Source organism: Carcharhinus amblyrhynchos, chromosome 22 (assembly GCF_965287045.1).
Source record: "Carcharhinus amblyrhynchos chromosome 22, sCarAmb.v2.hapA, whole genome shotgun sequence".
NCBI lineage: Eukaryota > Metazoa > Chordata > Chondrichthyes > Carcharhiniformes > Carcharhinidae > Carcharhinus > Carcharhinus amblyrhynchos.
In genome coordinates this window covers 26932077-27065319 of record NC_137345.1, presented here as the reverse complement: position 1 = coordinate 27065319, position 133243 = coordinate 26932077, and the positions used below count along the sequence as shown (strand labels likewise).

Genomic DNA, 133243 nt, shown 5'->3' with positions numbered 1-133243 from the left:
ATTGGAATGCAAACGTTAACCACACAGGGAGGGAGGGTTACTCCAGTACCAGCCCATGCATGCCTCCTAGTGACCAGTTGCCACCATCTCAATTGCAGATGCTGAAAATGATGAGAGAACCATCATAACCAAATTTGCATTCTTGCATAGCACCTTATCATGACCTCATGGCGAGTCAGAGTGACAATGAATGACATTGACATAATATTAACATGGTCTAAGAAAGTGAACATTGATCAGGAGAAAGTAAAATCATGTAGAAAGAGTCTGGTGCTTTAATTAGCAGTTCTCCCATGAAGGATCTGGCATGTTTGTTAAATGTGATATTGTCATTACTCTGAGGTCAATTTCAAATCCAAGGTAGCCACAACAAGGGCAGACTTGTGAGACTTGTCGAGAATACGAGCAGAGGAGAAGGCCAGTCAGCCCATCAAATGTCTGCCTTCAGAAAGAGAAATCATTTTTCAACTCTTGGCTGTATATCCTGTAGATCTTCAAACTTTAATGCATAAGCACATTTTGCATATTTCCTAAGCTTTCTGCCTCTAACCACCACCCCCCAGCTTAAAATATCTCCCCCTCAACCCCCCTTTATTCCTTCAGCCCATCTCTTTTAATTCATGTTCCCTGGTGACTCCTTTGCTATTAGAAATAGGTCTTTACATATCCACTCTGTCAAGGTCCCCTCATTACTTTATGCAGTCAAACTAAATCTTCTCTTAACCTCTATCTCAAAGATAGAAACCCCAAACTATCCAACCTTGAAGATTGGCAAAGTTTTTTAAAAAGAACTACAATAAGTGAAAAAAGAGGATAAATGAAGTTCATGGGTTGCAGGCAAGACAAAAAAGCCAATGGTTAAAAATAAGGGTACTGGGAATCGTTTCTACTTTCTGGAAAGGATGAGATACTTTTAAGAAAAAGGTGCAGTGTTAAAAAACTGGGCCAGACAGAACAGCTGTGGTGAAAAGAGGAAGTACTTAAGGATTACTGAAGCATGAAATGATTGTATCAACAATGCAGGCTTTGCTCTCTCCTGGAGCTGTCACTCAAAAAGCTTTTAGCTGCTAATGCACCATCTGCTCCTTATGTCAACAAAGCCAACCTCTTCTTTGATATGGTTTGGGCTATCAATCAGGCAGCCTTACAATCAGGTGATTGTATAAACAAACACTTTATAGAGCAAGTGAAACTGACAGCCTCCTGTGAATCAAAGCAGTCTAAAGAGGTTTCAGATCAGCTGGGGCTTATGAGAGAAAGCAAGGGGATCTCCCTGCTGCATGGTGACACAGTGGTTAGCACTGCTGGCACACAGTTCAATTCCAGGCTTGGGTCACTATCTGTGTGAAGTTTGCATATTCTCCCTGTGTCTGCATGGGCTTCTTCCAGGTGCTCCAGTTTCCTCCCGCAGTCCAAAGTTGTGCGGTTTAGGTTGATTGGCCATGCTAACCCCTTAGGGGGTTAGAAGGATAAATAAGTAGGGTTATGCGGATAGGGCCTGTGTGGGATTGTGGTTGGTGCAGGCTTGATGGGCCGAATGGCCTCATTCTGCACTGTAGGGTGATTATGAAACTGACAGGTCCTTTCATGGTTTTGGGGAACACAGACAATAATGAAGATCTTAATCAGAATGGTATCTGAAATCATGGAAGTGATTATCACGTTTTCCAAGGCAACAAGGAGAAGCCCAGCCACAACAGCCCTTAACTGGGGAGAGCCCTATCATGGGATGCACCCCTAAAGTCAAACTCTTCCCCCCAGCCCAAGCACCTCTCAACGCGCAGGTCTCTCGAGGGACCCCTCCACCTCTGCAGCCTGGCAGTGGCAAAGGGTCCATAGCCACAATTGGAGGCTAGAGTTACCTCCTTGCCACTACCCCCCCCCCCCACTCACCCACCTTGGAGTCCATGGTGCCACATCCTTACTTGTCAAGATCAGTATTGTCTAGTGCCCACTGACATCCATCGGGGGCGGGGGTGTTGTGGTGGGATGCCATTGAATTGAGCTTCCAACCTGCAAATTACATTCAACTACATTAAAATCAGTTTCAATCAACCAAACAAATAGTAATGCACCTGGACAACAGGATAGAAAGCAATAAACAGTTTAAGAAATCAATGGAACTAACTTCAATTGCATCCATAACCCTGAAATTAGATATTAAATAGTCTGGTGGGTAATATTGAATATTTGAATGGTTGCAAATTCTCACTAATCACTCACTAATTACACTACTGTGTAATGTTTGAGAACATTTTATTTGAAGAAATTATGTGCTTTTTTTAGAGTTTTAATAGTTTTTGTAATCAGTGTTGCATTAGTATCCATGAAGAAATATTGTTATCTTTGCAGTCTATCCTAGCTACTGTATATTGTAGTGCACTCCTGTGACTTATTGTAAGTTCCACAGAAATGCCGTCAATTATATCCACTTGTATTGTTGAGAACTGATGTAAAAATACTTGCCTCACTGGGGAATGTGGCATTCGATTTTATTGCAGCACTAAAAAGTACTGCACTGAAGGAAACTGTGAATGTCACCAAGTAGTTTAACGCATTTGCAAAAATACACAAAATAATCATCTCACAAATAATGGCAATAAAAACAGGAAGCACTTGGTAAGGACTTGGCTGCCATAGCTTTTATTAGTGTAATTTAAGCAATATAGATGGATACCTAAGCTGTATTATGTTCTTGACTTGTATAGAAGACACCTGATCTTTCCAACTAAGTGAATCATGCTTGATAAGTGAGGTGACGTTAAGAGATTTGCAGTTGTACAAGACTTAAATGATTGCTAATTTCAAAAGCAAAATTAGAACAATTTAATGATCTCTGTTTCAAGGTAATGTTTTTCAATCTTTTAGTCTATTGTTTTAAATTAGTACATTGTATCTCATCTTTTGCTAGGATCACTTTTACACAGAGTTTATTTCAGAATTGCCTTTATTGCTGTTGCACAGAAAAATGTTTTAAAAAGGAAAATGAAGTTTTTATTTTTTTATTTTCTAAAATAATCTGAGAATGATTCAAGACTGTTTTGGCTGGGATCTTGTGCACGTGCTTGCCGCAACACAAATGGCTACAAGGGTACAAAATCCCGCACGAGTCAAAAATGAGAATTTTGCCAGCAAGGTCTCACAATGCCATCATCCTCATCCCCTGCTGTTAACATATTGATGTTCTTGTTCAGAAAGGTCAGGAACCTAATTTAAATACATTGAACTCCTATAAAAGGGGCTTCACTGCTGTATCATCCCCCCACATTGGGATTTCTCTCTCATGTGGGCGAGGTTCATAACAGGTTCAGGGATGCACATGTAACTGCAGCCTCCAACAAGGAGGGGGCAATAGAGGGAGGCAATGGCCTAATGGTATTACTGTTAGACTATCAATCCAGAAACTCAGCCGATGTTCTCAGGACCAGGGTTTGAATCCTGCTACAGCAGTTGGTGGAATTTGAATTCAGTAAATTTATCTGGAATTAAGAATCTGCAGATGACCTTGAAACCATTGCCAATTGTCAGGAAAACCCCGACTGGTTCACTAATATCCTTTAGAGAAGAAAATCTGCTGTCCTTACCTGGTCTGGTCTACAAGTGACTCTGGAGCCGCAGCAATGTTGTTGACTGTCAACTGTCCTCTGGCAACTAGGGATGGACAATAAATACTAACCAAGCAATGACGCCCATGTCCCATGCGTGAATTAAAAAAAAAACAATTTTACTGAAATTGGTCTGAAGCAGCTCTTCGACAAAAGAAGATAGGGTACATAATGGGAGAACATACATAGTGAAATTCAAATTTTTATTTTCTGGTATTTCATTGTTCATAATGTTACTCAGCAGAAAAAAAGGGAACTATGTTCTATCGTAAATGTCTGTATTTTGTAACCTAGAGTAGTTGTATTATATCAATGATAATGCTGTTCTTATTATGGTCTGCCAAAAATTCTGCATTAAATATTGATTTAACTATTTTTTAATTGTGTTAACTATTAATCCAATTAAACTTCTTCCAATAAACTGTAATGTTACAACGTTCCTATTTCACAACCTATTTCTTAGTCCTTGCTCAGAAGGTTTTAATACAAATTTTAGATCAGTAGCTACAGGTTCTATTTCAGTCTGTATTGTACCTCCTGGCTGCAAATTGCACTCACTGAGCAAGTGAAAAACTCCAATGTTTATTCAAATACATACACTTGAGTTTCAATTCCAGCTGTTTTTGTAAGAGTGTTAGCATGATTTTCCATTTTTGACATGTTATAAATGGTCAGGATAAGCTTATAAAGTTCTCGAAGCTTTGAATGCAATTTTCACACTGAATCATCACATCCAAGCAATTTAAATTGCTTTTCATGTGCTGTCATACTATTGTTGTCTAAATTCAGAATGGAATTTTGCACTTAAAAATCCAAAGTAATATGAAAATAGCCATATAATCACACTCCCAGATTTTAATGGAGAGTCATTAAGCTCTGACCAAGGTCTTGAACATTCTTTGTCAATAATTGAGTGAGGTCAACATGGTTTTGTCCAGGGTTTTAATTTTTTTGATATGGAATTGATTTTAAAAAAATCAATTTTATTCTTCTTCCGTTATGAAATTTTGCCTGTTAAACCCCATCTGCCCTCTTATCCCTACCCATCCACATCCAGACCCACACACAAGCCCATATTAAAATTCCCCCAATGATGCTGAATCTTACATTTATAATTAATTGAATTAATAGGCATCTGATTAGTATAATCAATATTTACAGGTTTGAGCTCTGATAAAAGATCAAAGACCTTCCAGATTATTAAAAAAAATTTTTACATTTGGTAATAACTAGAGCATTGGGCAAACACAAGAGTCAAGTGTGGAAAATTGCAATACAACTTCTGCAACTTGTTTTTTCCAAAGAATTGTGCAGAATAAAAGTTCCAGGGTATGTGATGTTCAATGTCCAGGCAATAAAGGTCAAAGTCCAAATTGAAGAATTAAAATAAAACAATGGAGATTTTCTTAAATGTATCAATCCTCTTGGGGGACAGTCATTTTAATAAATCTACAAATGAAAATTTATTCCGAATGCAAACCTTTTTCTTTACAAGATATGATTGATGTTTTTAAAAAAAACTAGTGATATACTAGTGGGCAAACTAAGTGGCAGGCAGTGCGTGGTGCTATTGTCACTGGACCAGTAATCCAAAACCCAGGATTACACTCTGGGGATCTGGGGTTGAATCCCACCATGATAGATGGTGAAGTTTCAATTCAATAGAAATCTGGAATTAGAAGTCTGATGATTACCATGAAACCATTGTCTGTTGTTGTAGAGACCTATCTGGTTTACTGATGTGAAAACTGTCATCCTTACTTGGTTTAGCTCAGATGTGACTCTAGATCCACAGCAGTATTGTGGTTGACTCTGGAACAGCCTCTGTTCAACAGCAGTTAGGGCTAGACAATAAATGCTGGCCCAGCCAGCAGTGTCCACATCCTGTGAATGAACTTTTAAAAATCACACAGCTTTTTGAACAAGGATCTAAAAATTCTTATTTTTGGCTAGTGGCTGATATAATAAACTAAAATAATATTGAAACCTGACTGAAACCAGTTTTCAATATCTTTCCAAAGTGTAGATGTAAAAAGCAATGCAAATATTAATCAAATGTAGATTGGGATAGTCACTTTCTCAACTTGTGTTGGAAAGCTTACCCAAGCAATCATTTTTTTATGGATAGCCAAGAAGGTTGTGACAAGAAATAAGAAAATATAGAATAGAAATAGAATAAGAATAATGTAATAATTTTTTAAAACTTAGATGTTTGTTTATGTGCCCATAAATTAACACTTCACAAATGTGACCAAAAAATTTAGAACATCAAAAGGCCAAAATCTTCCAATAATCCAATTAGCCCAGCAGTCCCCTAATATTTTCTCTTTGCTGTATTTGTGCAGATATCTTGCTTCAAACTAATGAACCAGAACGGAAGTGACTGATAACCTTTACTTTGGATCAGACCCTGTCACCGTCTGAAGACTTTATCCTTCTCAGGAAGCAGAGTGTGCAAATCTCATTAGTGGATAAAGAGGGCTTCCTGAAACATTGAAGTTGTGAGAACCTACCCTTTTCTCCTCCTCCTCCAGCTAAATTAAAAGAATTTTGTGAGGAAATAAACAGATTTAAGCTAGTCTATGAGAAAAATAATAAGATATTGGGATTTTACTGACATTCATTTTGGTTTTAACGTACATTTGTAAAAGACACCACCCTGCAAAAATAAATCCTTGACTGATAATTTGATGCTAAAATGCACAAGCACAATGATACGTGGTGCTTTTGGTATTGATTCCTTGAAAACTAAAAAGATGGATTTGCTGTACATGTTTTTCATGAAGACAGCCTGTTTAAAGGGTCTAAGACACTTCACAATATAAACAAATTCATATTTCTATTCTGATATTTAATTGAAATAATATTGCATAAAATTAATAAACCAACTTCTATTACAAACCTTCATCTGGTTCTTAATATTTTCTTAAGTATGAGAAAAATGACAAACAACAGCTCTACAAAAATGAGATTATTCATTTGTGGGACATGGGCGTCACTGGCTGGCTAGCATTTACTGATGTGGGTATGCCGGCGTTGGACTGGCGTAAACACAGTAAAAAGTCTGACAACACCAGGTTTTAGTCCAACCTATTTATTTGATAATATACTCGCAAGCTTTCGAGGGGTACCCTCGAAAGCTTGCGAGTATATTATCAAATAAATAGGTTGGACTAAAACCTGGTGTTGTCAGACTTTTTATAGCATTTACTGCCCAGCCCTAGTTGCTCTTGAGAAGGTGGTGGTGAGCTGCCTTCTTGAATCACTGCAGTCCATGTGCTGTGGGTTGACCCACAATGCTGTTAGGGAGGGAATTCCAGGATTTTGACCCAGCGACTGTGGAGGAGCTATATATTTGCAAGTCAGGACAGTGAGTGGCTTGGAGAGGAACTTGCAGGTGGTGGTGTTCCCATGTATCTGCTGTCCTCGTCCTTCTGGATGAAAGTGGTCGTGGGTTTGGCAGGTGCTGCCTAAGGATCTTATAGATAGTACATATTGCTGCTACCGAGTGTTGGTGGTGGAGGAAGTGGATGTTTGTAGATGTGGTGCCAATCAAGCAGGCTGCTTTGTTCTGGATGGTGTCAAGCTCCTTGAGACTTGTTGGAGCTGCACCCATCCAGGCAAGTGGGGAGTATTCCATCAAACTCCTGATTTGTGCCTTGTGTGGATAGGATTTGGGGAGTCAGGAGGTGAGTTACTCAACACAGTATTCTTAGCCTCTGCCTGCTCGTGTAGCCTTGGACCCTCAGTCCAAAGAAGATACTGGAGATGAATGCTCAGATCAATATCACTCTTCAGGGTGCTAATTGCACAGGAGGCACCAGGGAGCATGAACGGGACCCAGATAAATGAACTCGAAGCTGGTGGTGGTGGTGGTGGGGGTGGGGCAGGGGGGTCAGTCTCACTTTCAGGGGGTAGAGTCACTTGCAGACCTTAGTGCTCTTCTTGACTGTGAGCCTCTAAATTTAAAAGGATCTGGTAGCTAGTTTGCAGGTAGGGCTTCCAATTTGCTCCTTGCCAGCTTGTGGCAACCACTGTGGGATTGCCGTCTCGAGTGACAGCCGGAAAGTGGATGGGAGCATGTGAATTCACAGGGTCAACACAGGGGGCAACTGTGAGGTGCCTTGAGATGCCAGATCCTCAAAAGTGAGGGAGGATAAGTACAGTAAGAACCCCCACAACTCAAGCTATATCTTGAAGCCCATGAGCTGCCTGGAGTTTCAAGGTCACTGGTTATGGAAGCCAGACTGTCAAGGCTGGCTGTTCAAGTTGGAAGGCTTATTTAATCTTCAGCCCATGACAGCTGGGAGAATGAGGGTGCTCTGTAAGGATGAAGCTGACTGCAAGTTGTAGCCTTCACATGCATCAGGTATGCCTCGCCTGCCACAAGGGGAATTCAGTTGCTTAATTAGCTCTCTGACCCTTCCTCCCTTCCTTGACGAGTCAATTGTGCCAATTTAGTCAGCATTGCAATGCATGTGAGTGCCACTGATTGGAGCCCAATAGTTCATGGGCATTACATTCCTATGTAACTTCTTCACATTTAGAATCCATGTCAGAAGGCCCACAAAACTATGATATAGGCTGTTTAATGGTTAATCTTTTAATTAAAAAATGTTGAATGAACTCTCTTCCAAGACTATATGAGCACACTAGACAGAAACTTGAAATCAAATATGCATCAAAAAAAAGACAAATGTCTGAATTAAAGTTAAATAGACAAAAATTGAACTTCGAGAAAGAAAAAGTTACTTCCAAAACCTAAAGAAGGAAAGATAAGCAAATTGCCTGTAATTTTTATTTAATTTAAGCTTGCAGCAGGAGGTCATAGTAACATTTGATTATCCTTCATTCATGATGTGTGCAAATCCAGAAAGTACAGGGTATCAAAGGGATTAGAAAAGATTCATGCAAGTCTTTCCAAGATGCTTAAGAAAAGCCTGCTAAAATGCATTTATTTCAGGAACTAATTTCTTAAATCAAATTAAGGTGTTAACAATTGTATTAGTGTCTCATTTGGTTATTGCATTTACCAACCAGACCAAAGCAATACATTTTAAAGCAGAAATATTTACTTTACTGGGCTAATGGAAATGCTTATTTCAGGAGTTATTAGAAGTATTGTTACAATCTCCATTTTAGAAGTCTTTTTCCCCCTAGGACCTACTAATGGGATAAATTAGGAATGCCAAATATTTAGTAACAAATTCAAAGTATATGCAGAATGTGAGAATAATATACTTCTTTGAATTAACACTGACTTGGCCTGTGCACTGTAACTGAAACAATTACACAGTGTCAAAGAGTAGAATTTTAAGGATAGCAAGCATTCTGAGAGTTGACGGGTAACTTGCTCCCACAGATTCTCAGAAGCTCCTTGCCGCTTAACACGTATTGAGCATTGATCGGCAGTGAACAGGATATCTGTCCACCCTTGGAAGGATGTCCCAATCTGATTGGGCAACAGCTCTTCAATCCATCCAGGCACAACATTGTAGTGGCCAGAGGAGGCACTGCAGTGCTCTGTCAGGAACAAAGTCACGGGACCATTCTCAAGGTGAGCGCCAGGGGTCCTGGGGAAGTAGAATCAAAGATGATCTGCCAGCCCTGCCCTGAAGGAATTGGGATTGTGGAGGGGTGGGGGCAATTGCAACATTGGGGGAGGGAGAGGGAGGGAGGGATGGATGGAGGGAGGGTGTGGGATGAAGGGAAAACCAGAACTTCAAAGTCCAAGAGGGTTGGGTGCCCCAAATTTGAAGGGGACTTCACATTGAGGTTGCATCCCCCAATTCCTGCCCAAGATGGAAAGATGTTTTCTTTCTCACCCTCACACCCACTCTCACCTGCCTAAAAGTTGAGGTTGGGGCAGACAAAGGCCCTTAAGTGACAGAACTCAATGAGCTATGGTTGAATATATTTATTAAATCATCTCTCTATATATTGTGATTTTCCTTGTTATAATAGTACCATGATATAATGGTACTATTCTCACCTATGAATCAGACAATTGTAGTTTCATGCTTCACCAGAGACTTGGGTAAATATTCTAGGCTGACACTTCATTGCAATACTGAGGCACTGCTGAATTGTTGGGTTGCCCTATTTTGCATGAACAGATTGCACGTTCTCTCAGATGCATGTAAAAGATCCCATGGCACTATTCAAAGTGCAGTGGAGTCAACACAATGATGCTAATCTGTCCAGCTTCCTGCTGGAGAATCTCTTGGAAATCATTCTTCAGCATTCTACTGTGTGAAAGTCTATTCACAAATAATTGATTCTTGTTGTTGATCTCAAAGTTTGCTTTTTTTATTTTAACATTACTCTAGCTTATCCTTGCTATTGTGGTTGGTGACTTACACCACTTACTATTGATTGAATTTCCTCATTGTCTTTAAATCCAATCCTGCTTAGAAGAGAGAATGTGAATCACATTAGAGGATAAAGCCTCGTCACTCAACTTGATGGGGTGATATGTTAATTTGACTTAGTTTGAGACATGCAACTGTGATGCCATTGGCTTGCATATTATTGCTAAGTATTGAGAATTATTTCTCCTCAGTGAGTTTTGATGATCAAAAGACAAAGAAAACAGGCCTGCTTCTCAGTACAAGTTTATAGAACATAAATGCTGTTACTGAAATGAACGCACTTTTTGATGGTATCTGGAATTGTAACCATGAATCAAAGCACACAGTGATTTAGAAACATTGGGAAAAATTCTCCCCATTTTGATGCTAAGTGCCATGACACGGGCAGAAACGTGGTGTATTTTCTACTGCAGCGGCCAGTGGGACAATGTGCCAAATCTTTTGATCCTAACCTAATTAATTATACACCTGGATGTTTCATGCCATATTCAGTGATGAGGCTGGGCTGGAAGGCACATGGTCCACCTTGATGTCTGGTTGCCTACTTGAAAAGATGTCCAACATCACTGAGCCACCATCGAAGTTAGACCTCCTGAAAATGAAGATGGATCTCTGGGAAACTGAGACTGGAAGATAGAGCCTCTCCAGGACCCTTATCCGAAAGATGCATTTGCAGGGAACCTCACCCTACCGCTGTGGTGTTTCACGGTATTACTTAGATGTTAGAGGTTCATGCCGCTGTGAATTTACAATGGGATTTGGCAGGTTGACGTGCCATGACAAGCACCAGCGGAAAATCCTATTGTAAATTCACACTGGCGTGAATCCATTTCCTAGGAATCCCACCAATTTCTCTCCCACGCCCACCATTAAACCAACTGGCGAGACCTTGGGAGAATTCCACCACAATTTCAGAATACAATCAATTCAGTAAAATAAGCCAACATCTCATTCACTGTGTATAGGTGCCTCACATTATTTGAAGATGGCAACTCAACTAATAACCAGTCAAACACTTTCAACTTCCCTCTTAGTAGGTTCTATCCAAGCTATAAAATGCACATCTCTTATTTTTAGTTCCAATCGATTTTTCATTTATTTTTAATTGAGCTTTGCCACTAATCCACCCAAGTGCAAACGTAGCCAAACTCTGTAAAATCTGGACAGCTTAATCAGACTAGCCTTTTTCTATACAATTTACACACCTTGGATTGAAGTACAACACGACATCAATTATGTATATCAGGAAAAGGAGGGATCCCAGCATAATAAATGGAATGCTCCAGGATTGTTCTTCTTTCACTGTGGTTTCAGTCTCTTTGCAATTGTTTGCTGTTTCCTTTAATCTAATTCTGAAAGATTCAAATAGTGGCTGAAAATTCCATCCATGCAACGTTATGCCTCTTGAAATCGTGGTAGCAACGTATTTTTGTATTGAATTCTGCAAATTATTGGTTAAAAACTAACCCCAAACCTTCCCATTCTACACCACAGTCTGTACAAGTTATTTTAACAAAAGTAGAAAAAATGCAATAACGATAATATTTTGAAAATATCCAATGAAATAACACGTCACCATTACTTATTAGCAAGCAAATGCTTGCTTAAAATTTAAAAACTGTATGCTTCAAAACCTTTCTGTAGATTCTCAGATTAAATTAGTTGCATGCATAAAGTTTGCCATCAATATTTGAATCTACTAGGTTATGTAAAATTAAAAAGCAATTTGTTGCAAAGGGACTTCAGTCATAATGAACAACGGTAACAAGTTCCACTGCTATCCCTCCTGCTCCTGGTAGACATAATTGACAAGAGTCACACTTCAGTCTAATGTAGTTAAATTTCCAAGTGATTCAGAAGTCAGGTGGTCACATTAAGCAGCCAAGACTTTACAAAGAGAAGCCACCATTTTATGAAAAGTTTGACAAAATTTGTACCTGGTGACATGTGGCTAATGAAGTTCAATATAGTCAAACGAAAGATATTATGCATATTGGAACTAAAAATAGGAAATATGTGCACACTCTAGCTTGGATAGAACTTGACCATTGGGGAAATACTTGTTTTAGTTGACTAGTCTCTCTTGCTCAAACTGTAAGAAGCACTAGTAAACAAAGTGTTGGTTGATTATAAATCAGTTGTACTGAGTAATAAGGATCTATTATAGCTGTTTAATTAGGGCGAATCTCAATTCATATTTATAGTTATAGTCACAATGGCACAGTGGTTAGCATGCTGCCTCACAGCGCTAGGGACTCAGACTCAATTCCAGCCTTAGATGAATGGTTGTGTGGCGTTGGCACTGTAATTCCCCCTGACATTAAGGGCCAATTTAGCATAGCCAATCCACCTAACCCACATATCTTTGGACTGTCGGAACAAACCAGAGCACCTGGAGGAAACCCACGCAGACATGGGGAGAAATGTGCAGACTCAATACAGACAGTGATTCAAGCCAGGAATCAAACCTGGCTCCCTGGCAATGTGAGGCAGCAACACTAACCACCGTGCCAAGAATTTTAAAAATTGTAGGAGAGACAATATCAGACTTTTGTGGAACTTGCTAAAGAAAAATAAAATTATTTGTGTTAGATGGTATAGTTCAATGTAATTTGAACGGAATATGTCAGAGGTTTTGTGAACAGAGGGATTTTAAAACAGTTTGTTTAGGAATCAAGTCCCATATAGAAGAAAGCTAAGTTTTTACTAAAAGTGAAGTAGTTGTTTTAGCTAATAATTACAATTAATCCACAAACACCTAAGTGACAGCAAACCATTATTTGCAAACCCACGCAGGAGCTCAGAGAGAAGTGAAGCGATAGGCTCAGATCTTTCGGACTCTGGATCATTGGAGAAAGTATAAACTTACCATGAAAAGAAAATGCAATTTATTTAATTTGTGTTGTCTTTGGTATTGACGCAATAAGCGTTTTTAAAAACTTGAAATCTTGACCCGTCACCCTATCGGCTAATAAGTTTCCATTAACAATACCAAACATCTACTGCTGAAAAAAAATACAAAATTTATCTCAATGTGTTAATTAAAACACTCCTTATGCACGTCAATCGAAATCCACAGTGACGAAACGCCTTAAAGAGCTTTACAACAGGTTTTGGCAAACCACTATCTTCTTTAATCGTACTTAAGATTGTCAATTCCGTTAAATCGTTGTGCCTTTGCCCCCAATCCTTGGCACGACTTAACAAGCGTATAAAGTGGTGAATTAGTGGAAACAGTTGTGAATGTTGCTTTTCTCTGTCAACTTTCTCACTGGCTGAGAATTTCTACAGTTGAATACATTTTCTGTTAGTAATTTCTGTTTAAGATGAACGGCACAGAAGGGGAAAACTTTTACATCCCGTTTTCCAACAAGACTGGGGTCGTTCGCAGTCCTTTTGAGTACCCTCAGTATTACTTGGCTGAACCCTGGCAGTTCTCCATCATTGCGGCTTATGTATTTCTGCTGATGCTCGTCGGGTTGCCCATCAATCTTTTGACTCTGGTGGTCACTTACAAGCACAAGAAACTAAGGCAGCCTCTCAACTATATTCTAGTGAACCTGGCGGTGGCCGGTCTATTTATGATGCTCTTTGGATTTGTGGTCGCGTTTACCACGGCCGTGAACGGCTACTTCATATTTGGACCCACTGGCTGTGCGGTAGAGGGCTTCTTCGCCACTCTAGGCGGTGAGTGCAACGCGGCTAAAATTGGGATGAGATTCTTTAAAAATTCAGTTAGATGCAGGTGCCGCTAGCTGTGCCAGCATTTATTGCCCATCCCTAATTGCCCTTGCGAAAGTGGTTGTGAGCTGCCTTCTTGAACTGCTGCAGTCCCTGGGGTGTAGGTATGCCTGATGTGGGTATGCCGGCGTTGGACTGGCGTAAACACAGTAAAAAGTCTGACAACACCAGGTTTTAGTCCAACCTATTTATTTGATAATATACTCGCATGCTTTCGGGTTAGCCCCTTCGTCAGGTGAATGGAGAGTTCTGGCCTCAGACAGAGCATATAAAGCACAGACAGTTTAGAGATTACTGATTAGAATGCGAATCCTTACACCTAACCTGCTGTTCAAGACCTGAAGTGGCTGATAATGTGAGTGGAAGGAGCACTGATCACAGTTTAAAGAGATGTGTATTGTCTCCAGACAGTACAGTAAGTGAGGTTTAGCAAACCCAGGCAAGTCACGGGGGTTACAGATAGTGCGACATGAACCCAAGATCCCTGTTGAGACCGTCCTCATGTGTGCAGAACTTGGCTATCAGTCTCTGTTCAGCGACTCTGCGCTGTCGTGTGTTGTGAAGGCCGCCTTGGAGAATGCTTACCCGAAGGTCAGAGGCTGAATGCCCGTGACCACTGAAGTGTTCGCCAACAGGAAGGGAACAGTCTTGCCTGGTGACTGTCGAGCGATGTTCATTCATCCGTTGTCGTAGCGTCTGCATGGTCTCCCCAATGTACCATGCTTCGGGACATCCTTTCTTGCAACGTATCAGGTAGACAATGTTGGCCGAGTTGCAAGAGTATTTACCATGTACCTGGTGGATGGTATTCTCACGTGTGATGATGGTATCCATGTCGATGATCCGGCATGTCTTGCAGAGGTTGCTGTGGCAGGGTTGTGTGGTATTGTGGTCACTGTTCTCCTGAAGGCTGGGTAGTTTGCTGCGAACAATGGTCTGTTTGAGGTTGTGTGGTTGTCTGAAAGCAAGAAGTGGGGGTGTGGGGATAGCCCTGGCGAGATGTTCGTCTTCATCAATGATATGTTGAAGACTCCGGAGAAGATGTCGTAGCTTCTCCGCTCCGGGGAAGTACTGGACGACGAAGGGTACTCTGTCCGCTGTGTCCTGTGTTTGCCTTCTGAGGAGATCGGTGCGGTTTTTCGCTGTGGCGCATCGGAACTGCCGATCTATGAGTCGAGCACCATATCCTGTTCTTATGAGGGCATCTTTCAGGGTCTGGAGGTGTCTGTCACGATCCTCCTCATCTGAGCAAATCCTGTGTATACGGAGGGCTTGTCCATAGGGAATGGCTTCTTTAACATGTTTAGGGTGGAAACTGGAGAAGTGGAGCATTGTGAGATTGTCTGTGGGCTTGCGGTACAGTGAGGTGCTGAGGTGACCGTCCTTAATGGAGATGCGTGTGTCCAAGAATGCAACTGATTCTGGGGAATAGTCCATGGTGAGTCTGATGGTGGGGTGGAATTTGTTGATATCATCATATAGTTGTTTCAGTGATTGTTCACCATGAGGCCAAAGGAAGAAAATGTCATCGATGTATCTAGTGTACAGCATCGGTTGAAGATTCTGTGCAGTGAAGAAGTCTTGTTCGAACCTGTGCATAAAGATGTTGGCATATTGAGGTGCAAATTTGGTCCCCATGGCTGTTCCATGTGTCTGGATGAAAAACTGGTTGTTGAAGGTGAAGACATTGTGGTCCAGGATAAAGCGGATGAGTTGTAAAATTGCATTTGGAAACTGGCAGTTGTCAGCATTGAGTACTGAGGCAGTCGCAGCAATGCCATCGTTGTGGGGGATGTTGATGTAGAGCGCTGAGACATCCATTGTGACGAGGAGTGTCCCTGGTTCAACTGCTCCGTGTGTGCTGAGTTTCAGTAGAAAGTCCGTAGTGTCGCGACAAAAGCTGGGGGTTCTTTGTACAATGGGTTTCAGGATGCCCTCGACGTAGCCGGAGAGGTTCTCACACAGAGTTCCATTGCCCGATACGATGGGACGGCCAGGTGTGTTTGCCTTGTGTATCTTTGGGAGGCAGTAGAGATCTCCAATGCGGGGAGTACGTGGAATGAGAGCACGGAGGGTGCTCTGAAGGTCCGGATCAAAGGTCTTGATCAGATTGTTGAGTTGACGAGTGTGTTCTTTGGTCGGATCTGTGGGTAATTGTCTGTAGTGTTCCTCATTGTTTAGTTGTCGGTACACTTCTTTACAGTAATCCGTTCTGTTCAGTATGACGATGGCCCCTCCTTTGTCTGCTGGTTTGATGACAATGTTGCGGTTTGTCTTGAGAGCGTGCTCCTTCCACTCACATTATCAGCCACTTCAGGTCTTGAACAGCAGGTTAGGTGTAAGGATTCGCATTCTAATCAGTAATCTCTAAACTGTCTGTGCTTTATATGCTCTGTCTGAGGCCAGAACTCTCCATCCACCTGACGAAGGGGCTAACCCGAAAGCTTGCGAGTATATTATCAAATAAATAGGTTGGACTAAAACCTGGTGTTGTCAGACTTTTTACTGTGTAGGTATGCCCACAGCACTGTTAGGGAGAGACCTCTAGGATTTTGACCCCAGTGACAGTGAAGGAACCAATACATTTGGAAGTCAGGAAGGTGAGTGGCTTGGAGGGGAACCTCCAGATGCTGGTGTTTTCATCCGTCTATTGCCCTTGTAATGGTATAGTTATGACAATTAATATGGAATCAAGCATGACTAGCAATAGGTCGGAGAGACCATTTCCTCTTGCCAACTGCATGGTTGACAAAACTGGCTGGGCTGTATCACCTTCTGGGGTCAGTGTTGCATGCAGATCCTCCCCCCTCCCCCCCACCCCCCACAAGCAGGGCAGCCAGTGCCTGGTTCAGCTGGTTTCGGTGCTTCAGTTACTCAATATCCTTAAAATATGAATTATTAACAAATCATAGAATCCCTACAGTGCAGAAGGAGACCATTCAGCCCATCAGGTCTGCACCGACAGCAATCCCACCCAGGCCATGTCCCTGTGACCCCACATATTTGTCCTGCTAGTCCTGCTGACACCAAGGGGTAATTTAGTACAGCCAATCCACCTAACCTGTACATCTTTGCAATGTGGGAGAAAACCAGAGACCCAAAGGAAACCCACACAGATACAGGGAGAACATGCAACTTCCATACAAGACGAGAACTGAACCTAGATTTTCTTACAGTTAACGGTATCGTGCTTGGCGGAATTATTTTCAATTTGAGAAACTCCCTGAGGAATTCCTAGTATCTTTGCCCCAGCTGTTCTCCCATCCATTTTACACTTCTGTCTTTCTACAGGCGAAGTCGCTCTTTGGTCCCTGGTGGTCTTAGCTATAGAACGGTACATTGTGGTCTGCAAACCTATGGGGAACTTCAGGTTCGGAGCCACTCATGCCTTTATTGGAATTGGTAGCACTTGGATCCTGGCGTTTGCCTGTGCCAGTCCTCCTTTGTTTGGTTGGTCCAGGTAAGAAGGTGATCTAAAAACAAGCTAACAAATGTTCTACTCTTTTAGATTTTCACATGTAACCAAGGTTTAGGAATTAACATCCATTCACAAGTTCACCTCCAATGTTAAGGATATATTGTGTTCTAAGGACAGGTTTACATTGCTTGCCTTTCTGATTGTTGCAAGTAGATTTCAATTATTCTATATTAGGAGAGAGTTGAGCCCACTTTCCAATCTTGGATTGACACTACACTCCGTGGGAAGTCAACCCCAAGCAGAATAAAATTAACTCCTTCAAGGAACCTCATTCTGTTTTACTTGAGGTCCAGGCCCTGATTCTGAAAATTCACTGTAAATGTACAAACGGAAGTAAGAAGCCATCATGAAGTTGAAGTCCTATACTCGTGGTGCGGATGCACCTATATTAAGTTAGGAAGTTGTATATTAAGATTCACTGCAATAGGGTGAAGCTAATGATGCTCACGCACAAGTTTTAAAGTTTAAATTTTATTTATTACTGTCATAAGTAGGCTTACATTAACACAGCATTGAAAGTACAGTGAAAATCCCCTAGTCATTACTCTCCGGCGCCTGTGCGTGTACATTGAAGGAGAAACTAGCCTGGTCTATGCACCTAACCAGCACGTCTTTCGGACTGTGGGAGGAAACTGGAACACTCAGAGGGAACCCACACCGACACGGGGAAAACATGCAAACGCTACACAGTCACTCACACAGGGAATCGAACCAGGTCCCTGGCGCTGTGAGGCAACAAGCTTACCATTGTGCCACCGTGACGCCCAATAGTATAGCAACTTCAGGTGTGGGACAGATGCACCTCAAAGTGACATTGAGGTGCACTAGCATTATGTTAGCTTAGTGGGAATGCGACGTCAAAGGCTAGTTCATCATAAAAACACACTGAATCACAAGTTCGGGGATTGTATCAGAACATCGAAAAGCATCTGGTATTTGTCAAACTTTTCTTTGCACATTTGATTTTAAAAGGTTTTGCAAAGCAAGTTGCTGAAAGTGCAAACTGATAACATCATATCAAAGGAAAGTGGACATCTGGGACCTGAGTGAATAGAGCAAGTAACTGTGTGTATCTAATTAGATTCAGAGATTTTGAAAATAACAGTGCAACAGTACAAACTAAACACCACAGAAAATTAGGTCACTCATTCTGGTGTAAGAATCCCGTTAATATTTACTTCCTTTTAATAATTACAACATAGCCTATGTATTAATTATTACCAAATAATTGTTCTAGCACTGAAAATCAACTGTTAAACTTGCAGAGTCTAGTTCCTTTGGATTTTAATTGCTTAAGTTTTTTCTCTCTCTTTATTTTTCTTTCTGTACCTCGTTTGAGGTTGAATTCATACACCAATTTACACTTCTTTCTCTATCATTGTACTGTTACTTTCAAAATCACTGAATCTAATTAGTTACAGAGGTACACAGTTACTTGCTCTATTCATTCAGGTCCCAAATACCCACTTTCTTTTGATATGGTATTATGAGCTCGCACTTTAGAAACATAGAAACAAATGAATACTACAGTGCATTCAGCCCATCGAGTCTGCACCAACCACAGTCCCATCCAGTATCTATCCCCATAACCCCACATATTTGCCCTGCTAGTTCCCATGACACAAAGGATCAATTTAGCATGGACCATGGGAGGAAACCGGAGCACCTGGAAGAAATTCACGCAGACACAAAGAGAACATGCAAACTCCACACGGACTGTGAGCCGGCTAGGAATCGATCCTGGGTCCCTGGCACTGTGAGGCAGCAGTGCTAACCACTGAACTGCACATCTAAAAGGCCCACCCCACATATTTACCCTGACATTAAGGGGCAATTTAGCATGGCCAATCAATCTAACATGCACATCTCTAGATGGTGGGAGGAAATCAGAGCACCCGGAGGAAACTCACGCAGAAACGGAGGAGGGAGAATATGCAAACACTGCACAGACAGTCACCCGAGGTTGGAATTGAACCCGGGTCCCTGGCACTTTGAGGCAGCAGCGCTAACCACTGTGCCACCCTGTAATAATCTCATTATTTTGCAAAAATTTTAACAAGCCAATGTGTAAGGACAAGTTTAACTAACACCACATGTTGTTTGATGTCCTGTGTCACAATCCCCATCAGGGAATTATAAACGAAAATAACTAAATTTCCTAAATGAGACCCCAAAGGAGAAATTACCACAAGATTTCACTTTTTGCAACTTTTAACACAAATCTGAATCAACATGAATTAACAGGCAAACTCTACTTCAGATGAAGAGGTAAATTTTATTTTAAATAGTTCATACAACAAAGTCTTATGCAGCCACAAATGCCTTCTTCATGCCCCACAAAAATGTGGCACTACATAGTTTCAAATATGCTGTTCTTTATTCACACAGTGTAGGCCAGGAGTCTTATCTGACAACAGCTTTTTTCTTTGAGTTTCGCAGGCACAATTATCATCAGCAAGGCACACTTCTATGAAACCTCTCTCCCTTGGATCACAACTATAGTCATGGTAAAGACTGCTAGAGTACCTTTTCAACCAACCTACGAGTTAAAACCTTGTTCATGGTTTTATGTTTCTGAGAAAATACCCAGCTCTTTAGCATCTCTGAGGTATTCATAAAGCTTTCCTGGCTTTGGACCTTCTTAGCTAATTGACACACTGTTCCCAGGAGCTCCTGTCTCCTTTCCTCGTGAAACATAAAGCTGACCATTCTTCCTCACAAAAATTCTCTGCATTTTTCTTGCTTCTCTTTCTGTTTTCTCATTGTGTCTGCATCTGTGTGCTGATGGCCTTCACTCTCCAGCTCCTCTGCTTATAGCTCTCCCTCGTGTCTGCAAGTCTCTCTTGTTTCTGGCCACATAACATCTGTATCTTAACTTCCTTCTTATTGATACTTACAATAATTTCAGGAATCAGTTGTAAAGGAACTATGTTTTATTGCACAAAATAAAGCAAAACCACAGGCTTGTGGTGAACATACAGGTCCCAACTGGGACAATACAATAATGGTCCCAATCAGGGACCTACTTTACACAGTGCCCTGGGACAGGAGCTTCACCTAGTGAGTTAATTACCAATCCCCAGGGAGCTTGTATTCAATGAGTCCTACAGGGAGGTCAATCAATGATTCCCCATGCAAGTTTGGGGGTTATCATAGTACTGGGTCAAGATTCACCTTGAATCAGTATTTCGTATTATCCAAGTAAGATAGAGTTGATCCCGTGACAACTGATGCAAATTATTGAAATTTCTTTCCAGATATTCTTAAAATTATTACTGATTCCACCAGCATTTTAAAGAAATTATAAATTTTCCTTACAGTACTGCTTCTGGGTCAAAGATTTTTAACACCTTGCTAGAGGCCCAATGCTGATCCTATAACTGATGCAAAGTCTGCATGTTCTCGCTGTGTCTGAGTGGGTTTCCTCTGGGTGCTCCAGTTTCCTCCCACAGTATGAAAGACATGCTGGTTAGGTGGATTGACCATGCTAAATTCTCCCTCACCCAAACAGGTGCCAGAGTGTGGTGATTCGTGAATTTTCACAGTAACTTAATTGCAGTGTTAATGTAAGCCTGTTTGTGACAGCAACAAAATAAACTTTTTATTAGAAGCTGTGCTGCAATTCCTTTTGGTTAGGTTCTCACAAGCTGACGACAAGAAATCTGGGGGAGTGGGGGGGAAGCGTGGGGTGGATTCTTCCATCCTGCTACGTAACTTTTTAGCAGAGGGCTGAGAGAATCTCATGGCAGGTGATGCGTGGGTTTTGCACATGCGTTCTTGCTGTGATAACGTCTCCCAGCGCTGGATTTCTGGCGGCATCAACTCCATGCCAGGAATTGGCATGGAGGTACCAAAATTATTTGAATGACAATTCAAATATCTTTTAGCTACAATTAGCGGGTCAGGGACTGAATTCTCTTGGCCCACTAGCATCTCCCCACCTCTGCCAAGGGGTTCACTCCAGCAGGAATCACAGTAGCCCCCCCACTTGTGGGGAACTAGCAGCCTGACTGTGTTGGAGTGAAGGGGGGGCAATTGGGGACCCCCAGTGCTCACTGGGCATTGGCACCTCAGCAATGCCCTGGCACTGCCCAAGTGACAAAGTACCACTGCCCAAAGGGCACCTTGACAGCCCATCAGGCATGGGCAGTGCCAAGGGGATGCTGCCTATAGGGGTGGGGCTTAATGGGGGGCAGGCCTGATGGGCAATTGGTGGAGGTGGAAGATCAGTGGGGAAGGAGGGAGGCCACCAATTGGGGGCAGCTGGGGAGGTGGAGGGTAATCAGCCTGCTGGAGATTTTGGGACTGTGGGGGTGGGGAGGGGTTGGGGAAGTGGTGGGGGAGGGTTAGGGTGCTGGAGGTCAGGCACATAGAACCCTACAGTGCAGAAAGAGGCCCTTCAGCCCATCAAGTCTGCACCAACCACAATCCCACCCAGGCTGTACCCCAATATCCTAACCCGCTAATCCCTCTAACCTAAACATTCCAGGACACTAAGGAGCAATTTCAGCATGGCCAATCAACCTAACCCGCACATCTTTGGACTGTGGGAGGAAACCCACGCAGACACGAGGAAAATATGCAAACTCCACACAGACAGCGACCCGAGCCGGGAATCAAACCCAGGTCCCTGGAGCTGTGAAGCAGCAGTGCTAACCATTGTGTACTGTGCTGCCCTGGGGTTGGGGCTGGGCCTGAGAATGGTTGGGGGCCAGTCATCAAGCTGTTGTGGGGGTGGGGGGTTGGCCGGCATTGCAGGGGTAGCAGAGCTGGCCAGCGATTTAACTGGTCAGCGATCATGAGGCCGGCAGACCAGGGCCACTGTGCATACTTCAATCTCAGTGCTGGCAGATTGATGCATGCACTGTGGCCCCCTCAGAGCTATGCAGTCGGCCTCTCCAGTGGGAATAGGCCCCACCCCATAGTTCATAATGATATACACGCGAGTACAAAATTATTTGAATGACAATTCAAATATCTTTTAACTACAATTAGCAGGCCAGGGCCTGAATTCTCTCAGCACTGCCCACAGTAGCACAGTATTTAGCATTGCTGCTTTACAGTTCCAGGGACCTGGGGGTTTGATTCCTGGCTTGGGTCACTGTCTGTCTGGAGTTTGCACATTCTCCTCGTGTCTACATGGGTTTCTTCCAGATGCTCCGGTTTCCTCCCACAGTCCAAAGATGTGTGGGCTAGGTTGATTGGCCATGCTAAAATTGCCCCTCAGTGTCCTGAGGTGTGTAGGTTAAAGGGATTAGTGGGTAAATGTGTAGGGATATGGGATAGAGCCTGGGTGGGGTGTGCTTGATGCAGACTTGATGGGCCAGATGGCCTCTTTCTGCACTGTAGGATTTCTATGATTCTAGTGTTTTTTGCAGTGTATGCACAGAGTTTGGGAGATTCTTCTCTGAACTCCCACTGAAAATGTCAGTGAGAATTATCCAGTTTTCACACAAATTTGACAAATTTTTTAGAAGAACTCTGGCCCTGATACTTCTAAACTTGTAATTTTATTGACGAGTTGTGAATATTGATCAGGACCAGAATTTTCCAATTTATTGTAATTCCAGTGCTAATCGATGTTTTAGAGTTTCAAACTCCACCATAATTTGCCTTCACTTTGGACAATTTTCAGGGATCACAATAAGTTGGATATTAGCTGGCTTCCTGCAGAACTTTCATCTCCAATCAGGGAGGAAGGGACATTAATGTGACAGGTCTTATGAACTTGCCACAAAATACTAGGGCCAGTTGCTGGCTGGAGTACCTGAAACTCTGCATTGTTTGTGTAGAGCTAGGGAACTAATGTAATATTAGATGAAAATATTGCCCATTGCATTTTTCCCAATTATCTTAAGCAGAGGAAAATGGACCCCATACTAACTTACAATAGATCTTAGGAAGTATTTAGTTAGAAAGTAGTGAGAGATTTGCTGTATCTTCAATGAGGTATAGATTTTAAAGAATACTTGTTAATTCTTTTTTATTTCAGGTACTTACCAGAAGGATATCAGTGCTCATGTGGTCCAGATTACTACACCATGAATCCAAAATACAACAATAAGTCTTATGTAATTTATCTGTTTGTTGGTCATTTTCTGGTTCCAGTGGCCATCATATTCTTTTCGTATGGAAGGTTGATATGTAAAGTAAAAGAGGCAAGTGTAACATTTTTATGTACTACAAAATTTACTTGAGTTTATTTATTGAGTTCCCTAATAATGTATGTAAATTAGTAAAATCTCAGGCATATCTATTGAAATCAGTAAAATGGTCAATACATTTCTGTGCAGGGCATATCCAAACATTCTTCCCAACAGCACTGTAGGTATACCCACACAATATAGGCAGCAGCAATTCAAGAAGGCAGTGTATCACCACTCTTTCTCTCAAGGGCAAGTACTGAAGGGCAAAAATTGCTGCCCTAACCAGGGATGCTCAAGAATAAATGTAAAAAGTGAATATTTGAAGTGAATCTAGGTAAAGAAACAAAATACCAGTGACAAGTATTTAAGTATTTGAGAGCATTGGTCACAGAATCACAGAATTGTTACAGCACCGAAGGAGGCCATTCAGCATCGGTTCTCTGAGTGAGCAGTTCAGTGCCTCCTCAGGCCTTTTCCTCATTGACTACACATTCTTCCTTTTAAGATAATTAATTTCCTTTTGAATGTTTCAAGTGAACGTGCCTCCAGTACAATCATCAGGCAGTGCATTCCGTTTCTTAACCACTTGCTACGTGAACAAGTTTCTCTATTCCTTCTTTTGGCAATTACCTTCCACCTGTGCCTACTTGTTCTTGATCCTTCCATCAGTGGGAAAAATGTTTCCTTATCTACTCTGTTCAGACCTCCCATTATTTTGAATACCTCTATCAAATCTCTGGTCAACCTTCACCAAGGAATGCAGTCCCAATATCTCTACTCTGTCTATGTAACTCATGTTCCTCACCCTGGAACAATTCGCATTGATCTGTTCTTCACATTCTCTCACGCCTTCATGTCATTCTTAAAGTGTGATGCCCAGAACAGAACAGGAAGCAATACTTCAGTTGAGGCCAAATCAGTGTCTTCTAAAAGGTTAACATAACCTCCTTGCTTTTGAACTTTATGAGCTGGATTTTCATGGAGTTCGGAAGGTAAGGACCTTTAAAAATGGTGACAAGACCCATTCCCGGTGCCCCCAATTCTTGTCAGTGCAGATTAAGGCTGCAGACTTGTGCAGATCATGAGCTTGCACATTGCATTCTTGACCTAGCTGGTTCCATTGTGATAAGCATCTTCCTGATTACTACAAATTTCATGGAGTCAGGACAGTTTTTCAAGGTCTCGTGGTTCGTGGCCCATCTGAGTTGTCACAAACTGCAGTATGGATGAACATGTTGGAAGGTAAGTTCAAAAGGTCATACCCACGCCACTCTATATCCTTTCACTCATCCCAATGGCCCCTCATATAGATTATGCCTCCATTCCCTTAATGATCCCTCATACTTTCCCATGCCAATCTATGGAGTGACAATCATGTCCGTACACTCTGTACAGAACCAATGAACTCTACAGTAACAATGGAATGTATGAAAAAGCATTCAAAAAGTCATTCATTCGTAACTATACTTTTAAAATCTGCTTAAACTATAGCCCTATAAGTGTGAATCATCCAGATTTTTAAAGTATCAAGAGCAAAGTTGCATGCCCTTGACACCATTATGTTATGCAAATGAACATTGTACATTTAGCAAACTAGATCCATGACACAAAGCTGTCAATGAAGCAATATTTTCCCTTGCTGCAGCTGTTTCAATAGACTAATAGATGTACGGGCTCTCAGCCAAGCTTTATTTTACATCATTAACAGAGAGAATAAATATCCATTAGTCTATTGAAGCTGCTGCACTGTTAAGCCTAGGATACTGTATATTTTAAGACATATGCTCTCAACCTGTCCTACCACCTTCAATAACTTATTCATATTTGCACCTTGGACCCTCTGCTTCAAAATTATCTTTGGAATTTTATCCTTCATTTTATACCATCTCTCCATGTTCTCTCCATATATAGCTTCATGCTGCATATTTCAATATAATGTATTGCAAAATTCAATAATCTGGAACATAGATTTGTTCTGGTTTGCAGTTCCTTTTGGGCTGTCAATCCAATTGTTCAACATAGACAACATATAATGATGGTAATTCAGGTGGAAGCAAGAATCGACACAGTATAATATTTAAGCAACAGCTTACATGGGCTCAGTCTAGAAACATATGAGCCCATTTATCCTGAGCTGGAAATTGTGGGCGGAATTCTCCAGCCACACTGGTCTAAAAGCCAGTATTTCCCGCCCGAATGTCAATGCAGTTTTACATTCTCCGCAACCTGCCCACTAAAATTTGAATGGTGGGCTGGATGGGAGAATTCCGACTTGTGTCTGATTTCACATCGATTTACCGGTTAAACCATTTATCAAAGGCTTAAGTCTCCTGAATTATTCTTCAAAATATAGAAAACTGTAGAAAATTAATCCAACCATGTTTTCTTCAATACATTATCATTTTACCAAAACATACATGTCCAGACCCAGATAATTTCTCATGACCCCTTGTCTCTGTTTTAAGACTTGGTATAAACTTCCTTTGTTTCTGTGGTTAATTGAACACAAAAAATAGAATCAGGAGTCGGCTACCAGGCCCTTCAAGCCTGCCCCACCATTCAATATGATCATGGCTGATCTATATTGGCCTCAACTCGTTTTCTGTACCATTTCCCCATAAGCCTCCATTCCTCGATCTATCGAATATTTATCCACCTCCACTTTAAATATTTCTAATGGTCCAGCCTCCATTACCCTTTGGAGCAGAGAATTCCAGAGATTCACCACTCTCTGCAAGAAGTAATTTCTACACATCTCAGTTTTAAATGAACGACTCTTCATTTTGTAGCTATATCTCCTTGTTCAAAACTCCCACTAGTAAAAACATCTCATCGCCGATCCTGTCAAGCCCCCTCAGAATCTTCTTTATTTGAATAAGGTCACCCCTTACTCTTCTAAACTCCAACTATAGACCCAGACTATTTCACCTCTTTTGATGGAACAATTCTCTCATCTCAGGGATTAGCCTGGTGAATCTTCTTTCGACTGCTTCCAATTCTTTTTTAGGTTAGGGGATGAAAACTCTATGCAGTATTCCAGGTGAGGCCTCACCAACACCCAGTACAATTACCAAAAAACCTTCCAATTTTTAAACTCCAACCCCTCTGCAATAAAGGCCAAAATGCCATTTGCCTTCTTAACCACTTGTTGCATCTGCCTGCTAGCTTTTTGTGATTCATGCACTAGAACATCTAGATCCCTCTGCATTTCACTCAACTGCTGTCTCCCTCCATTTAGAATCGCTCATTCTTTAGACCTTGAAAATAACAATTCCAGCTAAATTCTAAAATAAATATCATTTACATTATTAATTATAATAAAGGTTTAAATGTAACTGTGGTTCAAGAGAGCTTGATAGTAAAATGCATTTTGGTAAAGCTTAATATTGAAAATTATTAAAAGGAATTATAATTTGACAAATAAGTTTTGTTTTTAGTACACAATACCACAGCTAGGGAACGAATAACAAGGTAGCTAGTTTCATATCTCGAAGTTCCTTCTTTGGTTTGCAACAACAGATACTCATGACTATTCATTCTTTTGCAGATATTAGTCTAAAAATGTGAGCAGTTCAATAGTTTAAATGACTGTTCCAACCAAAGCTTAGTTATTTAACCCTGCCAAGACCAGTTTCCCCTAAGTTCCCTTCTAAATCTATGTTTTCTTGTAGGCTGCAGCTCAGCAACAGGAGTCTGCCAGTACACAGAAGGCTGAAAAGGAAGTCACCCGCATGGTAGTTTTAATGGTCATTGGTTTTATGACTGCTTGGTTACCATATGCCATTGCTGCATTTTGGATCTTCACAAATCAAGGAGCAGATTTTTCCGCTACGCTCATGACAATTCCTGCATTCTTCGCCAAAAGTTCAACAATATATAATCCAATAATCTATGTGTTAATGAACAAGCAGGTAGAATTTTTAACCTGTTTACATACAAGAATGGAGCATCAGCATTATTTAATGGGAGGAAAAATAACTCAAGTATTATATGATCCTCTTTCTTAATGGTTGTCTTAGCATTCCGTTGGCATTATCCATTAGACCTTACAGGAGATGGTTTAAAACATATTTGCCTTGACTATAGACAGGAGCTTTGGCAAACAGTGAAACATTTTAGTTGCCAACACAATACATTGGAAATCTAAACATTGTTTTGTGTTTGACAGAATTGTCATCAGGCATTTGCATATTACACAGATAAATGTGCATGTTAATATGTACATATATACATGCATATGTGCATATAATCTGCATTTTACAGATAGCTCAATCTAAGGCAAGCAACTGGAGTGCAATATAACTTAGATGGGTACCACGTGCAAAAACAAAACTTGAAGAAACAAATCTAGAAATAATAATACTTTTCAGAGGAGAGTTGATGCTTTGGGTGCTCGTGGCAATTCAGATGCAAGTAATACTCAAAATTGTGTTAGTTTTCTAAATTGAAATTTTTGCCCAATTTTCCATTCAAACCTCCTGTCATAGTGCCATGGACAGATCGCTCATCCAACCTGCTCAATTTGCTCTCATCTAAACAAGCAGCAAGAACCTTGTCACTGTTTGATTGAGGGCAAAGATCATGGCTTCTTTAATCTTGTAAAGGGGTCCCTTACCTACCTAATCACAGTCACACCCTTTTGTTTTAGACTACCTCCCAGACTTGTACCTAATCTAGTCTGAAGGTTGGAGAGGTGGGTAGGGGAGAGTTGGGGGCAGGGGTGTTGAGTTGACATTTCTCAAGGTGCACAGTTACTACAAATCTGGATATCTGGGATCACCAAGTTCTCCACGAACTCTCACGTTACACTCTCTCCACACCATCTGCAATGCCATCAGTACTTTTATTTAATTAAGTTAATTTTCTTTTAGCTTTTGAATTAATCTTCTTTAAGTTACAAGAAGGTTAAATTAAATGCTTGCTTTTAAACTTGCCCCTGCTGCCTCTCCTGTACTGTGTGAACTATTTTCTCCCATGCCATTTGCTGACTCACTGGGCTGGATTTTGTTGAGATCATTGGGACCCAGATGTTAAGCTTAACTCCAGGTCAGGAACCCAAAAGTGACCATAGCAGGACATCGTTCATGATCTTCCCAGAGGTGGCTGTCTCTGGGACCTCTGTCCAATTAAGGGCAGACCAATGAAGTGTGAAGCCCAATCAGACGGCTCACTATGATGTCTGGCTGGAAGTTCCACCAGGAGAGACAGGTGTCGCTGAAGGAGGCAGGAGACTTCAAAACGAAGGCTCTCTCTGATGGTAAAACGTTAAAAATTCCTCATGACTACACCTGAGGAACCCTCAAAAGAATGACGTACAGCCATGACTGTGGCCATCAAATCCCTGAGAGTCCATGCTGGGATAATGGAGAAGAGGTACAGTGGCCCATACCTATCCAGACTGGTGCCAGTAGGCCATTTCTAGTTCAGTCCCAGGTTCAGGGTTCTGGGTTTCAGCTGTAGAAGGATGCCCAGCCACTACTGGGTATAAACCACAGTCAATTGACTCAATATTTAAATTTCATAACTGGTTACCTGACACTGCTGGCCATTAGTTTCTGCCGCATTCATCCCATATCAGTCCTGAGTACTTGGATTGGGAAATGCATCCAATTTTGCCCCTCCTCTGGCCTCCTACTGCACTGCACAAGATCAGAAAAATTCAGCTTTGTCACAGGTTCCCTGTTGTATTGCTCTTGAGCTTGTCCTTTTCACTGTTAATTTGCTTCATAAATGTAGTTAATTTACATTTAAAGTTTATTCAATTAAAATTAATTTATTACAGAAATTTAGATATCCAGATAAACAAACCAATTTATTTTGTTTCTAGTTCCGGAATTGTATGCTTACCACTTTGTGCTGCGGGAAGAATCCACTTGGAGATGAAGACTCTTCTTTAGTATCACAAAGCAAGACAGAGGTTTCTTCAGTATCATCTAATCAGGTTTCCCCAGCATAGAGACAGAATGAGTCATGTCAAAATGACAACTTTTCATATATGGACAACTGCCATTATTCGTACTTAAAAACATTTTAGGCTTTGGTATTTTTTAACCATTTAAATGATCTGAAGCAGAAGATGAACTTCACTATGTTACTGGATCTGCACTCAAAGGCCAAGTTTAAAATCCAACTTTGACAAGATGCAAAATTGATTTCAATAAATCTAATAACTTGCAAGCTTCAGAAGAAAGATGACCATGGAAACTGATGATTATTGATTAAATCCCAACTAGTTTATTGACATCTCTGGGGAAAGGAAACCAGCTACCTTTACTGGTCTGGCCTATCTGCCTTGAGTTTTAAGCTATGTGGTTGACTCTAGCCAGAATTTAACTCTGTCTAAGTGAATGGGTTTTGAACGGGTTAAAGTCTGTTCCTAAATGAATGTACTCTAAAGTTATCATAGAAGGCATTCAATCATTTTTTTAAAAGAACAATTCCCATCAAGAAAGCCCACTACTAATAATTGTACCTGTGACATTGTCATTCATGGTCCAAGAACAAGTAAAATATTACTGAATTTGAATTAATCTTACTTCTTGTCATTCACCCAGCATTTTGTACTGGAAATTTATCTTCCATCGATAGGAGCTTCTGAGATTTTAAAAACTCACAAAAATCCTAATGATAGTAAATCATTCCATATTCAATAAAACAAATTCAGTCCAATGATTTTAGCCTTTATTATTTCTACAGTAATAAAAAGGGAACAATACCCAACTTTGTCCAATATTGTCCAGAGGACAATCCATATTGGAATGCAAATACACATTGTATATATAAGAACAAGAACCTGAAACAACTGAACAATCTACTCAATGTGAAAGTGTCAACCGTCTGTTGGTATTTTCATTGTATATACCTCTTACTACCATATAACTATAGAATATTTCCAATTCAAAAGTTACAAGTCCATGTTTTCATTTTTTCAATATTTATGCAAAAATGCTATTGATTTTAAACATGCCTTACATGTTCATGGCATGATCACTGTATTTTTTAAATATGATGCAGCATATGAAATGTGAAAAAGAATTGTATGGTGAAGTAGCATCAGAAATAAATATAAGTATCACATATTTACATGCTCCATAATTCTCTATATTTATATATACATAATTTTGAAGCTTTGAACCGTCTCTTTAGCTTCATAAAGGACAAATATAGTTTTTTTTCTTTTAACATTGCATACATCTCTTTCATATTCCTGCAAATGTTGAGGGATTGGTAGTCAGCATTCAGACAGCATTTTCTCATATGAACGCCGTCTCATGTGGGAGGATAGAAGATGATTACAAGGCTTATTCAACTAGGCCAACAGCTGACAAAACATCTCATCGCTCTATTTGTGTGTCTGGTGCCAGCTGACACTTGATCTCAAACTTGCAATCCTAGCAATATAAGGTAAGCATCATCATGCTGTAACTAAAGAATTAAGTTCAAACTACAATATGTTTTTAATGTTCCCTCCATTTGGCAGAATCTAATTTCATAAAACCACATTGGGCAAACTCAAAATACAAAGCATGACGGCCCAGATGCGTTGTTGGCGGCATTTCCATTTGGAGAAAGTGATCGATGTCAACCCTTGACTGATTTCCTTGCCTCCCCCCAACCCTCCCCTGCCCCATATAACAAAGTGGCAGTACGTAGCCCACATATTATTTCAACCATTTCCATAAGTGGTGAACTGTTTGAACCGACAGTAAAATTGAAATTGGAGGATATGTACATTTTGTGTTTAGTAGGTTCTTCAATGAGCTTCTACGCTCATAAAACTAGGAACAGGAGTAAGCCATATAGTCTATTGAGCTTGCTCCATTATTCAGTAAGATCATGGCTGCTTTTCCACTTCAAAGCCTCTTGCCCATTCTATTCCTTTGATTCCTTTACTTTCTCCTTCATTTAATCTTTTGGGTACTCCCAAGAGACTATCTCATCCAGTCTGACCACTGCTATCTCAAAAAAGACCACTTCTGAGCAAACAAATTGACAGCTCCTTAAAGAGCACTGGAACTAAAGGCAAAAACTTCAACAGAAACTTATCAAAACTAAATTAAAATTCCATTTTGGTGGTTGATGATGCCTCCAGCCCTTACAGCACCCATCAGTCGCAGGTGCTGACCACCTATATTAATTAAAGTTTATTTATTAGTGTCACAAGTAGGCTTACGTTAACACTGCAATGAATTCACTGCGAAAATCCCTTAGTCGCCACATTCTGGTGCCTGTTCGGGTACACTGAGGGAGAATTTAGCATGACCAACGCACCTAACCAGCATGTCTTTCCAATTGTGGAAGGAAACCGCAGGAAACCCACACAGACACAGGAAAAACTTGTGGACTCCACTCAGACAATGCGGGTCAGACAATGATCCAAGCTAGGAATTGAACCAAGGTCCCTAGTGCTGTGAGGCATCAGTGCTAACCAGTGTGCCACTGTACCCTCCAGTCATTTTGCTGTAAAGATTCCTTATTGAATGATTAGAATGTCATTCTACCTCAATTTGCCACTCTGATTACCGAGCTGGTGTGTAGAAATTAATAATGAACCACTGAAGAAATTAATCCCACCTGAAATCATTGAAGGACCAAAAGGAAACAAAATAAGTCAGAAAATAATCAATTATGATCAATTGCTTTATTTGGTTATTTCTCCTGGAGCCTCACTTCACCCCAAAAAGGGAAATATTTAGCTCATAACATCCAATTAACAACCAAGAAAGTTTTTAAAAAATAGACATTTTTGTAACATGATTAATGGACTTTTTTTTGCCGAGTACTTTCCATTAGCTTAGTCAATATAGGCTGACAACAGTTTCTGACTCCAATTCATAGACTCAGAAATGCCACAATTGCAAGCATTAGAGAATAATGGAGAAAGGAATCGTCCATCTGTCAGCTAACATTTTCTCACATTTGATCAAGAATGTTGAAAGCCAGAAAACCCTCTCCAGATGTGGGAACAGTATTCAAGTCTTAGGCAAGTTTGGCAGCTAGCCAGGGAAAGGGGGCTACATTTCAGATGAAACTGAGCTTAAAGCTCAGACCCGGCAGAACTCTCCTAAAACCTTGTGTTCATGTGAAGCAGGTGGGTTCAATGACCACATCAGGAGTCATATTTATGGGATCTGTGCACTATTCTGAATTATATTCATTGAGCTCAGTTAGCGAGGGAGATGTTAGCGTTCTATCTGAGATCAAAAGGTTTAGTAAAGCCAAAGCTATCAACAGGCAAATCACCAATGTTGGAGCTGTCAAAGCAGGGATATAGCAGCTGTGAACAGCAAGACAAAAAACTGCTGTCCTTGAAAAATTGATCAGATTATTGTCATTAACCTCTTGACAGGCCAGCAAAAGACTTAGGTAGACACTGTAATAGGGCTCAAAGCTGTAAGTGTGGCAATAAGTGAGGAAGAGGAAGTAAATTGTTGAGCGTACTAGCCTGTGTTGTATACGGGGCGGTATGGTGGCACAGTGGTTAGCAATGCTGCCTCACAGCGCCAGGGACCTGGGTTCGATTTCCGGTTTGAGTCACTGTCTGTACGCAGTCTGCACGTTCTCCCCATGTAGAAAGTTAAAAAGCAGGACTTCTAGGGTTGTAATCTGAGGATTACTCCCTGTGCCATGTGCTATTGAGGTTAGGAATAGAAAGATAGTGCAGCTCAACACTTGGCCAAACAGCTGGTGTAGGAGGGAGGTTTCAGATATCTGGACCATTGGGGTCTCTTCTGGGGCAGATGGGACCTGAACAAGAAGGACGGGTTGCATTTAAACAGTGATTACAATTCAGTAAGCTTTAAGGTACTGATGGATAAAGATAAGTGTAGTCCTCAAGTTAAGGTGCTAAACTGGGGGAAGGCTAATTGCAACAGTATTAGGCAGGAACTGAAGAATGTAGATTGTGGTCAGATGTTTGAGGGCACATCAACATCTGGCATGTGGGAAGCTTTCAAATGCAAGTTGATAGGGAATCAGAACCGACACATTCCTATAAGGATGAAGTATAAGTATGGCAAGTTTTAGGAACCTTGGAGAATGAGAGATATTGTGAGCCTAGTCAAAGAGAGAAAGGAAGCATTTGTCAAAGCTAGAAAGCTGGGAACACATGAAGCAAGTGTGGAATACAAGGAAAGTAGAAAGAAACTTAAGCAAGGAGTAAGAAGGGCTAAAAGGGGTCATGAAAAAGCATTGGCCAGTAGGATTAAGGAAAATCCCAAGGCTTTTTCTACATATATAAAGAACAAGAGGGTAGCCAGGGAGCGGGTTGGCCCACTCAGGGACAAGGGAGGGAATCTATGTGTGGAGCCAGAGAAAATGGGTGAGGTATTAAATGAGTACTTTGCATCTGTGTTCACCAAAGAGAAAGAGTTGGTGGATGATGAGCCTGGGAAAAGATGTGTAGATAGTTTGAGTCATGTTGAGATCAAAAAGGAGGTATTGGGGTTCTTGAGAAACATTAAGGTAGACAAGTCTCCAGGGCCTGATGGGATATACCCCAGAATACTGAGAGAGGCAAGGGAAAAAATTGCTGGGGCCTTGAGAGAAATTTTTGTGTCCTCACTGGCTACAGGGGAGGTCCCAGAGGATTGGAGAATAGCCAATGCTGTTCCTTTGTTTAAGAAGGGTAACAAGAATAATCCAGGTAATTACAGGCCGGTGAGCTTACATCAGTGGTAGGGAAATTAGTGGAGAGGATTCTTTGAGACAGGATTTATTCCCACTTGGAAATAACTGGATGTATTAGTGAAAGGCAACATGGTTTTGAGAAGTGGAGGTTGTGTCTCACAAACTTGATTGAGTTTTTCGAGTAAGTGACAAAGACGATTGATGAGGGTAGGGCAGTGGAAGTTGTCTACATGGACTTCAGTAAGGCCTTTGACAAGGTCCCTCATGGCAGACTGGTGCAGAAGGTAAAGTCGCATGGGATCAGAGGTGAGCTGGCAAGTTGGATACAAAAGTACTTCGGTCAAAGAAAACAGAGGGTAGCAGTGGAAGGGTGCGTTTCTGAATGGAGGACTGTGACAAGTGGAGTTCCTCAGGGATCAGTGCTGCGACCTTTGCTGTTTGTAATATATATAAATGATTTGGAGGAAAACGTAACTAGTTTGATTAGTAAGTTTGCGGATGACACAAAGGTTGGTGGATTTGCGGATAGCGATGAGGACCATCATTAGATTAGTTGGACACTTGAGCGGAAAGATGGCGGATGGAGTTTAATCCAGACAAATGTGAGGTAATGCATTTTGGGAGGTCTCATACAGATAGGAAATATACAGTAAATGGCAGAACCCTTAAGAGTATTGACAGGCAAAGGCATCTGGGTGGACAGGTACGCAGGTCACTGAAAGTGGCAATGCAGGTGGAGAAGGCAGTCAAGAAGGCACGCGCCATGCTTGCCTTCATCAGCCAGGGTATTGAGATTAAAAATTGGCAAGTCATGTTGCAGCTTTATAGAACCATAGTTAGGCTGCACTTGGAACATAGTGTTCAATTCTGGTTGCCACATTACCGAAAGGATGTAGAGACTTTGGAGGAGGCACAGAAAAGATTTGCCAGGATGTCGCCTGGTGTGGAGGGCAATAGCTATGAGGAGAGGTTGGAGAAACTTGGTTTGTTCTCACTGGAGAGATGGAGGTTGAGGGGAGACCCGATAGAAAAACCCGATTGAGAGGTATGGACAGAAGGGATAGTCAGAAGCTTTTTCCCAGGGTGGAAGAGTCAATTACTAGAGGACATAGGTTTAAGGTGTGAGGGGCAAGATTTAAAAGAGATGTACAAGGCAGATTTTTTACAGAGAGTGGTGGATGCCTGGAAGTCATTGCCTGGGGAGGTAGTGGAAGCAGATACAGTAGTGACTTTTAAGGGACGTTTTGGCAAGTACATGAATGAGATGGGAATAGAGGGATATGGTCCTGGAAGGGTAGCGGGTTTTAGTTAAGTCGGGCAGCATGGTCAGTGCAGGTTTGGAGGGCTGAAAGGCCTGTTCCTTGCTGTAATTTTCTTATTCTTTGTCTGCATGGGTTTCCTCCCACAATCTGAAAGACAGGTTGGTTAGTGCATTGGTCATGCTAAATTACCCCTCAGTGCACCTGAAGTGTGGCAACTAGGGAATTTTCACAGTAACTTCATTGCAGTGTCAATGTAAGCCTACTTGTGACTAATAAATAAACTTTACTCTATATTTCTGTGCCATGTTAGACCAAGTACCAACAAAGCAGAAAATACCTTCCACAACTGGGTGATTACTTGATCGTAGTTGTGGATGTATCATGGTAGTTTCCCTCCCCCTCACCCAGCCTCCCACCGCAACCTCCTTACCCATCCATCTTCCACACTCAAAGCATTTAATTGGTTCTAAAATTGCTGGGATTTCATTTACATAAGAACATAAGAAATAGGAGCAGGAGTAGGCCATCTAGCCCTTCAAGCCTGCCCCGCCATTCAATATGATCATGGCTGATCTGTCGTGTCTCAGTTCTACCTTCCCGCCCTCTCCGCATAACCCTTAATCCCTTCGCCTATCAAAAACCTATCAACCCACGTCTTAAAAATATTTAGCGAGGCAGCCTCCACCACTTCAACAGGCAGAGAATTCCAGAGATTCACCACCCTTTGAGTGAAGAAGTTCCTCCTCAACTCCATTCTAAACCACCCCCCCTTTATCTTGAGGTTGTGCCCTCTAATCCTACTGTCCTTTCTGAGCGGGAATAGCCTCTCCACCTCTATCCTATCCATCCCATTCATCATCTTATATGTCTCAATGAGATCTCCCCTCATTCTTCGAAACTCTAACGAGTACAAGCCTAGAAGGATCCTCTTGGTTGCGGTGAAGGATCCTCTTGGGGAGAGTGATCATTGTATGGTGGAGTTTCTGGTGCAGATGGAGGAGGAGAAAGTGGGTTCCCAGACACGCGTACTTTGTTTGAATAGCGGGGAGTATGGTAGGATGAGAGAAGAATTGGTGAATGTTGACTGGGGGAGCGCGTTGGAAGGAGGGTCTGCTGAGGAGCAGTGGAGGATCTTTCAGGAGATCTTTCTTGGTGCTCAGCGGAAATTTATTCCGATGGTCAAAAAGGACAGTAGGAGGAGAGGTAATAAGCCGTGGATAACGAAGGAGGTGAAGGAAAGTGTTAAATTAAAAGCGGAGGAATTTAGAGTAGCTGAGAGTAATGGGCGAGAAGAGGATTGGGAGAGGGTTAAATGTCAACAAAGATTGACAAAGAAGTTGATAAAGGGTAGGAGAAACTATGAAGCTGGGCTAGCGCTTAATATAAAAAAGGATAGCAAGAGTTTTTATAAATATATAAAAAGGAAGAGGCTGGCTAGGGTGGACGTTGGTCCTTTAGAGGATGAGAAAGGGGACCTAGTGGTAGGGGATGGGGATATGGCTAAGGTCTTGAATAACTTTTCTGTTTCTGTCTTCACGGAGGAGGACGTGAATAATTTGCCGGGTGTTAGTGATGGAAAGGTGGTAGGACTGGAGGGTCTTAATGACATTACTGTTACTAGAGAGGCGGTGCTCGACAGACTGGAGGGGCTGATTGTGGACAAGTCCCCAGGACCGGATGGAATGCATCCGAGGGTTCTGAAAGAAATGGCGGAGGTGATAGTAGATGCCTTGGTGGTTATTTTCCAGACGTCGCTGGATTCCGGGGAAGTGCCGGAGGATTGGAAAACGGCTAATGTTACGCCGTTGTTTAAGAAGGGTGCCAGGCAAAAGGCGGGGAATTATAGGCCGGTTAGTTTAACGTCTGTGGTAGGTAAAATGTTAGAATCCGTCATTAAGGAGAAAATTGCAAGGCATCTTGAAGGGAATTGCTTGATAGAGCAGACGCAGCACGGTTTCATTAAAGGGAAGTTGTGTCTGACAAATTTACTGGAGTTCTATGAGGATGTGTCTAGGGCGATGGATAGAGGAGAGCTGGTGGATGTGGTCTTTCTGGATTTTCAGAAGGCGTTTGACAAAGTACCTCACAAGAGGTTATTGCAGAAGGTCGAGGGACATGGAGTTGGGGGTAGGGTGTTAGCGTGGATAGAGGATTGGTTGTCAAATAGGAGGCAGAGAGTGGGGGTCAACGGGTGCTATTCGGATTGGCGGGTGGTGACTAGTGGAGTGCCCCAGGGGTCGGTGCTGGGGCCTCAGCTTTTTACCATTTATATAGATGATCTGGAGGAGGGAGCCGAGTGTAGGGTGTCGAAATTTGCTGATGACACCAAGATTGGGGGAACGGCAAATTGTGCGGAGGGTGTGGAGAGTCTGCAGAAGGATCTAGATAGGCTGGGCGAATGGGCCAGGAAATGGCAAATGGAATTTAATGTTGGCAAGTGCGAGGTGGTCCACTTTGGTAGGAATAATGGTAGGAAGGACTATTACTTACGTGGCGAAAAACTGCAGCAGGCGACGGTGCAGAGGGACCTTGGGGTCCTTGTGCATGAGTCGCAAAAACCCAGCTTGCAGGTGCAGCATGTGGTCAGGAAGGCTAATGGGATGCTGGCCTTCATAGCAAGGGGGATTGAATATAAAAGTAGGGAGGTCTTGCTGCAGCTGTATAGGGCACTGGTGAGGCCGCAGCTGGAGTACTGTGTGCAGTTTTGGGCACCGCACCTGCGCAAAGATATTTTGGCCTTGGAGGGAGTGCAGAGGAGGTTTACTAGGCTGATACCGGAGTTGAGGGGGTTGAGCTATGAGGAGAGGCTGAATAAACTAGGCTTGTACTCGTTAGAGTTTAGAAGAATGAGGGGAGATCTCATTGAGACGTATAAGATGATGAATGGGATGGATAGGATAGAGGTGGAGAGACTCTTCCAGCTCAAAAAAGACAGTAGGACTGGGGGGCACAGCCTCAAGATAAAGGGGGGGCGGTTTAGAACGGAGTTGAGGAGGAACTTCTTCACTCAAAGGGTGGTGAATCTCTGGAAGTCTCTGCCCGTTGAAGTGGTGGAGGTTGCCTCGCTAAATATTTTTAAGACGCGGGTTGATGGGTTTTTGATAAGAGAGGGGATTAAGGGTAATGGGGAGAGGGCGGGAAAGTGGAACTGAGCCACGACAGATCAGCCATGATCTTATTGAATGGCGGGGCAGGCTCGAAGGGCTAGATGGCCTACTCCTGCTCCTATTTCTTATGTTCTTATGTTATGTTATTCAGCCTCTCCTCATAGTTCAACCAGCTCAACTCCGGCATCAGCCTAGTGAACCTCCTCTGCACTGCCTCCAAGGCCAAAATATCCTTGCATAAGTGCGGCGACCAAAACTGCACACAGTACTCCAGCTGCGGCCTCACCAGTGCCCTGTACAGTTGCAGCAAGACCTCCCTACTTTAATATTGAATCCCCCTCGCTATGAAGGCCAGCATCCCATTCTCCTTCCTGACCACCTGCTGCACCTGCCAGCTGGGTTTTTGCGACTCATGCACAAGGACCCTGAGGTCCCTCTGCACCGTCGCATGCTGCAGTTTTTTGCCATATAAGTAATAGTCCTTCCTACCATTATTCCTACCAAAGTGGACAACTTCACACTTGCCAACATTAAATTCCATTTGCCAGTTCCTGGCCCATTCGCCCAGCCTATCTAGATCCTTCTGCAGACTTTCCACACCCTCCGTACAATTTGCTGTTCCACCAATCTTGGTGTCATCAGCAAATTTTGACACCATACACTCGGTTCCCTCCTCCAGATCATCTATATAAATGGTAAATAGCTGAGGGCCCAGCACTTACGATTTTTCAAGCAAAAACACTCTTCTGACAGTTGTTGTGCTGCGTTGACCTTCAGGCAGCTTTGTGGTATTGTGGCAGACTTTTAAAAAAAGGACCAAAAAGCTGCTCAACGGTTGGAACCTACAGTACAGCAACTCAGTGAAATTGATACTGACAGACCAGCTTTAAAAAGAATGCAACTCTCAGCCTAATAATTCTGATTTTTTTCAGCCTGTCCATCAGGTCTGAGGTTGTGGATGAAAGATGATAAGAATCCCTGTTTGAAACATGGAACCTGGACCCCTGCTAGCCCCAGTCTGTGTTTGGCACCATCTGCATCCTCTCTCTTGAGTTGGCTTTGTCTCAATCTTGTTCTATGTGTTTTTCTTTTGTTTTACTGGATTGACCTAACTTGATTTGTTTGCACTCATGTTGCATTTAGATAGTTCTATGTAGTAATTCATGCTTCATTTGTACACAACTATTATTTATTTATTATATCCATTCCCACTCTCTTTGGCTGTGGCTTCATTAAATCTTCTATTCTTTAATCTTCCCTGGCCTCCTCCCTATCACAGATCTTCTCCTTTGTCGTTGCTATCTCTTCTCATAAGAACATAAGAAATAGGAGTAGGCCATCTAGCCCTTCGAACCTGCCCCTCCATTCAATAAGATCATGGCTGATCTGAAGTGGATCAGTTCCACTTCTCCGCTTTCTCCCCATAACCCTTAATTCCCCTGTCTATCAGAAACCTATCTACCCGTGACTTAAATATATTCAGCGAGATAGCCTCCACCACTTCAACGGGCAGAGAATTCCAGAGATTCATCACCCTTTGAGTGAAGAAGTTCCTCCTCAACTCCAATCTAAACTGCCCCCCCCCCCCCCCCCCCCCCCCCCCCCCGCCGCTTATTTTGAGGCTATGTCCTCTAGTTCTGCTATCCTTTCTAAGCGGGAAGAATCTCTCTACCTCTTCCCTATCTATCCCTTCATTACCTTATACGTCTCTATAAGATCCCCCCTCAGCCTTCTAAACTCCAACGAGTACAGACCCAGTCTATTCAATCTCTCTTCATAGGCTAAGCCCTTCATCTCCGGTATCAGCCTAGTGAACCTTCTCTGCACTCCCTCCAAGGCCAAGGCCCTCCATTCTCCCCTTCCTCTGGCTTAAAAACACATACATTTCCACCTTTCTTCCATTTTCATGAAAGGCCATTGACCTGAAATGTTAACTCTGCCTTTCTCCATAAATGCTGCCTGACCTGCTGAGTTTTTCAAGCACTTGTTGTTCTTGGTTCAGATTTCCAGCATCCATAGTATTTTGCTTTTGTATCTATCCAGTCAATCTTGCTACCACCTTGAAAAAGAGAATCACAGACCCAATGGCCGGAATTCTCCTGTTGTGCCTGTCACAGGAATTGTAGCAGGCAGGCAGGCAGGGTGGGGGTGGGGGGTGTGGAGGGGTGCTTCGGTCCATTGACCTTTGGCAGAATTCTTCAGTTTTGGGGCAAGCGCAGCTGGACATGATTCAAACCCTTCTAAGGTTAGCAGCTGTCAGGAAATTTGGAAAATACATTCTCTCTGCTTATTGTACCAGTTGGTGCTGCACTGAGTGCCAAAATTTAACTCTCACATTAGAAAGCGTTAGCCTTCTTTTAAGGTCAAACCAAATAAACACACTCAAACTAAATTAGGATGAAGTAAAAGGGCAGCTCCCCAAAAGGAAGGGGAACAGCCCGAACAAAAACAAAGTACAAAGGAAACTTAAGAAACATCTATTAAAATGTGATTATTCCAGTCAATAGTACATGCCATCCCCTGCGGTGCCCAACGAGCATGAAAGGCGTCAACTGCGCCCGCAGACACCACATGCCCCCTCTCCAGGGACACCTGGCCGTGAACATAGCTGCGGTAGAGGGGCAGACAATCAGGATGGATGGCCCCATCGATTGCCCGCTGCCTGGACCTGTAAATGGCGTGTTTTGCCAGGCCCAGGAGCAGGCTCATGAGAAGGTCGCCCTCCCGACCTTCCCCTCTCCGCACCAGGTGTCCGTAGATCAGGAGCGTGGAACTGACGTGCAAACAAAACATCAAAACAAAAAGGGAGTGCAACCTAAGACACGAAACATAGACATGGTCCACAGACTCCACAAGGCCACAGAAAGGGCAAGCTTCAGAGCCTGTGAACCAGCGAATCCTACGATTGTGCAGAACTGCTGCATGCATCACCCTCCACCCCAGGTCCCCGATGGACCTGGGGGAGATCCCTCCGTATAGGGACCTCCACTGGGGACCTCCATCGCCTGGTGGCAACAAGGCCCACCAAGGTGTATCCGAGCGACAGACGAGGATGCGGTAGTGGAGGGCATGCAGCAGCAGCCCGTACAGGAAACGCCTCCACGCGCTGGAAAAAGGCACAGAGGACATTTCCGCGAGACTGCTCATGCTGTGGGGCACCTGACCAGAGGAGGGGGGTTGAGGCTTTGGGCCAATGTGGAATTCCATCCGAACAGGGGAATGGTCTGACGGGATCCCACCGCACACATGCGCCGCCTCGCTATAGAAGTGTATAGAATCCTACAGTGCAGGAAGAGGCCCTTCAGCTCATCGTGTCTGCACCAAACAGAATCCCACCCAGGCCCTGTCCCCATATCCCTACATATTATACCCACTAATCCCTCTTAGCTACGCATCCCTGGACACTAATGGGCAATTTCTTAGCATAGCCAATCAACCTAACCCGCACATCTTTGGACTGTGGGAGGAAACCGGAGCACCTGGAGGAAACCCACGCAGACATGAGGAAAACGTGCAAACTCCAAGCCAAGAATCGAACCCAGGACCCTGGAGCTGTGAAGCAGTGGTGCTAACCACTGTGCTACCATGCTGCCCGGTAGGTGAAGTTCTTGTTGTATTTAGTGATGTCCATTTGCTGTAGTCTCTGTGTTGGTACAATTTAGCTGTGTTATTTAAAGGCATTCATGGTGTATAAATTATTTAGTGATGTTTCTCTGCAGTCCCAGCGTATATGCAGTATTATTTGGTGATGTTATTTTCCTTCTGTGTATAATATTTGATATTATTTCTTTGCAATCCCTGTGTGTATATTATTTGGTAATGTATTTCTGTAATCCATGTAAATACACTATTTGGTGTTATTTTTCAATAGTCCCAGTGTGTATGTTATTTGGTGTTATTTTTGTACAGTCCCAGTGTGTATATTATTTGGCGCTGTTTCTCTGTAGTGCTAACTAAGGCAGTATTTATTGACAACATAGGAGGCCGTATGGTGCAGTGGTAGTATCCTGACCACTGGACCAGAATCTCTGTGTTCGAGTCCAATGCCAGAACCTGTTAGCCACAGAAGGCGCATTCAATGCAGTTCAACACGCTGGTAACCAGCTCGGAAATCCTTCTACTACTTAACCCAAAGGGGTATTAAACAATGTGGGTGTGAAGATACGCTAAATTAAAATAGACAACATGACCACTAGATGGAGAATTACCCACACATATACAAATGTCATAGTCAGCAATATCTCAGACAGCTGCCTCTAATAAAGATGGTGCTGTTCAACTGTATACAAAAAAGCATATAAACTCTGCAATGACAAATTTCACATGGCACGCATGTATGTACAGTATTCTAAAAGTCAGTCCAAAAACACAATCAGCCCTCCTTCCCTCTTTCCTGGCTTGATTCTTCTCCCCTGCTCAACTATTCCCTACTCCCTTTCTCTCCACCCCACTCCCCTCATTCTTTCCCTCTCCTTCTCCATTCCCCCCTATTCCATTTCCCCCCCCCCCGACTCCCTTCCTCCATTTCCACTCCCACCCCTCCCATTCCTTGGACTCACCACATGTCAATCAGTGCCTCCCCCTCCTTTCTGCCCATTTTGCTCCTGTCTGTATGACTAAGGTAAGAAGAGTAGGAGATTAGGGAGTCAAAGACTGGGAGAAAATTCTGTCTGATGTTGGGAAGTCCACATCATCTTATGGCCATCTGGGAGCAGGCACCAAATTTCAAGGGCAGCCAGCCCAGTCTTTGAAGCTAAATTTGTCTTGCGTACTTTTAATGCAAGATTTGCAATTGAAATCTTTGCAAGGTAATCTCTAGTTCTCCAGCCCAGATAACTGATAAACATGTGAAATAGGAGCAGGCTATTAAGCCCAGCGAGCCTACCCTGCCATTCGACAAGATGGCTGATCTATTTGTGTTTCAACTTCTACAATGCAATCTACTCCCGATAGCCTTCGATTCCCTTGCCTAACAGGAATCTGACTACCTATCTATCTCTACCTTAAAAATGTTCAATGATCCCGCTTCCATCATTGTCAGACAGTGGGTTCCAAAGTTGCCAACACTTAAAGACAAAAAAGTTCTCCTCATCTCTGTCCTAAAAAGCAGGTCCTAATTTTAAAACAGTGCCACCCCCCACCCCCCCGCCCCCCGTGCCCAACCCCCCCAGTTCTGGATTCACCCACGAGGAAACATCCTTTTCACATTTACTTCATCGAGACCTTTCAAGTGATATATTTCAGTCAATGTCCCCCCTCACTCTTCTAAACTCAATGGAAACACGCCAGGTCTGTCTAATTTATCCTCATAAAACAACCCAATCATTCATGATCTCAATTTAACAATCCTCCTCTGAACTGCCTCCAATGCATTCAGATCCTTAAATGAAGAGACCAAAACAGCACACAGTACTCAAGATGCTGTTTCTTTGATGTCCTGTACAACTGAAGCATAAATTCCTTACTTTGATGTTCAATTCCTTTCATAAAAAAGGAAAGCATTCCATTAGCCATCTTAATTCATGCTGTACCAGCATACTAACTCTTTGAGACTCATGCAGAAGTCACAGCTCTAAGAGCACTGCACCTTGAGTTCTGTAGTCATTCTCTGTTTTGATGATACTCTGCTTTTTATTCTTCCTGCCAAACAGGTCAAAGACCATCTGCACATTGAGCAAACAGAAGACTCTTTCTGTTGATGAATGCCATCTGCTACACCGATGGTTCCTTGATGGTGTCATGAGTGCATTCGATAACACCCTGAACCCTGGCCATGGCTTCAAACCCCAATGTTCTGCCAGCCTGGGGTCGTCCTCGTCCATTCTGAATCTCCTCCAGCCTTCTTGAGCAGTTCATCCATGATCTTCTTTCTGCAGTAGAGTAGCTGCATGGGGAGTGCCAACTAAATATCACCTGTTGACCCCTAATAAACTAATGAACTAGCACTTCAGAGCTGCAGTGACTTTCCAAGCCACAGGTATCAGCTGCCTTGGGCAGTAGGGCAAAAGTAGATGAACGTCACCCATTAGAAGGCCACTCTCCTGACTCTGGCTCCATGCAACATCACCACGCATGCGGACGACAGTGCGCACGCGCTAAATGATTACGTGCAAACCACACTCCGCATGCGTCAATTGGTCCCGCTGGACTGTATCGCGCACGCGTTGAGTAATGATTCCGTTGCTTGCACCGCGCAGGCGCGGTTTCTTCCATGGGCACCAGTGATGGCGGATGATGGGGGCCGCCCCGAGTGAGCCGTCTATCTATGAGAAACTGGCCGATAGTGTGGAGGTGCTGCGGCAATCCGGAGAGCGCTATGGCATGTCCGAGCGCGACATCGAGAGGTTTATCGCCCAAATCCTGGAGACCAACGAGCCGCAGAGGGAAGCAGTCAGACACCCGCGGCTCCTGACAGCGGCCAAGGTGAGGAAGGAGGGGAGGGGGGCGGGGCGGGTGGTGAGGGGGGAGAGAGAGAGGAGGAGGTAGACGGCCGGAGACATGAGGGGCTGGATGGCCAGCTGGGGGCACCGGGTGGGTGACTGGGTGCCTCGGATGGGTGACAGGGGCCCCTTGGATTCCCGGATGGGTGACTGGGGGTCTTTGGATGGGAGCTAGGGAATTGGGGGCTGGGAAGGGGGGGGGGGCTCAGTCAGAGGCCAGAGAGCTGTCCACAGACACATGGCGAAGTTTCCTAGATTTCACCCTGGCATGGGATTTCTAGTTTTGTTTCTCACCTCCCATGGTGACTCAGTCTATTCCAGGAACTGCCCAGAGTTTCGTTCAAACAGAAAGTTGGTACAAAGTATTTGATCACTGGTTTCAGGAGCCGCTGTCTTTCCTCGACTTGCTGTTTCCTGACTACAGCCATGAGCAACTGGTCTTTCCGAAGGCTTGGTTGATCCAAGGACAACTGTCCCCAAATTACTACCAAAACCAAGAATGTTTTACCTCGCACCTAGTGATTTCTGAATGGATAGGTTTACAGTAGGTTAGAAAACGATGTAATAGACCACAATTTTTCCACAATCTGACTGCAATCTTTCATAGATTTCCAAATTGTGCTGCAGGACTGAAAGGTTGCTGATGTAGCACTAAGTGGTACACTAAACTGGACAACTCTAGGGCAGCTACTATATATTTTGGCAAAATACTGCGGATGCTGGAATCTGAACAAAAATAAAAAGTGCTGGAAAAACTCAGCAGGTCTGGCAGCATCTGGGGAGAGAGAATAGAGCCAATGTTTTGCATCTGGGTGAAGGGTCATCCAGTCTCAAACCATTGGCTCTATTCTGTTTCCACAGTGAATATTTTGAAATCGCTGTGGTCATCACCAATTTGTTAGAGACAAGTCACATAGGAAACATGAGTGGAAGAATTGACTGGATAAAGTTCCAACAAGTTTGTGTGCAATGTGAGTGTTGAATTGGAGAAAGGTTGGATGAAGCGTTCCTATAACGGCCATTCTTTGTCTTGTGTGTGAATGTGTACGCGATGTGTGTATAATATATTTGACTTGCTGACAGCACAAAAATAGGAGTTTTGGTCACCAGCAGGAATAATTGTAACAGACATCAGGAGGGTGCAGTGTATGTTTGTGAAACTAATTGACAAATGTGTATGAGTATATAAAGCTGTTTGAAAAAGGCCAGCATTCAATGATCAATTGGTGCAGACATGATGGGCTGAAGGGCCGCTTTCTATTCTGTGAAACTCTGACATCAAGAACAAGAGTAAAATAATAATGGTTATGTTACAATTAAAATATCATGTGTAGTTTTAGATACCCTATTAATAAAAAAGACATAAAAGCAGCAAAAACATAGCTCCTATTTGCATTGATGTGAAAGAAGCACCAAGCCTTCAAGTTCCACGTGATGTGTACTTCATTTCCTTCGCTCCGAAATGGAATGAATACAATTACTTGATAAATGTTTCCTGATCATGAGATGATAAATGTTTCCATTGTATCAGCCTTCAGTCTGGATGCCATCCGTCATCAGCTTGTTGGAACTTGTGCGTTTCCCACTTTTTTAATACGTGAATGCAGCATGATAATCCTTGTTAACATTTAGGTGTTGGTTATAAAAGCTTTGAGATTTTCTCTGGCACGTCTATTTTGATTTTCAATAAAATTAATACTTGGAAATGTTTATAGATATCCAATATTTTCTGTTAATATGAAACCAAATTTCTAGGTATTGATATTTAGTGTAAATGGCAGAAATATCTTGGGAAAGGGGATGGCATGGGGCATGAGTGTCTTTGGAAGGAGGATACAGCAACGGAGGCTCAGCCATTAAATATGTTCAGAACATAGGTTGATAGATTTCTAGATAGCAATAACATCAAGGGATACTGCCAGAAGATAGTGTTGAATAGTTCAGCCATGATCTAGTTGAATAGTGGAACAGGCTCAAGGAGACAAATGGCCTACTCCTCCTTTGTTCCTGTGGAAGGAAGGCGATAGCATCTGATAGTGTCATGGGATGGATGGAATGGGAGTGTTGGTTGCAAACGTGGAATTGATTATTTATTCTAATTTGATCGCAAATGTTTGTGTCAGCCCTATAAGTTGTCTGGATGCCACAGTTGAAAAGGAATAAAACTGAATGCATCATCTGCCATTGGTCTTGACATTGGAAATAACAAAGGTACACCTTGCCATTCGACCGAGCAAAGTCCTCCATGTCAGAGGTATCCTGCTGTTCCTTAGGCTATGCTGTAACTGTCATTGCCAGCACAGTCAATGCTAAAATCACGAGTGGTGTGACGATGCTGTACTTACTAATTAAATATAGTTGAAAATGGGGTGATGCATTGTCAATTGTTCTGCAAAAGAATCTATTTCACTAACGTCCTTTAGGAAAGGAAATTTGCCGTTCTTATCTGGCCTGGCCTACATGTGACTCCAGATCCAGAGCAAAATGGTTGACTGGAATCCAGGGCAATTAGTGATGGGCAACAAATGCTGGTCTAGCCAGTGATGCCCGCATCGCATGAATGAATTAAAAAAAAGCCAAGGACACTTATAAAAGAATTCCAGTGTATGAGAAAACAGTTTCTTTTTTGAAAATAGTGGCAATTTTATTTTTTTAAAAAACTGCCCAGTTCCATTTTTGGAAAGTTAATGGGTGAGAATTGGATTGAAAGTATGTTTGATTAACAGATTATTTGGCATTTTTTAAATGAGTCAGATGATACAGATTTTTAGTTTTTTTACCTTGAGATTGTTTTCATCTTTCTTTTTTGAGTCAGAAAAAAAAACCCTCACCCCTCATTTTGGCTCCATAATGGATGCTCTGAATTTTGAGAGCTTTCAAGCCTGTCAATTATTCTTTTTTAAAAGAAATAATTTGTAATCTATTTCACTCCTCCACTTTTCTTATTCTTTCGCAGGTAGTGAACATTACCTGCCTAGGTCAGCATTTATTGCCTATCACAATGTATGCTCGAAGGTAGTGGTAATCCACTGCTTTGAACCGCCATTGTCCGTGTGGCATAGCTACACCCACAGTGCTGTTAGGCAGGGAGTTCCATGTTTTTAACCCAGCAACAGTGAAGGAATGGTGATATATTTCCAAGTCTGGATGATGTGTGGCTTGAAGGGGAAATTGGAGGTGGTAGTTTTCCCAAGCATTTGCTATCTTGTCTTTCTTGGTGGTATAGGTCATCGGTTTGGGAGATGCTATTGAAGAAGCTTTGGTGAGTTGCTGTGGTGCATTTTGTAGATGACACTTACTATTGCTGCTGTGTCAGTGAAGAGAGTGAACGTTTAAGCTGGTGGGTGGGGTGCCGTTTCTGAGAGGTGCTTTGGCCTGGATGGTTTTGAGCTATTTGAATATTGTTGGGGCTGCATTCTTCTGGGCAAGTAAACTCCCAACTTGTGTTTTGCGGATAGGCTTGACGGAGTCACCTCTGAATTCCCAGTTTTTGACATGCTCTTGAAGTCACAGTATTTATGTGGCTGGTCCAATTCAGTTTCTGGTCAGTGGTGACCCCAAAGATATTGATAGTGGGGGATTCTGTGATAGTGGTGCTGTTGAATGTCATGGGGAGATGCTTGTATTGTCTTGTTGGAGATGACCATTATCTGATACTTTGTGTAGCATAAATGTATATTGCCCCTTATCAGCTCGAGTCTGACCCTGGCCTTGCCAGGACTTGAACTGCCTCAGTATCTGAAGAGTTACAAATTATGTTGAACGTTATGCAGTCATCCACAAACATCCCCATTTCTGACGTTATGATAGAAGGAAAGCCATTGACGAAGCAGATGAAGATGGTTACGCTTAAGACACTACCCTGTAGCACTCGTGCAGCAATTTCCTGGAATTGAGATGATTGACTTCCAACAGCCACAACCATCTTGATTTTTCCCCCCGATTCCAAGTGACCAGTTTTGCTAGGGCTGTAGCAACACTCAGTCAGATATCAAGGACAGTCACTCTCACCTCACCTCACCTCCACTAATTTATCTACTGCCATGTGGTGCTTTGTATTGATGCTGTGTAAAATTAGGAGCTTTAAGGACGTTGTGTTATAAGTGGACAGCCTGTCACTTTGTAGTTACTGTCTCCATGCAATGATGCTTAAGACTGGATTACGATGAAAACAAGACCTTTTTATTTAAGTAATCTGCTGCTTATCAAAAACTGAATGTATTTTCTAGTTAATAACGGTAGATCATTTTTCGAGTTAAAAATTAAGTGAATGGATAATTTGAACAACCTTAGTTAAAAGGTTGCAATTCCAGGCATTAGCATGCAGCACGATTTACAATGTTTACTAATATGCTAGATGTGTGGTTACAATTTATAAGCACCCATGATTGTAGTACAGTGTCTAATTATGTCTTATGATTTATTTTGGGTTGCAAATTCAAAACCTGTTCACAAGCAAGAAATATCATCTTGTTAAATTGCTCAGGTTAACAAGTTTGTTGTCTTTTAGATTTTGTTGCAATTTAATTATCCATCTTGTTTATTTTCCCCTGACAGGTTTTGGTTACCCTGGGACTCCTTATAACGGCAGCCTATTCCTTCATCATTCCCTATGGCAGATCTCATTGCCAGAGTGCAGTCACAGAAGACCAGAGCTGGAGGAGTCCAATAATTAATCACATTCGTCTTTTTTGCCTACCAATTGCCAAAAAATACAATCTTGAAGGTAAGATGATAATTGAAACTTTACTGAAGATCACCATAGTTCATGGTGAGATTATCCAATCAAAGTTGACACTCTGCAGCGCGTTCTATGGTGATGGGATGGGCAAGCCATGCAAGTCATAGACCTTGGTGGGTACAAATTTCGCACATCTGGTTAGGAATTTTAACTTTTACCAGGGTGGGTGGGTATCAGAGATGTGATAAGTCGGAAGAACAAAAACCATGGTAGCCAGCTGTTGGAATTCTTTGACCCCTGCATTTGACTTGAGTGCTTTTTGGTAATACGGGGGACATCTGCTTGGTAAGTGGGTTGGCTATTACAATGTGGTAAAGACAATTAGGTGCATTTTTAACTCTGGATTCTGTCTTTAACTGTCAGCACACAGGTTTTCCAGGTTCCGTGGAACTTGCCTAGTAAAACTGGGCAAAAAGGATAGTCAAGTACTAATTACTTGACAGACTGGAACGTCTTTTAAATATTGACACTTGACAGCTGCTACTTCATCTAAGTGAAAGGGTTTTGCTCTCTGGACTTCTCAGAGTGTTCTTGTACTGCTTTGAAGGGAATTTCAAAGACTTTGAAGATCATTCCTGCTCCCTGGAATCTTTGCCTTGCTCAACAGTTTCTATCTGCCTGCCTTCTCAACAGTCTTGGAGTTGCTTATGCAGGCCTACCTTGATGCAAGGGCAGCAGCAGTTTGCTCCTCAGCCACATCCTACTCCAAAGCTGGTTCGAGCTTCAAAATACAAACAGCCCATTTTTAAAAACTGCTGAAATTGCAGACAGCTTTATGACTGAGAGAGATTCTGATCCCTGTCTTAGAGCGTTTCCTACTTGGGGCTGTCAGTTTAGGTTCCTACTGTTTGATCTACCAGTCAAAAGGCTCGAGTTTGGTCCCATCCTTACAACTGTGAGCAGGCAATATATCGTTTTCAGTTTAATTGAACTTTCAGCATTGAATAAATTTATCACAAGTCCAAGGTGAATGTGACTATTCCAACTTCATGACCCTTCGTGAAGCAGGGAGTGTTTTGTTGTTCACTACTCCTGCAACTCACTTAAACAGCATCAATGAAACATGTTTAACTCAGCAACCCTTCAAATCACAACTGTGTAAGCCTTAAATGTGCTTGCTTTTGAAGGAATTCTAATGGTGAATCAGAGGCTCTTTATGATTTTATTTCTTAACTAACTTAACCCCTTGGAGCCAAATTGAGAAGATTGGAAATACAAGTTTTTTTATTTGATTTAATAAATAAAGTATTGTTTCTTGCACGCTATACAGACAGAGTGTACTCTTAAAAGGCCTATAGGCAAATGTTCATTTCTGCCAAAAACTCAGCCAGTCTGGTATAATTTCCTCCCTTTCCAGTGCCATATGTTGGCTTTCAAGTTTCGTAGAATGATATAATCAGTACAGAAGAAGGCCATTTGGCACGTCAAGTGTGCAAACAATCCCACCCAGGTCCCATCCCCATAACTCCACATATTTAAAGTCCTAATCCCCCTGACGCTAAGGGATGATTCAGCATAGCCAATCAACCTAATCTGCATATCTTTGAACTGTGGGAGAAAACCAGTGCACTCGGAAGAAACCCAAGTTGACATGGGAAGAATGTGTAAACTCCACACAGTCACCCAAGGCCAGAATTGAACCCAGGTCCGTGGCGTTGTGAGGCAGCAGTGCTAACCACTATGCCGCCATGCCACAGACACAAGTTTCAAGCCTTGTGTTTGTAAATATTACGTTATTTGGAAAAGAACTGTGCAAAGTTAACATTTCAGGTCAGTGACCTTTCATCAGAACCTTTGACTTAACTATGTACAACTTCACAAGGGATTTGTTAGCTTCAGCGTCCCTCCAAATTAACTTTAGCTGAGACTAGAGTATAATGCTGAAGCAGTTGCATTAGTGGAGATTCTGTCATTCAAATTTAACATTAACCCAAGGCCTCCCTCACTTCCTTTTGTGGATTTAACAAATCCTTTATTTGAAGAGCATGTGTCTCTCAATCTCCTGGCTAACATTCAGGCTTTCTTGTGTACATGTGACTATTACATTTGTCTTACCAAACAATAACAAAAAGCACACTTATAGTAAGTTCTTGGCAGAGATCATGCAAGTTTGCTTTTAATGTCAATGCATCAATAACATTTAGTACAGGAAACAGAGGAATCTCATTTTTAAAGTTGCATTGCATTTTAGTGGTGAACTGTGGGCACAAGTCTGTAAATAAATTCATAACACATTGTCAAATGTCTGCTTGGTTTGGATTGAGCCTTGCTCTCAAACTGAGTTATTGTTTCCACCCTTGATTAATATAACAATCCACTTTGGGTCCCTAGGGTTTGAACATGACATCTGGAAATTAAAATGTGATGTACCCCAGTTGAAGCAGTGAGTCACACATGAGTGAGACAGCAATGAGCTTCTCATTACTTTCCATCTTCAGTGCAGCTGCAGGTGGTCTTCAACCTTGGAATTTGGAACTTTAATCTGTAATGAATGACATGTCCTTGTATTAAAGTGTAGACTTTTATATAATCCTATTCAATTGTAACATAGGAGCAGGAGTTGTCCATTTAGCCCTTTGATCCTATTCTGCATGATGACTGAGAGCAAAGTATTTGTGATCTTCTTGTTGAAGTGGAAATTGAAACCTGGGCAAGTTTTTGGTTTGGAAACCCAGAACAATAAGGAGGTGTATTGGGTCATAGTTTTGGTAATTACTTAAATTACTTCTATAGTTCGTTAGCATCTTTTGATGGTATTAACAACTTTTAAAATTTAACATTTGACTGCTTCCAACCAACTGCCCTTTATATGTTGTCTTCCATGTGATTTACGCTCTTGAGTGTGCAAGAGTACTAAGCCTGAAACAATTGTTGAGCCACATTGAGTAGTTAACAAGTTCCTTAGAAATGATCTGTAGAGATTTTGATTTGATCATTTTTTGCAGGACAAAGTAGTAAGTGAACACAAGCAAATATATAGGCCTTTGAGTGTAAAGGTTTTGACAACATATTTTTCCCGTTTGCAGCTTGAATTCTCTGAATTGACTATATTTTATTTCCTTGCTGGAGGAGATTAGTCTTTTTGTCATTTTTATTGCTTTTTGATGTGGAGGATGGAACCTGTTGGTCCCTATTAAATGAAAACAATGAAATTATATTTTAAAAATAATGATGCCTCAGAAAGTTGGATGCCAGATTTTATAAATAGGATCATGGAGTACAAAAGCAATGAAACGTAAAGCTAAGCTATTCAGATCATTGGCTATGTCATTGTTACAATATTGTGTTGGGTGTTAGGTGCCTCATATTCCTAAGGATAATAGAGTGCTGGAGAGGATTTGGAAGAGATTCGGGATGATAGGTTGAGTAGCATTGATAATGAGAAAACATTAAAGAAACTGGGGCTCTTTTCCTGGAAATAAAAAGGTTGAGAGGCGATTATCATTGAGATTTCCAAATTTGAAAGATAAAGTAAAGCAGTTGTGACTATTAGGATTGGTCAATGAGTCCGCAGTTGAAGGATGTAAATTTAAGGCAGTCGTTATACAGTGGTAGGCTTTTTGTTTTTCTAGTGTTAAGAGATGAAATGCAGTACCTGTAAGTTGCACTCAGAAATTCACCAAAGATTCTTGGGCTCCACCTTTCAAACCGACTACTTCCATTTAGAAGGACAAGGGCAGCAGATACATGGAAACATGCCCACTTACAAGTTCCCCTCTTAGTCATTCACCGTCCTGACTTGCAAATATATCGCCATTCTTTCACAGTGGGTTGGGTCAAAATCCTGAAATTCTCTCCCTAATGCCATTGTGGATCAACCCACAATACGTGTACTGCAGCGATTGAAGACGGCAGCTCGTCGACTACTTTTTCATGGGTAACTAGGAATGGGCAATAAATGCTGATTAGCCAGCAACGTTCATGTCCCATGAATGAATTAAAAAAAACTGTGGTGGAAGCAGGATCTATTGTTACAAAATTGAGTGGGTCTCTGAATCCTGTGCGATACATGTTAAACCTGCAGGTGGCAATGTCACTTACCAATATTCAATGTCATGTAACAGCTCCCAAAACAATAGCTGGATAAGCATTCACTGCCATGCCAACTTTCATGGTTGATTTTGCAGCATTAATTTAGCTGTAATGGAACTGACTAGACACGAGGACTAATTGAATTTCATATACTATAATGTAAATATTTTGATCACTTAGTTTTGATTAAACTTGTTACTGCCTCAGTGCCTTCTCCCAGTGGCCTCGATGACCCTCATGTCCAATACATTGTTTATTTACACTATTTTTTAAAGGCTGTGAATTGGAATTCTGTTGCTACTCTTTTAGTGGACCATAAGAACATAAGAAATAGGAGCAGGAGTAGGCCATCTAGCCCCTTGAGCCTGCCCCGCCATTCAATAAGATCATGGCTGATTTGAAGTGGCTCAGTTCCACTTTCCCACTTTCTCCCCATAACCCTTAATCCCCTTGCCTACCAAAAACCTATCTACCCGCGTCTTAAATATATTTAGCGAGGTAGCCTCCACCACTTCAACGGGCAGAGAATTCCAGAGATTCACCACCCTTTGAGTGAAGAAGTTCCTCCTCAACTCCGTTCTAAACTGCCCCCCCCCTTATCTTGAGCCTGTGCGCTCCAGTCCTGCTGTCCTTTCTGAGCAGGAAGAACCTCTCAACCTCTACCCTATCCATCCCCTTCATCATCTTATACGTCTCAATAAGATCCCCCCTCATCCTTCTAAACTCCGAGTACAAGCCCAGTCTATTCAGCCTCTCTTCATAGTTCAACCCCCTCAACTCCGGTATCAGCCTAGTGAACCTCCTCTGCAGTCCCTCCAAGGCCAAAATATCCTTGCGCAAGTGCGGCGACCAAAACTGCACACAGTACTCCAGCTGCGGCCTCACCGGTGCCCTGTACAGTTGTAGCAAGACCTCCCTACTTTTATATTCAATCCCCCTCGCTATGAAGGCTAGCAACCCATTTGCCTTCCTGATCACCTGCTGCACCTGTAGGCTGGGTTTTTGCGACTCATGCACGAGGACCCCCAGGTCCCTCTGCACCGAAGCATGCTGCAGCTTTTTGTCCTTTAAATAGTAGTCCCTCCTACTATTATTCCTGCCAAAATGGATAACCTCACACTTGCCAACATTGTATTCCATCTGCCAGGTCCTCACCCACTCACTCAGCCTATCTAGATCCCTCTGCAGACTTTCTACACCCTCCGCACAATTTGCTTTTCCACTTATCTTTGTGGCATCAGCAAATTTCGACACCCTACACTCAGCTCCCTCCTCCAGATCATCTATATAAATGGTAAACAACTGAGGCCCCAGCACCGATCCCTGGGGCACTCCACTAGTCACCAACCGCCAATCCGAATAGCACCCATTGACACCTGCTCTCTGCCTCCTATTTGACAGCCAATCCTCTATCCACGCTAACATCTTACCCCCAACTCCATGCCCCCTAACCTTCTGCAACAACCTTTTGTGCGGCACCTTATCAAACGCCTTCTGAAAATCAAGAAACACCACATCCACCGGTTCCCCTCCGTCCACCGCACTGGACACGTCCTCATAGAATTCCAATAAATTCGTCAGACACGACTTCTCCTTAACGGATCCGTGCTGCGTCTGCTCTATCAAACAATTCTTCTCAAGGTGCCTTGCTATTTCTTCTTTGATGACGGATTCAAGCATTTTTCCTACAACAGATGTTAAACTAACTGGCCTATAATTCCCTGCCTTTTGCCTGCTACCCTTTTTAAACAGCGGCGTAACATTAGCCGTTTTCCAATCTTCTGGCACTTGCCCAATCCTGGGATGGTTGATGTTCTGACACGTAAGGCACAGTAATGCCATTGCTATCCTAACTTTGTGCTTTGAGGCCTCTCTTCCCAGCTGAGATCATTTCCCTTTGTCACCCACTGACACAGCTACTTTGTAGGTTACTTGCTGAACTGACCCTCGTTCTATTTATTGCACTCTTGCCATTGTAACCTAGTGGCGTTCCCAGACTTATTCGCTGTTTCCTTCCTCTCTTTTCCCATTGCAACCTCCTTCCCAAAATGAAAATCAGCAACCTTTTGCCAAAGAAAACAGTTGAAAAGATTATTAAATTTTGTTTTAAATTTTTAGAAGGCTCAACATTTTCTTTCAGAATTCATTTTTTTTCTGTGCCTTAGTATAATTTTACCATTTTCTCCAGTATTATCCTCTGTATAAATAGTGATTTTGAGTTGTAGAGCCAAAGTATATTTCAAAATTACATTTGATCTTTTTAGCAGAACGGTTATCTGGCTGAACTGAAACATTGGTCAAAGATCGTGTCAGCAAACAAGAATTTAAAGTGGAGCCAGTTCTTGTTATACTAGCAAAATTGATGTCCCACAGGAAAACTTTTTTATTGCTACATATGTGGCAAGTGAATGGGTGTTGCCTGTTTTCATTGCTAACATTTAACATTCGTCTTCTAAAAAATCCTAGTACAGTGGACTGCAACACATTTTATCTATTTTGTTTTTGAATGTTAATTTGTCTGCATGGATAGAAAAAAATGCTTGTTTGCTTCTCACCTAATTTATTTACAGTATATTTACACAAACTCGCAATCTCTCTTTGTGTCTCTCACCTTTATGTTTCATGCATGTTCTTTCACTTTGTTGCATTCATTATTTCTCATATGCACTCACTCTCAGCAGATCACACTGTACCAGTGGTGAGGGATATTTAAGAGTAAATCCGATACATTCTCACTATTAGTGAAAAGCGTGCATCAAAGGCAGTTTTATGGATCAATAAAGAGAATGGAGTAAATATAGATGTTGGAAGTTAATGATTGCATGCTGTTCAGCACCAGTCAACTCTCGAGACATTGAGGCAGTCTGTGTCTCTATGCAACATAGTCTACATTCAAGCTAGGGCTGAAAAGTGGCAATTAACAGTTGCGCCACAAGTGCTAGGCAACAACCATCTCCAGCAAGAGAGAATCTAATTACTGCCCTTTCATGTTGAAAGTGGACATAACTGTATGGAGAAAATGTAAATTTTATAAGGTACAGAAAGTAAGCAGAGAATATTAAATAAAACAAAAGGTCAAGTGAAACATCACAAGCTTTTATGAGTAAGTATTAAGCAAAATCAGCAAATAAAGGATTGGTTTATTTTGTGGGGTGTGGGTGTCGCTGGAAAGGCTAATATTTGGAGACTTTCCTGACTTGTAGATCCTCAAAGTTTTGGAGTTGAAAAATGGGTTACTTGCCTCAAAATTCCCAGTCTCTGACCTGCTCTTATAGCCGCAGTATTTATATCACCTGTCCAGTTCAGTTCAGTTTCTGGTCAATGGTAATCCTCCCAGGCATGTGGTGATGATAATGCCACCGGTTGGGAAGGGAAGATGATTAGATTTGCTCTTGTTGAAGATGGTTGTTACCTAGAACTTGTGGCACAAATGTTACTTGTCATTTTTCAGCCCCAAGCTTGAGTGTAGTCTATGCTACATAGGGACAGGGGCTGCCTCAATATCTCGGGAGTTGACTGATGAAGAAGTTGAAATGGTTGGACCTAGGAATTCCTGCAGCCATGACCTTGGACTGAGATGATTGATTCTAACAACTACAACCATCGTCCTTTCTGCTCATTACAAGTCTAGCCATTGGAGAGTCCTCTCCTGATAGCCATTGACTTCAATTTTGCCAGAGTTCTTTGATGCCACACTCTGTCAAATGTTGCCTTATTAGCAGCTGTGCTAATTTCCTCTCTGGAAATCAGCTTTTTTGTCTTTATTTGGACCAAATAATGAAGTCAGAACTGAGTGGCCTTGGTACAACCAAAGATGAGCATCATGGAACAGGTGTTACTGAGTAAGTGCCCCTTGATAGACTGTCGATGCTAGCTTCCATCATTTTGATGATTGAGAGGAGGCTGAAGAAGAGGTAATTGACTGGATTGGATTTGTCCCTTTTTTTTGGTGACGGGGCATAATCTGGCCAATTTTCCACATTCCATATTGTTGGTAGATGCCAGGGTTGTATATGTGTTGGAACAGCCTGGCTAGAGGTGTGGCTATTTCTGGAGCAGAAGTCTTCAGTACTATTGTTGGATATGTCAAGGCTCATATTCTTTGCAACATCCAATGTCCTCAGTCATTTCTTGATTTCATGTGAAGTAAATTGATTGGCTGAAGATCGGTGTTCATGATGCTGGGAACCTCGGGGAGGCCAAAATGAATCATTTTGTTCGGCACTTCTGGTTGAAGATTATTGCAAATGCTGCAGCCTTATCTTTTGTACTGATGTCATAGAGTCATAGAGGTTTACAGCATGGAAACAGGCCCTTCGGCCCAACTTGTCCACGCAGCCCTTTTATTTAAACCCCTAAACTAATCCCAGTTGCCCACCTTTGGCCCATATCCCTCTATACACATCATACCCATGTGACTATATGAATGCTTTTTAAAAAAGACAAAATTGTGCTTGCCTCTAATACTACCTCTGGCAGCTTGTTCCTGACACTGACCACCCTCTGTGTGAAAGAATTGCTCCTCTGGATACTTCTGTGTCTCTCCTCTCGCACCTTAAACCTATGCCCTTCAGTTTTAGACTCCCCTATCTTTTGGAAAAGATATTGCCTATCTAGTTGACCTGTGCCCCTCATTATTTTATAGACCTCAATAAGGTCACCTCTCAGCCTCCAGTGCTCCAAAGAAAAAAGTCCCAGTCTATCCAGCCTCTCCTTATAACTCAATCCATCAAGTCCTGGTGGCAACCTAGTAAATCTTTTCTGCACTCTCTCTAGCTTAATAATATCTTTTCTATAATAGGGTGACCAGAATTGCATATAGTATTCCAAGTGTGGCCTTACCAATGTCTTGTACAATTTCAACAAAACATTCCAACTCACGTATGCAGTATTCTGACCGATGAAATCAAGCATGCTGAACGCCTTCTTCATTACCCTGTCCACTTGTGACTCTGCTTTCAAGGAGCTATGAACATGTACCCCTAGATTTCTTTGTTCTGTAACTCTCCCCAGTGGCCTATCATTATCTGAGTAAGTCCTGTCCTGGTTCAATCTCTCAAAATGCATCACCTCACATTTGTCTAAATTAAACTCCATCTGCCATTCATCAGCCCACTGGCCCAATTGATCAAGATCCCATTGCAATTAGAGATAACTTTCTTCACTGTCCACTATACCGCCAATCTTAGTGTCATCTGCAAATTTACTAACTATGCCTCCTATATTTGCACCCAAATCATTAATTTAAATGACAAATAATAGTGGACCCACTTTTGATCCCTGAGGCACACTGCTGGTCACAGGCCTCCAGTTTGAAAACAACCATTTACACCTACCCTCTGGCTTTTGTCAAGAAACCAATTTTGTATCCATTTAGATACCTCACCCTGGATCCCATGAGATTTAACGTTATGCAACAACCTACCATGCGGTACCTTGTCAAAAGCCTTGCTAAAGTCCATATAGACAACATCAACTGCACTGCCCTCATCTACCTTCTTGGTTACTCCTTCAGAAAACTCAAATTTGTGAAACATGATTTTCCACTCACAAAGCCATGCTAACTGTCCCTAATCAGTATTTTCATCTCTAAATGCCTGTAGATCCTGTCTCTCAAAATACCTTCCAACAATTTACCCGCTACAGATGTGATGTGCTGGACTCCCCTGTCATTGAGGATGGGGATATTGGTGGAGCATCCTCCAGTTGATAATTTTTTTTTGTCCATTGCCCTCATGATTCAATATGGCAAGACAGCATAGCTTTGATCTGACTCATTGGTTGGAAAATTGCTTTGACTTGTCTATTGGATGCAAGTTCTGCTGTCTCACATGTATAATCCTGTGTTATAGCTTCACTAGGTTGGCACTTTGGCTGCAATTCTCAAAACCCGCATGTAGCTGGGATCCTGTGGCCCCAGCAGTTAATGGTGTTTTGGCTGAATGTTAAATTTCTCCATTTTCTTACAAGATCGGAGATTTCCGGTCTTCAGTTTTAGCTATGCCCAGTGCGCTCCTGCACTTTTCTTTCAACCAGGATTGATCCCTTGACGGTAATAACAACGAGGAATGTTAAAGGGGATGAGGTTACATAGAACATAGAACATTACAGCGCAGAACAGGCCCTTCGGCCCACGATGTTGCGCCGACCAGTTTAAAAAAAAACAACAACAATGACCCACTAACCTAAACCAATCCCTTTTCGTCCATAAACCTGTCCACAGACCTCTTAAACGCCCCCAAACTAGGCGCATTTACAACTGCAGCAGGCAGGGCATTCCAATCCCTCACCACCCTCTGGGTAAAGAACCTACCCCTGACATCTGTCCTATAACTACCCCCCCTTAGTTTAAAGCCATGCCCCCTCGTGCTAGATTTTTCCATCAGAGGAAAAAGGCTATCACTATCCACCCTATCTAAACCTCTAATCATCTTATATGTTTCAATAAGATCCCCTCTTAGCCGCCTTCTTTCCAGCGAAAACAACCCCAAATCCCTCAGCCTCTCCTCATAGGATCTCCCCTCCACACCAGGCAACATCCTGGTAAACCTCTTCTGCACCCTCTCCAAAGCCTCCACATCCTTCCTGTAATGTGGGGACCAGAACTGCACACAGTACTCCAAGTGCGGCCGCACCAGAGTTGTGTACAGTTGCAACATAACGCTACGACTCCTAAATTCAATCCCCCTACCAATAAACGCCAAGACACTGTATGCCTTCTTAACAACCTTATCTACTTGATTCCCAACTTTCAGGGATCTATGTACACATACACCTAGATCCCTCTGCTCCTCCACACTATTCAAAGTCTTCCCGTTAGCCCTATACTCAACACATCTGTTATTCCTACAGATTGTGATTGAATATACCTCTGCTGCTGATGGCCCACATAGCCTCATGGTTCACAATATTGAGATTTTGGAACTGTTTTAAGTTTATCCCAGTTAACATAGAAGGTGTGTTCAGTGAAGTATGCTTGCAGAGACAGCACTTTATATTCATTGTGTGGTGATCATTCCTACCTATGTTGTCGTGGACAAATACATCTGTGGCCATTCAATTGGTGAGGACCAGGTCCGGTACAGTTTTGCCTCCTTGTTGGTTCCCTCATCACTTTGCCACAATCAATGCTTCTTTCAAGTGGTTTTCAATACTCTATGGAGGAATGCTAATGCATAGCTGAAAGAGAGTACGACATAGTGATCAATATAAGATCTCCTTGCCCCAAATTTGACCTGTTGCCATGAGACTTCATTAGGTCCGAAATCAGTGTTGAGGTCCTGCAGGGGAGCTTCCTCCTGACTAGACATCACTGTGCCACTGTCTCTTCTGTGTATTGTGATAGTGGTGTCTGGAGCATTGGCTGTAAAATGTAAGTTGGTGACTATGCTTACCTAAAGATGTTGCTTGACTAGTCTGTGGGACAGCTCTCCCAATGTTGGTGCAATATGTTACTAAGGGGGATTTTTGCTTGTTTGACAGGGGGTGTCAGTATCATTTCTGGTGCCTAATCTCTGACAGGTGGTCTATCTTGTTGTATTCCATTTTGATTTGGCTGTAGCAGTTTGATGCAACTGAGTGGCTTGTTAGGCCATTTCAGAAGGTAGTGAAGAGTCAATCACATTGCTGTGAATCTGGTAAGAATGGCAGATTTCCTTCCCTTTACAATTTTAATGAACCAGATGGTTCCTTACAGTGAAAGTTTCACAAACTTTTTTATTAAACAATTAAATTTATTTATTGAATTTAAATTCCACTAATTGCAGTGGTGGGATTTGAATCCATGTCCTTCGGACATTTGCCTCAGTCTCTGCAATGCCAGCCAATAACGTTACCACTATATCAGCATTCAGCCATAAGTATTCATGAGGAAGACTGTCTTGTTTTGGGGGCAAAGGGATGGTTTTGTTTAAATATTTCATATCAGATTTTATAAAGGCAGTTAAAAATACAAATATTATGATACCTGGTGAAGATTTGGAAGAGACTCTACTGTTATGAGTATTCAATCTTACCTGATATTTAGTAAAATTAAAAAGAGAACAGTCATTAGGTCCAAATGCCATGCATTCCAGAGCACTAAAGGAGAATGGGCAAATGATAAAATAGACACTAACTATACACTACCAGCCTCAATACCCCCCCCCAAAAAAAAAGCAAGATGGTAGTTGTTCTTGATGATCCAGAGGGTGGTAGGTCAAGTGCCTATTCAGAAAAGGGCAAAGACAAGCCAGGTAATTATAAGCTGGTTAATTTTGCCTTTATTGTGGGCAGATGGCTGAAGTCTATGAAGTAGGATGAAATGTGTGAAAATTTGGAAAAGCCACAGATTTGTCAAACATTTTTACAGGTTTGTTGTTCATTCGTGTTTAGTCATACTTGATTGATGAAGTGAAATCTTTTTGACAATCATATTTTAGTAAAGGCAGTGATGGATGGATATTATAGAAATTGAATTTTGCAAAGTGGAGATAAGGTGCCACTCTAGAGATTTGTTATAAAATTGGGTCATAGCATTAAAGAGAATATAGTCACAAGAATTCTTGGCTGGGAGATGAACAGAATGGGGGGAGTGGGGGGCACAAGGTGGAGGGGTGGTTTTCAGCTTGGCTAGATGTAGCTTAATGGTGTGCTCCAAGGATCTGGGCTGATGACTTTTGTTCACTTTTAATAAATGATAGAGGTGCGAAAGGAATTAGGGAAAGGAACAATACAAAAGATCACAGGAGCACAGGTTAGCAGAGCATATTATGGTACTTCTAGCTCAGTTGAGGGAAATGGAACAGTGAAAGGAAGTATACCGTAGGTATTGCAATTCTTGAGATTGAAAAAACAAAGATCACTCAGGATGCTGTAGCTTGATGGTAAAGCAGCCGAAGCTATAGATGAATAGTAAAGTGCAATTATTTGTGCACAGTCACATCTTGATTCTACATATTTAACACTCATGACATACATTGTATTTTTACAACTAAAGTTGTTGTTTCTTGCAGCTTTTCATGAGTGGGAATGTTCTGGGTGTGAGCAGCTAATACCCAACTGCACAGAATGTGCTGCCTTAACCGCTGTTGGAACAGTGAGTGACATGAAACATGTTTCCAAATATAATCATCGAATAGTGCAACCGGTTGTAATCAAGGTGAGCAATTATGTTAGGCTGAAGTGTTGGTTTTATTTTTCAGTCTCAGTTCTGCACCATCTTCTTTATTACCCATTGTGTTTTGCTAGATCTGTTTCTGGAGAAATGTTTATTGAAAAATCACAGAAAAGGGTAAAATTGTAGTTATTTTGTGATGCTCAAATTTCTGTAAGAGAGGTCTTACTGTAAAATGGTTATTGGAAAATAGAGTAACCTGTGAAATAATCTGACTGTGTAAAATTATTTTCCTTTACACAGTGAAAGCATGTACAAGTGCAGGTTTTGGCTCATGAGATTTGGTCAGCTTATGGAAAATGTTCAACTGTTTGGACAAGGAGAAAGTGATAGTGATGAAAGCAAATGCAGGGATGTCTTTTGTGAAATTGTACAATGTGGGTAGGGTAGAGAATGGGTACCTCATGCCGACACTGTGGTCATTGTAAGGGTGTTGCACGGGATATATAGTTTACACTGCTAGATTGCATATTGGTTTTGTAGTGTGTGAAAAGTCTATCGTTATGATTTTGAGGACATTGTATTGGTGGCTTTTCCAAGTAACTCAGCAGGCTTATCCAGGGAATATCAGAGTCATGTTTCCACAGTATCTGTAGCACTACAGTTAGCCTTAGCACCAGTAAGTTAGGTAGGGGAATATCAGTAAGGATTCTGTTTCCGATTATTATTATGGCTCCTCCTAGAAGTGTACATTCTGTAGTAGACAAGGACTAAATTGGGCATTGATGCCTTGGTCTCTGTGGTCAAATAGCCTTTTGATAAAAGGTATATTACAACCCTAGCACCATAAACTTTAATGTCCGCAGGAAAGAGAATTGGCAAGTAAAAGTGGAATAAAATATATTTATTAGGGTATCACTTAAAAACATTGATTCTTTATATCAGATGATACAGGTAACAGAAATTTGAGCAATTTGTTTACATAGAAAACTTGGTAAGATACTATGTTGAACATAATTATTGGGCATGCACATACTTTGATTGCTGTACAGTGTTATTTTATGTTCCTGTGATTTTAATGCTATAAACTACAAATTGCACCAACACAAAACTGTACGGTAAGTTTAGGATTCCTTGTGCCATTACCTAAGTCCAGTCGAGTACACTTGGATATGCAGTGTGCATTCTATTAATAACTGCATAATATTTGTAAATGTGATGCAAATAACAACATTCCATTGATTTGTTCAATCTCCTCCTGCAGAGTGGATCAACTGTGTCACTGTCATATGAGGATTTGAAACGCTTATATTCAGAATATAAGGAGGCCATGGATGTATATACTGAGGTTGAAGGTGATACTGAAAATGAAGTCAATAAAAACTCTTATCTCTTTCCAGAGGAAGAATCCAACGTAATTGTTCACTGGTGAGATTGAATATAATAATTCCACTTATTATAATTTTTCTAACTAAATCTCGCTAGTCGAAGAATTCTATTCATTTTGTTGCTTTTATCATTCTGTTTGCTAGTTCTCTTCCATGCCCCCAAACCAACAAATCATATTCTTTAACCTGCCATTAAGGCATGGCTGTAATTGAGTCGAGTTATATCCTTGACTGAAATTAATCAAATTAGAAGTATTTAATTTTATTTGATTGTTCTCAAAAACCAGCAATTAGTTGAGGGAGGCTCAATGGTTATTGTTGCAAATATTTAGTTACGTGTGGTCACTAAACATTGCAAGGAGTCTATTGAAATTAAGAGATATAATTAGCAAAAGAACATCCTGAAGAAAAAAGTTTTAAAATTTAGCAGTACAGTATTTATTTACAAAACCTTGTGTAATCATGCTGTAAACGTTGTTACCTGTTCCTGTGAATTTTCATTTTGAAATTGTTTTGCAATTAATCTGTCCAGGTTTATTCATTAAGCGGTCAAAGCACCCAAATGGCTCATTGAATTTTTTTGCTTGCTATTATTTTCCAAAACTGAAGTTTTAAGCAACATCAAACAGTGACAATAGTGTGATTTAAATGTACTAATTTGAATTGGGTGGGTGACAGTTGCAGAATTATCAACATCATGCATCAGCAACGCCTAGATAAATTATAGAATGCTTCGCTCTGCTTTAAAAAAATGGAAAAAGCTAGAGGGCATATATAAAGCATTAGTTGAATAGCATTTATAGTGATTTTCTTTGAAATAGCAAGCCATGTTTCTGTGCAAGCGGCAGAGTAAATGTGCTACAAACTAATTACACACCTGTTAAAACCTCAGTTATTGTTAAACTTATATTTATAATTCCAAAGTGTTTAAAAAAAATCTGTCTTTCCTCATCCTTATCTTCGTTAAAAAATAATGTTGAAAGCAAACAGTTTGCATCATTTATGTTTCATTATAAGTAAAAAGGACTTGAATAAAATTGCTGATATTTATTGGACAGGCGCAGTACATTTCCAATAAGTGATCACAAAACTACCATGTTTACAGTTTGCAATATTGACCTTTTAAAGTTGCGTGATTAGAACAAAACAAATGAAATCAGTAATGTCTGTGCCACAGGTTCATTCAGTAATAAATAAGAACTGAGCAACGACTTAAAAATGAGACTGCATTTTCACATGCCTAAATTTCTTATTTGGCCCTAGTTTTAAATTTTACTGGGATCTAAATTGCATCATCTTTTCTAATTCTACTTAACATTTTGACTGCTATTTCTACAGATGTGGCATCAAGATCAGCATGTTTAAGGCCATGTGACAAATGCATAATTTAGAGTGGGAATTTGTGTACCATGCACCTGAATTTAATGTGAGAGGCTCTGTAGCAAGTAGGTAGTAAAGTTCATAATAGCATAAGAATAGACATTGGAGCTATTATGCACTCTCAGGTAGCTAATTAAAATAAGTCCCATGTAAAGAAATATTTGCTATAAAATTAGGTGAATAGAAAAGCAACTGAAATCCCTGGTCAATCCACGTAGCATTTTATTGACATGCAAATTCCTCATTCCTCATCATGTGATACTAGTAAGGCTATTTGCGCACAAGTCATGCTAATCGAGGCATTAAATTTTAGCACCATATTGCTGTCTTCAGCTCGGAAGTAATATACAGAAGTCAAATGATTCAATTTTTTTAATTGTTGATTTTGTTAAATTCTTATTTGTTGTATGGCAGTCACCTCTGGTAACACACTGGTAGGGGAGGGAGAAGTATGAATTAGATTTGAGTGTTGTGAAAGAATGAGTTTTCAAACCTCAGTGGAAGCTTAGACTGTTTGAAACTATGATTTCATGGTGTAAAAGATCTTTCTCAGGCTTCTGCATATTGGCTAATCCTAAATTATAACTGGTCATTATTGAAATGTTTGTTACTACTGTTGCTTTTTGTCAGACACTCTAACTATTTTTTATTATGCACAAGTATAAATGACATCTTATCCTCTATATATGAACAATAACCAAATGTAATCTTTTCTCTCTATAATAATTAGGAGAAAGCAACGTATAAATGGAATGCATATTCTTCGAACACTTTTTCCCAATTCAAGTATGCTGCCTTTTGAGAATAAAGTATCCCTGAAGAAATGTTTAATAGCACCTATTCATGGTTCTCCATTCCAACTCCTGGTAAGGAAAATTAAAATAAGATTTGTGTATCATGGCTGTATAATAAACAAAAACCTCAATTATCAATTCTTTTTGTAAAACAGCTACTTGAAGCATTCTTAATTTATAATATTCAATCACATTTTTGCTTTGCTCATCGCCACCTAAGAAGAAACTCTTCTGTTACATTTACTTCTATAATGATTAATTAATGTTTTCATCAGTCTTGTAAACAACAAGCATAATAAACTAAAGGTGAACGAAGAGTCACAAACAAAGGTTTTAAATCTAAGGAGGTCAAACTTCGAAGTAACTTGACTGCAGTAGCTCAGGCTGAACTTCTAATGGGTAAACCTCCAAACAAAAGATGGAAAGTGACAAGTATTTGGTACAGTACTAAACCAATACACACCTCCAAATGGCAAACCCTCCCATTGTGCAATTAGACCAACGAATGAAATAAGAGATGGTATCTGAAAAGACTTACATGAAGTAGAAATTCAATGGACTGGCAGGACTATAAAATATTGAGATGAAAAAAGAGTGTGTAAATAATATTTCAAGGGATATCAAAGTTAACAGTGAAGTAGTTTAGAAATGTATTAGGGAACAGAGAATATATTCTGGTTGGATATGAATAGTGATGTTTTACCAGGGATCTTCAACATTTTTTTTACCATGACTTTGAATAAATAGTGTTCTACAGTCAAGCTTGAAGAGGACAGCATGTTAGGAGGAACAGTTAATTATATAGACAAGAGCAAGAGGTTGCATAGGAACATACGCAGACTGAGTGGGCAAAACCGGGAAATAAAGTTTAGCATGAGATCATTCATTTTTCACTCAAGATGTTAAATCAGTCTATTTTCTAAATAATGAAACACTAGCAACAATGGAGGGACAAAATGTACCCAGGAAGTATTGGAATATTGGCTTTTAACACAAATCGGCTGGAATGCAGAGAGAAAAAGTGATACTTCAGTTGAACAGTGTGTTGGTCAGATTCAGTACTGCGTTCAGTTTTGGCTAAACTGAGGAAGTACATATTGACTTTGGACCGGTTTATGATTCTGGGACACAAAAGGGCTAAGCTGTGAACACAGTTTCCACTTGCATTTCCTTGAGATTAGAAAGATGACAAGTGATCTGATCAAGGTGTTTAAGAGATTTGATCTGGCAGAAACAGAATTTTTTTCACTTCTGCTGAGGGAATACAGAACAAGGAAACATGAACTCAAAGTTAATGCTTATCCATTTAGGAATGAAATTGGGTAGCTTTTTTTTGCATGTTGGAGGGAATATGGCTTGACAGTGTTTAAGATTGAGAATAATTGTGAGGTAAGAGTGTCAAGATATGGAGCAAAAGCAGGCAAATGGAATTGAGGTACAGATTCACCATAATATAACTGAATGGCAGAATGGGCTCAAGAGACTGAATGATATACTCCTATTCCTATGTTTTAGTCTCTTCCAAATCCGTAATCATGGATGAGTTTTTTAAATGAGTAGATGCAATCATATTTTCTTAAAATATACAAATTTAGAATTTGCAGATGAAATGAAAGCATCGTGAACTTTGGGGAGAATAGTGTACAACTTCGAAAGGATATGGACAAATTGGTGAAGTGCCCAGACAGGTGGCAGATTTAGTTCATTGTGGAGAAATGTGAAGTTATTAATTTTTGGAAGGAAGAACATAAAGGAGCTGCAAGAGCAGCGGGACCTAGGTATTTATGTACAAAAGCCATTGAAGGTGCAGGACAGGTTGAGAGTGTGTTTAATAAAGCATACATTATCCTACGCTTCATTATTAGGGGCACAGTGTAAAAGAACAAGGGGCGTCGGGGAGTTGGGTATGTTGAATTTGTGTAAGGCATTAGTTCAGCCTCAGAACTGGATGCAGTGTTCCAGTTGGATGGTGTAGTTGAGGAAAGGTATGAAGGCATTGGAAAAAATGCAGAAAAAAGTCACAAAAATGTTTCCAGGGAGAGGAAATCCAGTTGTGAAGATAGATTGTGAAATCAGAAGTGTTTTGTTTGGAGAAGAGAAGGCTGAGAGGAGTTTTGATAGAGGTATTCAAAATCGTCAAGGCTCTGGACAAAGTGGATGGGGAGAAACTGTCCCCACTCTTGAAAAGATTGCAAATGAGAGCGAATAGATTTTAAAGAAATTGGCAAAAGCAACAAAGTTGACCCAGGGAAAACCTTTTTCACACAGTTGGTGGTTAAGTGCTGGAATGCATTGCCTGTATGTGTGGTGGAGGCAGATCCGATAGATGCATTCCAAGGGGAATTAGTTTTTTTTTATCTGAAAGGAAGATTATGCAGGATAAGGCTGGGGAATTGCACTCGATGAGCCAGAGAGCAAAGAGTCAGCTGACTGGCTTCCTACTGCACTGTAATAATTCTGTGATTCTATTTGTCTAGCTAGATTTGCAATTAGACCATTCAATTTTAAATGTAAGGAATGTGCTTGCAGTTTTGGTTTATATGTGATAGTTAAGTTAATTTTAAAGGAATTGTTGATTACTTTTTTTGCATTTCATTAAATTCAATGCAAGAGAATCAGTGAAACTAATCAGCATTATATACAAGGGTTAACTTAAAACATTTGTCTGCTGCCAGCTCAATATGACTTTGCGCATGTACAATGGTCCACATAGATGTCACTCTGCTGCACCCAACTGGTCCTGCACCAATGTGTCAGATTTCCTTCAAATGGAAATCCGTTTATTCAATAAAAAAACAAATATTACTCTGGCCCTTCAGTAAAAGCATCTCAATTAGTTATGCAGCTCAAGGGAGGAAAAACGAGAGAGGAAGAACTGAGAGACAGAGTCAGTTAGGACCATGCAACACAGAGAGAGATAAGGTATTGGTTCCAGAAAACTTTGTAAAGTCTGCTATTACTTTTACTGTATCAAAGACAAAAACAATATTAAAAGGTACTGATCTTGCACTCGGGGTGGGGTTAGCAAGAAGTGATTAACAAGTCCCATGTTTAACCCTCATTTGCCTGTTGTAACCCCAGCAGATTTAAGGTTGAAATATTTTAAGCCTGAAGTCATGGTTAGATAAACTGTCGAACTGTGCTTGTATATCAAATACAGACAATTTAAAAACTACTGAAATGGAAGTACAAAGCACTGTGGAAGCAGGTGTTCCATAAAAGTTTATAAGTCTGCATTGTTAAACAGGGATGGGGTGGATCTGGAGAATGAGACAGCACTCAAAGTATTCCTCTGAAGGCTACTTTCCCTTAATATGTTCAGTAGGATTCATCTTGCCTTTATAGCTTTTACCTTCAACAAGAAAATAACTTGAAATAAATAAAATTTTGAACTGTTTCCAGCAATGTTTGCCCTTTGATCATACTTGAAAAAAGAATGGCCTGGAATTTTCTGAATGCATGCACCAAAACAACAGCATTTTTAATGCAAATATTAGAATTTTCTTAATCTTTTGTTACCACCAAGTGAAACTTGCACTTAAATCCTGCAATTCTCATTAACGTAGCTCCACCACTGTGCAACAAAAAATGGGGAACAGGAGTTTCCTGCATTTATGCCAGTTCTAAATACAGCTTGTATTTCAGGCATTTTTGTTTTATTTTCTTCAGTGAGATGTACACTTTTTTCATGATCTTGCATTACATTTTTACAGCCTCCGAATAAGTTTAATTAAAAATTGAAAAACTTCCATGCTTGCATTTTCTTTAAACAAATATGGTTAATATATGTAAGAGATGATTTGGTGGCTTCAAACCTTCAATTTGGTTTTCATACTTATAACAATGAATATCCTGCAAGTTCAAACTTTTCCTCGGGCCCTGATTTCCACCCGTTTTATGTTGGTTTTTAGGTTATAGCATATGCTACTAGATTTCCAGTAAATAACATAAGTTGCCTGGAGCAAGGTTGGTGTAAATTTTTGCTTACCATTTATATCATTTACAACATTTGAGGAAATTCCAGGCCAGTTAGAACTAAAGACTTGATTGTATTTAGATTTGTTGGGATATAGGCCGAACAGGACTGAACTTTGTAGCTTCCAAGTTTCAGTAATTTAGCAGAGTGAACAAAGTGGGTTTAGAGATTTGGTAGTATGTTTAAGGGAATTCCTGCTTTGGGGAAGTAAAATAACTCGTCTAAAGGTGACTCCTTTAAGAAAGATGCACATGACTTGCATCAATGTTATGTTATACCATCTGATCTTAACATCCCTCCTCTATTCTGTTCTAGTCTCATCAGCTCCAGGTCGGGTATAGCTGGCTGTTTGTAGGTGGAGGTAATCTGAAACTTCATATTAACGCTTCTGAGAAATGTGCAGGACAATGTAGCTCCTTTTTAGTCCTCCTTGGAGAAGGAGATATTGGTAGGTAATCAGCTTTACTTTTTGTGCTCTTTTATTGTTCATATTCTGTATCACAGGACAAATTATCTTAAATTCTTCCAGTTCACAAGCTACAGGCAGAAAATAGGGTAACATGTGTAAGACACCATTTTATTTTAAATCATTCTGTTCTAGTCTGTTTATGATTCTTTAGCTGTAAGTAATGCTAACAGAGATAACAATATGCTCTCATGTACCTTTGCACCTCAGAACTCAGTAGAGGTGCAGCTTGTATGCAGTGATTTCTGCCTTCCCTGGTCTATAGACTGTACTGATCCAGATTGCACCAGAGGGGGTATGGAGTGCTACTGTGGCAGATCTCAGGGGCTTAGCACAGTTGGAGAAACAGATGGCTGAGAATTGCCTGTATGAAAACTATTTTCCTGCCTAAATATTTTATATTTCACCAATGGGCCCAAGCACAGCTGCACTTGGAGTGAGTTGCAAAAGGCCTAGCCAGTTTTTGTCTCGGACCTCTCCACACCGATGTCTAAATACTGGGTATCTGGGCTTTGCAGTTAGCCATATATCCAACATTCAAAACGTGCAAGTGGCAGATGCGGCAAAGGTGGGGTTTCCGTCTTGTGGCACCCACTGAGCATGGATCTAATGAGATCTGTGGGTGTAGCTGTTACAGATGAGATCAAATAGCAGAAATCTACCAAAAAATCAGCAGGGGGCAGTAGAATGCCAAGACCACAGAATCCTACACTATGAGTAGCTGAAATGACCAGATCATTGAAAGAAATGATTAACTCCCAGTCTGCTTCACTGGTCTATTCATAAGCATTTACTGTTGAGGCGAAAAATTAAAAACCATTAATATAAAATAGATGGGTGAGTCTTAGTGAGCTGATTCTGCTTTTGTCATACTTACCATTTATTGTTATAAGAGCTAGAAAGAAACACAAAATTGTCAAGCAAAATTCTTTTCAGCTATATTTTTAATGTTACAATCTTGTGCATATTACCCTCTGTCTCAATTCTTCCACAATAAATGGCCTTTGACCTGTTTCATTAAATCAGCAACATTACATCTTCACACCAAATACCGTGTGAATTGTTTTTATGTTAAAGACAGATTTTTTTTTTGCCTTCAGTGTGGTTTTAAAGCAATGACAGCATTGAGATGTGAAATGGCTTTTTCTTTGACAGAGAATCATTTCATTTCAAATAACAGATTGTACCATCTTTGTTGTTTACACTCAAGAAAAATGGAAGCTGTATACAATAGCAAGTATCCCAGGAAGGTGTACAGATACATCTTGAGATGTATTTGAATTATTTGCAGTTATGCCAGTCTTCATTGTCCTATATGATGTTGGCTGCTGGCACTCCTAAGCACACCAATCCAAACAGAAGGCATTGCCATGTAAATATAATTTTTCTTCCATTAAGTAATTTTCTTTCTTGCTGCTGTTGGATATATACACTTTGGTTCAAACCACCACAGTAGGTTTGCCTTAACTTGTGTGCAAATTACTGAAATGATTGTATACTTGGGTATAATTTCCAATGCAGAAATAGTCAGTTAATATGTTTTTAGCTCCGTGTAAGCCTCCACCTTTCTTTTGATTCATTTGCACCCAATGAGCATTTCTTTTTCTTCTCGCATGTATTCCTCCTTGAATGCATCTAAGTTATTTGCATCAATTAGACCATATTCCACATCCTATCACCTGAATAAAGCTCTGAAGAAGAGTCATAGTTTGAAATATTATCTTTCTTTGTCCATGATTGTTGCCAGACCTCTGCGCACTTCCAGCACATTCAAATTTCTAACATCCACAGTATTTTGCATTTATAACGCTGAGTAGAGTTGTTTGTAATAAATGTTATAATTAATTGCAACTATTTGATTTTCATAAAATACAGTTTATGCGAATTCACATTATTGGCGGATGACCATTTTACCAGCTGGAGAGCAAACAGTCATTACTTGTGTTGGATCCATCTAACTGAGGATGCTCAGTGTTGCCAGATGAATGTATCGGTTATGTGCAAATATTCATTATTTATCCATATTAAAACTTGTTATTTGATTGCATGTCTGTGGACATATTTACATTCCAAAATGTGGTTTAAATTGTACCATTAGACTACACATTGACTAACATATGTTGGCAGTACTGCACAACAATTCAGTGTAATTTGCAAAACATTGCCTTCTGAATAAGTTTGATGTGGCTTTTCTGAATTCCAGGTAATCTTCACTTTCTTTTGATCATTCTTTGTCTGCATCTAATGCATATGTTAGTTCAGAAAATGTTAAATGTTTTGCAAATGAAAGCTATATAAATTTGACCTTTTGATTGTTTACTGTCTCTGTAAACTAATGATGCAAGATAAATTATCATTGATGTTTTCAGGGAGAAATGACTACTAATTACCAATTTCATTTAGTCTATGGACAAAAGATAATCATTGAAAAGAATGAGCTGAAGAGTATAAGAATTCTGGGGAATAGGTGAAAACTATTCTCAAAATAAAATAATGGTAGAGTACTAAATGTATTGTTTAAAGCATGGTTTATCTATTTGTTTTTTTAATTAAGTTATGTGACTTAAATGTTCGTACTTGTGTATGAAATATGGTGGCTTGGAAAACTGGCAATAATTTTAATATGGCCTCACCATGTACATAGTTTCAAACTTTGTAAAATTTTGCTTTGTATATATACATATAAACATACATATATATATATATATATATATATATATATAAAAATATATTTGTATATGTGTAAAGATAAGGAATCCTTGAAATATGTTGCCTTTGATTTTTTTGATAAAAATTGAATCAAAAAGTAAATGTTATATTTAATGTTTAAGTAGCTTAGTGTTTTGTTCAAATTAAAAAAAATCCAAGTGTGATTCTAGCCTCTCTTTTTCTGCATTGCAGAGGAAATGTTTGAAATTTCCTTAATAGCTATGTACAAATAATCTGAATGTGATGAAAACACTGCACCAGCTGAGAACTCCTGTTAAAGATGTATATGATACAATCATACATGCAGCGGTCTGCACATATTTCCAATTGATATTACATAACATCAAAATAGCAAGCAGAGAAATTATTCACGTATGTACGCATAGAACAGGCAGCAGGTCACTGTGTTTTAAGTTGTGAAGGATCATGAGAAGCCTGATCCAGTAAAGGAGCAGAAATCAGCATGTTCTTTAGGAGTGGATACAATATCAATAAGAGGCATCATGACAGATACGTGAATAGGCAGGGAATAGAGGGATACAGACCATGTGGAGACAAAAGGTCATTAGAAAGTCTTGGTGGGCCTGAGGGCCTGTTTCTGTGCAGTAGTGTTCTTTGTTCTGATTCATGATAGCATTTTTAAGATGATGTGAATGAACTTTAACTTTTTTTGTTGTTTATTTCACAACCTTTTTTCAAGCAGGTGAGTGAGGGAATTAAATGGATATTCAAAAAGTGCATTAATTCAGTTTGTGGCGGCTAATACTTGTGTTATTGGCCTTTCATAAATGCTTCTGGAATAGAAAGTTTTGTAACTGTTATTGATTAAGTTGGTGGTTAGTCAATAGGACATATGGTTTTGGTGTTCGATAAATCGTGATATTTTTACACAATGGGCATTTTCTCACCACTACAAAGGCTTCTGAGGTGCAAAATTCTCTGGACCAATTGCCACCATTTTAATTATGTAAATAGATGGTGCTATACATTTAAAAGTAAAACAACTTCAAAATGGATTTTATTTTCAGCTTTGAAGTTGTTAAAATATTAGATTAACTGTTTTATTTGATGAATGGTTGTACCTGAATTGTTAGCTTTTCTGTTCTCTCCATGGATGCGATGTGACCTAATGTCTGGTTTGTTTTAAATTGGTTTTCATTGGATCAGATGCTGCACTTCTCAGCTGGATCAAGATGGAACAATAGTAGACATTTGGCAGATAGAGATTGATTCACACTGATCTTTGTTTACCGTTGAACCCTTGAGAGTTCATAGCACTGTGCCAAAGACACAGCTTCTCTCTCCACGGGTGGGGTTGGCTTGTCTCATCAGCCTACTCACTTCCCAGCTCTCAGCTAACCTTGGCAACAATCACACTAAATCATGCACAATGCACAATCAGCAGTCCGGACTAATCAGTGTTGACCACCTTATGTGATGTGCTTAACCAATGAATGTAACTGGGAGTTCTCTGGAGTAATGAATAATAATACTGTGCAAGAACAATAGACAGGCAGAGAGACTGGAAGAGGGACATCTTGTGGAAAGAAGATTGGCAACATCTTGACTATAAGTCTGAGGGAGAAAGAGGGTGAACAAAACTGAAAAGTTGGTGTACATTTTGAATGAACTCCTAATAGACACTTATGATTTACCACGAGATGCCAGTGAATTCTTGAACCTAATCCTATATAAACCTATAGTTGTGTTGCAGCTAAATGGGTTTTCAGGATAACCAGATAATACATAGTGTGATTTCAGAATATTTGGCATGTACCAGTTATAGGCATCGGGGATTTGTGAAATCCAAGGAGTGTTTGTCAACTGTGATATCAGTATAAAGAAAAAGCCATAATGGAGTGAGTCAGGGTTCGCATCTGTAGCTGTTACAGTTAATTTTCCAAATATCCATCCTTTTGGTGACTCAACTGTGACTCTGAGTTTAGGTCCAACTCAAATTTTACATAAAATTAATTTGAACAAATTCAATCAATTCGTTATTGGGGATAAACTTACTCCCCCTTATTTGGCAATATAATGCAATCTCATCAAGGCATGCTGTCATACTGGTCAAGTTTTCTGAGGCTGGAATCTCATTGTTGGTCATGGTGAATGGAAGCTGTACAATGCAACAGCTGACCTTACAAGTATTTGAGGATAACAATGGGTGACTGAAATTTAAAGCATTTCATTTCCCAGCTTGATGAGCAGGAGATTCACATGGTGACAAAATTAACTATCAACTTGAAAGTGCCCAAAAAGCTTCCAATATGGCCTTTTGGATTTCCAGTATGGCCTTTAGGATGGATTTTCCTTGCTGATCTGGTTTAAATAATGGGCCTTTAGAACTTTTGAGTTCTTGAAATCACTTATTGTGATATACATTTCAAACTCTGGCATGGTGTACTTTAAGTTACCATTGTGTGTTATGGATTTTTGCGGTACTCTTAAACCACTGCATCTGTGTTATGTTGGTGGTTCATAACTTCTTTCTCTGGGTGTTCTTTGGGTTCTAACTTTTCTACATAGTTCCTTCTTCATGATCAGTAACCTCTTCTAATCATAGAGAGAGATCTCAATTTTTGATATTGGATCAGCCACATTGAACATCTTTCCCAATTTTCCACTCCAATGAGGTCAATAAAATAGGAGATTAGGAAAGTATCATTTAGTATCACCAGAAATTAATATTACCCCCATTATCTGCACCCAGTCTTTTGCCACACTGAGTTTTGCATTCAATTACTTTTGTAAGTTGCCTGCTTGGAGCACAGAATCTCTATTATTTACAATGCAATGACTGAATCTCTATTGTTTGATCCTTGTCTAAACATGAACACCTTGGATGTTTCAATTTATCAAGAACATAATTTCTTTAGATCTCTTTCAGGACTAATCAACGACAACCAACTCAACTTGAGTTTTACTGAATAGTTTGGCCTCATCATGTCATCTAACCTCAAATATAACATCATAACTCTTCTAATGCATTCTAAATGTTTTGTCTTTATTGTCAATTTTTTTCTGATCTACACCTGTAGACTATAAACCTTAAATTTTTATCCATTAATTGAATACTGCTCGCATCTTGTGAATACTCTCGAACATGGTGATGCAAAAAAAGGTAATGGTGGTGATGCCTCTCTAACTTTCAACATTTCCCTCAATTACAACCTTCATCATAACAATGCTACTCAGGCTTTTTTTATTTTTCCTAAGCTGCAAACATACTGCTCTGCATACCTCCTATGTCCTCACTTTTTAAGTCATGATTATCATGGCTAAACTGAATTTTGGTAAGAGTCCAACTTCAATCAGCACAAAGGTGCTGGGAATATGAATACAACAAACGTTGGGTTAAATTAAATTTTAAGCATTTTTTTCAAAATTAAAAGCATACAGCACTGGAAATACAAGGCAGTCTTGTCACTTTCTGGAATGAATATGAGTAATGCCGCAAGAGCTTTGGATCTGAATTCTGGTGAAGGGTGTTGTAGAAAGTAAACATCCCGAATGCTGATGGGTCTGTTGACTATTTCTGCAACTTTGTTTTTTTTCTGTCAGGTTAGCAGGATTTGCAGGTCTTTTCTCCTCTTGGATCTTTGAATATTTACCATTTAAAGTCTCTCAGTTAGCTCAAAACTTGTTTATGTTCATTATGGCATTAGTGAAAATCATTAGCTAACTCATAAGTTTAAAAATATAGACCTTATAGATAATATTTTAAAGTAAACAGAACTGGGCTGTTAACGCGCAAGTAAGTGCGGCATGCAGGAATGGGACGGCAGTAGTTATGGGGGATTTCAATCTGCATATTGATTGGTCGACCCGTGTTGGACGCGGTGGGCTCGAGGAGGAGTTCTTGGAATGCTGCCGGGATAATTTCCTTGAACAGTGTGTGTTGGAGCCGACGAGGGAGCGAGCTATCTTGGATCTGGTGCTATGTAATGAGGCGGGTAGAATTAGGGACCTTGCAGTGAAGGATCCTCTTGGAGAGAGTGATCATTGTATGGTGGAGTTTCTGTTGCAGATGGAGGAGGAGAAAGTGGGTTCCTGGACACGCGTCCTTTGTTTGAATAGAGGGGAGTATGGTGGGATGAGAGAAGAATTGGCGAATGTGGACTGGGGAGCGCGTTGGAAGGTAGGTCTGCTGAGGAGCAGTGGAGGATCTTTAAGGAGATCTTTCTTGGTGCTCAGCAGAAATTTATTCCGATGGTCAAAAAGGACCGTAGGAGGAGAGGTAATAAGCCGTGGATAACGAAGGAGGTGAAGGAAAGTGTTAAATTAAAAGCGGAGGAATTTAGAGTAGCTAAGAGTAGTGGGCGAGAAGAGGATTGGGAAAGGTTTAAATGTCAACAAAGATTGACAAAGAAGTTGATAAAGGAGGGTAGGAGAAACTATGAAGCTGGGCTAGCACTTAATATAAAAAAGGATAGCAAGAGTTTTTATAAATATATAAAAAGGAAGAGGCTGGCTAGGGTGAACGTTGGTCCTTTAGAGGATGAGAAAGGGGACCTAGTGGTAGGGGATGGGGATATGGCTAAGCTCTTGAATAACTTTTTTGTTTCTTTCTTCACGGAGGAGGACGTGAATAATTTGCCGGGTGTTAGCGATGGAAAGGTGGTAGGACTGGAAGGTCTTAATGGCATTACTGTTACTAGAGAGGCGGTGCTCGACAGACTGGAGGGGCTGATTGTGGACAAGTCCCCAGGACCAGATGGAATGCATCTGAGGGTTCTGAAAGAAATGGCGGAGGTTATAGCTTGGTGGTTATTTTCCAGACGTCGCTGGATTCCGGGAAAGTGCCGGAAGATTGGAAAACGGCTAATGTTACGCCGTTGTTTAAGAAGGGTGCCAGGCAAAAGGCGGGGAATTATAGGCCGGTTAGTTTAACGTCTGTGGTAGGTAAAATGTTAGAATCTGTCATTAAGGAGGAAATTGCGAGGCATCTTGAAGGGAATTGCTTGATAGAGCAGACGCAACACAGTTTCATTAAAGGGAAGTCGTGTCTGACGAATTTACTGGAGTTCTATGAGGATGTGTCTAGGGCAGTGGATAGAGGAGAGCCGGTGGATGTGGTCTTTCTGGATTTTCAGAAGGCGTTTGACAAGGTACCTCACAAGAGGTTATTGCAGAAGGTCAGGGGACATGGAGTTGGGGGTAGGGTGTTAGCATGGATAGAGGATTGGTTGTCAAATAGGAGGCAGAGAGTGGGGGTCAATGGTTGCTATTCGGATTGGCGGTTGGTGACTAGTGGAGTGCCCCAGGGGTCGGTGCTGGGGCCTCAGCTATTTACCATTTATATAGACGATCTGGAGGAGGGAACCGAGTGTAGGGTGTCGAAATTTGCTGATGACACCAAGATTGGGGGAACGGCAAATTGTGCGGAGGGTGTGGAGAGTCTGCAGAAGGATCTAGATAGGCTGGGCGAATGGGCCAGGAAATGGCAAATGGAATTTAATGTTGGCAAGTGTGAGGTGGTCCACTTTGGTAGAAATAATGGTAGGAAGGACTATTACTTACGTGGCGAAAAACTGCAGCAGGCAACGGTGCAGAGGGACCTCGGGGTCCTTGTGCATGAGTCGCAAAAACCCAGCTTGCAGGTGCAGCGGGTTGTCAGGAAGGCGAATGGGATGCTGGCCTTCATAGCGAGGGGGATTGAATATAAAAGTAGGGAGGTCTTGCTGCAGCTGTATAGGGCATTGGTGAGGCCGCAGCTGGAGTACTGTGCAGTTTTGGGCGCCGCGCCTGCGCAAAGATATTTTGGCCTTGGAGGGAGTGCAGAGGAGGTTTACTAGGCTGATACCGGAGTTGAGGGGGTTGAGCTATGAGGAGAGGCTGAATAAACTAGGCTTGTACTCGTTAGAGTTTAGAAGAATGAGGGGAGATCTCGTTGAGACGTATAAGATGATGAATGGGATGGATAGGATAGAGGTGGAGAGACTCTTCCCGCTCAAAAAAGACAGTAGGACTAGGGGGCACAGCCTCAAGATAAAGGGGGAGCGGTTTAGAACGGAGTTGAGGAGGAACTTCTTCACTCAAAGGGTGGTGAATCTCTGGAATTCTCTGCCCGTTGAAGTGGTGGAGGCTGCCTCGCTAAATATTTTTAAGAAGCGGGTTGATGGGTTTTTGATAAGAGAGGGGATTAAGGGTTATGGGGAGAGGGCGGGAAAGTGGAACTGAGCCACGACAGATCAGCCATGATCTTATTGAATGGCGGGGCAGGCTCGAAGGGCTGGATGGCCTACTCCTGCTCCTATTTCTTATGTTCTTATAAATCCTAGAGTTTTTAACGTGAAATCTTGTGCAGGTATTATGAATGTTCTTTACTCATTCCCATGGGTGCCATTGAAATGCAGATTTTGTCAAAGTTCAGATTCTGCCTGTTTATAGGTTAGAGCCAAAATGTGTGAAATTTGGGATAATAAAAATGATTGTAACAGGTACATTGGAGAAATAGATTGGAAAGGGAAAAGTAGACAAGATAGTGATGTCTGCTATCACATTTTTGACAGGTATTTAGTTAATCACATCTACACTCTTTTGATATTTATCTTAGTACTTGTTTTGGGGTAGGATCACTTGTGGTGAGCTTTGTATCAGTGTGTTTGTCTGACTGTTGCACTGTTTACTTGAGCAGTGCTATTTGGAATAGAACAAGTTGAAAGAAAACAATCATACAACTTTTTCATTTAATAATTCAACAGATTACTGAGTAATATTTGCATTTGCGTTCCAGGTGCCTTGTTGAAATGTGATCCGTTCAGTTATAGTGCTTCCTGTTTGATCAAAGTGTATTAAAAATTGACCTGGTTGCGTATTTTGTACAAGAACCAACGCAAATTTTGTGCATGTAAATGAGCTAAAGAAATTGCCCTTGAGCTGGATGTCATTTGCCTTTATAGTGACTGAGGAGACCAGAAGCAAAAATATTTTAAACTTTGAAAAATTAATTAAATTCAGAATGGAGTATATTACTTTGAAGTGCAATTAAGGGTAAGCAGCAATGCCCCACAACCTGTGAAAAAATATAAATGAACATAAAGTGGACACAGGGGAAGATTATTCAAATGTAATTCTATCTAAAACTAATCTATTTTTGTAATGCACGATTAAATAAGTTTTTTTAAAAACTTCAATAGTAATGCACATTGTGATAATCTTTGTTAGCTGAAAATTTATTTTCCAGAATTAACCATCCAAGGACTCCTGAAATTCTCTCTCTTTGCTGCTAAGGGTGGTACCTGAAATAAAGTAATTTTATGGATTGTTGGGTATGATAGGTGACCTGCAAACTGCTCGTAAGCCAAGGCTACACTGCATGCATGAGACTGACATTGAGTATTAGTGAAATTTTATTGCCACGGATTCCCTTAGATTTTATAGCATGAAGAATAGACTAGCTTGTAAGTAGTGCAGTGTTTATTGTGATTATGTTAAGTGATTTTCGAGATGCCTGAGGGGTACAATTTTGTATTGGATAATGAATAGGAATCTCTACACTTTACGTTTTGGTATTAGTCTTATTAAATGCACAAAAAAGCACATAGTGCTAGACAAGGAAGAGCAATGAGTGTGGGATCTTTCTGTGCACTGCTTAGATGGCTTTTTTTGTTGAGATTACATTGACTGCACTTCTCATTGGATGTGAAATGCTTTGAGCCATACTTAGGAAAAGTTGCAATATAATTTTTTTCTCTAAGAATGTTTTTCACTCATTCTGTTCATTGTACAAGAAGCAGCTGTGCTTTGGATTCATGTCCACAAGGGTGGAGATGGAAACAGCTGGTTATTTTGCTTGTAACTCTCATTTATCTGTGAATCATAATTTGGATCACCTCTTGGTGAATGATAATGCTTATTATGCCATAATTCAACAACTCAAACTTTGCATAGATTTTGGACTGTAACTCTCAAAAACAAACAGCTGAGAATACTTAATAAGAAACAATAGCAGTCCAAGAAAATATTCACTCTCTGGGTTACTCTGGAACATTGCATAAACTTGGGAACAGTGACAATTAATTTACTTTGAAGTGGTTAGTATTTAGGGTGGAGCTCCATCTATGGCATTAACAAATTCTTTGTTTTCTATCTTAGTAACCATTGTGACTAGGAAAACAGAAAATGCTGAACATATACAGCAGGGCAGTCAGCTTCTGTAAAAAAAAAGCTATGAGATTTTGGATAGATATTCCCTCAGCAGATTCATATAAATTACAGTATTGAAACGTCTTTCAGTCCAACTAATCCACGTCAGTGTTTTCCTTCATTCACAAATGCAATCTTATTTTGCGTGTTGATATTTCTGCCTCAACAACTAACTGGAAATGCCTTTTGGAAGTGTAGGTGCATCAACCTAAAAATTTGGATGGGAATGCAAAGGAGCATAGGGCATGGTCCTTGCAATGAAATGATGCCTGAGATACTTCCCAGTATTGGACTCCAGGCATTACTCCCACAAAGTGGACAGGCTGTGGAGCAGTGGTGTCCAATCTTTTTAAGCGCAAGGCACTTTCAACATCAATATGCAGCATGAGATCTATTCTTAAAAATTTGGCTTTACTAAAAAACCCCCAAAATTGTGACACCGTTGCTTGCACACTGTGAAGTCTGGGTCATTGTTTGTGATGGCTAGTCTCATACAGTCGATCAGATGGGCACCTGTGAGATAAGTGCAACTTGATGATTTTCATCTGGGGCAAAAATGCCACCTTGCAGAGGTATGTGGAACCAAAGAAGGTCTTCCCTTGAGCGTGCACAATGTCAACATACTTCTCTCTGTTGACAAGTCCCCAAAAGTCTTTGTCTCTTGATCTAGCTTTAATCTCTGTCATTTTGCATGGTGATTATTTCCATGACCAGTTTGCTTTGTTCAAACACTGCTGAAATGTTGCAGTCAGTTTGCCAATATCCATTTGAAGAAAAGGATTTATTACAAACATAAGAATTTGTTCCATCTGATTTCTGAAATCATGTGTTGGATTCATTTTATAATTTGTTCAGGTGGTCACAGAATTTGTTTGGATGGAACCCTTTCTGTTTGACCTACTGGGTTTTGGATGTGTTGGAGTAAGTTTATTCTTTAACTGGGAGGACCAGTGGCCCAGTTTCAGTTTGAACATGTTCATTGCACTGATCATGTGTGACAAGTTTCTGTTCCTCCCCTGCAATTCATAATTCAGCTGATTCAATGTTGCACTTGTGTCTGTAAGAAATGCCAAGTCCAGCAATCATCTGACAGTTCACTGTACACTTCACTTTTTGATTTAACAAAGGTGACAATTCAAGGAACAAATCTAAAAATCTCTGGAGGACTTTTTCTCAACCACCTTCTATCTGCATGAAGGATTAGTTCACTGTAGGTGGCATCAAGCTTATCAAGTAACGATGTGAACAAGCGATGTTACAGAACTGTGGCATGAATTGTTAGTCTTGATAACTACCATTACATGAGAAGTCAATAACCTAGTTCACTAACACTTGTTGGTGGATAACACAGTGGGAATTGACAAAGGAGGGACATTTCTGTGAAGTGCAACAAAGCCTGTATTGATGGTGCACCATCAGTTGTGTTTGAAACCAGTTTCTTGATTGGTATGTTTTTCTCAGTCACATACCTTTTTAAATTTGTTGTAGACATCCTTGCCTCTTGTCCTTTCTTTGAGTACCAAAAGAATGAGGAAGTCCTTTTCGTTGCATCTTTGTTTTCATTTGCATGGTCAATCAGCTGTGCTGTATCTGTCATAGCTACTGAGCCATCAAACTGCAGTGGGAAACATAGTCTGATAAGTCCTGGACAACCATTTGTCTCGAGACATCCTTGGACAACCATTTGTCTCGAGACATCCTTGGACAACAACAGCCTACTGACCAAAGCAGCATGCTCTTGATGGCTGTCATTTCATCTTTGTTTTTAAAATCTTTGAACAAGGTTTCGGCAGCCCCCTTGATAACTTTGCCATTGTTGAACAGTGCCTTATGTTTTGCCAGCAGGTGACTAATGTGAAAATATGCCTCTTTGCTAGTCTTGCCTTCCGCCACAAGTTTTGAGAAGAGTGACTGCTGAGCTTGCAATATTCCCTTTAAACCACCCCACTTCCCCTCTTACCCACCCCCACCAACTTTCTTTGTTCGAATGGCATTGTTAAAAGGGAAATTTTCATTAAATTTAGCATGCATTGGCTTGTGATGCTGTTCCAAATTAACTCTTCTACTCTGTTGACAAATGTTGCCTTGACATTCCTAAAAAGAAATTAACTTTTCCATTACTGGAGGGAATGGTAGGGTTTTGTCCTTTTGGAGGTCCCTGGCTCCTTGTTAATCTTTTGCTTTTGTCCAGCTTAATCCATGTGTTGGTATATGTGATTCAACAGTTAATGAGCTGATTCAGTCGTCATCGCGATAAGCTCGAGTTCTGCACATTTCTGGCATGGTTCCGGAATCAATGAGCTAATTTGCTTGTCATCCCAGGCTCCCTGTATTTTTGGCAGCCATTGACAATCAACTCTGAGACTCTGGGATTGACCTATCAATCGGATTGACTATTTGGAGACCTCTGCTGTTAAGTATAAGGGCTGGAATTTAGTGGCATTGTGTATGGATTTGAGAGTAGTTGGAGTTCTGAAAAGGTGGGGAAATTGACCAGATTGAACAACCAACTTCAACCTGTTGAATTCTGCATTTCATTCCAGTGCAGTGGGCTGTGTGCAATACAAGCCGCCCTTTCCCAAGGAGACTGCAGTTTCACATGGGTTAAGTGTTACAGTTATGTTAGTAAGATGTTTGCAATTTGAGAGTCCATAGGTTTTCTTGGTTCAAGGAACTTGCAAATAAAAGCAAGAGCAATTTATGATGTTGAAAACATAATGAAGAAATTTTTCAGAAAGTAGTTATACCTCACAGCTGAGCAAGTAAATCACAATATTATGCTGAGGAGTTAATGTCACAGGAGTTAATATTGGTTGCTGTGACAGCTTTAGAGATTTCCACCTGATTTCCACCTTGGAGCTCTGATACAATCAGATTGACAGAAGTGCCATTTATGTTGTTTTACTTTGAATCTCAGATAAAACATTTTTCTTGGTGCTGATATCAAATTGGCATGAGTGTTGTACTTAATTTTGTCACCAATTAACTTTGGGAGACCATCTCCCAAAAGCCAAGCACAACAAGTCTCCACTGAGATCCAGCACCATCCCTTCAGCAACTGTCAATTGTAAGTAGGCAGGAAAACCATCTCTGGCTCACTGCCTGTCCCCCCCCACCCCCCACACATTCTGCATTTTTTTCTCCTGCAATGAAGCTTAGAAGATACTCTTGATTTATAGTATTGGCATGTGCCAAATGGATGAAAGCAGTTGTGGTTGACTGAGGCAAAAGTATGACAAGTATGTAAATGAGGATTTCTGTGTATGGAACAGATGGGAATGTGAGGAGGTACATAGAGGGAAAGGGATGAGTGTAACTGCAAGTATGTTGCTGTGACAAATGATGTGTAGGAGTAAGCTTGAGAAAGCAGAGTGAGTTGTTTGTGTAATTTTTTTTATTCATTCATGGGATGTGGGTGTCACTGGCTAGGCCATCCTTAATTACCCATGAGAAGGTAGTGGTAAGCCATCCTCGTGAACTGCTGTCACTCATATGTTGGTAGAAGACCTCCACATGCTGTTAAGCAATTCCAGGATTTTGACCCAGTAACACTGAAGGAACAGCGAGCAATATTGTCCCTAGTCAGGATGATGTGTGACTTGGAGGAGAACTGTGTCTTCAAGATGGTCAAAGTTGTAATCCAAGGAACCTTGGTGACTTGCTGCAGTGCTTCTTGTAGATGGTGCACATTGTTGCCACTATGTGCCTGTTGAGGAAGACTTGAATGTTGAAGGTGTTGGATGGGTTGTCAATCAAGCAGGCTTCTTTGACCTGGATGGTGTCAATATATTCAGCAGGATGTAGTTGAATGTGCCACTGTCCTCCTACAATTCTGCTTAGGCCACTTAATCCATGTAGGTCATATTGGCATCGAGTTTGAGTGTGACCCAATATCTTTGCTGACGTCACGATTAACTAACCAATCACAGCTTCTTGGTTTCACTGGTAGGTTATTTCACTGTTTCCTTACAAGACCTCACATCTGCAGAGGCGTCATTTAAAAAAAATGAGGTGCAGCCTTTGATGTGTACTCCATTCATACCAGTGGTTAACACTGCTGCCTCATGGTGCCAGGGAACCAGGTTCGATTTCCAGCTTGGGTCACTGTCTGCGTGGAACCTACAAGTTCTCCCTGTGTCTGTGTGGGTTTCCTCCGGGTGCTCAGGTTTCCTCCGGGTGCTCAGGTTTCCTCCCGCAGTCTGAAAGACGTGCAGGTTATGTGTATTGACCATGCTAAACTCTTCCTCAGTGTACCTGAATAGATGCTGAAGTCTGGCAACTTGGGGATTTTCACAATAACTTTTTTGCAGTGTTAATGTAAGCCTACTTGTGACTAATAAATTTGACCAGTTCGTTCTGTTGTGCTCCTGAATCCATCATGTCGCACGTTTGTAACCTCAGTATTTAAAAGGACATTGAGAACTTCCACCTTAGATTCATTTAAAAGTCTAGATGGGAATCTCTGGGGAGGGGAACAGGATTGGTGGGTGGTAATGGAGTTTTCTAAAGTGGATTGATCCTCTAACATAACATTCTAATAAGCAAGAGAGCCTTGGCACCCTGTACTGCGAGTTGAGTAGGTGCTGATGGAAATGTTGTGATCCAAAATGGGGAAAAGCTGAGTCTGAATTTAAATAAACCATCACTCCGACGTCAGTACAGTACTCCAATAAAGCAGGTGACCTGGGAATGTGTAAGTGTGGACTGCCTGCTTATAGTGGAGGCTGATAAAGCTGCGTTTCTACACCCTGGTTGTTTGGCCCAGCCATGCTGTGGGGGATTTCAACACCAAATTGGTATTTTAATTTCTGCAAGAAATCAAGATTGGTGAGACAGGATCTCTATTCCCCCGTCCCACTATCCTACTTTGCTTCTATCCTGCTGCCTTCAGACTTGATTGAACTTACCTCGTATTAAGTTTATCTACACCCTTGCTTTGGCTCTAACACTACATTGTGCACTCTCTCCTTTCCTTCTCTATGTATGGTATGCTTTCTCTGTATAGCATGCAAGAAACAATACTTTTCACTGTACACTAAGCCCACTGGTGGTCTAATAAGACTTGCCAGTGCGTTGGGTGGACCTTGTCTGAACTGTCTGAACGTTGTGGGATTGCGATGTAGAATAGATGTATTTTAGATTGATGAGCTTTCTTGGGAATTACTTGGTTCTTCACCCCCTCCCACTCCCTCGGGCGTTTTATGTTTCAGTGCTTATATCCTCTTGCTTGCCAATTGTTTTGGAACCAAGAATCAACGTAAACTTGGAGCCGTTTTAATATTAAAACGGTACAGCGCCACAAAGTGCTCGCGTCATCGTTTCCGCGATTTATAAGTGCTGCACTTGCTTTCCTCGGATGCGGAGCCCCCCACCTATAAAGTCAAGCTGGTCTGCTCCCGAGCTGACACAGGATCTGAGCAAGAATGGCAATTTGGTCACTGACAGTATTGCTGCTCGTCTCTCTGACACTCCCCGAGCCCAGCCGCTCTCTATCCGAAGCAGATAAGGAGGATCTGGTCAGTGCACACAATAAGTATCGCTCTTCGGTACCTGACGCATCCAGCATGCTGAAAATGGTAAGAGGCTTCACTCTTTGCGAGCTGAGGGATCTGTCCGTTTTATTATTGCACGGTGGTCTTTGAGGTTTCACGTTCACCTGAATATTATTCCTCAAACTGGTAATATTGACTTTGAATTGAGTCGATATAAATTTACATTTTTGCAGGTGATATACAATTGCACTTTTTTAAAGGGAGAGGATTTTTTTCTAGCTGATCTTCAATATTTAATTATCTAGTTAACTAAACCTTTATCCTCGGAGTACTACATTTATTTTTAATTGGGCTCATTCTCAGAGAGTTGCCCTCCATCAGACATAAAACGACATCGTTTGGTTTCTTGGAGACAATAATTCAAATCAGATATTGAAATTGAACAATATGGATATTGAAATATATAATGTTTCGACCGTTTTTAACATTGGCCCATCTCATTGTTTGATTTTGGTTGAGTGGTGGGCAGGGAGCAGGCTACTTGTAGAAACTTGGCTGGTCGCAATGTGTTAACCTCGGCTTCTCCCCGTTGCAGTGGAGAGAGGGGAAATCCTCGTCTTTGTTAGAGTTGAACCATCTGACCTGTTACTTATGCAAACAGATATGGGTGTAAATCACATATAGACTGGAGTCTGGACTCTTTTTTTTGTCCACTTGGGTCGGGACATCCCCTCTGGTGGGTGGGGGCAGGAAATAGGATTGGGAACTGTCACCCACATTGTGTCAGTGCCCCGACTTTCGGTCTTAATCCAGATGAGATCCAGCCTGAAGTGGGTAATTGTGTAGAAGGGACACCAAGAAGATACTTTGTCATCCATGCTGCCTGGCTCATCCATTCAGAGATGCTGAATGACCTGCTTCTGCACTACAGGGATTCTATAAACTCGATCTGATGTAACGGAAACGGACAATGCTGGAAAAATCTCAGCGGGTCTGACAGCATTTGTGGAGAGAGAGCAGAGCCAACGTTTTGAGGATGACATTGGTTCTTTTCTCTCTCCACAAGTGCTGTCAGACCTGCTGAGATTTTCCAGCATTTTCTGTTTTTGTTTCAGATTCCAGCATCCGCAGTATTTTGCTTTCTTCGTTTCTGATGTGAAGTGAATATCCAACATTGTCAGGGTGCCAAGGAATAAATGGAATTAAAATTATTTTAATAACTTCAACTTCTACCATGGGGCGGCACGGTAGCACAGTGGTTAGCACTGCTGCTTCACAGCTCCAGGGACCGGGGTTCGATTCTGTGTGGAGTTTTCTCCTCGTGTCTGCGAGGACTATCTCCGGGTGCTCCGGTTTCCTCCCACAGTCCAAAAATGTCCGCGTTAGGTTGATTGGCCATGCCAACATTACCCCTTAGTGTCCTGAAATACGTAGGTTAGAGGGATTAGCGGGTAAATATGTAGGGTTATGGGGGTAGGACTTGGGTGGGATTGTGGTCGGTGTAGACTCAATGAGCCAAATGGCCTCCTTCTGCACTGTCGGGTTTCTATGATTATGAAAGGGTTCAGAGAATATTTATTGATCTGACAATTTGAATAATTGTTTTAATATATGAATCTGTATATATTTATATAAACGGAACTTGTGTTATCCTGTTTGACAACTGTTCCGAATGTAAACTCCTCTCATATTTTTGCATTCAATTTTCCTGTGTCATCATCATTTGTCTGTGAGTTAATCAATTTACTCAAAATGCCTTCTAAACAAAAAGTGTCTTCAGCAACTGAAGTAATTAATGCACAAAATAATTTTGAGCAAAAATAAATTTTACTTTGTTAGCTTTTGAGTGTTTTGATATCTGCTTATATCATAAACTTTCACTTCAACTGCACATTTTTACTCTCTAGACCTTTCAAACAGTATTGTGTATTCCGGCCATTGCAACCTGAGGGATTTCCCGATGTGCGATGTGTATTCTGAGCATTGCAAGCGCTTGGTCTATCAAAAGAGGACATTGGTGTTTTGGCTCCCACTCGACTCTGCCTCTTTTTCCCATTAGATCCCAGTTTTCTATGCTGTCTGACATTCACCAGCTACTGAAGCTGCTATACTGTTCCTGTCCAGCGCGCCAAATATGCTTGTTAGTCTTTCTGCGCCACAAAACACCCCTCTCCAGACATCGCTCCATTCTCGGAACCACCCTTCAGCACTCCAATTTGTTAGACTTTTTACCAGTGACTCCAGATCTCAGGTCCTGAGATTAACCTTACCATCAACCCCCATTATCACCGGACTCTTTTCTGACTGATTCAGGATTCTAATATCTGCCTCAGTGCACTGAGAATTTCAGTGTTCCCAGAGCTCTGAGATCCCACTTAAAATGTGACCAATTGCTGAGACCAATCCCAAGTCTGGCAAAACGAGGCCCTTTTCCCTCAGTTCAAATAGGTTGATTTCCCCTCTATTCTGGTTCTGTACTAAGATGGATGATAAATCCAACGTGTGATTTGCACACTCTGCCACATATAGGCAGGTGGCAGTGGAAGGGTTGAGCAGCCGAGGACTTCAGATGATTGTGAATTCCCTCCAATGCCTCAATTTGACCTTTGGTGCCTGACAAAGTCTCTCAACATGTTTGTGCCTTCCCAAAGAAACCTCCTCCGTTTTGGGTGGTCACAAGCTAAGACTGTCATGAGTCAACGGGGAATGCTTGCTGTCTTCAGAGATGCTTTGTGGGCATCTTTAAACCATTTTCATTTTCCTCTGAGTCTGCTGCTGCTACTCTGAGCAGAATAGTTGCTTTAGGAGTCTTATGTCAGGCATTCAAACAGCATGTCCTATCCAGTACTGTGGCAGTTAGTTCTTGCTGAGGAATCTGCATGCCATCTGCCGTCAGCATGTATACTCCTACATATGAAGCAATAAACAAGGCTAAGGAGAGATAATGAAATTCCTAGCCCAAGTCCCAGCAAGGGACAAACTGGTCCTTCTTGGAGATTTCAACACCAGAGTCAGGCAGAATCTTTGAAAGGGTGTGATAGACAGGGAAGGAGTAGGGAATTGAAATTCCAAAAGAGTCCATCTCCTGACAAATTGTCTAGAACATAACCTTGTTATAACCAACACCCTGTTCTTCAATAAACCTCATAACATCACACATGATCCATATATTTGCACCTGGAACACTAATAAACTAGACAGTAAGTTAGTAACAAAGTTAGTTACAAACTCATAGCTAAAATGCTATGAGTTTGTAACTTTGATAGAGCTAATGGACTTTTATTTGCACAAAAGATTTCTTGGGAAGTTGATTGACAGGGTCATGTGATAATGTGGTTAATGAGCAGCGCCTGGTCTGCAGCAGAGAGGAAGAAGTTTTCGCAGTTTAGAGTTGGAGTTTTAGCTGGAAGCTGTTTGAAGACAGAGGCTTCCACGAGTTATTCTGAAACATAGAATCTCCATAAAGGCTTTCAGACTCTTAACACAACTTATAACAAATATGCCTAGATATGCTAACTGTATTTATTTGAAGGTCACCCCCTCCCAGTGGTCAAATTGTCACAGTATACTTTTCACCCATTGAGAAATATCACAGACACAATCTTCACTGTATGACGTTCAAAAAAAGTGCAAGGAGCACCACCAACTACTGTACATGGCTGTTTGAGATCTCACAAAAGCTTTTGACTCTTGTCAGCTTATGGAGTATCCTCCTCAGATCAGAAAGGTAGGAAGGACAAGACCTTGGAGGGGTTTAAAAATAAAGATAAATAAAGCTGATGCATTGCTTATCTGGAAGCCAATGTAGGTCAGCAAGCATAGAGGTAATGAGCGAACTACATTTGATGCAGTTGAGGACATGGGCCTCAGTGTTTTGAAGACTTCAAGATTATTGTGGGTATGATGTGGGAGGCTGCATAAGAATGTGTTGAACAGTCAAGTTTAGAACTAATAAAGTTATGGATAAAGATTTCAGCAGCAGATAAGCTGTGGGAGGGGGCTGAGTCAGGAAGTGTTGTAGAGGTGGAAATAGGTGATCTTACTGCTAACATGGATTTGTGGTTGAAAGCTCATCTCAGCATCAAAAATAACACCAAGTTTGCACAGTATGGTTCTGCCTCAGACAGTCACCAGAGAGATTAATTAATTAAAACAAACTCTAAGGTCAGAATTTTTAATTTCTAACACCAAGGTGCTCAATTTTGTTTGAACAACAAGCTACAAATAATTAGTATTCATGAAGGGAGAACAACACAGCATGGGAAACAGGCCCTTTGGCCCAACGAGCCTGCGCCGCCATTATAACTTTGAGTGTCCTCCTCTACCTATGACCTTTGCCTACGCCTATTGGGGAAGATTGAGGGAAGACTAATTTAGGGACTAAATACAATTTATTAAGCAAGGTTTTATATATACTTAATACCAAGCATTGAAGGCAACAGAAGTTTCTCATGCCTCAAGACTCCAGAAACTCTTGGTGTTGTCAACACAATGTTCCTCTTCTTTCTCTTTGAAGTAATGTTGAATGGTGTTCAAAAGGGTCATACTCCAGAAGACCTGCTACCACTGTGCCAAGGAGAATTCCGATTTCTCAACTTTCACCTCCCTGTCTCCCACTCCTCCTTCCTTTTCTGGAGATAGTCCAAATTCACTCCTCCTATTGGCTACAGGACGCCAATCACCGCACCTTTGCAACAGGCGCTGCCTCATAGGTCATAAACACCAGAAGTTTGCCTTCCATCACAAGAAAAAGTATATTTCCTTCCATGTAGAGAGAAGCAATAATTAAAATCACATTTTCTTGTCCACATATCTGAGCCCAAGTTCCACACTAATACTATTAAAATCAACAGTTAAGATTACTTCTTATAATAATTGAATAATAAAGGTTTTCTCTCTGGTACAGATTAATTAAAGTAATCCATGGTTTGTTTAATGTTGAAGGGTGGCGGGGGAGGAGGAGGTGGTGGATGTTCCTGTCCCACCCGCCACGAGAATCATAGTTAGCTGGGGGACCATGCAAAGGTCCGTTGACCTCGAGTGGGATTTTCCGGTTTTGGGAAAATACGTTTGGAAAATTCCACCCAAGGTGTTATTCAATGTTCACAATGCCTTAGATATTCCTTTAAACTGATTTAAAACCATCTAGTCATATTTTGGCCATTAAGACAACTTCAGCTTAAGATTCAAATGAGCTCTGTCATAAAACAATTTTCCTTCTACACAAACAACCGCTTTTCCTGTTTCCCCAATTATCTTGACTGTTAATTTCCCAACAAAAGTCAAAACTGAACCATTTAATTTTAAACTGCGGTGACAGAATAAAATCCATAGATATTACAGATTCAGAAATGAATAAAATGCTCAAAATCTTACACAGAATCAAAAGGAGCATGAGGAGAAAGCGGAGAGAAACTAGTCTTCAGTGGGAGATCAGAACTAGGATTGGGGGAATTTTTAGAGGAAGTTGGTGGGCTAGGGCAAGTAAGGGAAGTGGCAGAGGCTGATGTTCGGATTGTCTTGATCTTTGTGACAGTGGAGTCCTTGAGCTCCTCGGGTTTGTTATTGTACGTGAGAGTGGAAAGGATAGCGGGAAGGAACTTTAGAAGACAGTTTGTAGCGGAGAAAATAATCCAATGGTTATGTACGCATCACAGAATAATCGTAGAATAATGAGTAGTTGTGACAGACCAGGGCAAGGTTTTATATTGTTTTACATGGTTGAGTCAGATCTAGCAGTGTATTGCTAAACCATGGGTGGGATTGTCCAGCCACGCTCATCTCAAAACCAGAAAATTCTACTCAGGGTTAACAGACCTTTGATGGTCCACCAATGAGCCCCCCCCCCCCCCCACCCCCCGCCACAACCTGCTAGGATTCCCCTGGTAGATGGGACTGGAAAAATCAACCCCCCCCCCCCCCCCCCCCCATGTGTCTGCAATAATCTGTCCAACTCCACATTTCTTGGATATGGTCAGAAAAATAATTAGAAAAATTGTAAAAAAAGGTTTCTGCCAAAACTAACTTTTCTTTGTGATGGTATGATATCTGACATTGTGCATCATGTGTCAGCCCAAGGTTAGTGCCAATACTCTTTCCATTTTGTCAGAAGAGGTTAAGAAGATCATTCCAGCGACTTGGCTGCATAATGTAGACTGCTTTCGGTACTGGGCTGTCTGAGGCATTGTCTTTCTGATGAGATATGAAATGAAGACCCTTTCTGCCCTCTTGGGAAGATGTTAAAACATAGGGAGGGTACCATCTGAAAACAAACAGTGTGGTTTCCCTGGTGTTCTGCCAGAACTTCTGCCTCATACACAAAAAAAATTATCTGATCATTATTGTTTGCAAGCCAGCTTTCTACACTTCAAAAGTACTTCCTTGGCTGTTGGTTCTGTTTTTCTATGTCACTCTCATCCATGAGTCATTTTATGAGCTTGTAACTTTATTTTAGAACTCTTATTTGTGTACTGGAGTCCCAGACAACAGCGCAAGTGGGAATTATATCCACCTTTTACTTCAGATCAAAGGAAATAGGAGCAGGAGTAGACCAATCAATCCCTCAAACATGCTCCAACATTCGACTATATTATGGCTGATCTTCTACCCCAATGCCACCTTCACACACTATCCCTTGATATCTTTAATATCTAGAAATAATCTCTGTCTTGAATATGCTCAATAATGAGCCTTCATAGCCCTCTGCGATAAAGAATTTCAAAGATTGACCGCCCTGTGAGTAAAGAAATCTTTCCTCATCTTAGTACTACTTCTAATGGCAAAACTTTGTATCGTACTCTGGTTCTGGATCAACTCCCCTGTCCCAGCTACCCCAGTAAGAAGTCTCACAACACCGGGTTAAAGTCCAACAGGTTTATTTGGTAGCAAAAGCCAGTAGCTTTCGGGGTGCTTGCTGCCCCTTTGTCAGGTGAGTCAGTCAGCCACCCCAGTCAGGAGAACATCTTTCCTGCATCTACACACTCAGGCTTTGTAAGAATTTTGTTTGCTTTAATTAGATTGCCTCTAATTCTTCTAAACTATAGAGAATACAAGCCCAGTCTCCTCAATCCCTGCTTGGAGGACAATCCTGCCATCCCAGGGATCTGTCTGATGAACTGTTGTTGCGACCCCTCTATGGCAAGTGTATCCCACTTCAGCTTAAGAAACTAAAATGGTGCACAACACTGCGGGCTACATTTTTTTCTTTATTCTATTATGGGATTTGGGTGTCATTGGCAAGACTAGCATTTATTGCTCATCCTTGTTGCCCTTGTGACTTCCAATGTCATTTCAGAGGGCATTTAAGAGTCAACCCCATTGCTGAGATTCTAGAGTTACATGTAGGCCAGACCAGGCAAGGATGGAAGATTTCCTTCCCAAAGGGACATCAGTGAACCATATGGGTTTTATGATAATCAATGATAATTCTGTGGTCACCATTACTGAGACTAGAATCCCTACAATGCAGAAGGAGACCATGTAGCCCATCGAGCCTGCACCACAACAATCCCACCCAGGCCCTTTCCCCGCAACCCCACATATTTACCCTGCTAATTCCCCCAAATTAAGGGTCAATTTAGCATGGCCAATCAACCAAACCCACATGCCTTTGAAGTGTGGGAGGATACCAAAGCACGGGGGGCAAATCTACGGGGAGAATGTGTAAACTCCACTCAGGCCAGAATTGAACCCGGGTCCCTGGCGCTATGAAGCAGTGTTGCTAACCACTATGTTCCTTTTTTTTAAATTTGTTCATCATATGTGGGCATCATAATTTCTTGCCCCTCCCCAATTGTTGAGGTGTTTTCTTGGTCATTTCAGAGGGTGGTTAAAAGTCACATGTAGACCAAACCAAGAAAGAATGACAGATCTTCCTTTTCTAAAGGACATTAGTGAACCAAATGGATTTTCAACACTTTTTTTTATTGAGTTCAAATTTCAACATCTGTCATATTGGGATTCGAACCCAGGTCCCCAGAGCATTACTCTGGGTGGCTGGATTACTAGTCCATTACAATATCACTATGCCATTGCCTTCCCAGTTTTATGAGCTGAATTTAAATTTCATTACCAGTCCATAATTTTCTGCCATTCTTGGAGGGTTTTTTGTTCTTTGGTGAAGGCAGACACAATCTTGTTCAGTTGCTTTGCCAATTCCTTATTCTCCCCATTATAAACTCTTTTTGTCTCTATACTTTGTCTTTGCTAATCGTTTCCTTTGTAGTCAACAATAGAGACTTTTACAGTCCATTTTTATGTTTCTTGCTGGTTTGCTTTCATATTCTATTTTCTCTTTATCAGTTTCTTGGCTCTCCTTTGTTGAATTCTAAGCATGTTGCTGCCTCATGTGTCTGCTCAATTGAATTCTCAGTAAGCAGAAGGAGGTTTTTGTTTCACAAAATATACAAAATGTTTGGTTCTCTGGAGTGCTATTTCATGTACCATACAGGGACCACAAGGTGCACTTTCTACCCTTGACTCAATAACAAATTAGAAATGTCTTAGTTGACACCAGGTATTGCCAAAAATACATGGATGACCACATGATCCAACATTATAATTTACAACAGATTATGTTGGGTATCTACTGAATGAACATTGTTCCACATGGGTCTTGCATTATCTGGTCTGTCCTGATTTAGCAAGTTTTGATAACAAATTTGTGCCAATGCATTTATCTGCTCCCAATGAGGGAACCACCACTGGGACTTTTCCATTCTGATGGGGAAAATCTGAATTTTATTTAACTCTGAACTTGAGTGAACAATTTACAACCAATTGAGTCAATATTTTGTGGGAACTCATTGATACATGCTTGTTCATCAATGAATTCATTCATTTTTAGAATTGGGACGAAGACCTGGCAGAAATAGCTGCTGCATTTGTACAGGAATGTGTCTGGGAACACAATAACAAAAGAGGAAATACTGGAGAAAATCTATTCATGATTACTGGTCCAATCGATCTGAAAAAAGCAGTGGAGAAATGGTACTTAGAATTTGCAGATTATACATATGAGAATATGGATTGTACACCAAAAAAGATGTGTGGTCACTACACGCAGGTAAGAATTTTAATTCAATTATCTGTATTAATATACCTCCTTTACTGATTTGGTTACAGGGCATATTTAATGCTTTCCATTGTAACAAAGGTGCTTGTTAAGATTGCTCGAACCAAATTTAGGTGAGTATGAGTATTATTCATATGAGTAATATGAAACTGCAAAATTAGGAACATGGAATTTTAAACCTTTCAAAATGTCATAAGTCTCAAAAATGAATCACTTCAAAATTAATCTTTTTGTATTCCCATTAGTTTATAAAGTTACTTCTCACTATTTTATTTCTAGTTTCTCTCTGTCTATTTTACTCCTTAATGTAATCTCCATAGGCCCCTGACAATATACAGGATAAATTGACTAGTTGGTTGGTCACTGATCAAAATGGGTAAATATAAATTCACACATGGAATCCAAGTAAATTGAGTGAGAGCTCAGTACCAGAAAAACCTCTCATTTACTAATCACCAACTCAATGTATAACGAGTAAAGACACTGCCTGGACAGCCACTGAGCCAATCGGTGGGATTGTGCTAAATTATATTTTGTGATGTTGTACCTGCTATTATCAACCTGGCTGAGGAAAGGTCTATCTCTGATTGATATCCAACAATTCCAATTTGAATATCAGTCTATGATTGTTGAATGTGATCCCCGTGCATGGCGGGTAATCTGCTGATACCCTGTGCATGGAGTACATATGAGGAATGGCCACACTGGAACAGTATCATTTTACTTTGGGTGGCACAGTGATTGGCACTGCTGTCTCACAGCACCAGGAACCCATATTCAATTTTGACTTTGGGCTGTTGTCAGTGTGAGTTTGCATTTCTTCCCCCGTGTCTGCGTGGGTTTCCTCCAGGTGTTCTGGTTGTCTTCCAACATCCAAAGATGTGCAGATTGGGTGGATTGGCCATGCTAAATTGCCCCTTACACATTACCTAACCCATGATGTGTAGGTTAAAAGCATTAGCCATGGTAAACGCGCAGGCTTACATGGATAGGATGGGGTGGTGTGGTGAGTTGCTCGTTCCAAGGGTCAGTGGAGACTCAATGAGTCGAATAAGTCTCCTTCTGCCCTGTAGGAATTCTATGATTCTATACTGCAGGTGTCCATGGAACATACCCCATATAACTCAGCATCCTTAAGAGAGGAGAGGAATCCGGTAGAAAAGTGTAAAGAAAATCTAATAACGATATAGCCAAATGTCTGACTAAATATTTCCCAGCATATGAGAATGAAGGCTTGGTAAAGACCAGCTATCATGGTTTGATGGCTTGATTTCCGTCATTACAAACCTTAATCAATTGCCCTTTCGTAACCAGTAGTCAGAAAATCCTCCGGGAAAGGCAAAAAAAAAATCCTTTGACCAACTTACAAAACATCTCTTGACTGTGCCCCCCAAAGATGATCATGAGTTCATTATGACAAGGTATGTCATAGTACGACTTGGCAATGAGAGGAACTGTTATCAAATGTGGGGTGATATACCACGAGTGATCAGCAAATTATTGTAGCTATACCCACATTGGGGAAGGAAAACATCTTAATTTTGATCACTTAATTTTATAATTTAAAGTCTATTGTTAATAATTGCATTTGACATTTGATGCCTTATAACTTTTCAAACTCACATTTATTTTAAATCTGTGATTTTATGATGCTTGCAGCTCGTCTGGGCAAACACTGACAAAGTGGGCTGTGGTACTCACTTTTGTGAAGAAGTGAAGGGCCTGGACCATAAAAACGTCTATCTTTTGGTCTGCAACTATTCACCTCCGTAAGTACAAATTTTATTGAAATCTCTATAGATAACTGTTCCTAGTCCTTCCAAGTTAAAATCTGATATATGAATGTTATTTTCACATGGTTACAGTTATATTCTGCAAGGTAAACTAATTCTATGATACTGCAGTACTTTTTTACGTATTGTGTTAACACTGTAACTGGAAGTAGAATCCATAGAATTACTATGGTGCAGAAGTGACCATTCAACCCACTGGGGTCTGCACCAACTCTCTGACAGAATTCTTACCCAGGCCCCCTCTCTTTGGCCCTATCCCCGTAACCCCTCACATTTACCATGGCTAAAGCATCTAACCTACACATCTTGGGACACTAAAGGGCAATTTAGCACACCCAATCCACTTAACCTGCCCATCTTTGGACTGTGGGAGGAAACCAGAGCACCTGGAGGAAACCCACGCAAACACAAGGAGAATGTTCAAACTCACATGGTCACCCAAGGCTGGAACTGAACTCGGGTGCCTGGAGCTGTGGGACAGGAGTGCTAACGACTCTGCCATCAAGCTGCCCTCTCCTTCAGTATTTCATTCTATTTCAGTACTTCTGTAAAGCGACTGTATCTGGTGTCTTGTGATGCCATGTTAAAAAGTCTCACAGCCCTGAAGTGGTAAAAGTTTCTTTCTGTGTATCATGTTTATCCAGGAATTTATGAGCCCACTCAAACATTTTTTCTATTTCTAGAGGTAACATAGTTGGACACCATCCATATCAGAAAGGAACTCCCTGCAGTGAATGCCCAGATGGAACCAAGTGCATTGCTAATCTTTGTAGTGAGTATGCACATGTTTAATTCGGGGTTTAAGTTAATTAGATACAAGGCTAAATTCTACAAAACCACTTGTCTGACAGAAAACCTTACCCACCATGATCATGTTTCAGGAAAACAGGGATACATACGTTCCTCAATTTTCCATCTATTTCAGTTTTATTGGAATTATTTCTGGGACTTTATCAGAATCTTGGACCAGCACTGAAGATACAACAAGAATGAAGATCCACCCATTTACAGTTTGAACTTGCGCTAAAGCCAAAAGCTAAGTTATTTCCTATAGTCTGGCCTTGTTTCTGAGAGAGGAAGTCCTGTTACCACAGCTCCTGGGTTTGATTCTCTATTGCCCCATTGAAGAATTTTATGAATTATATCCCCTATTCATCCTGTAACTTCAGGAGCAGTTAAGGCAGTGTTCCTGGAAATTTTACATTCACTGACTTTAACCTCAGCTGGGTTTTCCTCTACTGATTGACAGGGACTTAACATCATCGGCGCTGCAACAGCATTTTTAACTTTGGTATTCAGGAGCCCTGTAAGGGGCCAAGTCTAACATCTGTCCCATGTTAGAGCTCTATGGAGTGGTCAGATGAGACCAAGATAAGTTTCAATATTTTACTTGAAAGTGGTGCAGCTGTGTTCCCCTGGATACTTGAGCTTCTGTAACTTTAGCCCTGCCTCTATCCCCCCCAGTACAGTTAGCATCAGTTTAGCAACCCCTCTATTTATATCTATTTCATGCTGGAACATGGGTCCTGTCAGTGTCTGGCTCATATTCCACGTTTTGGCCCTGCCTACGACCCTGGTGTCATTCCTGTTGGCACTGGGCAGGAGGCAGATATAAAAATGAGATCTGTCTATTGAAATTGGCCAGACATTGGTTCCTTCATGATGGCTTCCAGACATGTCACATTCCTGAGGTCCCCACATATTGATCCTGCCATGGGTTAAAACTGATTCCTCTGTTCCCACTTATAATCCAATTTCCTCAACAATCAACAATAAATACATGAGGTGAATTCATCAACCTGACTGCATAAAGACCTTACCTCCACTGTAAGGTCAGAAGTTGGGATTTTCACTGATCATTGTAGTATTCTGTAATAACTGGAGCTGACTCAATGTGGCAAATAACTAAAATGATGGCAACTCCACATTTATTGATAAGAAGAACCATACACACCAAGAAGTCAACAGCACAACCAATATAGGCCTACTCTTAACAATGTCCAAACTCTAAGTGAACCTCTCCAGCCTCAGAACTGCTAGGTCCGACTCCTGATAGGCCCAGGTTCATGCACTTGTGCTTCATTGGCTTTGCTTAGTCACATGGTCTGCAAAGGATCACCTCTTAAAGGGGCCATGCCACCACATGTTCCATTTGCAATTTCTCAGATAATGAAGCCGTCTGTGTCAGCATGTAGCAAAGTCTGGATGATGTTCAAGCTTGACCTTGGATATGCCAAGTAACCTTTGTACTCAAATTCCTGACAATGTTCACCCCAAAAAAAAGAGATTCCAACCATCTCCCTCTGATATTTAATGGTATTACCATTGCTGAATCCCCACCATCCTGAGGATCACTATTGACCAGTAACTTCACTGAACAAGTCAATTAGACACCATAACAGCAAAAGCAGGTCAATGGTTTGACTCTCTATGGCAAATGACTTACCTCCTGATTCCCCAAAGCCTTTCCAGCATTAATAAACAGAAGTCAGGGGTGTGATGGAATATTGTTTCCAGTTTCCTGGATGAGGGAAGATACAAAAACATTCAACCTCAACACCATTCAGGTCAAAGCAACTCACTTGATTGATGCCACATTCACCATCTTAAACCTTCACTCTTTCCACCACTAACATACCATGGCTGCTGAATCATCAAATCAATGCTCTATAGTAACTTCCTAAGAGTGACCAGGACAACAGGCACATGAAAACACCATTAACTCTAGGTTTCCCTCCAAGTCACGCGCCATCCAGACTTGGAAATATATTATCATTATTCGTCATTACTGGGTCAAAATTCTGGAGCTCCATACTGATTAGGACTGAGAGTACCATCACCACACATACCTTCATCACATAGGCTGCAGTGGTTTAAGAAGGTAACACCTCACTATCTCCTCAAGGGCAATCAGGTATGGGATTAAAAGAAATATTAAAGACTTTCTGCCAGCTTCAAAATTCAATAAGTTTCTTTATTTGTAGATGATTGGATGATGATGGCAAATCCATATTTACTGAGAAGAAGAAAGACGGCGTCTCCTTGAACTCCTGGAGATGATGTTGTTTCCATGTCATTATTGCCCTTGTCATTCTTCGTGTCTGTAGGGGAGAGAGAGTGCAGTGTTTCCTGTAGATAAAACATACTGCACTTACCGTACAGTGGTAGAACAGGTGGATGTGGAGTGCAATGGCAGAGATAACAATCAAATGAGCTGCTAGATTTTTGGATGATGTCCTGTTTCTAGATACCATAGCATCTTTTCACTCCTTGCCTAAACCTCGTAGATGCAAGATAGGATTTGAACAGTCCGGAGATGATCGGATACCCAGTGTTCTGTGGTTGTTGCCACATTGTTAAATATAACTGATGTAGTTATATTTGGTTAATTTTATAGAATCCCTAATGTGCAGGAGGAGGCCATTTGACCCATCTAGTCTGCACTGACAACAATCCCACCCAGGCCCTATCCCCTTAATCCCACATATTTACCCTACTGATCCCTCTAACCTACGCTTCCCAGGACACTAAGAGGAAATTTAGCATGGCCAATACACCTAATCCGCACATCTTTGGACTGTGGGAGGAAACCAGAGCACCCAGAGGAAACCCACACAGACATGGGGAGAACGTGCAAACTCCACACAGACAGTGACCCAAGCCGGGAACCGAACCCGGGTCCCTGGCACTGTGAGGCAGCACTGTGAGGTTATCTACTGCTAACCACTGCTCAGTCTTAATGATGGTGACCCCAAGATCCTGAAGAAGGGGGACTAGGTGAAGGTGATTTAGTTGAAATTCCAGAGACAATGGCTTTATCTTTCTATTGTTCAAAATGGTGATTACTTGTTCATCAAAACGTAAATGTCACTCAAGTTCTGAGTAGGTTGGCATACATTGTTTCATGATTGGAGGAATTGTATATGAAGTGGAACATTCTGGATCATCAGGGAGCAACTCCAGTCCTGATTCTATTTGACAAGGTCGTTGATGAAGCATATGAAATCTGGCTGAGGTAGTTTTTCTGAGGAACTCTTTCACTAATGATGTGGAACAATGGTTACTTGCCACTGAAAATCAAAACCAACTTCCTTTTTGGCAAGCATGGCTGTCAGTCACTGGATTAATTGTTCATTGACCACCACTGATTTCAAGTTTGCGAGCAATCCTCTATATAATGCGCAGTCAAATATTGTCTTGATCAGAATTGCAGGAACTCACACCTGCCCTGACATTCAGTTCTTTGCAGGGACAAAAACTTTACAAGTAAAAGCTCTAATAAGTGCATGAAAAGACACACAAGATAATACATTGCCTCCAACTGTTCATGTTGTGTGAAATGTAAATTTTTCAAAAAATTATTTAAAACTCTTCAATTTGAACATTAGAAATTAAAGTTACCGGGAAAAAAGTGGTTTTACATCAACTTATACATAGCTCTTTTATTTGATAGCTTCTGAGCTCAAGCTTGAGGCAGAGCCAAAACTAGAACCAACTGTAGGGCCAGAGACCAAACAGGAACCAATCACAGAGCCAGAGACAAAACTGGAACCAATAGAGCCAGAGACTAAACTGGAACCAATGACAGAGTCAGAGACAAAACTGGAGCCAACCATGGAGCCAGAGACAAAACTGGAACCAATGACAGAGTCAGAGACAAAACTGGAGCCAACCATGGAGCCAGAGACAAAACTGGAACCAGTAGAGCCGGAGACAAAACTGCAGCCAACCACAGAGCTGGAAATAGAAGAGACAGACATAGAGCTGAAAACAAAACCGGAACCAAAAATGGAACCAGAGACAATGTCAAAACCAACGCCAAAATTGGATCCTGAGATAAAGAGAAAACTGACTCAGGGAACAGACCACAAGCTGGAATCAAAGATAGAATGTAAGAAATTGTCCCTTGTCTAATGAAAATGCCAATTTCTTTAATTGTACCAAGCCCCTCCTTACTCATTTGACTTCTCCCAGCTTGCTAGTGTGTGCTGTCCATGTGGAGTGTCTTCCCTCCTGCCAATTGCTTGCTTTTATTCACCTGAATAAATGTTGAGTCTCCCTCTCACTTGCCAGCTGCTCAAAATAAGCAAACCAAAATTAATAGTTTAATACTTCACTTTTTCATCTTCAAATTCCTTGGCCCCAGCAATACCCCATCTTTGGAAATTTCAAACAAAAATAAAATGGTAAATAGTTTTTAAAGCAAATTTCAATTTTATTTGGACAGAGAAAGGAACACAGACTGAGTAATCAGTATCAGAACTCAAATACCTGTGTTGCCATCGATATGTTCAAAAATGAGAGTTTCTTGACACAGCAAGAAATTTCTTAAGACATTCATTTCCTTGACTGTATTTTATGATTATTCTAAGCTTATTTGTTTAAGCATTTTTTTGTTTCTTTTTTTATTCCTCTTCTGCCTACAAAGTTCTTCTTTCTCCTCTCTTTCCCTTCTCCCTCACACACACACTGCCTTAGCTTCTCACTCTCGAATTCCCACAAGTTCTTAAACATTTGTGGAAATATCAATCAATTATCTAATTGCACTAAGCCACACTGACCACAATCATGTAATCTTATCTCAGCCTTTACAAAATAAGGAACTTACCATTCTCACCCTAATGTTCACCAGTTACTCAAAGAAGCATGTCTATGGTGGGAATTCAGCACAGGGGCGGCACGGTGGCACAGTGGTTAGTACTGCTGCCTCACAGCGCCAGGGACCCAGATTCGATTCCCAGCTTGGGTCACTGTCTCTGTACCTGTTCTCCCTGTGTCTGCATGGGTTTCCTCCAGGTGCTCCTGTTTCCTCCCACAGTCCAAAGGTGTGCAGGTTAGGTGGATTGACGGTACTAAATTGCCACTAAGTGTCGGGGGACTAGCTAGGGGAAATGCATTTGGTTGTGGGGATAGGGCCTGGATGGGATTGTGGTTGGTGCAGACTCAATGAGTCAAATGGTCTCCTTCTGTGCTGTAGGGATTCTATGGTTCTGTGATTGCTAGATACTGTGTTGCAGATGTTAATTATATTCACAGTTCGGTATTTTGTGTAAAGTAAGTGACAATGAGCGGAACTTGCAACTCTTGTGGTCAGTAGAAAGGGCAATAGCAGATCAGCCACCCATCATACTTCCCATTTTAAAATTTCACTTTTGATCACTGGAGTCTCTTTGTGTGTCTGCAAATCTGTTTCTGGTTGGCTTTTCTACCCCTAACACTCTGCTTTTAAGCACCAGCAAAAATAATGGAACATCCTGTAAAAAGAAACAGTGCAGAAGATGTTTGCCGGTCAAACCTATATTGAGTTGGTCACTACATGGGCCTTGTTACTTGGCAACCCCACAATTTAGTGATTATTTTTTAAACACCAAACGTGCAATTCTTTGATGGTTTTATGAACCGTGCACTCTGGACTTTGGTGTGAAAAGACATGCCTGCAATGAGCTTTACAAAGTCCAGGAAAACTTACTTAAAATGCCAAAATAAATGAAAGTTGCAAAGGGAGACCAAAATAAACCAGCTTAACACAAGATAATACAGGCCGGCGCTTTGTGATTATCAGCCAGAGAGTTTCCTGCCCACTGATGAATTAGGGAGTGACAGTTTATTCAACACAATGCTGTACATTTGTGGCTAAAAGAAAACTATACTAGTTCAGCTTGGATTGTAAGAAATCGTTTTATTATTTCTAAGCTTAAAACTTCAGGAACTTACAAGTTTCATTTTATTTTTCAACAGGTGATGAAGCAACTAAGGCTAATGGAAGTTTAGGACTCCCCTCCAGTACTGTTCTGACATTCATCATGTTATTGGTTTTGTATTCTGCATCAAGTTAGAGATCATGATGATTCTCTCAATAAGATTCCCTTCGGCCTCCACGATGTAATATTTTCAACCTATTAACGTAAGCACATTGATTGTAAATGGACCAGTTATAAAAACTTCCAAATCGAATTTTGGAAAAAGAAAGGAAAGCAGCTGATTTCCAGAACGTTTTATTTACCTTGATTATTGTTGGATCGTTAAAAATTTGCCTGAAAATTCTCAGATTATAATTTAATGTTCATGCTATCATTACTGCTCAGAAAACAATTGTGTTGATTTGTGATAAGAAAGTGAAGGAAATTTGTCTTCCTCTCATTTGTTTAATTGCAACAGCTGAGGTGAGCATCAAATCTGATCATAGAAACCCTACAGTGCAGAAAGAAGCCATTTGGCCCATCGAGTCTGCCCCGACCACAATCCCACCCAGGCCCTACCCCGATATTTACCCACTAATCCCTCTAACCTATACATCTCAGGATACTAACAGACAATTTTTTAGCATGGCCAATCAACCTAACCCGCACATCTTTGGAATGTGGGAGGAAACTGGAGCACGGGGAGGAAACCTCTGGAGACACAGACAGTAACCCAAGCCAGGAACTGAACCCAGGTCCTTGGCGCTGGGAGGTAACAGTGCTAACCACTGTGCCATCCAAAGGGAGTGAACTTTTTAAAAATAGATTTATTTCTCATTAAAACCTCTGAAGGTCTTATTAATTTACTTACAGAGAAGGATCAAACAGTATGTTATAAACGGATGCTTAATGACCAGGTAGCAAATAGCTAATCCATTGAAGGGTGAACCTAATGATAGAGCAGCTAAACTCTTTGGTGGATTACATCTTCAACGTGAAAGTTGCTATTATTATTAGATGAATTGGTTCAGTGTTACAGGCAACATTAGTGATGAAGCATCCATTCCATCATTTAACATTGGATAATTTCCTGTTGTGCTTAAGAGGACCGACACTTTGGTCAGCTGAGCAATGCTCAGCCCCTGAAGACTTTAACCAGCTGGGCAGCAAATGACTGAAGATATCCATGTGCTACTTTGCTGTATATTTCATTCTTTCTTAGGCAAAACTGGTTGCTTAAATAAATTATTACTGCAAAACAACAGCAATTGGTATTTATCTGGTGCCTTTAACATACTGACATGTCCCAAGGTGCCTCACAGAAGCATTATGGAACAAATTTTGACACCAAGACACAAAAGGCAATATGAGACCAATGGCCAAAAACTTAGTCAAAGAGACATCTTTGTTGAAGTGTTTTAACTGGGGAAAGAGATGTTGCAAGGCAGAGAGTTTTAGAGAAGGAATTCCAGAACTTGGGGCCCAGGCTGTTGTTTCTCTTCCGATGCCTCATGGCGCACAAGGCAGACTTTGATCTGTTCCCATAGTGAACTTTTGTTCCTGGAAAAGGTTGCTAGACTGTTGCCAGAGGTTTAAAGCTTGAGTGCTGCCATTCTACATCAAACATGTCTGACCAGGATTATCTCCCATTCTTACCAGCTGCCATTGGTCGATACACTAACTATTGGCTGTATTATCAATGCATGTTCCCTGGTCATCAAGTCCTAGGGTGGGACTCAAATCTGAAGTTTCTGGCTCAGAGGCAGGGATGCTACCCACTGCACCAATGACTAAAATCAAGGTTTAAGGAGTTGGTTAGCTCAGGTGGTTGGTTTGTGATGCACAGCGACACAACAGTGCCGGTTCAATTCCTGCACCAGCTGAAGTTATTCATGAAAGCTCTGCCTACTCAACCTTATCTTCACCTGAGGTGCGGTGATCCTCAGGTTTAATTACCACCAGTCAGCTCTCCCTCAAAGGGGACAGCAGCCTGTGGTCATCTGGGACTATGATGACTTTACCTTTACTCAAGAGGCTAGAGTTAGATGAACACAGATATGTCAGAGGAATGGAGGAGATTACAGCGATACAGAGGATGAGGCCATTGAGGTAGTTGAAAACATGGAGGAGAATTTTAAAATTGAGGTTGCTTGATCAGCAACCTCAGTAGGTCAGAGAGATGGGTGTACAGGGCCAGAGATATTGAAACGCTTCTACAATAATTTGAATGAGTGGCCAATTAAGGGAAGTCAGTACATAGGAGGGCAAACAATAGGTCTATGCGAAGACTGATAATAGTTTTGAAAACTTCAGCAGTTTTCAGATAGGGCCAGGATTCTATATTATTATACCAATTCTCCATATACTCTGTTTCATGCCTCAACATTGCATTTCGCTTCTCTTGCTTCTGACCTGCCAATTTCTTTAATTTCCTTCTCCAGTAAAGCCTTTAGAAAGAGAAGCAAAATGCAATGTTGAGGCATGAAACAGAGTATATGGAGAATTGGTGCAATAATATAGAATCCTGGCCCTATCTGAAAACTGCTGAAGTGGATGTGCTGCTTCAAAAGGTGGTGGGTATAAGGGGAGACGGCTTTGTTTAGTATGTAATCACCTTTCCTACAAGGTAGCAGTAGTACCATGTTTGGCAGGACATTGAGCCAGCTTAAATGCTGTTTACAGGATCTGAAGGACCCAGGAACAAATTGGCCAAATATGGTGCATTTTACAAAGAGGTGGCAAGGTACCTCTACCCAATAGGCCAAGCATCCATGCCATGAAATCTTGCTTTTCATTTTTTCTACCATTTTGCTCCCTCATACCAAGTCCTCTCACAGTCTTGCATCACTTTCAGTGTGTTGCATACATGCTTGAATACTTATTGCTGGGCGCACATTCAAACTGCAACTTACAAAAGAAGGACTTGCCACACCCACATTCTCCAAGATTTCACTTATGAACATACTGTACTATGTTGTTCTAGCCGACAATGTACTCTATATATAACACTGAGGGCAGAGACATCTGAAATTGTGGTATGGTGTAGGTATCCTTGCTGCATGTGGAAAAGCTGTGCCACTGACTGCCTAATAACCCTGTCAAAGCCAATCTTAGTCATTGACAGGTGGCTATGCAAAGGTCTGCAGATTTGCTCTGGGCTTGCATTCATTCCTCATTTCATCTTGGACTACTTCAGCAATAAAATACTGTACTTTAGAAAACTGAATTCATATTAATAGCGTAAAATGGATTCGTCTTACATTTTGTTTTCAAGATTAAAAAAAACACAATTTACCAGGCTGGAAAAATGCCCAATAAGAAGAATATTGCAAAATACCATAGATATCGCCACAATAAAACATTAAGAGACTATTCTTATTCAAGAGTTCAAGTTTTCCTTGCAGTGAAAAGGTAGTATACCTGGAACAAATGCCAGAAATAATTATTTAAATATTGTTGCAACAAATGTGAACTCGGAGTGAGACAAAGATACGAAAGCAGCTCAACCTGCCCAGCACATAGAATACATAGGATTGCAAGCCCGTAGGAAATGAATGGACAGCTTCCTTTTCCAATTTTGTGATTCCCATGCCCTGAAAACACAATACATCATCTTTTGTCTCTCTAAGTCAGAGACAGATAGATTCTTGATTGATAAGGGGATCAAAAGTTACGGGGAAAAGGTGGGAAAATGGGGTTGAGAAACATATCAGCCATGATTGAATGCTGGAGCAGACTCAATAGGCTGTGTGGCCTAATTCTGCTCCTATATCTTATGGTCATGTCATACAACCAACTCTTCAACTAAACAGAATGGCAAGGTTAATGCCCCCTTTTGTAAAAGTGTAAAGCATCCCAGAATGTCACAAGTGAAAAACAAATACATTTTCCAGTGATAACTACAGGCAGAAAAATAGGAACTTTATCATTGCTGAGAAAAGTGACATTTTGTTAAAGCTTTTTGTCTTGCACTCATCACAAAAATACCAGTGTAAGGAGGAAACACCAATACTCAATGGACAATAGTTAAGTTCTGTACTACCAAATGACTATTAGCAATTCTAACATAGGGAACAAACAGAAATTGGTATTTCTTTTTAACCACCATACACTTGGGCCAGCCAGCCTATTAGTTTGATAACTGAACCATGCAACCTGTGTGTGTGTGCACACGTGTGTATGTATGTATGTGTGTGCATGTATATATGTTTCCCAACAGGTATCTTAAACTGACAAGAATGATACATTTACATTTCAAAGGCATCCAAGAAGATTGCAAAATTCCAGACATTTGTATGTGTCTTCAATGGGTTTAGTGTTACTCATGTAATTTTATCATGTATTTTAAATTGACTTTTGCTATATTATGAAATTATTGTAAACTTTTATGATAAAATCCTTATACTTTGTGCATTATTCTGAAAATGTGGGAAATCCATCAAATAAAATTTTTGTTTGTATAAATTTGCAAATAGAAGTTTCTAACTTGCTACCAATTGGCTATACCACCAGGAAAACATCAGATCTAAGAACTGCACCTACAAATAGTGCTCCAAATGTTCAATTCAGAGCCCTAGCTTCCTCGGATTACCAAGTGCCACTCTGTACCACTTTCCTGAGCCAATGTCTTCCATGCCTGTCTCACTCGACCTTCCTGACGCCGGCTGGGTGAAGTCCAGGCAGCTCAATGCTCACCAAGGCCCAATGCTGTATTCTAACCAGAGTCTGGAGGGGTTTATTAGACATCCGGCGGGGTCGGACATCGGGGGGGGGGGGGGGGGGGGGTCAGACATCTGGATGGAGATAGAAGGGTCTGTGGGTTAGAGTCAGATTCAGGTGATGGGGTTGGGAGGGTGGACATCCAAAGGTTTAGCAATGACAGGTGAGTCAGATTGGGTAGGGTGGGAACAGTTGGGCGGGGGGTGGGGGGGGTGAGGAAGGCAGAGAGCAGAGATTCCAGCTAGATTGGTGGGTTACATCAGGAATGAGAGTCAGGCCTGTAGATTAGGAGGGGCAGACCCATGTCTGTGGGTGGCCCATGGGAGATTCCCACAGGGGTGGGGGATGGGTGCAGCATAACTAGGGGGAGGGAAGGAGAGGGAAGTGATTAGGAGTATTGATTCCTGGGATCCAAGGAATAAGGGTGGAATCCCATACAGGGATCAGTCTGGGCGTTTAAGATAGTTACGCAGAAATTAGAAGAGATTTTATTTCTTCTTAACTTTTCTGAACAGCTAACTGTTAGTGTAACCTTGGCGGAACCATCTGAGGTTTATGACCCATAACTTCCTCAGAATGGCAATCAGCAGCAACAGATTGCCACTCTGTCGACTTACTGTGTTTAAATTATAAACTGCCTGTCTTGCCCAACCTTCTTGACTCATGTTGGGTGAGACTCAGGCAGTGGACTGCAGCTCCAGCTCCAAAGTGTAAAAAGAATGGACTGAAGAAGGTCACGACCCTTTTACACGGCAATAGCTGCCATTAAACAGGTGGGTTTAAAGGTAGAATTGAAAGGGAGAAACTAAGTTTCTAAGATTAGTGAATAGGACTGGGGGGGAGCGGGTGTCGGTAGGGTTGGATATTAATGGGGAGGTACCTGAACATGGTGGGTAATCTAGACATGGGTAGTGGGGTCTGGACATCAGGGGGGTGGTGGGATCTGGACATTAGGATGGGGGTCCAAACATTGGGGGGGGGGTTGTCTGGACTTTAGCGGGCTGGTGGAGATCCAGACTTGGGGGGAGGGGGTTTAGTCTTGACATCAGGGAGGTGCTGGGGATCCAGAGATAGAGGTGTGGTGGGGGGGAGGCGGTTCTGGACATTGGGGAGGTGCTGGGGGTCAGGACATTACGAGGGTTATTTGAATCCGGTTGGTGATAGGGGGCTCAGGTTGGGGGAAGGGGGGTGAGGAATGGGGAATACTGTAGGGATTGGGCTGTTTAGTTGGAAGGGGTCCTCTGGGCAGTGGGGAGTCTGGGGGAATGGAGTCCCTGGGATTTGGGGGGAGAACCATGCAGGGTTTGGTCTGGATGTCTAAAATAGTTACTCTAAAAATGTAACCACCCCCCCCCCCCCCCTCATCTTCTTCTGAGTAACTATGATTGTAAAACTGGCAGAACCATTTACAATTAGCTTTGTGGGCTATTTCCCAGCGCAGTTGGCGTCTCTGGGCAATTGCGGCGCAAACGCTCAACTGGGAATTTCCGAGGGGAATTTCGCAGCATCTTTAGGGTATTCCCCCAGCCCCCAGGAAATGAAATGAGGTTCCTGCAGCCAGCTTGCTTTCTCTGCAAGGATCTATCTTCACCCTTCAACAGTTACTTCTCCTGAGCGTTAATATGAAAGGGCTAAATCACTGGCTCGGTGTCATAAAGTGGTCGCGTCACTGCTTCGCGGTCACAATCATGGGGCTTTGCACTCCTGAGCGGGGACTCCGTGTCCAGAAAGGCCAGACCGAGCTGCTCACTGCATCCGCCAGGAAAAGGGATGGCAGCCGGATTCCTCAGCCTGCTCCTCATGTCTCTCACCTTCCCCCAGCTCAGCCACTCTCTAACCGGATCCCAGAAGAATGATGTGGTCAATGCACACAATAAGTTCCGCACTTCGATCTTCGATGCATCCAACATGCTGCGTATGGTAAGTGGTAACTCCAGGGGAACAGTTTGAGTGAGTGGTAACTCCAGGGAACCGTGTGAATGAGTGGTAATTCCAAGGAACAGTGGAAGAAATCTGAACGAAAAAAGAAGTAAAGTTTATTTATTAGTCTTACATTAATACTGCAATGAAGTTACTGTGAAAATCCTCTAGTCCCCATACTCTGTTTGGCTACTTCAAGGAGAAACTTGGCATGGCTAATTCACCTAGCCTGCACATCTTTGGAAGGAAGTCCATGCAAACATCGGGAGAATGTGCAAACTCAACATTAAATAGTGACCTCAGCCAGGAATTGAACCCAGGTCCCTAGTACTATGAGGCAGCAGTGCTAACCACTGTGCCACATTCCACTCTTCACGCCAGAGCTGTTGATTGTATCTCACTGATCCATTTAATCTGTTCTGGGGAGCAAAAGCATGTTTGGGTAGGTTTGATTTGAAACACACAAGTACACCAGTCCCACTTGCCCATTGACCTGATGAGGCTTTTAGAATAGGGCACAGATCACTCAATATCCAATCAATAATTCCTGGGATCGTAATTCCTGAACTGAACAACACCCCTGAAATAATAAACTCATCCACAGAGTTGGGTTAGATTAATGTTAACTGAGGGAAATCATTCTAAGTGAAGCAAAAGCATCGGAAGAAAGTAAATTTAGTTATGCTACCCTCAAGACTCCTTTGGATGGAGTGAATGGGCATTGAGTTTATAAAAACCAAAAGGCAGGTCTATAATAAAATAAAAGCACAGTACCACGGATGCTGGAATCTGAAACAAAGACAGAAAATGCTGAAATTTTCAGCAGTTCTGACAGTCTCTGTGGAGAGAGAACAGAGCTACGTGTTTTGAGCCTGGATGACCCTTCATCAAAAGGCACGTAGCTAGCTGACATAGGAAAAGATAAAAAGCACGTGGAATTGAGTTCAGTGCATGTAAAAAGGTGCAATCGGCAGGTGGATACAGTAAATTAAGTGATCATAGAATCACTGTGCAGAAGAGGCCATTCAGCCCATCAAGTCTGCACTGACTCTCTGACAGTATTTTACCCAGGCCCTCTCCCCCACCCTATCCTTATAACCCCACACATTCACCATAGCTAATCCATCTAACCAACACATCTTGAGACACTAAGGGACAACTGAGCACAGCCAATCCACCTAACCTGCACATCTTTGAAGTGTGGGAGGAAACTAGAGCACCCAGAGGAAACCCACACAGACATGGGAGAATGTGCAAGCTCCACAGAGACTATCACTCAAGGTTGGAATTGAACCTGGGTCCTAGAGTTATGAGGCAGCAGTGCTAATCGCTGTGTCACCAGGTTTTGTAGCTACTTAGCTAGAATCTGTCAAATCCTTGTCACTCAAATTTCCCCTGAAGGCTTACTAAGCTTGAGATTAATGGAGGAGTATGTATCTAGTTTTCTTGATAATACTTTATTGGTTAATTGGATTAATATTTAGAAGGTAACTGCAGGAGCTAGTTTTGTTTTATTTCCTCTTACATTTTCACTGTCAATGGGAAGCCCAAGTTAAATCACATTTCTTACAAAGTTTAATACAATTAACAGAGTACTTAACCACTTTTCAGTTTTGATTGAAGATCTGATGCACTCACTTAGCTCAGTTTCCGGCTGTTACCTCCATGTCAGCACATTGCAGATTATATCACCGTTCCTTCACAGTTGCTGGATCAAAATCCTGAAATTCCCTCCCTAATGGCATTGTGGATCAACCCACAGAACATGGACTGCAGCGATTCAAGAAGGCAGCTCACCACCACCTTCTCCAGGGCAGCGGGGGATGGACAATAAGCACTGGCCAGCCGGTGACACCCACGTCCCACAAATGAATAAATACAAGACCCAATCTAGCTCATAATCTGAATTGTTGCTCCTGTGTAGTAATGGGGGATTCTTACAAAATGATCTTTTCGTTGAGAAATTAAACAGGGATGCAGGCTGCCTGGACTTTATGAGAAATTCTACGATGCTATTTGAAAAAAAAGGACATTCTCTCAGTATCCTAGTCAATTTTCATTCTTCAGCCAAGACTACTAAAACAGATGATCTGGCCATTTATTTCATTTTCTGTTTGTGTTGCATTTGACTGTGAAAGAACAATATTCTGTTAGTTTTGGTACTTTGGAAAGTTTCACGCACTATACAAATACTTCTCAATCCAAAGAAATGTGTTATTCAGGAACTGGAATATTATATTCTGTACATGAATTTGGGTGTTCATAGATTTTTTTTCTTTTCACTGTTTCGTAAACACAAGCTGACCATGTAACAATGACACAATTGTCTGTCTGTGTCTGATTTCTTGTGGTACAGGGAAAAACTGATTACTTTCTTTTTCCCCAAGGGATTCTGAGAAGGGGCACATATTTGCTCTTTTAGGCTCTGGCAAAGGTCTGTCTCAATACAGGATGAGTATTGGGGTTCATAATTCCTGAACTAAAGAATATCTGAGTGATAAACTCAGTACTGGGTTGAATTTGGCTAAATATTGACTTAATTTGTATCATACAGCAATTATGAACTCACTGAATTGAGCAAATCTTCTTTTTCATTTACTTCATTGCAAGCCTACTTGTGACACTAAAATATTTATAGGATCAAGAGAAACGAGAGTATACTTGAAATTCTCTAATTCCAGTGGGTCCTCAATTAAGGGTTGGATCATAAATTTTGATTGCTGTAATATTGGATTGATTGCATCGCAATGCCAATGAACAGCTATTTTGCACAATAATATTAATTGACCATTGAAATTTTTGGTCATGGACAACATTTCATATCATTGCACTTCCTTCCTTGCAACATAACTGAGCTTTCACTGATATTTCGATTCAAGTGGGTTCTGTCCTCATTTTAAGTATTCTGTACACTGATCAATTCCATACTACTTTTCTGTATATTAACTAGGAATCCGTTTGCTTTTAGAAATGGGACACACACTTGGAAAAAATTGCTAAGAAATACTCCAGTAAGTGCCTGTGGAGTCACAATCCAAACAGAGGGAAAGTGGGTGAAAATTTGTTTGCGACAAACGGTCCATTGGACCCCGCAACTGGAGTTGAGGATTGGTACTTAGAAGTCTTTGATTACACATATGCGAATATGAGCTGTGCTCCAGGGAAAATGTGTGGACACTATACGCAGGTATGAACTTGAGAGCTGGCAGATTTCTGTCTTTGTTTGATTACGGAGAATGTCTCAGGTATTTTTGTTACAGTTGAGCTTCCTGACAGTGGAACTCGATTTTATTTGTGCTGTACACTGCAATTAAAATATTCCAATGCATCTCAAAAGTATAATGCGCTGGATTTTGTGTTTGAAATAACAGTGCAGATGGCTGTGCCCACCAATATTTATGTACCAATTGGATAACAGCCTGTGGCAACTGCACAAACACAGTTAAATGTGTAACTGAGGTAGCTGCTGTCCAAAAGTTGAAGTACAGTTGATACATGAAGAAATCATCACTAAAGTACGTGAAGAAGTATGATGTTGCTCTGCCGACATACAAACTAAATTGCCCACAAATAGTGCTTGTCTATCCTAGTGTAAATATACTATTAATTGGATGATTTTTTAAAAAACTTATTGTTAAACAGCCTTCCTGGCACTGAAAATGAACTTCAGATATTGTTTAATAAGTAAGAATAGTTAACTTTATTTTTTGCTTTCAGTTTCTTTTGTATACCTCTAATGCTGTTTCCCTCTTTTTATTTTAATTACATTTGACATTGTATTCAACATTCTAACTGATCATTTCTGGATCAGACGCCATGCTGACCATGAATGGTTCTTTCTTTAAAGTTTCAAGGTTTACTTATTAGTGTCACACATAGGCTTACATTAATACTGCAATGAAATTTCTGTGAAAATCCCCTAGACGACACATTCTGGCACCTGTTCGGGTACACTGAGGGGAAATTTAGCATGACCAGTGCATCTAACCAGCACATCTTTTGGACTATGGGAGGAAATCGAAGCACCCGGAGGAAACCCACACAGACACAGGGAGAATGTGCACACGCCGCACAGACAGTGGCCCAAATCAGGAATTGTACCCAGGTTCAATTCAGTATTTATGTACTAATTGGATAACAGCCTGTGGTAACTGCACAAGCATAGATAAATGTGTAAATCAGGAAGTTGCAGTATAGTTGATACATGAGGAAATTATCACTAAAGTACATGAAGAAGTGTGATGTTGCTGTGCCAACCTAATACATACAAGCAGCAGTGCCTTCTATTGTGCCATCATATGGTCTTCAACAAGACACAATTGCTTTGCCCATTCTCACAATTACTAGAAGCTCTTTAAAGGACACTGAACCTTTTGGATTGTTATCTAAAGCCAAAAAACACATTAATGGTTTATTCAGGCCATTTGCAAAGCCAGCACTGCATTCTAAATTATGTCTTCATGTATGATTCTAACTGGCTGACTTTTTACCATCAGCTATCTCATTTCTCTATAAATGAATTATGCTACATACATATGCTACAATGAGCTATCCTGACGAGTTTAAATATTTTTCAACCAGTCAATTTACTGAGCCAATTTCTTAGCCCTTAATCCATTAAATCCAAGCCGTTCATCATAATTAATTTTCTTTAAAATACAAATTTCTTTGCCTTATTGCTAGTAAAAATTTTTATTTTTGCCCATTTCTGTATCAATCATTAAAACCATTAATTGAACTATTTATTTCAGAGGACTTGTTGATGACTGTGACAGTCTTGAACTAACTATCCTTGTCCCTTATGCCTTAGATAGATGCACCATAATCAGGTATTGCTTTTTTAGGACTCCCGACATCTTGCCTATTATATCAATTTTCCAAAAGTAATATAATGACAATTCCTCACCTCCCCTTTAAATGGCCCTTCACTTCCTAAGTAACATTCTTATCTATAGCCCTAGGCACATTAAAAACGGGAGGGGCCCTGGAAAAACCTAAGAAAAACATGCAGTCTGAATCTGCCAACAATTAATTGTCTCACTCTGATACTTGTTTGATCCACTCATGTATACACTTCTGTTTACGTAAAGTTTTAAAGTTTATTTATTAGTGTTACAAGTAGGCTTACGTTAATGAAGCTACTGTGAAAATCCCCGAATCACTACAGTCCAGCACCTGTTCAGGTACACTGGGGGAGAAAATACCATGGCCAATGTACCTAGCCAGCACAACTTTCAGAGTGTGGGAGAAAACCAGAGCACCCGGAGGAAACCCATGCAGACATGGGGAGAATGTGCAAACTCCACATAGACAGAGACCCAAGCCGGGAATGGAACCCGGGTCACTGGCGCTATGAGACAGCAGTGCTGAACACTAATCCAATTACTTTTGAATTTTTCTAACAAGTGTTCTGCTGAGTTAACAAATCCAATTTATTGATATCACTGCCTCAATCTGCAAAACAAGTCTTACAGTTTCTGGTGTGTATTACTTGCTTAGATTTGGAATTCAGTGCACACTGTTCCCATTTGCAGTTTATACCACACTAGAAGGGCAATGGAATCAGAGGAAACTGCTTAGCAATTACACACTGAATTGGGCAAAAACTGTAAGTGGCAGAAAAAAAAAATTAATGTCACAAGTAGGCTTACATTAACATTGCAATGAAGTTAGTGCGAAATCCCCTAGTCACCACATTCCAGCACCTGTTCGGATACACTGAGGGAAAATTTAGCATGGCCAATGCATCTAACCAGCACATCTTTTGGACTGTGGGAGGAAACTGAAGCACCTAGAGAAAACCCACGTAAACACAGGGAGAATGTGCAGACTCAGTACAGATGGTGACCCAAGTTGGGAATCGAACGCAAGTCCCTGGCACTGTGAGGCAGCAGTGCTCACCACTGTGCCACTGTTGACTTACATTTAGTACGGACAGCTATGAAGATCTACCGAAAAGAAGGACAAATTGCGACATACATTCTGCATGAATACTGGTTAACTAACTGATGGTGAGACCTTTTTTCTTATTCTTTCATGGGATGTGGATTGCTGGCTAGGCCCATCTCATTTTCCTTTGAGAAGGTGGCAGCGGTAAGTTGCCTTCTTGAACTGCTGCAGGCCATGTTGTGTAGATATTCCTATATGCTGTTAGGGAGGATGTTCTAGGATTTTGATAGTGAAGGAGTGGTGACTTATTTCAAAGTTAGGCTGGTGAGTGACTTGAAGGGGAATTTTCAGATGTTGATGTTCCCATGTGTTTGTTGCCCTTCTCCTTCTAGATGGTAGATGGTTTTTGAAGGTGCTGTCTAAGGAGGGTTCTTGCAGTGCATCTTGTAGATGGCATACACAGCTGCCACTGTGCATCAGTGGTGGAGAAATGAATACTTGTGGATGTGGTGCTGATCAAGTGGTCTGCTTTGCCCTGGTTGTTGTTGAGCTTCTCGAGTGTTGTTGGAGCTGCACCCATCCAGGCAAATGGAGGGTATTCCAACACACTTCTGACTTATGCCTTGTAGATAATGGACAGACTTTGGTGAGTCAGGAGGTGACTTACTTGCCATAGGATTCCTAGCCCCTGAACTGCTCTCATAGCCACAGTATTTACATAATTCAGTTTAGTTTCAGGGCAATGTTAGTTCTCATGATAATCAGTGATGGTATTCCATTGAATGTCAAGGGATGATGGTTAGATTCTCTATTGTTGGAGATGGTCATTGTCTGACCTTTGAGTGGTGTGAATGTTAGTTGCCACTTGTCAGCTGAAGCTTGGATATTGTCCAAGTCTTGCTGCAATTGGACATGGACTGCCTCAATATCTGAGGAGTCACAAATGGTGCTGAACATCCCCACTTCTGACCTTATGATGGAAGTAAAACCATTGATGAAGCAGCTGAAAAATGTTGGACCTAGGCTACTGTTTTGAGGAATTCATAGAATTTTTATAGTACAGAAAGAGGCCATTCGGCCCATTGAGTCTGCACTGACCACAATCCCACCCAGGCTCTATTCCTGTAACCCCACATATTTTCGCTGCTAATCTCCTGATATAAGGGTCAATTTAGCATGGCCAATCAACTTAACCCACACATCTTTGGACCGTGGGAGGAAACCCATGTAGACATGGGGAGAAAATGCAAACTCCAGACAGACAGTGACCTGAGGCCGGAATTGAACTGAGGTTCTGGCGCTGTGGCGCAGCAGTACTAACCACTGTGCCATTGGGCTGCCCTGCCATGGAATCATGATTGAGTTGGTATGATACATATTGGATCATTGAAAATCAACAGACAACAATGTCAGTAGATTGTTGAACTCTATAGCCAAAGAATACAAGTTAGATGAAGCTGTGATCAAATTGATTAGCACTCGATATGTCACACCTTGAATACAATGTCCTGCATTGATCACCAAGATAAAGCAAGGCATTCAGGAATAGTATATAATGCAGAAAAGAGGCACGTGCTCACCGAGTTTTGAGGAGAACCTGTGCTTTTCAGCCTTGAATGGAGGCATATAAAGGGATCATATAGAAGTATATGAGATAATTAACTATAATATGATCTAGTGGGATAGGGGATGCAAATTCAAACTAATAAAAGTAAATTGTTGGAGTGATATCAGAAAATTCTGAAAGAGTATTGAACCCAAGGAATGGACTCCTGGATACAGTAGTGAAACCCTGGAATAAATTTAAGACAGTAAAACGTCTGAGAACACCAGGTTTTAGTCCAACCTATTTATTTGATAATATACTCACAAGCTTTCGGGGTTAGCCCCTTCGTCAGGTGAATGGAGAGTTCTGGCCTCAGACAGAGCATATAAAGCACAGGTCTGTGCTTTATATGCTCTGTCTGAGGCCAGAACTCTCCATTCACCTGACGAAGGGGCTAACCCCGAAAGCTTGTGAGTATATTATCAAATAAATAGGTTGGATTAAAACCTGGTGTTGTCAGACGTTTTACTGTGTTTACGCCAGTCCAACGCCGGCATACCCACATCATAAATTTAAGAACCATTTTTGATTTATTTATTATTGTCACATGTAATAGTACCAAGTGAAAATTGTTTCTTGTGTGCTATACAGATAAAGTATACCATACATAGAGAAGGAAAGGAGAGAGTGCAGAATATAGTGTTGCAGTCATAGCTAGAGAAAGATAAAATTAATATAAGGTAGGTCCTTTCAAAAGTCTGATGGCAACAGAGAAGAAGTTGTTCTTAAGTTGGCTGGTACGTATCCTCAGACTTCTGTATCTTTATCCTGACAGAAGAAGGTGGAGAGAGTATGTCTGGGGTGCATGGGGTCCTTGATATACTGGCTGCCTTTTTGAGGCAGTGGGAAATGTAGACTGAGTCAATGGATGTGAGGCTGGTTTGCGTGGTGGACTGGGCTTTGTTCACAACCTTTTGTAGTTTTTTGTGGTCTTGGACAGAGCAGGAGACATACCAAGCTGTGATACAACCAGAACGAGTGCTTTCTGTGGTACATCTGTAAAATTTGTGAGTCATAGCAGACATGCCGAATTTCCTTAGCCTCCTGAGATGTTAGAGGTGTTGGTGGGCTTTCCTAACTATAGTGACGGCCCGTGGGGACCCGGATAGGTTGTTGGTGATCTGGACACCCAAAAACTTGCAGCTCTAGACCTTTTCCACTTCATCCCCATTGATGTAGACAAGGACATGTCCTCCTCTATGCTTCTTGATGATTATCTCCTTCGTTTTGTTGACGTTGAAGAGAGATTATTGTTGTCACACCAGTTCACCAGATTTTCTATCTCTTTCCTGTGCTCCATCTCATCATTGTTTGAGATTCAACCCACTACGGTGGTATCATCAGCAAACTTGAAAATCGAGTTGGAGAGGAATTTGGCCACACAGTCATAGGTGCGTGAAGAGTGTAGTGAGGGGCTGAGGACACAACCTAGTGGGGCATCGGTGTTGAGGATGATCTTGGAGGAGGCGCTGTTGCTTATCCTTAGTGATTGCATGTGATCTGTGGGTTAGGAAGTCTAGGATCCAGTCACAGAGGGAGGAGCTGAGCCCCAGGCTAGAGTTTGGAGTTAATTTTTGTAGCATTTTGCATTTCAAATGCTGCAATGGGAGGACTGCAGGAGTTTTACAAACAGATCAACTAAATTGGCATCCCTGATCCATAATTTCCTTTCATCTTCTGACACGAAAGAACAGCCAAAGGGAGAGGCATGACAGGGCAGCTGATAGTTGTATTATCATACCTTGATGTTGCTGATTAGGGAAGGAAAGGGAAATCAAATGCCCAAGTGACTATTTTTCTTTGTATCTGGGTTGACATTAATGAAGGAGTTGTGCCAAAGGTGGCCAGCAACATACTGTTGTATCCTATCTTTGCTGAAGATACATATGCATCAGAATTGGTCTTGAGAAAAATAAAATAGTCTGAACTTTGTCTTTAATTAATTTTGAAGCATAGTCACAGCCTTCTTTCTGAATTAATACTTGCAATTTTACCAAGAAAAGCTTTCAAATCTACATTTAAGATTATTCATTTTACAGGTTGTATGGGCAGATACTGACAAGGTGGGCTGCGCTTCTCACTTTTGTGATAAACTACAAGGTCTGGATAATAAAAACCTCTCTATTCTGGTATGCAACTATGCACCTCCGTAAGTATAAATATTACTGAAACCTCCGCAGACAGGCACCTTTCTACGTTGAAATCTGATGTCATATTTTTTATATTTTTGATTTACACTATTAGTTTTGTGAAATTCCACAAGATAAGATAATGTACCACCACAATGGTTGGAATTTTACCACCCCACCTGTCACGGGAATCGGAGCAGGTGAGGGGCGGACCATGGAGAGGTCCGTTGACCTGGGGCAGGATTTCCCGGCTTCGGGGCAAGCGAGGCCGGAATATCCTGCTCAATGTTTCACTAACCCTGTAACGGCAAATACTTTTGGATTGTTACTGGTGCTTTATGGCATTAAATTCAAAGGTTATAAAGCAGTGAAAGACAAGAGCAGGATTTGTCTCTGACAGAACACTTGCCAATCCAATCAAAGCTTTGCCTATCCTTCTATTTCCAGGGGTAACATAGATGGATTTCCGCCATATAAAAAAGGAACTCCCTGCAGTGCGTGTCCAACTCGATTTCAATGCATTGATAAACTTTGCAGTAAGTATTGCTTTATCCAATAATTGAAAGTATTGCTTCTACGAAGACGTTTCTTCTGTTATTTAGCACATCTGATCATTAGCTTTCTGTGGCCTTCACAGAAAGCAAGTTGTGAATAGGGTGCCAACTCTGACTGGATGTAGAACTGGAGGTTCAATCATGTGACATTTGATCATGTGACAGTCGTACGCTGCCCCCCCCACCCCCCCAACCCCAGTAGACCAGCACAGTGATAAGCAGATGTCATTGGTGCATTGGAATTCACAGCTGACCTTCTTGTGATGGTGGAGAGGGTCTGAAGAATTTTGTTCACAATCAGTCTTATCAAGTTTATCAGTTCAGGATACAAGTTTCCTTTTACTGCTTGTCTTGAATCTAAGTAAGGCTTGAATACTAACTAACATGCACTGCATACTGAATCACAAGTTCTATTCTGTGACTGATAATCACCTCTCATAGGATATTTTCATTGTTTCTGATTTGATTTTATTATTATCTGCTAAGTTTTTTTTATTTAAAAGTTTCTATAGTTGCCCTTTGGTACAATTCTAATGATGTGCCTTCTGGGGTGTGGCCTGTGGTTCCCCTCCCTCCTTCATTCACTGAAGACCAGGACATATAGTGGGGAATTTTCTGGTCATGCCTACCCAGAGACAGAAAATTCCTGACCAAAGTCAACGGGACCTTTAAATAATCTGCTAAATTTTTTGTTGTTCCCATGATGATTCCCATGGCGAGCGGTTTGGAAAATTTACCCCATATTGTTTACTTTCCCTCACCTTGCTCTTATTGATACAAATATCAGCACTGATCATGATCACAGATCTGGTAGTCCAGTTAATTAGAATAGAATAGAATCAAGCCCTACAGTGCAGAAACAGGCCCTTTGGCCCATCGAGTCTGTACTGACCACAATCCCATCCAGGCCCTATCCCCATATCCCTACACATTTACCCACTAACCTACACATCCCCGGACACTAAGGGGCAATTTTAGCATGGCCAATCAACCTAACCCACACATCTTTGGACTGTGGGAGGGAACCAGAGTACCCGGAGGAAACCCACACAGACACGAGAAGAATGTGCAAACTCCACACAGACAGTGACCCAAGCCGGGAATCAAACCCAGGTCCCTGGAGCTGTGAAACAGCAGTGCTAACCACTGTGCTACCATGCCGCCCAAAACACAGTTGAACAGATCAGAGTTGAAATTAATTCTCAGAGTTCAAAGCAGACAAAGAATGCCGTGGTGGCTGGTCCTTTTGCACTCCAGAAGTCGGGGGTGGTCGAGTGTCACAGCAAGGGCAGTGGTTGCTGAGGTGAGCGGGCACAATGTTGCAGCACACAACGTAAACTAGCAGCACAGTGTGGGAGAACAAACCATAATTGCAGGAGACTCTTGGATAAACTGAGAGGGTTGGCAATCATAGTAGGGAAACAGTAACATGAAGACAAAATGACACCAGAAACACGTGTAGAATCTGCCCGGCAATACCAAATCCAACATAATTCACTCAGTGTTCGTCAGCCACCATTTTCATAGCACAGACACTTGAAGTGCAAGGAAAAATCTAAACAAAAGTTATCCTTCTCCTTAGAGCATTGAAATCCAGGCACCAAACATTATGTTAAAACATCAACTGTTAGACTAAACTTTAAACACAAGAAAAACAAAATCAAATCTGAGTGCAAAACCAATCTTCAGATGTTGAAAATGAGGCAAAAATTAACACATTTATAGTTTTGATTCTAGAAATACCCTTTTCATTTATAATGTCCACCCATGACTCTACAATACAGCAGATACACATGCATGGTAAAAGAAATTGGGGGGGAAAGCAGAACATTTTAGAAGTGGTTTCTATATCATATTTGTTTTATATCTAGAAAAATAAAATCAAATATAGAAAATATATACAAGAAATAATACAAAACGTATCAAACAGCAACAAGGGGGCAGAGACACTGGAGTGATTTTAACTTGATGTGGAGATGCTGGCTTGGACTGGAGTGGGCACAATAAGAGGTCTCACAACACCAGATTAAAGTCCAACAGCTTTATTTGGAATCACGTGCTTTCAGAGTGCTGCTCCTTCATCAGGTGAGTGATTTTAACTTGACTAACCTAATAAGTACCTGATGGCATAGAGTTAATGTTTTTCTGCCCTACCAGGTTTTATTCTCCATTGGAGTGGATTGAGATTAAAAATGAGTATGGTCTGAAACAGGCACCTAACCTGGTTACTTTAAAATTGGCCCCTAAAAATCTAAATCTGCAGCAGCTAACAAAAGCTGTAAAAGGAGCAGAAAGCAAAGTAGAAAAGAAAGACTGCACTGGAGTAAATGTATTCCATTTACTAGTTGATTGTGAGGTCGTACTGTGGTTGTATTCGGAAGTTTTGTACCTGGCACTATCACTGACCTCTTTCAGGTTTGAAGGCTGTTGGCCTTTAAATGTTTTTCAAAAAGTCTCTGAGTTTTTTTTATTGTTTTCTTCACAGCACCAAAATCAGAAGCAAAAGGTAAGAAATAATGCTTTGTTGCAGATGTTTGCCTGATAATGTAATTGATTTGAAAACAACCTGAAAGTAAGATGGATAGATTGAGTAGGCATTGCCTCATAAAATAGCATGATCCTGAAATCACATAATCCAACTGGCTGATGTGACCCCAGGATTCCTAATTAGAACTGTTACTGGTTCTCACAATGTGCGTATTACTGCACAAGTGTCAAGCATGAAGATGCAAGATAAGCCTGTTCTACTTTTCCTTAAAAAACCCTTATTGTTCTGAACGTCTGCTATTACCAAGATGCACGAAGCAGTGTCTTTCTAAGGTACTCTGTCCTGTTCATGGATTTGCCAGAAACTGTTGTTCAATCCTGAAAGGGAGGGCAGAGGATTTGGTGAGCTAGTAACACAAAGGCTGCAGTGGGAATATGGGCAGCAGTGGTAGTGTCTCTGGGACTACAGCACAGCGGAGGAGATGGAGCCAAGGTTGCGAAGAATTGGGGAGTTCTGTACCATGCTCTCTATCAACTTGGAACCTGACTCCTCCATGCTTCTTGCAAATGCACCCACCATCTCAGTGTGCCTTCCCACCAGCACTCTGCTGGGTGCCATCCCATTGAAGTCCCCAACTAAGCCCTCTGCAGCAGAACACATCTGAGATCTCATTCTCCAGGGCAGGGGAGGCGGGGGGGCTGACAAAATGAACCATCCTTTACTTCTGTGCCTGCCTGACTCATAATGTGTGGATCCCAACTCTACAAAGTACATGCAGATTCAACATCTCAGCTGGTGCCTGTGTCCAATGAAATCAAAGGTCATCTTTGCTTTTACTGAACTGTTGCTCTGTCTCTTCATTCTCGGGTTTTTGTTTGCGCATGCAGCAGTCCTCGGCAGGAAATTAGAAAGGGGAGGCTGGAATGGATGAAGAGTAATTGGGTGAGAAGCAAGAGTTCCATGGTCACACCATCAATAACTTGCTCATCATGCCAGATAAGAGTGTGTACTGGGAGTTGAGGAGTATAAGGCAAGAACCTTCCATCATCCTCAATGTTCTCAGCAATGCCAGGTAACATGGGCTCTGCCACTGCTAGCCTCATGATGCTGAGAGCCATCTCCTCTCCGGGGATCAGGAGATGTTCTTCTTCCTTCTCATATAAAAACAGAAAATGCTGGAAAATCTCAGCACGTCTGACAGCATCAATGGAGAGAGAATAGAGCCAACGTTTCAAGTCAGAATGATTCTTTGTCAGAGCTGTACTGTGCCACCTTATACTGCATAGGACAGAGCAGAATGCCAGTGGTTGTGTTACATTGTAGCTGTGGCAGGAAGATTACCAAAGAGGAGAGAAACTGTCAGGTTAGCAGTGTTGGTTGGTGTGTGAGGGTAGGATGGCGTACTGGAATGTTCGGAATGAGTCCTAGTGCCAGGGAACGTGCTGTTTGAATAAGAATGGTACGATCAGTGCCTGTAAAAATAACTGTGCCCCTGAATGCCTTTGTGTTGGGATCTTTCCCTGGAACAGCTGACATGTGTTACATACCCCTATCCACTGCCCATAGTGGCTCCCTACATGACAACAGTGACTAAGCTTCCTTGGTGCTAATTAAGCTGAAATGTCTGGTGGATGTGAAAAGCACTATATCAATGTAAGTCTTTCTTTTTTCTGGTGCCAGATTTATACGTTGAAGTGTATGACAGCTGCAAATGTTATTACCCACTGGATGTGAAATTGATGTGCCATCATGCTCAACATATCATGTAGGTGAATACTAACCTCCTGGCAGCATTCCTAATGCATTCATCCTCAGCCTGTCCACAGTTCGCTAAATATTTGAGCCACCACATCAAACTAGAGAAAGGCTGCCATGCAACAATTTAAGTTGTGGCAGGAAGATTACCAAATTTAACACATGGCCAATGGCTCCAATCTGCATCCATCCAACTGTGGCCAACATACACCCAATAATACCTGTGCTGTCACAGGAATCATTATAAAGCGGACCACTTGGGCACTAAGCAATAATTTCATTGCCTGGATGGCCAGCTCTGAAGCTAGCCAGAATGTGTGTCCCAATTCATGGTGGCCAGGCATATTATCCACAATCTGGTCATCAAGAGGGCATCAAGCAGCTCTGGAGGAAGTGAATATTAGGAGGAGGAGGAGGAACATGGGTAAAGGAGGAGGTAACCAAACACCCTCATTCCAATGGCTTTTCCCAGTAACACAAACTAAAATCCCCGTTGTACATCAGCCTCACACATTACATCACTCTATCATTCACCATCCTCTTGCCATAGTTCTTTAATAAAAGCCCCCATGGAACAAGTACTCCAAACCAACTTCGTCCAACAAACCCAATATTCTACACAAAATTTAATAATCACACTTGTGCATTCCCCTCGTGCCCATCTTATGGGTGCCTTGGTCAGTCTAGTTTTCCTGTGCAGTACTACCCCAATGGCTGCAGCATGGTTGGTAGATAGCTGCTGATTTTATGGGGATACTCCAGAACATCCTGCAGGATGCCTTTGAGGGGCATTGGGATAAGAGGGTCCAAGTATGGACTGCACCACCTTGGCATGGGTGGTAGCAGCCTGAGCTGGCTGAGGAAGCTGAGGCACTGACAAGAGTGGCAGTGGTGGGAGCACAAATAGTGTTATTCTGAGAGGGTGGCACGTTTATGCTCCATGGAGCCACTGCCCCTCCCTTGAGGCTGGGCCTCTGCACTCCTAGTAGTTTGCTGGGCTGCCATGAAAGCTTGAAAACCCACTGGTGACCACAGCCATGATGGCAGCAGCCTGAGACTGTGTGGCACCAAGTTGCCATTGGAAGGCAATACACCAGGATTGACCTAGACTGTAACCTTGGTGGTATTGTTGTGGTGAAAGATTGAAACCACTCAAATCTGTAAGTAACAGATTTTTATTCACCAACATGCTTGGGAGATGCAACCACCTCCTACAGCATGCTTGCCTGATAGAATGGCTGCAAACATATTTAGAAATATTGGTTATCACTCATACACTATAGAATCCTAATAAGCAGTATTATATAGGCTGCAGCTGTCCCCTTTATCCAGCTGAAGTCTGCTTCTGACCACACTTTGTTTGACCCATTCTCTGAAGGTCATTAAGTGTGTGACTGTTAATTTCCTACATAATCTTGCTGAGAAAAGGCTCTAAAATTATTCTTTGAAAGCTGCTAATGCTTATAACTATGTTTGCCTGCGTTCAAAGCTATTAATGTCTTGTGTTGAATTATTTCAATTACCCCACTTCAGCATATTTGACCACGAGATGGGATTCTGGCCACAAATCCATCATGCTGTCACCAAAGCTGCCTACTTCCACCTCTGCTACATTGCTTGACTTTACGGCTCCTCAGCTTATTTGCTGCTGAAATCCTCAATCATGCCTTTGTTCTCTTTAAACATGACTATTCCAATGTATTGTTGACAACTTAAAATGTAAACCTAAGTTATATCGAAAACTCTGCTGACATGTCTTAACCCGGATGATCTTGTTCCTGTGCTTGCTGACCTACATTGGCTGCTGGTTAAGTGATACATTGATATTAAAATCGCCATCCCTGTTTGTAAGTGCCTCGATGGCCTGACCCCCTCTCCATCCTACTCATTTCCTCCAGTCTCACAACCTTCAGAGATTTCTGTGTTCCACAAGTTCTGACCATGAATATTCCCAATTTTCATTATTCTGCCAATGGTGGATTCAATGTTGAGGAATTCCCTGTTTGATTTGCTTTAATTTGCAGGCTGAGTGTTGCTGCAAGAACACTCAAGAAGCTCAATACTATTCTGGACAAAGCAGTTGGCCTGATTAGGACCCTATTCACTATATTAAATATTCATTCCCCTTATCATTATTGCCCAATGATTGCCAACCACAAGCTGCACTGCAGCACCAATCTCATCATAAATTCGCTACAGTGCAGAAAGAGGCAATTTAGCCCATCGGATTGCACTGACCACAATCCTACCCAGGCCCTATCCCCACAACCCCATGCATTTACCCTAGTTAGTCCCCCCTGTTACTAAGGGGTAATTTAGAGCATGGCCAATCCCCCTAACTCGCACATCTTTGGATTATGGGAGGAAACCCATGCAGATATGGGAAGAATGTGCAGCCTCCACACAGACACTGACCCAAGGGCAGAATTAAACCAGGTCCTTGGAGCTGTGAGGCAGCAAGGATAACCACTGAGCCACTATGCCACCACACTATCCCCCCGCAATATGACATGTGAATGTTTCCTTTCCCTGACCTTCATGTACGTTTATCTCTTGTATGGAGATTTTAAGAAAGATTTGCTGTATTTATTGGCATAATGGAGGGTGTGGAACTCTTCATGTTTTTATTGTAATATCCCTTATCAGCATGACTCCACATTGAGGTTGTGCAGACCACAGAGGAAACTGTTTCTAAATTTGACAATCTCTTGGAAACATTGAATCAAAGGAACATGAAGGAGACAATTCCACCCTTGAGTCTTTTCCAATATTCATTGAAATCAATGCTGATCTGGGGCACAATTCCATTTACCCACCTTTGTTCCTCATCTACGAAGTACATCAATCTCGATATTTCAATTCATGGAGCAGATTTGATTTGATTTATTATTGTCATATTTATTGGCATACAATGAAAAGTATTATTTCTTGCACACTATACAGACAAAGCATACCGTTCATAGAGAAGGAAAGGAGAGAGTGCAGAATGTAGTGTTACAGTCATAGCTAGAGTGTAGAGAAAGATCAACTTTATGCAAGGTAGGTCTATTCAAAAGTCTGATGGCAGCAGGGGAAAAGCTGTTCTTGAGTCAGTTGGTATGTAACCTCAGACTTATGAATCTTTTTCCCGACGGAAGATGGTGGAAGAGAGTATGTCCGGAGTGTGTGGGGTTCTTATTATGCTGGCTGCTTTGCCGAGGCAGCGGGAAGTGTAGACAGAGCCAATGGATAGGAGGCTGGTTTGCATGATGGATTGGGCTACATTCAGGACCTTTTCTTGCAGTCTTGGGCAGAGCAGGAGCCGTACCAAGCTGTGATACAACCAGAAAGGATGCTTTGTCTTTTAGGGAGAGTGTTCCAGATTTTAACTACCTTTTATGTTAAATGGCTTAGCTCTAATTTCACAGTTAAGCCTTCTTATTCTGGAGTAAAGCGCCCCTCAAAATTCTGAACTCAAGGGAGTGCAGATCCATCTATCCTGTCCTCATTACTTAAGCATTGGTATATAACAGTGGTGAATCTGTGCTGAACCCCTTCCAAAATGTACGCATCCTTCCTCAGACTCAGTGCCCAGAACTGAATGCACTTCAAACGGGATATGACCAAGGGTCAGTATAACAGAAGTATCATTTTTCTTCATTTATGACTTCAGTGCCGTGGAGGTAAAATGGCCTTCAATCCATTGACCACAATAACTTGCATTAATATAATTAGTAGCTTTAATGTCCAAGAAAATGTCTCATGTGGGCATAAGGAAAGGACAAGCAGTTCAAAATTCTAGCTCTTTGTGACAAATGTAGAATAATTATCACTGCAACATTAGGAGTAAATGAAAATTTGATTTATGTAGAATGGTTACAGGAAAAATTATATTGAGAATTGAGATCTGGAGAATGAGGCATGTTTAGAACATAGAACATTACAGCGCAGTACAGGCCCTTCGGCCCTCGATGTTGCACCCACCAGTGGAACCAATCTAATGACCCTCTAACTGAAACTATTCCAGTGTTATCCATATGCCTATCCACTGACCATTTGAACGCCCTAAAAGTTGGCGAGTCCACAACTGCTGCAGGCAGGGCATTCCACGCCCTTACTACCCTCTGAGTAAAGAACCTACCTCTGACACCCGTCCTATAATTACCACCCCTTAATTTAAAGCTATGTCCCCTCGTGTTAGCCATCACCAGCTGAGGAAAAAGGCTCTCACTATCCACCCTATTTAACCCTCTTTAATATTCATATCTCTTCTACAGCTATATCCAGAGGATAGTTCCTTCTCACCTGTGAGGTGGAGAACTAGATTTTTGAACTGTTTGTCATTTCCCTATGCCACACTGGAATGTTGGAGAGGACTGTTGGGTAATTTTCCTGTATTTGTCCATTTGACAGCTGACCTGGGAATACCTTATCATGAATCTAATTATAAAAGGTGGAAAGAATTCCACTTTTGATAAAGGCATCTTCACATTCTTAAGGGTAAAACTACCTGTTTTCATTCCATCATCCTGTTCTTCAGAAAACTGAGCTTGTTAACTCACTGAATGACTCAGTCTGTCCATGTTGTTTTCTGAGACAGTGCACACTGCAGTTCTACCCTATCCTGTATATAATCTTACGGACGCAGCAAAAAAAACTTGCATTTCCTTTAGTGTCCATTCTTAATTTGGAACTGTGCCACGAGGACAATGTGACAGTGAAGGAGCTCTGCGCATCTTCATTTCCCTGTTAATGTGCGCATGGATTGTTCAGAAATCCTGAGATATTTATTTCCGAATAGGAAAAGGTGTGGTATTATTTTCACGTTTTTGTAAATCACTTTCCAATCTGACCCCGTGTTAATACTGTCGTTTCAACAGAGGAGCTATGCGCGTAACAGAAAACGATTTAAAGTCAAATTCTCTCATAGATTTTCAATTTTTGTTCAGATTGACAATGAAAGGTTGAATGTTCTAACCTTCTGGGTCCAATTGATAACAGATTGCCTTTATAGAGCGCATTTAATGGAGAAAAATGCCTCAAGATGCTTCAATAATGAATTGAGCAAATGTTGAATAACTCTTTCAACGAGCTGGTATGGACAAGATGTGCGGAATTGCTTCTTGTTCCATATGATTCTGTGGTTCTATGTTACAGACAGCTAGCCCTAATAGTTGCTTGAACGTTGCACAGATTTCTCTCCCCTCCTACCGTGTAATCTTTCCTGCTGCTGATTGATATGGAAGAATTTTTCATGCTTTACCATTTCCCTTTAAGAAGAAAAAAAAACACAAAACCTGAACGCTAGAAACAAATGTTTTGCTGGACATATGTTGTGGGGGCAGATCAATGATTTTGCTGGGAAACAGATGATTAATCCTTCATAGCTTTTGCATCAAAGTGAACTTTGTCCTATTTTTCAACAGGTGCCGTAACACCTCAAGTCACCATTGTTGCGGGTGAGAACCCAGTACTGTGTTATCTTTTATTCTGATACCTGTAAGGTCAACAGTTTTGCATTGCGTATAAAGTAGGAGGCACACTGCTTTGTATCAGAAATTAATGTGTGATTGATATGATTTTTTTTAGTTATTTTAATTTCTCGGACGTTTATGCTTGAGCCAAACTTATCACAGAATTATAGAATTGTTAGGGTGCAGAAGGAAGCCATTCAGCCCCACGTGTCCGCGCCAGCTCTCTAAATGAGTATTATGATTTGTGCCATTCCCCTGACTTTCCCCTGTACCACTGCACTTTGTTTCTATTTGAACAATCATCTGATACCCTCTTGAATGCTTTGATTGAACCTGTCTCCACCACACTTCCAGGCAGGGCATTCCAGACCCAAACCACTTGCTGTGCGAAGAAATCGCATTTGCTTCTTTTGCAAGTCACTTTAAATCTGTGCCCTCTCGTTCTTGACCCTTTTACAAGTGGGAATAGTTTTTCCCTCTCCAATCCTGTCATGATTTTGAACACCTCTATGATTGAGCAATAAACCATCATAAAAAGAAACTCAAACCCTTATAATGCAACAGGGTGAGAAATGGAAAGAGAGTTCAACTCCCAGATGTGTTCACCACATCAGTTTTATTTGTGCATCATTGCTTGAGGTTTCTTAACAAACATATTTCACTGCTTCTCCAAATAGTATATCACTCAACTAATCATTTTCCATTTTAGCCCTTGGTGCTGAATTGTGCATGGAGTTTTTTTTAAAAAAGTAATGTTTATTTTCAATGAATGGAGACTTCAAATGAGCATCAAGGTGGCACAGTGGTTAGCACTGCTGCCTCACAGTGCTAACCACAGGGATCTGGATTTGATTCCCAGCTTGGGTCACCATCTGAACAGAATCTGCATGTCCTCCCCTTGTCTGTGTGGGTTTCCTCCCACAGTCTGAAAGATAGGTTGGTGGCACTAAATTCTCCTCAGTGTACCCGAATAGGTGCCAGAGTGTAGCAACTGTGGGACTTTCTCAGTAATTGCATTGCAGCGTTAATGTAAGCCTACTTGTGAAACTAATGAATAAACTCAAACTTAACAAAGTTGTTGACGTGGTGGGTGGACAACATTAGCACCAACAATGTGCTCTAAGAGATGACTTTCATTTCCTTTCTAGTTTGTAACTTGCACTTGAATATAAGTCCCCGCTTTCTCCCAGCTCCAAGAAACTGACAGAAATGAGTTTCAATCAGGTTATGAGTGAGTGTTTCCTCAGCCTAAATGGATTGACTCATTTGGAAGATACAATTACAGGAAATGGAAAAAGTAGAGTGGGGAGTGGCTTTCCAGAACTAGAGTTTTTTTTAAATCTTTACTCCATCCTTAAAGCCCATAAAGCCAGAATGGACCGGGCAGACCAAAATCCACTCCCCACCCGCTCCAAACAGCAAACCCAAAATCAAATTGAATCCAGTTCATGGTCCCCACAAGTGCGACAAACAACATCCAAGCCGACCTCGTTCCAACCCCCACCCCACCACTTGGACTTGATTTGATACCTGATCCCAGCCAGTGGTATTTTTTGCTGGACTAGTAATGCAGAGACCCAGGGTGATGCTCTGGGGATCTAAGTTTGAATCCCACCTAAGAAGATGGTGAAATTTGAATTCAGTGAAAAGGAAATTTTGAATTGAAAGTCTAATAATGACCATGAAACCATTGTCACTTGTCCTAAAAACCCATCTGGAACTGGCATTAAGAACATAGAAATGAAATTCCTTTTTAAGGAGAATCCATAGCATAATTGTTTGGCTATTTGTCTGCTATAACATTCTCTTTATAAGTCTACTCTTCACTCTCTATCTGTCCTAAATTCTCTCAGAGATATCCATTCACTTGTATCAGTTTGTTAGCTTTCTCTTCAGTGAAGCCCTGGATGGAAATCGGATACTGGTCTAGATGTAGACACGTGGCCTGGGAGCTGTTACAGCACAAGTGTTTTGAAGAGGGTTGGGAAGAGTGTTTGGTCAAACCCTCAGGACACACTGTTGGCGTGAATGTTGCCCACTCACTATACAGCGCTAAGGCTGAGCAACTGTTGGGAAACCATCTTCCCTCTGCATTCTGCTGATTTTAATCCTCGTGTGGTAAAATACTTACATTTTCCATATGTTAGCGCTTAATTAAACCTGAGAAAAATTTTCATCAATT

At 41.3% G+C, this 133243-nt stretch overlaps 4 protein-coding genes across 4 annotated transcripts; all 4 read left to right on the top strand.

The window, feature by feature from the left end:
- The first annotated feature begins 13223 nt into the window (after nt 1-13223).
- Nucleotides 13224-30420, top strand: LOC145357015 (green-sensitive opsin-like). Its single transcript, XM_080210059.1, has 5 exons — nt 13224-13663; nt 17009-17177; nt 23188-23353; nt 27013-27252; nt 29169-30420. Exons 1-5 carry the CDS (start codon nt 13303-13305, stop codon nt 29295-29297), a joined length of 1065 nt encoding a protein of 354 aa, XP_080066185.1. The 5' UTR covers nt 13224-13302; the 3' UTR covers nt 29298-30420.
- A 14114-nt stretch (nt 30421-44534) lies between these two features.
- Nucleotides 44535-73367, top strand: c22h6orf89 (chromosome 22 C6orf89 homolog). The gene is made up of 7 exons (XM_080209787.1): nt 44535-44762; nt 49337-49505; nt 62546-62691; nt 63911-64074; nt 66145-66280; nt 70500-70632; nt 72526-73367. The coding sequence occupies exons 1-7, from the start codon at nt 44571-44573 to the stop codon at nt 72606-72608; spliced, it is 1023 nt and encodes a 340-aa protein (XP_080065913.1). The 5' UTR covers nt 44535-44570; the 3' UTR covers nt 72609-73367.
- A 13479-nt stretch (nt 73368-86846) lies between these two features.
- Nucleotides 86847-107005, top strand: LOC145357025 (uncharacterized). The gene is made up of 6 exons (XM_080210072.1): nt 86847-87086; nt 95848-96066; nt 97735-97844; nt 98552-98640; nt 102322-102759; nt 104607-107005. Exons 1-6 carry the CDS (start codon nt 86934-86936, stop codon nt 104702-104704), a joined length of 1107 nt encoding a protein of 368 aa, XP_080066198.1. The 5' UTR covers nt 86847-86933; the 3' UTR covers nt 104705-107005.
- A 4032-nt stretch (nt 107006-111037) lies between these two features.
- Nucleotides 111038-125622, top strand: LOC145356775 (peptidase inhibitor 16-like). The gene is made up of 6 exons (XM_080209642.1): nt 111038-111187; nt 114156-114374; nt 120722-120831; nt 121259-121347; nt 123851-123871; nt 125534-125622. Exons 1-6 carry the CDS (start codon nt 111038-111040, stop codon nt 125620-125622), a joined length of 678 nt encoding a protein of 225 aa, XP_080065768.1.
- Nucleotides 125623-133243: the final 7621 nt, after the last annotated feature.

Coding starts and splice junctions, on each gene's coding strand:
- c22h6orf89 (XM_080209787.1), top strand. CDS start 44,571: ATGATGGGGGCCGCCCCGAGTGAGCCGTCTATCTATGAGAAACTGGCC. Junction 62,692..63,910: donor TGCAACCGGTTGTAATCAAG/GTGAGCAATTAT, acceptor CTCCTCCTGCAG/AGTGGATCAACTGTGTCACT. Junction 64,075..66,144: donor TCCAACGTAATTGTTCACTG/GTGAGATTGAAT, acceptor TATAATAATTAG/GAGAAAGCAACGTATAAATG.
- LOC145357025 (XM_080210072.1), top strand. CDS start 86,934: ATGGCAATTTGGTCACTGACAGTATTGCTGCTCGTCTCTCTGACACTC. Junction 87,087..95,847: donor CATCCAGCATGCTGAAAATG/GTAAGAGGCTTC, acceptor ATTCATTTTTAG/AATTGGGACGAAGACCTGGC. Junction 97,845..98,551: donor GTCTGCAACTATTCACCTCC/GTAAGTACAAAT, acceptor TTCTATTTCTAG/AGGTAACATAGTTGGACACC.
- LOC145357015 (XM_080210059.1), top strand. CDS start 13,303: ATGAACGGCACAGAAGGGGAAAACTTTTACATCCCGTTTTCCAACAAG. Junction 17,178..23,187: donor CCTTTGTTTGGTTGGTCCAG/GTAAGAAGGTGA, acceptor TTTTTATTTCAG/GTACTTACCAGAAGGATATC. Junction 27,253..29,168: donor ATGTGTTAATGAACAAGCAG/GTAGAATTTTTA, acceptor TTTTGTTTCTAG/TTCCGGAATTGTATGCTTAC.
- LOC145356775 (XM_080209642.1), top strand. CDS start 111,038: ATGGCAGCCGGATTCCTCAGCCTGCTCCTCATGTCTCTCACCTTCCCC. Junction 120,832..121,258: donor GTATGCAACTATGCACCTCC/GTAAGTATAAAT, acceptor TTCTATTTCCAG/GGGTAACATAGATGGATTTC. Junction 121,348..123,850: donor ATGCATTGATAAACTTTGCA/GTAAGTATTGCT, acceptor TTTTCTTCACAG/CACCAAAATCAGAAGCAAAA.